At 38.1% G+C, this 144179-nt stretch overlaps 2 protein-coding genes and 1 non-coding gene across 4 annotated transcripts; 1 reads left to right on the plus strand and 2 right to left on the minus strand.

Moving 5' to 3' along the window:
* The first annotated feature begins 10740 nt into the window (after nucleotides 1-10740).
* LOC136332533 (U2 spliceosomal RNA) lies at nucleotides 10741-10933 on the plus strand. Its single transcript, XR_010730763.1, has one exon. It is a non-coding gene; the product is annotated as a U2 spliceosomal RNA (small nuclear RNA).
* A 20854-nt stretch (nucleotides 10934-31787) lies between these two features.
* CLCA1 (chloride channel accessory 1) lies at nucleotides 31788-71625 on the minus strand. The gene is made up of 14 exons (XM_066268741.1): nucleotides 71406-71625; nucleotides 64334-64474; nucleotides 64013-64160; nucleotides 60902-61007; nucleotides 52220-52397; nucleotides 49027-49245; nucleotides 48247-48474; nucleotides 44460-44634; nucleotides 42600-42706; nucleotides 40171-40386; nucleotides 39372-39633; nucleotides 38125-38295; nucleotides 35393-35629; nucleotides 31788-34440 (listed from the first exon to the last, which is right to left on the minus strand). Exons 1-14 carry the CDS (start codon nucleotides 71565-71567, stop codon nucleotides 34052-34054), a joined length of 2739 nt encoding a protein of 912 aa, XP_066124838.1. The 5' UTR covers nucleotides 71568-71625; the 3' UTR covers nucleotides 31788-34051.
* A 25453-nt stretch (nucleotides 71626-97078) lies between these two features.
* On the minus strand, nucleotides 97079-139431 carry LOC136330997 (calcium-activated chloride channel regulator 2-like). Of its 2 annotated transcripts, XM_066268743.1 has the most exons (14): nucleotides 139187-139431; nucleotides 138172-138309; nucleotides 129137-129287; nucleotides 126160-126268; nucleotides 125040-125199; nucleotides 122413-122640; nucleotides 118781-119011; nucleotides 117553-117730; nucleotides 116612-116718; nucleotides 114916-115140; nucleotides 112317-112587; nucleotides 109571-109741; nucleotides 106315-106548; nucleotides 97079-98436 (listed from the first exon to the last, which is right to left on the minus strand). In XM_066268743.1, the coding sequence occupies exons 1-14, from the start codon at nucleotides 139370-139372 to the stop codon at nucleotides 98000-98002; spliced, it is 2826 nt and encodes a 941-aa protein (XP_066124840.1). In that variant the 5' UTR covers nucleotides 139373-139431; the 3' UTR covers nucleotides 97079-97999. The 2 variants fall into 2 exon arrangements, with proteins under 2 accessions (XP_066124840.1, XP_066124841.1); XM_066268744.1 differs by lacking the exon at nucleotides 122413-122640.
* Between the last annotated feature and the right edge of the window lie 4748 nt (nucleotides 139432-144179).

Raw genomic sequence — 144179 nt, forward strand, 5'->3', positions numbered from 1 at the left:
GGAAATTGGTATTGACTGATGAACTGAATTAGGGAATGATTATCATTTTAACCCAAAATAACAACATATCACAATCCCTAAGCAGAAACTTGTCCAAGGTCTTTGAAATGTTGGAGAAATGAGGGACTCAGATCTCCTCTAGTCTTTGGGGAAGTATGTAGAGTATTTGGGAGTGCTATTAATCCCTCATTAAAATCAGGAAACTCTTGGTTTTAAGGTTGGAAGCAAGACTCTCCCACTTTGCCAGAGGAGTAAGGAAAAGCTCCCTTCAAGCACGGAGCACATGCAGCTCCCTGAAAAAAGACAAATATTTATAACTTTTCCCCTCTATTTGTTCCAGGTGGCACAGAAGGGAGTGATGCTTTATGGATTGTAAAAAGGACCTCCTTGGAATTGGAGACAAGTGTCTGCTCTTGACTTAATTTCATCTCTTTCTCTTGCTGTGTTTCTAATCCAGTTGATAAAGAGGGAAGTGAGTAGCTTTTCAGGTGCCATTGTTATCCATAACTATTCTGCTTCTTGCCAATTCCCGGTTGGTTGGCTCAGCTATGAGAGCCACTGTTTCCATCAACCCAACCTGAGGTAGACATTGTGGGCAGAGGCTGGCTAGTCACAAACCAGGAAGCACTGTGCTAAGAATGTCTACACTGAATTCCATTCAGCAAATAGGCTTAGTCAGGGTACTTAAAAAGGCTGGATTACCTTATCTATAACAGTGATAAGAAAAATCTTTGAAAAAATTTAGTCATTAGCCTACATATTAAATCTGTGATTTCAAAGATATTGCTGTTATAAAAATACCAAGGTTTTTTTTCCAAGTGAATTGATTTAAAGATAAACTAAGAAAATCGTAGAATAGGTACATGAACATGGCAACAACCATTAAGTTGGTATGTAGATACATGAGGTTAGAAAATGTAATATATGGTAATTCCTATAGAATTCACTCATTTATTTAAACACTGAATTTATAATATAGATTAATTATGACTTTAGTTTTCAGTGTCAGCTTGGGGATTATAGTATAAGAAAAAGTTTCTCCATATACCTTCACAAGCCCCAGAAATTATGCATTTAAAAATTATTTTTGCTGCTTTTGATTATTATTGTTAGTGGTCTTTATTATTTTATTAATATCTTTTATTGCTTTCACTACTTTTAGATTTATAATGTAATTTTTCCTTTAGCTACTTCAGTTGATTGCTAGCCATTTTATTTTTTTTTATTGTATTGTTTAGGGACAGATGCTAAAACAAATACATTGATCAGTATCTTGACCATGTCCCACAAATTTTAAGTATATTGTGTCCCAGTTTAGACAGTCTGTTTTGTTCCACTGATGTGTTTGACATTTATTGTTACATAGTTTGGTAATTTTAATTTTAGTTTAGATTCTTTCTTTCTTTCTTTCTTTCTTTCTTTCTTTCTTTCTTTCTTTCTTTCTTTTTTTTCTTTCTTTTTTTCTGAAGTGAGAAGTAGGGAGGCAGAGAGACAGATTCCCGCATGCACCCAACTGGGATCCACCCAGCATGCCCACTAGGGGACAATGCTCTGCCCATCTGGGACATTGCTCCATTGCAATGGAGCCATTCTAGTGTCTGAGGTGGAGGCCATGGAGCCATCCTCAGTGTCCAGGCCAGCTTTGCTCCAATGGAGCTTTGGCTTCAGGAGGGGAAGAGAGAGACAGAGAGAAAGGAGAGGGGGAGGGATGGAGAAGCAAATGGGTGCTTCTCCTGTGTGCCCTGGCCGGGAATTGAACCTAGGACTTTCACACACTGGGCCGACACTCTACTGCTGAGCTAGCCAACCAGGGATAGTTTAGATTACTTCTTTAATTTTACATCAGATTGTGAAAATTTGGAACATTTAATACTAGGGTTGTTTTGCTAAATCTTCTCAGTGTCCTTAAGTATCATACAGTAATTTCATGTTTGGTTGGATTAATTTTTATTTAACTTTTTAATAAAATTTCTAAGTTGATATATGCAATATTGATAAATTAATAAATATTATTTTTGCTAATATAATTACTATGAATTGTTTCTGTATAAAACTTTTATTATGTATAAAACTCTATTCAGCTTCAAACATAGTTTTTGCTAAGTTGTTATCTGGTCATAATCCAAAAAGGAAAATAGTTGATAAAGTTTGATTAATAATTGATTCTAGTGGGTAACAGCTTCCATTACATAGTATTAATGGTTTGGATGAACATTTAAGATTTTAGAAGAACTTACCTTTCCTGTGTTAATAATTATTATCCTACTCTCTTTCTGTCTCAAGCAGAGTTGTATTGTGATAAGGAACTGTGCCATTCACAAGTGAATAAATAGAACTGTTTTCCAAAAGCCATAGGAGGTACAGATTTGTCCTTTCCCATGTTAAATAGATTAATGAGAGAAGTTTCTTATACTCTTCACAGGGAGAATGAATATGCCAAGTCAAGAAAAGGGAATATTAATTTCATGTACTTTTTTTTTTATTAGTAAATGAGAGATGGGGAGACAGAGAGACAAACTCTTGCATGCACCCTGACTGAGATCCACCCAGCTAGCCCACTAGAGGGTGATGCTCTGCCCAACTGGGGCCACTGTTCCGTTGCTCAGCCATCAAGCTATTTCACACTTGAGGCGAGGCTATGGTGCTGTCCTTAGCACCTGGGGCCAACTTGCTCCAACGAGCCATGGCTACCTGGGGCCAACTTGCTTACCTGAGCCGTGGCTGTGGGAGGAAGGAAAGAGAAAGAGAGAGAGAATAGAGGGGGGGTAGTGGTGGAGAAGCAGATGGTTACTTCTCCTGTGTGTCTGGGAATCAAACCTAGGACTTCTGCATGACAGGCTGACACTACCACTGAGCCAACTGAACAAGGCCTCTTTTTTCTTTTTCAAATCCCATCCCAGATACTTCTCTTCATCAGGAATTTAGCTGAACAACACTGGAATCTTCAGAGAGGGTCAGATTTCTGATTACTATAGCAACACAAAGATCTCTTATCATGGGACTTTTTTTTTGCATATGACTTTTAAATCATGGATCAGTAACATGCTAAGAGAGCAATAATAGCCAATTTCTTATGAGAAGAGGATTTGGATTATTATTATTAAGGCAGAAATATGGTCTATGATTTAACATAAAGAATGATATCTAGAACTTCAAACACTTTCTCTTTATTCTACAAAGTAGTAGTTCAGCTCTCTCCTGCTTCTATTCCCAAATTTGAACATTCAAACTCATTAAGGAGAAAGATTCATGATTAGAAAGAGCCATATAGTCTTACATAAAGAAAAAGAAATCTACTTTCTATAGGTTCTCCATATGTGGATGGCAAGTTGGAGATGACTTGATTTTCTCTCACTGTTATAGGATCTGTGCCCTGTTCAATCTCTATACAGTATTAACCTAATGGTATTAAATCCTCAATTTTCAAGAACTTTTCATCTTGTAACCAGGCAACTTCTCAGTATTCTTAAAGATTTCTTACCCAACAGTTCTTCTGGCTCCAATTCATCTTGAATATCACAAATTATCTTACGTACAACATCACATTCCCTTTTCTAATTCTTCAAGAGATTTAGGTTGGCACAACCCATTACTTGCTATTCAGAATACATCACAATTGGTCAATTTGTATTTTCTAGTTTTATTTCCCAATACTACCTGTAATAAATATTCTCTTCTAATCAATGAGGTCTACTCATATTTTGTGAAAAACTATTTTTACTTTTAACTACTTTGCCCTTGAGCACACTAATTTTTCAAATTTTTGCTTATTCTTCAATATCTAGCATAAATTTTACTTCTTTATGAAGTGTTCCCTAATCTATTCAGCCTGTCATTTCACTTCTCTGAAATTCTGTACTTTTTGTACTATAATAGGACATTCTACATGGAAAACTGCTGATCTAGTTTCTGTATTTATTCACTGTATGAGTTTTTGTTTTGTTTACTTTTTTTGGGGGTTTTCTATATTTTTGATTCCATATATAAGTGAAATCATATAGTACTTTTTTTTCTGACTTTCATTATTCCTTTCATGTCCATCCATGTTGTCACATATGGCAAGATTTCATTTTTTTAATGCCAAGTAATATTCCATACAGAGAGTGGGGCAAAAGTAGGTTTCTAGTTGTGAGTATGTGAAACATAGAGTTTATTGTATTATTATTTATTAATTGTTGTATTATTTCTATATGAATAATTCTAAGCCTACTTTTGCCCCACCCTGTATACATTGCATCTTCTTTATTCATTCCCCCATCGATGTACACTTAGGTTGTTGCTTCCATATCTTGACTAATGTAAATAATTATACAGTGAACATAAGCATGCCTATATCTTTCCAAATTAGTACTTTTCTTTGGATAAATACCCAGAACTAGAAGAGCTGGATCATATGATAGTTCATTTTTAATTTTTGAGGAATCCCCATAGTGTTTTCCATAGTGGCTACAACAACTTACAGTCCCACTAACACTTTATGAGAGTTCCTTTTTTCTCACATTCTCTCTAACATTTGTTATTTCTTGTCTTTCTGATAATAGCGATTTTGATAGGTGGAGGTGATATCTCATTGTGGTTTTAATTTGCATTTCCCTAATAATGCGTGATATTGAACATCTTTTCATATGCCTCTTAGCCATCTGTATGTCTTCTTTGGAAAAATTTCTATTCAGATCCTCTGCCCATTTTTTTTTAACTGAGTTGTTTGTTTTGTTGCTGTTGTTCAGTTGTATGAGGTTTTAATATACTTTGGATATAAACCCTTATTGAATGTCTGATTTGCATTCAGTAGGTTGCCTTTTTGTTTTGATGATGGTTTTCTTCACTGTGAAGGAACTTTTTAGTTTAATATAGTCTCATTTATTTATTTTTGCTTTTGTTTCTCTTGTATTTGGAGTCAGATCCACAAGTACCACTAGATCAAAAAACTGTTAGACCCAATAAATGAATTCAGTAAAGTTGCAGGATACAAAATTAACAAACAGAAATCTATGGTGTTGCTATATACTAATAACAAACTATCAAAAATAGAAATAAAAGAAAAATGACTTACTATTGCATCAAAAGAATACAACATTTAAGAATAAATTTAACCAAGGAGGTGAAAGACCTATACACTGAAAACTGTTAAGGCACTTATGAAATAAATTGAAGAAGACACAGATAAATGGAAAAACATTTCATACTTATGGATTGGAAGACTTAACACTGTGTCAATACTCCCCAAAGCAATCTACAGAATGCAATCCCTATCAAAATTCCAATGGAATATTTCACAGACCTGGAACAAATAATTCTGAAATATGTATGGGACTGCAAAAGCAATCTTGAAGAAAAAAAGAACATGGCTGGTGATATCATGCTCCCTAATTTCAAACTATACTAAAGTTATGGTAATCAAAACAGTACAGTATTGGCAAAAAAACAAACAAACAAACAAAAAAACTAAACAAAAACTCAGACACATAGATGAATGGAACAAAATTGAGAACCCAGAAGTAAGCCTACACATATAAGAGCAACTAATTTACAACCAATGAGCCAAGAACATTCGATGCAGAAAGGACAACCTCTTCATTTAATTGTATTGTGAAAACGAGATAGACACATGCGAAGATTGAAACTGGGCTTGTGCTCCAGTTTCCTCCAGTGCCATAATGATGCATCTTTGTCCTCTCTCTTTTCTGCACCTCCCTCTCTCCTGTCTTCCTATTCCAACCTTTTTTCATTTTAACAAAGAAAATACAGTAACTTGGATATAGTAGTTTCATGCAGTGCACAATTTGGAGTACTTAATGTTACTTGACCTCTGTGAAATTTGATGTTGATCATTCCCTCTTTTCTGAAACTGCTTCTTTTCTTGGTTTCCACAGCATACTCCTGATTATCTTTGTAAATCTCAGGCTGTCTGTCCCTTCGCAGTCTAGTTCACAGGGCCTCTTTTTTTATCCTTCATTTAAGTGTTGACTTCTGTCAAGTGTTCATTTTTGGCTTCGTTCTTCCTCTCTGTTCTCGTTGGTGATCTCACCCCCACACATGGCTCCAGTTATCCTCTACACACTGATGACGGCCAACTACACACCCAGCCCAGACTCTGCAACAATACTAAGTGAAAGAAGAAATGGAACAATATTTTCAAAGTGTTGAAAGAAAAAAATTACACTTAATATTTCAAATTATCGCTTAAATATGATATTAGAGAGAAATAAAAGTGATGTCAGAAATTCTAGGCGTTAGACCACCTAATACACACTCTAAAAATACTCTTGGAGGAAAATTTTTAGCAAAAATCAAAATAAATTTAAAAAGAATCAATGCAATATGAGAAATAAACAATTTAGTAAAATTTCTTGTCTAAATAAGCAATAAATAAAAGCAATAAAAGTTTATTAATTCACATCTTGAACTCTAGAAAAACACTACTATGAAAGAGTTTGGTTTTAAATCCAGTGAGAGGCATTTCTGTTGAAAGTGAGGGGGTAAGGGGAATATAAATATTAATAAATGTTTGAATTTTATCACTATAGGAAATAAATAAATGAATAATAAATATATGAATAGATCTTAATAAGTTGAGATAACTACCAGAAGATGAAATAATAATGTATAATTCTCAAACCAGCAGAATAAAATTTAATCTATTCAATGGAAATTAAGAAAGGTGGGGAAAAGAAGAAACAAAAGGAAACAATATAAAATAGAAAATATGGACAAAGATGGTAAATAATTTCTAACAAGTCATTAAACCTATGTGAATTAATTAAACTCACTTTCTGCAAGGCAGAGACTCACAGCTTAGATTTTGAGAAGATAGAATAATATGCTATCCATAAAGACATATTCATAATGGTAATGTTATAACAATTTATAAATTATCTATGTGTAAATGTATATAAATTATCTATGTGTATTATGTATGAAAGGCAAGATACTTGTAACATTAATAAAAAAGAAAGAAATCAATTGCCTTAGAAAGATTTTATTTTACCTCATTATAACTTTGCACAATAGCTCACTAGCTCAAAGATTGCGATCTCTATTTTTACATAAGTTCTCCTCTCTATTTTGATTCTTTTTAATGTTTTCTACAGCATGATCAATCTTGTCCTGCTACAGCTTTTTACTATCATTCATTCACTGCCTACAGAATAAGTCCAAGTTTTTTTATTCAAGGCCTTCCTTGATTTGTAGCTTGGCTACTTCTCCATTGCCTCCCTACTCAGCCTCTGTCCTCTCCATTTCCTGCTTTAGGCACACAGAAGGTTTACATTTTTCCAAATGGAACATCCTGTCTCATTTTTAGGCTTTTGTCTCTTTGGTTTTTTATGAATGGAATTCCTTTCTACCTTTTCTACTTGTTCTTTAAGACTTAGATGAGGTGCCATCTCTTCCATGATGCTTTCCCCCTTATTTATTCTCTTGTAATTATATGATATCATATCACATCACATTTAATTTTGTACCTATCTCCCTGACTAAACTGTAAGTCATTGGAAGAGCAGAGACTACATGGTTTCAGCCTCCAGCATGATGCCTGTCATACAGTATGAACTGTTTTCAATGACTCAATAGATCCGTGTCTACAAATACTAAGTTCCAGGAGCTAGACAATACTAGACTCAGACCAATAGGTAAAAAACAAAAATTTAGGAAATAGATTTTGTGTATGAAGGTTATAATCAATGGCATTTTTTCAGTTCAAAAGAGACAATGAAATAAAACAAGTTATTTTTTAAGGTACCAATTTTATTGTGTGAGTGTTTTATACAGCACTCTGGTTTCATGTGACAGAAAACCAACTCAAATAAATTATTTACTTAATTTAATTATTTGTGTGTTAAATTATTTACTCATTTGCTTATTTGTGTCTTCTTCAATTACTTTCATAAGTGTTTTAACAACTTTCAGTGTATGGGTCCTTTATGTCCTTGGTTAAATTTATTTCTAGGTATTTTATTCTTTTGATAAAATGGTAAATGGTATTTTTTTTATTTTTATTTTTGATAGTTTATTATTAGTGTATAGCAACACCACAGGTTTCTGTGGTGTTATTTATTTATTTACCAGAAGGATATTTGGCAAATCTCACATAGCACTGAAAAGGCGAGGTTGGCCCTAGAACTCAGGTTCAGTGGGAACTGGGGAAACTAGGGAGGTAAATTTAGCCAAGTTTTTGTTCATTTCTTGGACTGTTGGCTTCATCATCTCATGCCAGCTTCCCTCTTTTGGCCAGAAAATATGTACAGAGACTCATCCTGAGCCTCACAACACAGAGTTTTGCTGCCATCGAGACATTAATCATCTTCCCTGCTCCTGGTTCAAAGGTCCTGAAGAAGAGCTCTGATAAGCTTGTTCTGAGTCAAGTGGCCATTCTGAGGAGTCAGCCTCAGCCAGGAGAACACTCTGCTCTGTCTGAGTCAGGTGCCTATCAGGGTGAATCAACTATGGCACGGAGGACAGGTCAGATAGCAAAGATGTGAGAGGTGGAGGCAGTCTCCATTCTCACCACCCAAAGTGAGGCCCTCCAGCAGCATCTGGAGGTTGTTAGAAATTAAGAATCTTGGAACTCTGGGACTACTGAACCAGAATCTGCATTTTTACTAGGTTCCTGGGTGACTTATATACACACTCAGTTTTGAGAAGCACAGGACACATGAACCAGGAAGAATTGTTCTCTACTTCTTCTGAGGTTGGGAGAATTAGCACTGGGTTTAAATTGTAACAGAAAGTATGATATTTCAAGGAAATGTTTGCCAGATCATCCTAAGTGTTCAGAACATAAAATACAATATTTTGAAATGTTTTGGATTTTTTTTTTCTAAGTAAATTTTACAAAGACATATAATTTTCTCTCAGATAGTTTGTTACATATGCAAAGATAGAGTCATTTCAGCTTCCTTTACTCTTATTTCATAGCCCTAAGACTAATTACTGCCTTATAGAAATCCATCTCTACTTTTTTTTTACTAAGAGAGAGAGAATAAGAGATGGGAAGGGAGAGAGATGAGAAACATCAACTCACAGCTGCGGCACCTTAGTTGTTCATTGATTTCTTCTCAGATTTGCCTTGACCATGGTGCTCCAGCCAAACCAGTGACCTTTGGGCTTAAGATAGCAACCATGGGATTATGTTGAATCTCATGCTTAAGCCAGAGACCCCATGCTCAAGTTGGCAACTTTGTTGTTTCGAACCTAAGACCTCAGCATTCCAGGTTGATGCTCTACCTACCGTGTCACTACAGTCAGTCCAGAAATTCCCACTTTCTAAACCAGTGTCCAGTTTCCTCCTTGAGTCCCACTCTTGTTGTGTGGCTCATCTGTCTATGTTGAATAATTTTTTTTTTCATTTTCTGAACACATAGTTGTACTGTTTTCAAAGCAGCAACCATCCTTTAGAATTGTAATTAAACTAGAGTAGCCAAAGGCTCTCTCCATTTGGTCCAGAGATTTACTGGAGGCAGCTGAATAGTTTCTCCTTCATGATGTAGGTCCCTGAGAAAGCTAGGAACCAGTCCTCTTGCCAATTATCCAGGAACCAATATAGATCAGTTTAGCTGGCACCTTTTTCCATCTAGACCAGAGTCTGAAACTATCTGGGGGATGATTTCCTAAAGCCTGATGTGGTCCCAGGTGAAAACACCCTGGTTGGCAGAGGCATTAGGCTGCTGCTATATAGGCTGTACTGGGATAACCAGTCTCAGCCAATCGGTATTTCTTGTTCTTGTTTGTATGGGTTTATGGTAGCCTTGATTGTGTGGCATCAATCAAGAATAAACAATGTCACTGAACTTTCCCGATAACTGAAACCTAACTCATTTAGTTTGAAAACTTAATTTTAACTCTTTTCATGCCTTTCTGCAAGAGAATATATGGAGTAGGATGTATTGAAGATAACTTGTGTCACATAATGGGACTTACAAGTGAGTGCAGGCAGCAAGAGTCTTTATGAATGCCATCAGGTAGACACCAGGATTGTATAGTCCAAATCTTTCCCCAAAATGATGAATTTTTTTTTATGTACACAAGTATTTCCATAGAAGGTAAAGTGCCAGATTTAAAAATTTTTAGCAATCAATTCCAGGTGAACATATATGGTAAACAGTTATGAGGAAAGGGAGTGGAAAAAGCTCATTTACTTTCCATCTTCCCTGAGAGTGTCTTAAGGTTGCCGCACCGTGGCACCTTCTATATAAGGTCAGAATTAATTGAACTACAGACCCAGGATTACCTTTCTGAAAACCAATGTTTGGGGTCTTCTCTGGAGACCAGTACAGTATTCTTGAAAAATTAGTTAACCTCAGAGGTGTGTGGTGTCCCATGTGTCTTTGGTATGAATCACGGGCTCGTGAAGACACTGCTGAGGGTTCTCGTTATGCTGCAGAGCTGTATATTCTCCATTCCACCTCCTTTTATTTGCTCTTTTCTGTTTTTCTAGTGCCTATTATTTATTGCCATTTTGAATTTCTGACATCACCCTTCTGGTATTTTTTTTTGTTTCTTAGCATGTTTTGGCTTGTGTACTATGTAGATTATTTCTTTTTTAAGTGTAAAAATCTTATACTGCTTATAAATGATGCATGTTTATTGTAAAAAATTGAAAGATTACAATGTTTAAGGAAGGACATTTTAATTACATATATATTCTTTCTTGAATCATTAAGACCATACTGTGTACTTATTTATTTTTAAATAATTTTAATTTTTCAATTACAGTTGACATATAATATATTAGTTTCAGGTATTGCCTGTCAGCCTTTTGGCTAAGATCAAGTATAGGATCTGTTCTTACCAGTGTAATATTTGTTTCAGGTGTTCAACCAAGTGATCAGACATTTGTATAACTTACAAAGTGTTCCTCTGATAAATCTAGTACCCATCTGGCACCACACATAGTTATCACAATAGTATTGACTGTATTCTCTATGCTTTCCTATGACTATTCAGTAACTAACAATTTGTACTTCTTAATATCCTTACTTTTTTCAAACCACCTTCCCATCTAACAACCATCAAAATGTTCTCTGTGTGTCTATGAGTCTATTTCTGGTCTGCTTGTTAATTTTTTTGTGTTTTAGATGCTGCATATAAGTAAAATTATGGTATTTGTGTTTCTGTATGACATATTTCACTCAGCAAAATACCCTCAAAATTCATTTATGTTGCAAATGGTAAGATTCCATTTATTTATTTAGTTAGTTTTTGGTTTTTGGCTTTCATATCTTGGCTATTATAAATAATACTGCAATAAACATAAGAATGTATATGTCTTGAGAAGACAAGATGACGCTGGAGTAGGCGGACGTACCAACATCTACCTCCCAGAACCCAAGTGGATTACAAACTAATTTTAAGAACTATCATCTGGAAAAACCAACTTTGGACTAAACTAAGAGTACTCTTCAACCAAGGAGCACTGAAGAAGCCACACCGAGATTGGTAGAAAAAGCGGAAACGTGGAAAGGGCTGCCCAGCTCTCCGGAGTGAAAGGCAGCCCGGAGAGACTCGCGTGGCGGGAAGTGAGTTTAGCAGAGAGGGGAGGGTTGTGAACCCCAGGAACAAAGCCCCAGCCTGCAGTCCCAGAGCCCAGAAGAGGCATAAGGACAGTATTTAGCTGGAAACAAGTCAGGATACTGTTTGAAAGAAAGAGTCTGATTTCTCAGACCGGGGATTCTGCTTAAAGGGACTGCGCAGAACACCTCTCTCACAACCACTCACCCGGGGCTCTGGGGGACGGGGAGAGGGAGAGTGCCAGAGTAGCAGGAGGGGAGTGTAATCTGGGAAGCACAGCGAGAAACATTTGGGAGACAGCCAGCCTAACCCCTGGGATGAGTCACTCCCCAAATCTGAAGTGAATATTTTCCCCAGAAACAGCAATACCAGCAAACGGAAGCAGGAGCGCAGCCAAACAAGCTCCCCCGCAGCATTCAGAGGAGAGTCGCATAGAAGGAGGGAGCTTTCAGGTCTACAGTAGTGAGTGTTAGGGTCTGAGCTGCAGTGCCCGCACCCACGCGGCTGAGGGCTCGCCGGAGGGCGGGTGGCAAAGGGAGATGGAAGTGCGGTTCTGTTGGCAGGGGCAGAAGCCGGGTGGCCACCACTGGGCTCACGTGTGAGCTCAGTCTTGCCCGGCTGGGGAGGAGGGGGTATGCAAAAGCAGTCAAGCCCAGCTGCTGGCAGCCTGTAATCCAGCCTGTGGGAGAAGGACGGGAACCCCAGAAAGGGTGGAGACCAGCCCCTGAACAAGGGCGCAGAAGCACAGCCTTGCCCCACCCGTGCAACCCAGGCTTGTGGTCTGACTTGGGAGCTGGCTCCTTCCGCAGGGGTGGAGCCAAAAGCCCAGAACAGGCAGAGTTCCACTACTGAGCTGAGAGTGGGCACGCAGTACTGCCCGGCCATAGAACCAAGGCTAGCAGCCATTCCACAAGTGGGCTCCTCCTGCAAGGGCAGGGCGAAAACCTAGAAACAGGTGTAGACTCGTAGCTGAGCAAAGGTGCTCGCCAGTGCCCTCAGGACTGAGCATAATGTCATCCACGGGTGCAGGGCAAAGGCCAAGGCCACCAAGGCTTGTGCACCTGAGCAAGTGATCACAGCCACTCTCGTGAAGAGAAAATGCGGAGGCAGAGAAATGCAACACAAATGAACCAAGAGAAATCCCCAGAAAAGGATCTAAATGAATCAAATATAACCAAATTACCAGATGCAGAATTTAAAATAAGGATTGTTAGGATGTTCAAAGATATTAGAACAACAATAGATGGTCATTATGAAAACCTAAATAAATAGATAACAAATATAAAAAAAGACATTGAAATAATAAAAAAGTATCAGTCAGAAATGACAAATACAATATCTGAAATAAAAAATACAATGGAAGGAATTAAAAGCAGGATGGATGAAGCGGAGAATCGAATCAGTGAGTTAGAGGACACAATAAATAAAGGCAAAGAAGCAGAACAGAAAAAAGAAAAGAGACTCAAAAAGTCTGAGGAAATTCTAAGAGAGCTCTGTGACAAAATGAAGAGAAATAACATCCGCATCATAGGAGTTCCAGAAGAAGAAGAGAAAGAACAAGGGATAGAGACTTTGTTCAAACATATCATAGCTGAAAACTTCCCTCAATTAAGGCAGAAAAACATCTCACATGTTCAGGAAGCACAGAGAACTCCATTAAGGAGAAACCCAAAGAAATCAACACCAAGACACATCATAATTAAAATACCAAAGCTAAGTGATAAAGAGAAAATATTAAAAGCTGCTAGAGAAAAAAAGACTATCACCTACAAAGGAGCCCCCATAAGGATGACTTCTGACTTCTCAACAGAAACACTTGAGGCCAGAAGGGAATGGCAAGAAATATTCAAAGTAATGCAGAACAAGAGCCTACAATCAAGACTATTTTATCCATCAAGGCTATCATTTAAAATTGAAAGAGAAATAAAAAGTTTTACAGATAAAAAAAAACTCAAGGAATTTACTGCAACCAAACCAAGGCTGCAAGAAATGCTAAGGGACCTGTTGTAAACAGATCAAAGGAAAAAAAGAATATAGCAAAAGAGGAATACAGTTTTAAAGAATAAAATGGCAATAAACAATTACATATCAATAATAACCTTAAATGTTAATGGATTAAATGATCCGATCAAAAGACATAGGGTAGCTGTGTGGATAAGAAAACAGGACCCATACATATGCTGTCTACAAGAGACACACCTTAAATCAAAAGATGCACACAGAGTGAAGATAAAAGGATGGAAAAAAATATTTCACGCAAACGGAAATGAAAAAAAAGCTGGGGTAGCAATACTTATATCAGACAAAATGGACTTTAAAACAAAGACCATAGTTAGAGATAAAGAAGTTCACTACATAATGATAAAGGGAGCAATCCAAAAGGAAGATATAACCATTATAAATACCTACGCACCTAATATAGGAGCACCTAAATATATAAAGCAGACTTTGATGGACTTAAAGGGTGAGATCAACAGCAATACTATAATAGTAGGGGATTTCAATACCCCATTAACATCATTAGATAGATCCTCAAGAAAGAAAATCAACAAAGAAACAGCAGACTTAAAGGACATATTAGATCAACTGGATTTAATAGATATCTTCAGAACCTTTCACCCTAAAGCAGCAGAATATACATTCTTTTCAAGCGATCATGGTACATTCTCTAGAATAGACTACATGTTAGGGCACAAAAGTGGTCTCAACAAATTTAAGAAGATTGAAATCATATCGAGCACTTTCTCTGATCACAATGGCATTAAACTAGAAATCAACCATAACAGAAAAACTGAAAAACATTCCAACACTTGGAAACTAATAGCATGTTATTAAATAATGAATGGGTTAACAATGAGATCAAAGAAGAAATTAAAAAATTTCTAGAAACAAATGATAATGAGCATACATCAACTCAAAATTTATGGGACACAGCAAAAGCAGTCCTGAGAGGGAAGTTTATAGCATTACAGGCATACCTCAAGAAGCTAGAAAAAGCTCAAATAAACTACTTGACCCTACATCTAAAAGAACTAGAAAAAGTATAGCAAGTAAAGCCCAGAGCTAGTATAAGGAAGGAAATAATAAAGATCAAAGCAGAAATAAATGACATAGAGGCTAAAGAAACAATACAGAGGATCAATGAAACCAGGAGCTGGTTGTTTAAAAAGGTAAACAAGATCAATGAACCTATAAACAGACTCACCAAGAAAAAAAGAGAGAGGACTCAAATAAATAAAATTAGAAATGAGAGTGGAGAAATAACAACTGATACAACAGAAATACAAAATATTGTAAGAAAATACACCAAAAAACTAGACAACCTAGATGAAATGAATGAATTCCTTGAAACATATAATCTTCCAAAAATCAATCTGGAAGAATCAGAAAACCTAAACAGACCAATTACAACAAATGAGATTGAAACTGCTATCAAAAAACTCCCAAAAGAGAAAAGTCCTGGGCCTGATGGCTTCTCAAGTGAATTCTACCAAATATTCAAAGAAGAACTAACTCCTATCCTTCTCAAGCTATCTCAAAAAATTCAAGAGGAAGGAAGACTTCCAAACTCCTTTTATGAGGCGAGCATAATTCTGATTCCAAAACCAGGCAAAGACAACACAAAAAAAGAAAATTATAGGCCAATATCCCTGATGAATTTAGATGCAAAAATCCTCAACAAAATATTGGCCAACTAGATCCAGCAATATATGAAAAAAATCATACACCATGATCACGTGGGATTTATTCTTGGGAGGCAAGGCTGGTACAATCTTAGCAAATCAATCAATGTGATTCATCACATAAACAAGGAAGGAGAAAAAACACATGATAATTTCAATAGATGCAGAAAAAGCATTTGATAAAATTCAGCACCCATTCATGATCAAAACTCTCAGCAAAGTGGGAATACAGGGAACATACCTCAACATGATAAAGGCCATCTATGACAAACCCACAGCCAACATCATACTCAATGGGCAAAAATTAAAAGCAATCCCCTTAAGATCAGGAACAAGGCAGGGGTGCCCCCTTTCACCACTCTTATTCAACATAGTTCTGGAAGTCCTAGTCACAGCAATCAGACAAGAAAAAGAAATAGAGGGCATCCAAGTTGGAAAAAAAGAAGTAAAACTATCATTTTGCAGATGATATGATACTGTATATAGAAAACCCTAAAGTCTCAGTCAAAAACTACTAGACCTGATAAATGAATTCAGCAAGGTGGCAGGATATAAAATTAATACTCAGAAATCAGAGGCATTTTTATACACTAACAATGAACTGTCAGAAAGAGAAATCAAGGAATCAATCCCCTTTACCATTGCAACCAAAAAAATAAAGTACCTAGGAATAAATTTAACCAGGGAGATTAAAGACTTGTACTCGGAAAATTATAAAACATTGATAAAAGGAATCAGGGAAGATACGAACGAGTGGAGGCATATACCGTGCTCATGGTTAGGAAGAATAAACATCATTAAAATGTCTATATTACCCAAAGCAATTTATAAATTCAATGCAATACCGATTAAAATACCAATGACTTACTTCAAAGATATAGAACACATATTGCAAAAATTTATATGAAACCAAAAGAGAACATGAATAGCCTCAGCAATCTTGAAAAGGAAGAATAAAGCAGGAGGTATCACACTTCCGGATATTTAGTTATATTATAAAGCCATTGTACTCAAAGCAGCATGGTACTGGCATAAGAACAGGCATATAGATCAATGGAACAGAACTGAGAACCCAGAAATAAACCCACACTTATATCAACAACTGATATTTGACAAAGGAGATAAGAGCACACATTGGAGTAAAGACAGCTTCTTCAACAAATGGTGTTGGGAAAATTGGAAAGCTACCTGCAAAAAAATGAAAATAGACCACCAACTTACACCACTCACAAAAATAAACTCAAAATGGATAAAAGACTTAAATGTAAGCCGTGAAACCATAAGCATCTTAGAAGAAAAACATGGGCAGTAAGCTCTCTGACATCTCTCGCAGCAATATATTTGCTGATTTGTCTCCACAGGCAAGTGAAGTAAAAGACAGGATAAACAAATGGGACTTTATCAAACTAAAAAGCTTCTGCACAGCTAAAGACAATAAGAACAGAATAAAAAGACAAACTACAAAACGGGAGAATATATTTGACAATGTGTCTGATAATGGGTTAATAACCAAAATTTATAAAGAACTTGTAAAACTTAATACCAAGAAGACAAACAATCCAATCCAAAAATGGGCAAAAGAAATGAATAGGCATTTCTCCAAAGAGGACACACAGATGGCCAATAGGTATATGAAAAAATGCTCAACATCACTAATGATTAGAGAAATGCAAATTAAAACCACAATGAGATATCAACTCACACCAGTCAGAATGGCACTCATTAATAAAACCACACAGAATAAGTGCTGGCGAGGATGTGGAGAAAAAGGAACCCTCCTGCACTGCTGGTGGGAATGCAGACTGGTGCAGCCACTGTGGAAAACAGTATGGAGATTCCTAAAGAAATTAAAAATCGAACTGCCTTTTGACCCAGCTATACCACTGTTAGGAATATACCCCAAGAATACCATAGCACTGTTTGAAAAGAAGAAATACACCCCCATGTTTATGGCAGAATTGTTCACAATATCAAAGATCTGGAAATAGCCCAAGTGTCCATCAGAGGACGAGTGGATTAAAAAGCTTTGGTATATATATACTATGGAATACTACTCAGCCATAAGAAATGATGACATCGGATCTTTTACAACAACATGGATGGGCCTTGATAACATTATACTGAGCGAAATAAGTAAATCAGAAAGAACTAAGAACTATATGATTCCATACATAGGTGGGACATAAAAATGAGACTTAGAGATATGGATAACAGTGTTGGGGTTACAGGGTTGAGGGGAGGAGAGAGAGGGGTTGGCGGAGGGGAGGTGTACAAAGAAAACCAGTTAGAAGGTGACAGAAGACAATTTTATCAATGTCACCCCATCAAAAATAATAAAAAAAAAAAAAAAAAAAAAGAATGTGTCTCACAGCTCATTTAGGCAGTTAGAAGAATAATATAAGGATGCTAATTTTGCTTCTCAGGCCACATCCTACAAAAGGAGCCCCATGAAAATTGGTGGTTTGGCTCCTCTGACTTTGCCAATTGGATTAAAAAAAAATAGGTCAGGAACACCCTGAAATGGAACTAACAATACTTGAGTATAAATTTAAAGGACTTTTAGATACTGGAGCTGATGTATCTGTTATTGCTAAGCTACATTGGCCTCCTTCCTGGCCCACTCATGCAGCAGCCACAGAATTACAAGGTATAGGGAAGAGTAAATCCCCTCAACACAGTTCTAGTTTTCTACACTGGGAAGATTAAGAAGGTCATTCTGGATTTTTTAAAGCCATATGTGCTCCCTGGATGGCCAATTAATTTGTGAGGTAGAGATGTTTTGAAAAATATGGGAGTGTTGCTTGTCAGCCCTAATGGTTTAGTCAGTACTCAGATGCTTGATCGGGGATTTTTGCCCACCAAGGGTCTAGGGAAAGAACAGCGAGGAATTCTCACCCCCATAGAAGTGGCACCCAATACCAGAAGGTGTGGATTAGGATATCAAAATTTAGCATAGGGGCCTTGGTAGCTCCTGCTACCTCAATAATGCATTGTGCAGACCCAATTACTTGGAAATCAGATAATCCTGTATGGGTAGACCAATGGCCCCTTTCTCAGGAGAAATTTAGGGCAGCTGCTCAATTGGTACAAGAGCAGCTACAGCTTGGGCACATTGAACCATCTAATAGCCCATGGAATACACTTCCATTTTTTTTTTTTTTTTTTGTATTTTCCTGAAGCTGGAAACGGGGAGAGACAGTCAGACAGATTCCCGCATGCACCCGACCGGATCCACCCAGCACGCCCACCAGGGGCGACGCTCTGCCCACCAGAGGGCGTCACTCTGTTGCGACCAGAGCCACTCTAGCGCCTGGTGCAGAGGTCAAGGAGCCATCCCCAGCGCCTGGGCCATCTTTGCTCCAATGGAGCCTTGGCTGCGGGAGGGGAAGAGAGGGACAGAGAGGAAGGAGGGGGAGGTAGAGAAGCAAATGGGCGCTTCTCCTATGTGCCCTGGCCAGGAATCGAACCCGGGTCCCCCGCATGCCAGGCCGACGCTCTACCGTTGAGCCAACTGGCCAAGGCCTACACTTCCATAGTTTGATCTTGTTGCCTCCTGGATTATCAAGGTGCATAGGCGACCCTTACAGCTTATAGGTTTTGAGTCTCAAAATTATTGTTCCCTTTTTTCAAAGGATCAACAACAATGGCTCTGGGAAACTTCCAGTAATTGGCAAATCGCTCCTGCAAATCAATGGACAACTTTATACTGAAACAGTCGACTTAAAATCAGCTGAAAGTCTAGAATTATATGCCATTATCATGGTGTTTCAGCATTTGCCATATTCCCCCTTTAATCTATATACAGACAGCAAATATTTACTTATGGTGTTTCCACTATAAAGACTGCTGTCGTAGGGACAAATGCTGATGAACTATTTCAGCAGTTCCTCCTTCTTCAAAGACTTGTATGTCAATATAGCTCACTCCATGCTCCCTGGAGCTTCAGCACAAGAGAATGCCCTTTTCTTTTTCTTTTCTTTTTTTTTTTTTTTTTGTATTTTTTTGTATTTTTCTGAAGTTGGAAATGGGGAGGCAGTCAGACAGACTCCCGCATGTGCCCGACCTGGATCCACCCGACACGCCTACCAGGGGGGAATGCTCTGCCCATCTGGGGTGTTGCTCTGTTGCAACCAGAGCCATTCTAGCGCCTGAGGCAGAGGCCATGGAGCCATCCTTAGCGCCCGGGATGGCTTTGCTCCGGTGGAGCCTTGGCTGTGGGAGGGGAAGAGAGGGACAGAGAGGAAGGAGAGGGGAAGGGGTGGAGAGGCAGACGGGCGCTTCTTCTGTGTGCTCTGGCCGGGAATATAACCCGGAAATCCTGCTCACCAGGCCGATGCTCTACCACTGAGCCAACTGGCCAGGGCCTAGGAATGCCCTTGTTGATCAAGCTACCCAAAAGAAAATTATTTGGAGCAACCATGATAGTTCGAGCAATTCAGACTCATTCTATTCATCACCAGAACGCTGCAGCCCTGTGTAAACAGTTTCAACTTTCTTGGGAAGCAGCACGGCGATTGGGAAATCCTGTCCAAGGGGTCCTATACTACAATCTGCCCCTTCATTTGGAGTTAACCCTCAAGGACCCATACGAGGACAACTTTGGCAAATGGATGTTACTCATATATCTTCATTTGGCAAACAGTCCTATGTCCACATTACAGTGGATACATATTCTGGATTTATAGTAACCTCTGTCAGAACAGGAGAGGCTGCTAAACATGCTATAGCTCATTGTCTGTATGCATTGTTCTATTATTGGATTTCCTAAACTGGTTAAACTGAAAATGCTCCTGCATATGGAGCAAAAGCATTTACTGTATTTTGTCATTCTTACAATCTTTAAAGTTAAGGTATTATTAAAGTGTACCCAGCAAATATTTTAAGGTCAATTTAAAAAAATTTAAAAGGAGGTAGTCATATCCTGGAACTCCTATGGGTCTACCATATCATGCTTTTTACCTAAAAAATAAAAAAAAAATTTTTTTGAATGTTGATGAACAGGAGACGTCAAATCTTTTTCACCTGCAAACTACTACCTTCTTTATTTGATCCAGCGAATAACACTGTTTTGTCTTTTTCCAAATAGCTCCAGATATATGGAAAAGATTTATATAGGCGGATGGGAATCCTCAAACCCATCAGCGAGATCTTCTGAGCATGGCTTTTAAGATTCCTAGAGGCCAGTAGAGATCAGGGGAACTACCAGCTTGTAGGATACACCCTTAAAGACTCCAACACCCCAAAGGGGTCTCATAGTATGCCATCTGGGTCCTGCTTCAATAGTGGAAAGGAAGGTCATTGAGCTAAATCCTGCCAGACTTACATGCCTCTGCTGTGAGGAAACAGGGACACTGGAAGGTGGGCTTCCCCCTCGCTCCTCTAAGGGAGGATTCAGTCTCTTCCAGCCCTGCTCCAGCCACCTATGACCTAACCTTGCCCAGAATGCTGGGGTTTGCCACTGAAGGCTGAAGGTGCCTAGGGCCGTCAGCCCCATCTATGGACGAGCCTAGGGTATTTCTTCCAAGAAGCAGGTAAACTGATCTCATTTGCACAAGGGCCACTTAACTATGTCTTGCCTGAATAGTCAGGTTTTTTATTCTTCCCTCGAAGATCTCTGTTGTGGGTGTTGATAGTCCTATTTTCTGCTGCTTTGTTTAATATATAGTGTTTCCTTTATTCCTCCTACCTTAATACCCCACTCATATTTCAGGCTGGGACCTACTCCTAATTTAGAGCTCTCTTTCCCCCTTTTGCCAACTTCTATTATGAATCTACCTTTGCCACCCAGCTTAGTGTATCCCAAGGTTCTCTTTACCAAGCCACAGTCACAGAGCTCCAGGGAAAAGCAACCTGGTCTCATCTCTCCAGGCAGAGGAGAACAGAAGCTCCATATCCACGCATGCTGCAGATGGCTTTTCCAGTCTACCTGAATCATTACCAGCTAGAAGCAGCGGTCATTGGGACTTGAATGTGAGCTGCAAATTATAGAATTGTGACAACAATTCCAGTGCCATGTGGACTTTTCCTGGATATGGACTTTTCCTGGACTCCTGCTCCTTGTGACAGCTCCTAACAGACTGAACTTGGGTTGGGTTGCATTTTTCAGGGATTTGGCATGGTGTTGGGGCCAACTTGGACTTGGTGAACATGTTAAGGACACTACTCTTTTATGGATTCTTGCTGTATTGGCCAAGAGTTTGCTTAAAGGCTTTAATCACTGTAGAAAAAAAATAGAAGCCTAGATAAAGAAGATGTGGTGCATATACACCATGGTATACTATTCAGCCATAAGAAATGGTGACATCGGATCACTTACAACAAATGATGGGATTTTGATAACATTATATGGAGTGAAATAAGTAAATCAGAAAAAACCAAGAACTGCAGGATTCCATACATTGGTGGGACATAAAAATGAGACTAAGAGACACGGACAAGAATGTGGTGGTTATGGAGGGCGGGGGGAGGGAAGGGGGGCGAGGGGGAGGGGGAGGGTTACAAAGTAAACTAGATAAAAGATGACGGAGGACAATCTCTGTTTTGGTGATAGGTATGCAACAGAATTGAATGACAAGATAACCTGGACATGTTTTCCTTGAATATATGTACCCTGATTTATTGATGTCACCCCATTAAAATAAAAATTTATTTATTAAAAAAAAAAGAATGTATATGTCTTTTTAATTTACTGTTTTAGGTTTCTTTGGATAAATACCCAGAAGTGGAATTGCTGTGTCCTTCTTTGTTTCTTGTTATAGCGTTTGTTTTAAAGTACATTTTGTCTGTTACAAGTATTGTTAACTCAGCAATTTTTTTGTCTCAATTTTCATAAAATATATTTTTTCATTCCTTTACTTTCAGTCTACGTGTGTCTTTCAATCTGAAATGGACTTCTTCTAGATAGCATATGTAAAGGTCTTGTTTTACTATCCATTCAAACTATCATATGTCTTTGATTAGAGCATTTAAAGACAAAGAGAGAATCTTAAAAGCAGCAAGAAAAAGACAGTTAGTTACCTACAAGGGAGCTCCCATAAGACTGTTGATTTTTTAACAAGAAACATTTCAGGCCAGAGGGATAGTCACAAAATATTCAAAGTGATGAAGAGAAGGAATCTCCAATTGAGATTACTCTACCCAGTAAAGCTATCATTTAGACTAAAAGAACAGATAAAAGGCTTCTTAGAGAAGAAAAAGCTCAAGGAATTTATCACCATCAAACCAGTGGTATGATAAGAAATGGTAATGGGTCTTCTTTAAGAAGATATTTAAGAGATTAAAAATAAATAAAATGGTAATAAATACATATCTATTGACAATTACTTTAATTATGATGTGTCTTGTTGTGGGACTCTTTGGGTTTATCTTGTTTGGGCCTCTCTGTTCTTTCTGGACTTATATGTCTTTTTTCTTCACCAGGTTAGGAAACTTTTCCATCATTATTTTTTTCAAACAGCTTTTCAATTCCTTGCTCTCTGTTCTCTTTTCAGCACCTTCATGATGCAAGTATTGGTACGCTTTAAGTTATCCTGAAGGTTTCTTAAAACTATCCTCATTTTTTTCTTTTATTTTGTTTTTCCATTTGCTGTTCTGATTGGGAGTTTTCTGCTTTATTATCTTTGAAATCACTAATTTTATCTTCTGCTTCATCTACCTATTCTTAATAGCCTGTAATGTATTCTTCACTTTAGTATGTTTTCATTTCTTACTGTTCCTTTTGTATTTTTTATCTCTGTGTTTATGTTTCCTATATCTTTGTTGAAGTTGACACTAGGTCCTCTAAGTTTATTGAGCTCCTGTATAACCAGAGTTTTGAACCCTGCTTCTGGTAGATTCATTGTCTCCATTTTATTTAACTCTTTTTCTGTTCTTTCATTTGGGACATTTTGCCTGTCTCCGTGTTTGTTTCTATCTATTAAGTAGAGAACCTTTTGTAGTCGATGTCACCCAAGCTGGGCACTCCAGGTATGCTCGCCCATGTGGACTGTGTACTACACCCTTCTGTTGTAGTTGAGCCTTGATTGCTGTTAGCAGGTGAATGTGAGGGAATTACCCCCCAGGTCAGTGAGTTGCCAGGATTGGCTGAGACTACTAGGGAAGAGCTTCTGGGTAGGGTCAAATCTAGACAGCAGGACTGTTTCAGTAGGATTCTGGTATTCAGTGAGTCTTCCCCTTGAGTATGTTGCTTGTGATGGTGGTTGGGTGGTACTCTGACGTGGTGGGTGGTGGGCTGCTGACCACTGGATCTGAGACCTCCTCGTATGTCTCTGGTGCCTTTTGAGCTGCTGTCTCAGAACTGGAGCTCAGAGTGAGTTTAATTTCTAGTGCAAGGCCTGTAAGAGGAATGCCCAGGACTCTAGCAGCCCTCTATCTCACTTAGCCACATTCCCTGCTGGTTTTTATAGCCAGAATTTATGGGGACTTTTCTTCCTGGCACTGGATCCTGGGCTGGGGAAGCTGGTGTGGGGCTCAGACTCCTTGCTCTTGGGGGGGAGGTCATCTCCACAGCTGTGATATTCCTTCTGATTTTTATCCACCACATGTGGGCGTGGGACCAGCTTGTTCCGTGTTTCCACCCATTCTAACAGTCCTGATGTTGCTGTTTCTTTATATCCTTAGTTATAGGACTTCTGTTCAGCTAGATTTCAGGTGATTCTGCATTATAATTGTTTTGTAGTTTAGTTGTAATTTTAATAGGGTTGTGAAAGGATACGAGTATACTTTTACCTATGCTGCCTTCTTGACCAGAAGCTACTGTGTTTTTATTTTTGTAAACATTTAAAAACTAGATACATATAAACATTCTACTGAAAGACTTTTTTTGAAATGAGAATGAAGACGATGGAGGTCATGAGATAACAAATATTGACAGTAATTCCTCTGTGCCGGGCCCTACTCTAACTACTCTGCTTATATTTACTCAATTAATTTTCTTATTAATAGTATGATGCCTTTATTCCCTCCTATAGATAAGGAAGTTGTAGTACAGCCAGATAAGTAACTTGTTCAATGTTTTATAACTAGTGAGTAGATATATATTCTTAAAGCACTTTTTTATGACAGAAAATATTTTATAAATCCTGTTTTAAATGCCTGAGTAGGATTTAATTGCATTGAATGCATCATAATTTATTGTTATTGAAATTGTTTTCAATTTGGGTATCTTTCAGATATTGTTGGATTTGCTCATGATAGATATCTGGACATAAAATGACACACCAAAGGGTGAAGATGTTTATGGCCCTTGGCATTGCCAGTTGCTTTCTGGAAAGACAGTTTCCACTTCTACAGTCCATGAACTAGCATATGAGAATATATATCTCATTGTACTTAACAAGTATTAACATTTAATATCTTTATTAGTTAGAAAAGTAAAAATGTGTCCTATATTTATTTTAAATTTAGTAACATGAAATTTATTGTTGTTATTGTTATCAGTCAGTGGGATTGCTTACAGGACCCAGAGAATTAGGGATGGGAGATTTTCATATGAGGAAATTTAATGAATCAATCCATTTTAGTGCTTACTAGATTCTGATTGTTATTCTTAGTAACCTTTGTCACAGCTTGTTATTCATGACCACTGATTCACTACCAGGAATGCATATTTGTTACATGAGTGTCTACACAGATCCAGTCTTATACAGTAGGAACATAGGGCAGCAAAGCAGCCTAACTGGACAACTACATTACATTATATTAACAAATTTGATCCTCACATTATCCACCATTAAAACAGAAAAACAATGAACTCTGTACATTGTTAGCAAAATTGATTGGCACTCGATTCTAAAGTTAATAGCTGCATTGATAACAGTCCCTTGTAACAGTTCTTTTGGTCACCTGGTTTCCCCCCTTATTTCCTGGTTACTGGCTGTATTATAAATGTAAATAAGGAAGTATAGCTAAGGAAATTGAATTAAATATAAAATGTTTCCTGTGTATAGAATGTTGATTACATAATAAAAAATTAGGTTCAGAGGTGGAGGAGGGTATGGGAGCATAAATGGTGATGGACAAAGACTTGACTTGGGGGTGAACACACACTGCAATGTACAGAGATGTGTTATAGAATTGGGCACCTGAAACCTGTATAATTATGTTCAATTTAAAAGTTAGGTCTATAATGAGAGTATTTGAAAATTCTTTTTTGAAAAGCAAAATGCAAAAAAATTGGTTAATGTGAGGTATTAGTTATGTCAGATAAACTAATATGCTATTAAATTTCCCTCTACTATTATTCTAGAAATATTTACTGATCATCTATCTTGTCTGGGTCATTTGGTTTCATTTCACCTGCTTTCAAGAAGATGTTGCTAATAATATAGGGATGAATTTATGTTTAGGGAGAAATAGTTCAAAGTAGCAGAACTGCCTGGGTTAAAAATGCTGAAATGCTGACTTTGTCACTAATTAGCTGTATGATCTTACTCAATTTGTTGGACCAGTCTTTGCCTCAGCATCCTCATTTGTAAAATGTGGATAACAATGTTACCAAAATCATAGTGTTTCTGCGAGAAAAATTAGATAATATAGCAGAAGCTCTTAGAGCAGAACCTGACTCATAGTAAGTGCTAAGTAAATATTACCTATTCTTTTTATTAGTACTAAATAATAAGTGTTCTTAATATTATTATTTTACATATTCTAATTACTTTTACTAAGGAAAGTTGCTTGCCTCCACTCTCTTCATCAAGCTAATATTTTGCAAATAGCATTAGTATAACTAGAACTATATTTCTGGAGTCAGCCTGCCAATAAGTCATCCTGGAACTGCTTCTTGGTTTGGGTAAAAAGGACATATGAAAATCTGAGGCTTGTACAATGTTGACTCAGCTCATGAACTGGGCTTCTGTTTCAAGAGGGAGTATGGTAACTTATTAAAGAGGTTGGTCTCAAGACTGCAAATAACTACGTTTTAAATACTACTTATATCAGATTGCAGGCCAATTATTTCACTCTGAGCATTAATTGCCCTTCTATATAGCCTTTGGACATGACATGACTTCCGGTTAGAGGATTCTGGTTTGGCTCCTTGCTGGCTGTGCCTCTCTCAGACATGAGCGTGAGTCCTGTGTTACACCTGGTCCTGCACTCAGAAAGGTCCTGCGCTTGGTTCATGCTCTGCTATAGTTGTCTTGAAATTCTTAATGATTTTGTCTTTGGTTTTGTGTTCGTAGGTGAAGTCTAATGGGATAATGCATTATGCATGTAAGTAGGGGAGATGCATGCAATATGTGTCTACCCTATTGGCATATAATAGCATTCACAATGTCCCATGACTACAGAATTCAGTTGGACTCACAGTGTGTTGGAGTTCAGTAAGACTCAAAGGGAGTGCAAAGTGAACATGTTACCTTTATGACTAAGTTGTTCTCTGTCAGCCCAGAGAGGCTGTGATTTCAGTGTGATCAAAAACTTTATTTCCTGACCAGGCAGTGGTGCAGTGGATAGAGCGTTGGACTGGGATGCGGAGGACCCAGGTTCGAGACTCCAAGGTCGCCAGCTTGAGCGCAGGCTCATCTGGTTTGAGCAAAAGCTCACCAGGTTGGGACCCAAGGTCGCTGGCTAGAGCAAGGGGTTACTCAGTCTGCTGTAGCCCCGTGGTCAAGGCACATATGAGAAAGCACTCAATAAACAACTAAGTTGTCTCAGCAAAAAACTAATGATTGATGCTTCTCAGCTTCTCATCTCTCCCGTTCCTGACTGTCTGTCCCTGTCTGTCCCTCTCTCTGACTCTCTCTCTGTCTCTGTAAAAAAAAAACTCAAAAAACAAAAAAATTTATTTGAAGGCAGAAAGAGGGCAGTGACATTCTAAGAAACACAAATGACCTAAAAACTACTTGTATCCTCTATTATTTATGTTATTTCCCTTTGTATCCAATGACTTATGTTAAAAATGATGACCTAGAAGGAAAGAGAAAACCCATAGTTTCTTTTTCTTTAGTCCTTCCTTTCTTCCTTATCGGTGAGCTTAAGGTTGATAGCACATAGCAAGATATAAAATAAAAATGCTTGAGTCAGTTTTGTGCAGTGTTTTCACTGTTTTGGGCAATAATGAAACATAAATGCATAAAGAAGCTACAAAAATACAAACTGTGTATACCATGTACAAATAAAATGTCTTATATTCACATAGAACTGGCATTGTACAATATAAAGATAAATGGCAAAAGTTAGATGGATACTTTAAAATAGTAATTTTTCTTTATGCAAAACAATTTTAATTAACAAATTAAAAAACCATGATAAGCTGAGAAACTTTGAGAGAAAGGAAAAAGCTTTATATTTTAATAACATTATTTTTATTCTTGCTTAAACAAGGTTATTCTGCATTTTCATTTTGCACTGGGTCTACTAAATTAATGATCTGGTCCTATCCTCTTTCTATACGGTGTATAGTCCACAAGGCCAGGGGTTGTATCCATCTAGTGAGTGACTTCCCACCCCTTCTGAAACATGCTGCAAATATCTGAACCTTGATATTGCTTGATAAGTAATTGATCCTTCTGTGGCTTGCATTAACCGTAACTGACTTGGATGCCAGGGTGAGTCCTACCTAGGACAGATTGCTATTGGTGTGTCAACTTCCAAGCTGGAGAGATGGACAAAGGGCAACTGTTGATCTGGTATGTGGGCTGAAGGGGCCACACCTATGTACATGAGGTTCATGAGGTTGAGGGTGAGTGAGGACTGAATTTGGAGAAGATAGGAAGAAGAGGGTGTTCCATGGTTCATCTGTTCCTCAGCCACCATGTTCTAGCATCATATGAGTGGGGATTCAAGAATTTTAAATTTGAACTTGGCCTTCCAAGTCATTATGAAGGTATAACACATTTTAATAGCTGTTAGCCTCATTTATGATATTTGCATATTTATGTTACCGAAACGACGAGACCTTGATTCTTATCTTCTTGAAAGAAAGAATTCAGTCAAGATACAAAGTGCAGTAAGTAAAACAAGAATTTATTGGCCATGAAGGAGGAAAGTCAGAGAAAAGGGGACCTTGGAGACAGATTCAGGGGTTAGCTTGGGACGAGCTGCTGCTGCCCACTGCTCCCCTGGTTGCAAGTCTTGTAGTGTCCCTTAGAGCTTAAGAGAAAGAGGGACAAGGAAAACATGCCTGAGGCAAGAAGGAGAGGAGAAGGAGGAGGAGGAAGGCGTGGGAGTGCTTCCAGGAAGGAGAGCACTCTGGGTCCTCAGTCTTAAGAAATTTTACGGGTGGCAATTTTAGGGGAGGCCCCAGAGGAGGATCTCAACAGAATATTCATTAGCTTTCCAGGTGGGTCCTTTAGGGTTGTGGTCTCTAGTGTTGGTTGGTGCCGAGGCAGGGGGTCATTAGTTAATGCAGCTGGTCCTGAGGTCAGTCGTGGCTTCCCTTCATCTGCTTTTCCTGCATATCTGGGCTTGGAGCTGAAACAAAACTGAGGCCTAGATGTTATTTCTAGGACTTAATGCTTAAGGGAGTGGTTGTGCAAGGGCTTGTATGGGGGTCATATGAGGCTATTCTCCTGCCTCTTGTTTCTCTTCTAAGGGAGTCTAAAACCACATGACTAGTGATATGCCAGGGGAGGAGTAAGAGAGTCCAAACCACACAACCAATGATATGAAAGGTCAAAGGGGTCTAAACTGCATGACCAGATAAGGGCGGAAAGGTCACCATGGAGGCGAGGTCCTTGTTTTCCCAGTTTTGCCCATTGCCAGGCACCCAGAGATCTCTGCCTTGATGACCTTCTGTACTTAGATCATCATCCTTGCTCTGCTCATGTCTGTCTGTCTTACTGTTCATCACATTTAGACACATGATATGTAGATCTTCGTTTGTACTTTTTCCCCAGGGCTCCTCAAATATTAGGAGAGGGCCTAGATGTGAGTACATAGAGCACTTAACAAAAACCCAGTAAATGTTGACTATTATCAATATCAGATAATATAACAAATAACGATGGTAATAATGGAGCACCAGTCCCTTCTTGGCCAAGGCCCTGAAACCCTACCTACCTCTCTCTCCCTCTACACCTCCTCCTCACTTTCAGTGGTGGGGTGATAATGGTAGTGGTAGTTTTCTGCTTTCCAATCCCCAGATACTAGGGCCTTGCTCTAGACTGCCTGGATCCTGAAGCACTGCCCTGGGTCCCACAGCCACACCCTGTGAGCAGGGCAGCAGCCACGCTGTGCCTCCTGAGTCATGCCGGAGCCTGGTGTGCCCTGTGCCTTCTCAACTGTGCTGTCCGTTCTGCAGCTGTTCACAGGCTTGTTTGTTTGCTTTTTTCCTTATGAATTTGGAACTACTTTTGAAAGTTAGAACAAAATTTTTCTCTATAACAGTTAAAAATAGGCTATGAAAAACCATTTATCATGTTTCACTTTTTACATTGGGTGCCAGGTAGAATTCATTGAGGCCATATGTCAGGTAGATTTTTAAAGTACAATTTTAAAACTGGTGCTGTTGGAAATGCAGATTGGTACAGCCACTGTTTAAAGCAGTATGTAGTTGCCTCAAAAAAAATTTAAAATGGGACTGCTTTATGAACTAGCAATTCCACTTCTAAGAATGTATCCAAAGACACATGAAACACTAATTCGGAAGAATATATTCACCCCTGTATTCATTGCAGCATCATTTACCATAGTCAAGATTTGCAAGCAGCCCAGTGTCCATCAATAGATGAGTGGATAAAAAAGCTGTGGTACATTTATGCAGTGGACTACTACTCAGCCATAAAAAAAGTGATCCTACCTTTCACAACAGCTTGGATGGATCTGGAAAGTATTATGCTAAGAGAAATAAGACAGTCAGAGAGAGACAAGTACCATATGATCTCACCTGTATGTGGAACTAATGAACACAGTGCTTATATTCTCTCTTTCTTGTTCTTTTGCTAGTGTTGATATCAGCAGATTATCATCAAGGGAATGAAAAGAATTATATCTAGTGCTTCTGGAAATAGATTTTGTTTAACATGTAAGATGTAGTAATATTTGGAGAGGTAGAGTTCAGATTAGGGCCATTTTCTTTCTTTACTTTCACTTGGTTTTCTCTGCTTATTTTATACTTACAGCCATACATCATGAAAGTGGAAGCCTCACTTCCTCTAGCAGATACTATGTGTAGAAGAGCCTACCAACCCATGAACTCTTGAAATAAATGCTTCTCCTAAAATAATGCCGACATACTGTGTATTGTTAATTGCCTGCTTGCTTGTTTATAGGTCAACTGGCTATAAACTCCTTGAGAGAAGAACCCACACCTGGCTTGTTTACCCACTGTATCCTTGGCATCTAACACAGATCTTACAATACAATGTGGGTACTTAAAATTTTTGCTGAGTAGATAATGAATGCCTCAAGCACACAGACAATATGTTTCATACAAAGCTAGGAATTTTTGAACAGGTATAATAAGAAGGCAAGTTTATGAGGGAGTTTAAGGGACTTGAAATGACATACGAACATATATAGGGGCTCTAAGAGGAAGAAATAATAGGCAGGGTAAAAAGAGGCAATCAGATGATGAGTAGCCATCATGAAATTGCAAAGCCAGTTCAGTGGGGTATAAGTGAACAACTCAGAGGAGGTTGTGGCCAGTACAAGATACTGGATTTTAAGATTTCATTGTTAGATCTATTTTAGGTTATTACTATGTCTAGATTGTAATGTTGGAAGTATTAAGTCAAGCCATGTGGAATTGAGAATATTCTCCCATTTCTATTTATAAAAGGCACTTACATGATCCATTATAATAGTTCACTAAAGTTTAGTATAGATAGGATGAACAGTATGAATTTTGAGGCTAAGATATTATAAACTCATTCATATAGGTCCTGACACCAGGCAGAGTGATTTTTGGAGGTTAAGTACAGAGGAGTGAGTGTGTGGCTCAGCTGCATACCCTGGTGAGTCTGGTAGATGACAGTGAAGGGAGAGAATGAAAGAAAGCATAAATCAATGGCATAGTATGGAAGCTTTAAAAGCACCACCAACAAAGCCCTGAGATATAGGGGTATGGTCTAGGTTGAGAGTTGCAAAGAGGAGCTTGGAAAACGCTTCTCCTCACCCCTGGTATTGGGTACTGGGAGCAGCAGCAGCCTCCTCTAGGAGAAAGAAAATCTTCCAATAAAATTTCAGGCTCAGTTAAGTAGAGAAGGCAAGGAAGACAAAGCTGTGTTTCCAGAAGAGAAAGTCTAGGAAGGAGAGAGGCTTTTATTTGAAAATTTTAAGTTACCATTGCCTAGAATCTATTCACCAGATTTATCCACTTAATTGGTTTATCAGAAACTTAAAAAATCTAAGGTCATTGTGAGCTGATGATGGCATAAAGCAAAATCTTATTTTTTAATTTTTTTATCACATATGGCAATCTGTATTCATTTTATAAAAAGCTGGCCTATAACCCAATGTACCCAAGAATATTTCCTTTGATGTTACCTACTTTTTGTCCTATCTGTATGCTGGTAATTATCTCATTTCTCTGGAGTAATATTATATATCCCTGTGCAGTTTCTGATTATTATATATCCCAAGTGTAATGCTGGTAGTTGAGGCCAGGCAGGTTCGTAATGGATTCGGGCAGAGAGGAACTGTGGAACCAGAAAGTATCAGGCCATTCCCTTTTATTGAAGGCTCACAGAGATAGGCAAGCAAATAAACTAAAGAAAACCTGCTTTTTGCAGTGGAGGGCAAGGGATTAGGAAAACTGCCCCTCAAGGTGGCAGCTGAGGGAATCATGGAACCGCACTTAGCAGTGGCAGGAGAGCAGTCTGGGAGAATTGCCACCGAGGAAAGCACCCAGAGCTTTCCACAGAGACACACACGTGGCTTTCTGCCAGGTGCTCGCGCACTAATCGTGCAAAGTGCTTGCTGCCGGGAAACCAGCAAGCAAATCTAACACAGCTGTTTTCCCCACACCAAGGCACAGTCCATTGAGTTTACCCAAGTGGGAAATTAAAAATCTCAATTAGCAACTTAGAAATTTTTTAAGGCAAAACCCATGGCAGCGATACTCTAGGGCTGCGTTTGGGGTCTCAGACTCATTTGTCCACATGGGTCGGGTGAATGGCTCTGTAGTCAGGTGTGTGCTCTAGTTTGGTTTCATAACTTTTGGAAAAAGATTTCAATCTGACCCTCAGAACTCTCTGCTCTTCGATTATTTATAACAAATCTGTACCTAAGAAAAACTAGTTACGGAAAACGGCCTGAAGGACATGGAATCTGTTTACTACAAATTTTATCTTTGGAGCGAACTCAAGAGCTACTTGCTCGATTTGTATTGTTTGGGCATCTTTCCTGAACAGTGCTGGGGTGTCAGTCACTCCACTGTAACAGTGCAGTGAACTGTGGCTACAATGATGGATGTTGTGATCAGCATGCCGTATTAAACTTGGATTATTATATGGAAGTAGCTCAAGGTACTGTCCTTAATTAACATCACAGTACCCTAATTTATTAAGGATCTATACATGAAAATTTATGTGGGTCTCAACTAGAAAAAGCCATTCTCCTCCTGAACCTCTGGGTTTTCATTGTATTCTCTGTTAACCTTGTCACTCTTTTTGTCTCCTTTGTTATGCCAGCCAAGAAGCTCAAAATGAAATGTGTGACAAGGCTGTAGCAATTGTACAGAACGTTATGTTAAGTTCTGGGTGTGCCTAACCTTCCTTCAGTTTTTATTGCATATTAACCTCTCTCCTTTTTTTTTTCTTGTTTTTATTGTGTTTGTTGTATGTATCTCTAAGGTGCCTCAAATCCTGTTCTGAAATAAGGAAGATATATAAAGAAATATATTTGGGATCTATGTAGAAACAATCTTCTATTTTGTTTTCAGGCAGAGAGCCACCCACAGCTTGAACTCATTATGCTAATGAAATGGAGAATCTGAGACATCTTTCATCTGAATACTTCCTGTTGGAGGCTCTGGTGTCTGTGATTAGTTCTTGATGGGATTGCTGTACTGCCGAGTCTGTTTGTATCCTTTTTTCCTTTTCTTCTCCCTCCTCTTTCTTCTGTCATGCCCTCGCCTCTCCCCTCTTTATGCAGTCCCTCATGTGGTCCTCAAAGTCCTCTTTCTCAAGGGTAGTTCTGATTATATCTGCCCTTAATTTTTAAAAAAATGCTCAAATTGTTTTTATTGCCTATGGGGAAAAGGCCAGATTTTATTCTTCTTTTTGTACTTAGGACCTTGCATAGGTCAGGACTATAGTAGGCAGCAGATGAATGTTTGTTGACTAAACTGAATTGCATTACATAACATAGTGCATAGAAAACACTGGTAGAGCACTTGGCACAAAAAAATGCTTACTTCTCAATCTCTTTCCCTTCACACCTGCCATAAACCTGCTTTTCCTACCTCATCTTCCACCACTGTGACTTTAATCTTCATTGACTCATAATTTCATGCATAAACATATACTTTTACGCCCATGAAGTCTTCATCATGCTGTTCTTTATACAATATCATTTCTTCTTTAAATACATCATCCTTGCCCAATACAGCTTCTTGGTGATAGTGGTTCAAATTTTCTCTATAACAAGCTGTGCTTTTTATATTTAAATAGTTTGATCTAGTTGGACATTTCTGGCATCTTTCATATGCAAGTACATGTTCTTTTTAATCAGCAAAGCTCCTTAAAATGAATGAAAACTTACTTTCATTTATCGATACAAGTACCCCTTCTTTCTAGTATTCAAAATCATTAATAAATGATAACTAAACTTTTGGATTTGAATCAATAGTTTTTATATATACATATCCAGTTGTTTAGCATTTTATTTCATTAACTTACCCTCTGCAGGAAGTCTAAAATACATTTTTGAATATTTTATGATCAAAAGAATGGATGATTTATTTATCTAATGAAAACTCAACCCAAGGCTACTGACAGCTGCAATTCTCCTAGCCATTTCCACATAATTTTTAAAATGTGAATGCCAGGAATGGTGCTGTTGATATTTATGTCAGGACAAGGAAGAGAAGGACTAGGTGTCTCTGGAGGAGCCTGTGGGGGAATAAACAAAGATACTTGTGCAATGTTGGAGATTTCTGACATCAGGTTGACCTTATCAACGGCCTGAACAGCAATGAAGAGATCTGTGCCATTTTCAAAAGTGATGCCTTCTGGTTTAAACACAAAGACTTCTTCAGAGTTGGCCTCCTTTGGAATAAGGTTAGTAGTGTTCACTTGAAATGATTCATTGAACTTGTCTCTGAGATCAAGAATATTTGTGCTTACTCCAATGATATACTTGTAAGCTGGAAAAGAAAAAAAAAAAGGATGTGACTTGCAATTCTTCAAGTTTTAGAAGGCTGTTAGACACTCTCAACATCCCATAAAGTTCCAATGAATATGTGATTGATGCTTCATTATTAAAACCATTTGTATTTTTTAACATTGTTATTTGTGTATCTTGACAGACTGATAAATATAAAACTGGATCAGGTGTGGTCAGTATTTCTGGGCATAGTGCCTGGCGAAGACAGGAGGTTATTTAATTATTATTTAATTATTTATAGAGGAGTTTTTGGTGCTATTGCTTCTTAGACTTTAATGTGTGCACAGATGACCCTGAGCTCTTAAAATGCAGGTTCTGGTTCTATAGGTCTGGGGCGGGCCTCACATTCTAATCTACAGTCTCTAATGAGCATTTGTGTGATGCTCAGGGCACAGTTCTTGAGAGGTTTCTTTCAAAGGACAGATCTGCTCCATAGATATCCATGCTATATTCTAGATCCTCTCCAGGGGTCATTACTAAAACTGGGGTTTATTAAAGGACACTTTGGCAAGATTTCAGGAAAAAAAACAAGGATTACCTTTTCCTGGTTGAAACATCTTACACCTAAAATAGGCCAATTTTTCAGATTCTAAACCTCTCATTTTAAAATCTTTTTTAAAATAATTTTTTAATTGAGGTAACATTGGTTAATAACATTACATAAATTTCAGGGGCACAGCTTTATAATTCTCCATCTGTACACTCTATTGCATGCTCACCACCAAAAGTCTACTTTCCATTCGTTATCATATATCTGATCCCCTTTGTCCACTTTTTTCTTGCCCTGCCCCCTTCATTTCAGAAGACATTCAAGATCCCTTCTGTCTTCTGCCTTCCACGTACATCACAAAATGCCTGCCTGCCTCACTCCCTTCTGGACCTTCACTTGGCTGCTGAACTCCTTTACAGGGTCCACACCACATGCAGTTTACCTCTTCCGTGATCAAAATCGTCCCCAGGAGCCGTCCATGTCAGGTTAATAAGCTCGTTCCCTTGGAGTCTTGCCTTCAGGTCAGTGATTTTACAAGGTGGGAAGAGGTCAGGTATGGAATTTGGGACATTGGAGGCCACAAACGAACCTCCAGAAGATGTTCTGCTGAAACACACTTGCTTGCCTTGAAGATCATCCTTATTAAATTCAGGTCTTGGTGGATTCCATTTTACTTCGCCTGCATGAAAATGTTCCTCAGTATTTGGTAAGCTGCACAGAATGGCTATACCTCCCTCTGTTCTGTTACTGGATTACCCTCTTCTGCCTTCTCCCTTCCCCTTCTTTCCTACCATACACAACACTCATTAACTACTTGGTGTAAAAATACCAAATCAGTTTGTAGCAGAGAGAAAAAAGCAGAGAGAGAATCAGTTCTGTATCTCACAGATATTAGTTGAATAACTGTCATATTTCATTTTCCTGACACATTTGTCCTGGAATTGTTTCCTTTTTCATCTTTTAGCTTATCCTGATCTACCCTTCCACAAGGTCGGCATAAATACTATTCTGTTTTAAACCTCTTCAGACTGCCTCAAGAAATCTCTTCCACCTAAACAAGACTGTGGGTTCTATTATCTTTTCTTTTTCTTTGGTAATTAATCAGCTGGACCTTTAAGAATTGTCTTGATTGTTCATTCTGTGCATTTTCCTCTTTCTCCATGTTTGTGTTTAATCTTTTTATTAGACTGTAATTTCTCATAAAATGTTCTATGTTAGAGGTTCTAAATTTTATGCTTTTGAAAGACTTCTGGTTTTCTAAATGAATGTGTGAAAACCTAGTTTTTGTTGCAAATTTACTTTCTCATAAACTCTACTTCTTTGGTCCTTAACATTTTTGCCTATAAAGACATACTGATCTTCATACCCACTAATCTGGTCTTGGGCAAACACAAAGTAGGTGCATTGGCAGGTTAAGGGTTAGTATTAGATTGACCCATAGAGACCATCTCTCTTGGTTTTAAGGCTCATCAAGGTATAGAGGGAAGAACAGGGCTTCCCAAGGCCAAGCCAGGTTTTTGTTTTATGAACACTATTTGTTTTATGAACCAATAACTTCTCTAGACTCTGTTTCTCTATCTGTGAAATGGGATAATTAGGAGAATAAAATGTAATAATGGAATTAAAACACGGAACACAGGCCAGATACAGCCACTAAATCAGTCTCCCCCCCCACCCTCTTCCTCTAACTCATAAAAGACAAATGGAAATAAAATAAGCTAAAATATTTGACAGAGATATTTACAAAAGTGTGTCTTTTAAAGCTTTTCTTCCTATAGTCACATTCGTATGAGGCAACATCACATGTCTCAGAATTCTCCCTTTACTAATCATGCACCCATGCAAAGAGATCAGTGAGAAGCTTCTTGGAGGAGCTGTTCTTACTACACACCAGTGCTAGGCAGAGACCTGTCCAGAATTGAGTGGCTTGATGAAAAACAAGTCCTGGAACCCATCAGGACTCAGTCTTGGTCCCAATTCCAGCTCTGATCTGGGGCAAGTGTTCATAATCAAGAGTGGTGTGAAACTCCCAGTTTCTTGAAGCATAATTTTCCACCTGCTTACAAGTGGGCTCAGTGTGCTGGCTGCTATTAGATTCATATACTGCACTTCCTGGTCTGAGCAGGAGAAGAGAGGAAGAAACTGAGAAGGTAGGGTTATGGTGATATTGGTGTTGATAACAAGACCACAGTTGTTATTTTTGATCCTGTGGAATTGCCTGTTAGTACAAAGAGCTTCATTAGAAAATATTTTTAAATTTATTAAAAATAATAATAAACAGCCTGACCAGGCAGTGGCACAGTGGATAGAGTGTCAGCCTGAAATGCTGAGGCCCCAGGTTTAAAATCCTTAGTTGCTGGCTGGAGTGTGGGCTCACCATCTTGAGTGCAGGGTTACAAGCTGGAGCGTGGGATCATGGACGTGACCTTATGGTTGTTGGCTTGAGCTTAAAGTTCACAGGTGTGAGCCCTAGGTTGCTGGCTTGAGCAAAGGGTCACTGGCTGGGCTAGAGCCCCTTAGTCAAGGTACATGTGAGAAAGCAATCAATGAGCAACTAAGGTGCTGCAACTATGAGTTGATGCTTCTCATCTCTCTCCCTTTCTGTCTGTCTGTTCCTGTCTCTCTTAGTCTCCCTTGCTAAAATAATAACAATAACAATAATAATAATAATTATAAAAAATTTTTTATTTGTAAATGTTTGTAAAAGTAAATTTACTATTTACCATCAATAACTTATTAGGTATAGTTTCTTATTTATTCCTCATAACCATTCTATGAGATAGTAACCATTATTATCCTTATTATACAACTTCAGAAAGTAAAGATAATAATAATTTACTTGATAGAGGGATGGAATTTGAACAGAGGCAATAGAGTCTTCAACTGGGGGCAGTTTGCCGCTAGGACAGTGGATGATGTCTGGAGACATTTTTTTATTGCTATGACTGTGAGGGCTGTTTTTGTTTTCTAGTGAGTAGAGGCTAGGGATGTTGCTAAACATCCTATAAAGCACAGGATGATCCCACAACAAATAATTATGTGGCCCAAAGATCAATAGTGCCAAAGCTAAAAAACCCTGATTTAATACTGCACCATTCTCCCCACAGGCTTTATGGTTTTCTCTTGATCCCAAGCCTTTTACTCAAGTCAGGTGTGTTATTACAGAGTACTTACCATTCTCAATCCAGCCAGGTATGTACATGGCTCCCTTCTGCTGGGGTACAAGTCTCCGTCTGGCTGCGTTCACTCCTCCCAGAGCCCGCACTTTTACACTGTATCTACCGTTTGTATCATAAGCTGTAAAATACCTTGAATAGACACCATCATCCTTAGTAGCATCAGCACCTGGACAGGAAAATGAAGAGATTAATAAATATCCAAAAGGTAACTGGGCATTTATATATTACCAAATTATATGTGGGTTAAAAATTTTAAAGCAAAGAGAATCTAGCATTATCTCCAAGAGACTTTAGAATTTGACTATGGAAAGGATGACGTCTACTTCTTTTACGTGTGTGTGTGTGTGTGTGTGTGTGTGTGTGTGTGTGAGTTATGTGTATGTGTACAGTTTTACTTGTACACCTTATCTTCCTGAATTATTGTCTTTATTTTTGAAATCGGAGATCATGCTATGTGTCTCCGTTATATCCAACATAGCACAGTTTACTCAATAAGTATTTGTTGAACTGAATTGAATTGCTGTATATTACTGAGGAGAAAAAAAATATTATATAATTATTTTTCAAAAATTTCATGACTTCTCCCCAGGGTAGATATAGGAAGGAAATTCATCTACAAAATTTGTTCTAATAAGATTACTTACATTACAGTAAGCAATCAAGTTCCTCCTAACAAAAAATGTAGAATTCTCTTTCTCTTTCTCCCTGTTAAAGTTCTTAAATACAAAACTAATGGGCTGGATTTACACTTCGGGAACAAGATAATATAGTGTCTATATAGATGTACAAGTCACATAAAACTGTACTTGATTTTGTTTCTGCTGTTTTCTAAATGTGAAAGCCTTAGTTTCTTCATTTGTAAGGTAGGGACAATAATATCTCAGAAGTATGTGGTGACGATACAAATGGATATATAAATTCATACAAAAACCTAACACAGGATAAATATTACTGTTTGGGAGATTATGGAATACCCTTGAACAGCTCCCTAGAATTTTCTGAGCCTACTGAGTTTCAGTCATCAACATGTTTGGGCTTTGCAGAAGCTAATGAGAGGCCCTTTTTCATGCTTTGCAACATTTTGGAATATAGGAATTGGGGGGAAGCAAAGAGCTCTCCCAACCAGACCCCCACCGCTGACCTCCCTGCTTCTAAGTGTCCTCATCAAGCCATACTCTCCTATTATTCCCTGTTTGCTTCTTGGACAAGAATGATGTGTTTTCCATTTTCTTGGGTTGTTACCTGCTCCATTGTCTAATAGTTCCAAAGTAACTGTTTTTCCGTTTGTTGATTCTATCAGAGCTGTGACGCTGGCCCTGAGAATCGGCAAGGCTCCTTGGTGAATCTTTGCATAAACTACCATAGGGCTAGGGAATTTGCCTGTGTCTTTGTTCATTTTAGAGGTCACTGTAACTGGCGGCAAGGTAGCACTTGATGCGCGGGAGGTGACAGTCAAAGTCAGGGTTTGCGAAGTTGCTTGCAGACTATAATTCCAAACACCAACCTGACCAAAACAAATGGAGACATTTCTAGTTAGTATGTATGTGACACAGACCTGACTTCACTGTCAGCTGTAGGAGGAGTCTTTCTGATACAAGCCTGTGACAAACATGTCTAAGATGGTCTTTGATACTCTCAGCTAAGGGAAACTTTGGTATGTTTGAACTAAGTGCATGGTTCTTATTGTCAAGAAAATCTAAGCGGGAAAATGAAGTCTGAAAACTTTGTTCTTATCATTGCCTTGGTTTCCCAAGGGCAGGATCAAATTGATGGGTTCCTGAGGTAGATGAAATAGTTTCCATGATTCTGAAACTTCAAGGATCATGTTGCATCTTGATTGCTCTGTAATTTGAAAGTTATCCTTTTAGTACCCAGAGAAAATAATACCAATTTCCTTTCTTTTATGTCATCCTGAGTAATTTCCTTTGGATGAAGATTTTTCCTTGTTCTCTCTTTCATCCAATACTGACTTTCCTTTTAGCAACTACCCATATTTAAAAAGCCACGAGAAAAGGAAAAAAAACAACAACTGACTCCATACCTTGGCAGTGCCCAGGATCTGGAGGTAGGCCATTTTGGTATGTGTGTCCACTAAAAAGCCATCTTGTCTCTTTCCGCTGGGATCCCAGAGTAGGATTTGGGGAGCCTGTGTTGTCCAGGTGATGAGAAACAAAGTGTCGTTTCCCACAGTGCTGTCCACAATTACTGTGCCATTCATCCACTGGGTGTTCTGGAGAGTTAACCCCCTACTCTCAAGCTGTTAAGAAAAAACAACTCTTTACTTTCTGGAGAACACAGCTCCCATTACAGTCTCTTCCATTCTGCCTTTCCCCTACCACTTCTCCGTTGCCCCATTAAAATGCCCTTAGTGATGCCTAAGTCTTTGGTTTGGTATTAGCACCTATTACGATCTAACTCTAAATTACCTTTCCAGTGTTTGTTTCCACAATGTTGGACGGGGAAGACCAGACCACTTCCCCTGTGGCTCTTACAGCTTTATCACACTTTCACTTTTCTTAGAAGTCTGTATGCTCTTCTCCACTTGTCTAAGCCTTGCCTGTCCTTTAAAATTCATCTCAAAAATCACTTTCTCTGTGAGGCTTTCTCTGATGTCTATCTCCCCTGTCAGCTGAGAGTAATCTCTCCCTCCTATGAGCTCCCATGGAATCTTGTTTCTATCAGCCCTTTGACATTTTCACATTGTATTTTACTTTATATCTATTGGTATACAGAGCTCATCTTATCTTATTTACTAGACTGCAAACCCTTAAGGGTACTGACTGAGACTTATTTTTACTCATATGTGGATTGTTTTAATTGCAAATAATTGTTAGGCTGGGTATTACGGTAGCCCCAGTGAAAATAAATGACACGAGTCAACGGCCAAGTTTAGTTTGTTGTTTGGAGTATAATAAAAGAGCAGAGGAGCAGGAGAGGTGGGAAAGGGCTAGTAAGGCTTTTGAAGAAAGTGGGATTTTGAGGATTATGGCCTAGATAATTATTTATTGTTCCTAAATTGAAAGCTACTAGAAGCTATGGTGCCCAGGTCATGGAGCTAGACTTTCTAGTTCCGTAGAAAGATTATGAGTTTGGGTATGAGGAAAGTGAAGGGCTCTTAGATCTGAGTTCTATGGCAGGTGGGTAAATTTCTCCAACTCCTTTCCTGTTAGGTTTCTTAAATACAAAACTAACTAGCAGAAACTGCCTGATTGTGAACTTGCTCTTTTATCAATTTAATTAATTTTCTAAGACCAGAAGTGGATTAAGGTAGGTTGAGGCCCCGGGCACAGAGACAAATATTGGGCCTCTTAAAAAAAGGGAGAGACAGGAAAAATAAAAATACATGTTAACCATATTTTTAAATACATAAAAAATATTATGTGCTATTAATGTTAAAATTGCACATATGAAACCAAACTTGGTGTCATTAGAAAAAAGTGCAAAGTTGGGGTTTGGCGGGGCCCTTCAGAAGTCGGGGCCCAGGGCACGCCCGGCATGCCCGCCGTTAAATCCGCCTCTGAGACATATTCCTCCCATATCCAAACCAGGCTTTTGAGTTTGATTTTCTAAAATTGAGCTAAGATAACCAAATGAGTATAATTCCTTTCTTCTTTGGTACTAAATGCTATATTGGTAGACCAGAAAGCCTGTTGTTTTGAAACCTACCATTATTTGGCTTTGACATCATGTAGTCCTTTATTTTTATCCAAATTTTCACAATTAAATCTACAATTCACACAGGTGTGAGTACTGATTGTTTACTCTCACTAGTTTAAGGAATCATGTGAGTAATTATTGCAACTATTAGAGAAGAACATTTAAAAATATGTATGTCTTATATTTTTAATAGTATCATGACTTTTGAAAGAAAAATTATTTTTAATTTTAGAATCAGAAGTTTCTTTTTCACATCTGACTGAGAAACTGAGGCCCATAGGAGTGAATACTTTGCGCAAGGTCACAGAGTTAATGATAGACCCAGGGCAAGGATCCAGGTGGCTGGACTGACAGAATGGGCTTTTCATAGTACAAAGCACTTTCCATTCATTATATGAAAATGTTGGCAAATATCGGAGATGTGAAGTAATGGAAAAATAGAGCAAGTAATCCCTGAACACTTGTCCCAGAAAATTTGTATTGAGATGATCTACTTTGAAGAAATTCTGAGACAATTATATTGCTATGGGTGTTTCTTAACAGATGTTAAGAGTTCTTGAGCCCATTATACTTTATGTTATTGGTTTTTATGAGGAAGTCACTTAGTACTATTTCCAAAGAAGTAAGCACTATTGCCTGTTCAAATGAGTAGTGCTGCATTTTAGGAATAATGTTTAATATCAGCCTAAAACTCTTATTTTAATTTTAAATCACTACCAGAAGAATATAGAATTTAAAACTTTTAACCATTAACCTCTTCATCTTGGCTAGGATTATTTGTAACATGAAGAATCAAAACGGAGGAAGTCTGACCTGGATGGAGCGCTGGGAGACAGCTCCATTTCCTGACGAGAGGGCCCCGAAAGCATCAATGAGGCCGTTGTTCTGGGCCTGATCTGAAGCATATGTCTGTAAGCCTCCTAAGAAGCAATTGCATTATCAAAAGTTATCTTATAGAAAGCAAGTATTTGCGCCATTTTGCTATTCTTGAAATAGCAGAATACACAAAATAAATACTGAACTGTGTTATTAAAGTATTTATAGATCAACATCAAATAGGGATCCAGATTAACTCAGAAGTTGATACTAATTTTTTAATCCTACTAAATTCTAGCTTTAACAACATCTCAGTCGTGTGGCTCTGTCAACTCTGCAAAGCAGCCATGAATCTCTGACAGACCCTAACTGATATCATAAAATTCATCTTTTAAAAGCAAGGTGCTATCATATGAGATAATCCACAAAGCCTTACTCTATGCCTATTGACTTATTCTTATTTTAGACATAATCTTAACAAGGTTGACTTTTGAGTTTTTACTAAATCAGAAAAGATATGCAAGTGACACAAGCAAGAAATAACAGCTGATAAGAAAAATTTAGAGAAAAGTACAATATGTAATAAAAATGATACTACATATCAAGCCTGGCAAGCCTTGGGCTATTTAGAACAGGTGTAATTAAGATAGTTGGCCTGAAAGTACTTTTAAACTATTAATGCTCTCCAAAGTCCAAGGTCAGTATTTTGATATTACTGTTGGTGCTCTACTCGAATCCCCTTATCTAAGGAGTTCATCTTTTCTCTGGGGGTCTGGGGGCTGTTAATGGCATTTAGCTGCCTCATTTCCAGAGGATTGCCTTACCAAGAGGGGACACCAAGCTAGAGAAATAACATGCCCCCTCATCTCTGCCCTGCCCTGACAGTCCACAGCCTCTGACTGATGGACATAATGATAGAAAAGGCCAGCCTTCTTGCTAAAGTTGGACCAAGTCTGTGATGCAGTTCCAGGCCCGGAGTCCCCTATGGGGCCAGGCTTCAGCTAGACTCTAAGTTCAGTCAGATCTCTGCTGAGCTCCTTTGCTTCCCCTGCCCTACTTTTCTCCCTCCCTTTCTTCTGAGAGTTCTCCCTCTCTAAATCACATGAACCCAAAGCCCTGTCTCAATCTCTGCTTCTAGGAAACCCAGCCGAAGACAGCCAGTATTAGGAGCAATCTGTCCTGTCATTTTAGCTTCCTCAGAAGGCAACTCATCATAATAATTGATATCCATAATGCTGGTCCTAAGTAAAAAAAAAGTAAATAAAAATAAATTGTACTCATCTATTATGCTTAAGAAGCCAGAGACATATTTTAACCACCTGTTGTATATGGGAGCTAGGAATATAATATATTCATGTTCTACAGAGAAAGTCTGTTGTAGTCTACATTTTCAGTGTGGCCTTCCATGTGGTTTAGCAGACACTTTTCTCTCTCTATGCCACACTTTGTTAAAAGTCACAACTCAGATGTCATCTTTCCTTCTCTGTGCCTTCCCTTCTCTGTGCCTCATTGTACATTCTGTTGCCAACACAGAGCTTGTGTCATAGCATTGTGTAGTTAGTAGCTTATCATCTCTCTTGCTTGGGTCTCTTGGTCAGCTGCCAAGTGGAAGTGAGTGGTTCTCGGCTAATGTATTAGATCCCTTCCAATCCTTACAAAATTCCTGGGAAGAGAGTCTCAGTCCTCAGTAGGGTGCCATGCTGGTCCCATCTTAAGGCCTTAAAATAAATGGGTGAGTAAGTTGTAAAGTCTGTTTGGGGGTAAGGCAGTCCCACCCGTGCCCTATTCTCCAGTTTCCTGGAGCTCACCATCCAGTGGGAGCGACAATACAGGGGGACCCAGCAGATTGTTCCTCACCTGTCATTTTCGATAGTTCCTCTAGTTCTTTTGCTGCACTGGGCCCCAGGGCAATTGTGTGGATGATGGCTCCACTCTGTTTCACCTCGTTAAAGCATGTGCTTATGGAACTGTCCTCCCCATCAGTCAGTAGCACGATTTCAGATCCATCTGTTGGATATTTCTTCCTAATCACCTAAGGACATGATTCAGAGCATGAGTTATCAGACTCAGGGTGGCCAAAGTATTTGTGAAAACTGCATTTATTGAAGAAAAAAGAAGAGAAATTCCAGAGAGAATGAACAGAAGTGTCTAAGAATGGTCAAATATCTCTCTGGAAATAATACAGTTTTAAATCAGACGCATTCATGGAACTTGGTGTGGTCTTCTCTTTTGGCTACCCTGCCACAGAGAGGGCTTTATAAAGTGGGACACAGGGCAGTCCTGGGGTGAGCAGCACTGGGGGGCAGGAAAGGAGGCTTTTTTTTTACATATTTTCTCCTTGAGAGGTTTTCAGGGGTTCCTAGAAGCCATCAGAAACCATCCTCACTGAATGGAAGTAATAATGGGGGAATATTAGACCTAGGGCAGATTTTAGCTTATATGATATTCACCAGTATGACCATACCAACTGTTTATGGCTGGCATTGGTTCTGATTGCTCAATACCTAGATCATATTAGTTGTTAAGAATTTTAATATCCCTTGTGATTTAAGCAAAACATTTTTTTCCTATTAATCCCAGTTCCTATTTGTCCTACAAAACCTACGTTTTTAACTATTACTGCTAGACAGAGACCACAGTTTTTATATCATGTAGAGAGGACAATGTTGAATAAGATTATGATGGAAGAAAAATTAGATAAAAGAATAGTGTTATTCATTTAAGAAAAGGAAGGCAAGAGTCTACTCTTCCCCTAAAAGATTGGCAGTAAGACCCAGAAGCAGGGGAAACAAGCAATGAAGCTAAGTAACCTCCCTTCTCTGAACCAAACTCTCAGAAAGGGAAGGCATCTTTTAAGCAGGTTGAAAGGAAAACTGAAAGCGGAAAAGACTTTCACCCCACTCTGCACTCTGAGAGGCGGTGGACATGCAGGGGAGGGGAGCAGATCTCTGACTCTTGCAGTGTGGAGGATCCTAGAATCCAGAAGACTATCAGCCATGGCTGTGGCCTTGGTCTGACAGAGCTGCAGGTCTTAGAGACCAGAGAAAGGACTTAATTTGGATTCCCTTGTCACCACTCCCCATCACTTGTATGTGTCATGAAAAACATGCAGACATTCCCACAAACACCACTGAGGAGAGAGAAGACAGCTGACTTGAGAGTTGGCAAGCAAGAGAACCAGTCATCTTGCCATAGAGGCTGAGGGGTGTCTAGCCTTCCTTGCAGCTGGATGCAGGACATGTGCTCAGGGCTCAGCTCCAACACAGAGAGCCAGACTGGGACTGGGTTAGCTGGGGAGGACCACTGGGCTCTTAACCAGTCAAGAGAACAAGCAAAGTACAGTGGCCACACCCCAGCAGACACCAGTACCAGAGCCCACGACAGTTCTGACCAGGGTCTTTTAGCAGGACCAGTCGGGATCTTGAGGACAGTGTGATATCCAAGGCCCTTTATCTCATCACCCTGAAGTTGCCAACAAGCTCCTCCTAACCCCCCCCCCCCCCAGATTCCATTGGGTAAAAGGAGCATTTGAATTCCAGCTGTATCCCTCATACTCTCTCTGCCATCTGAGTGGAAAATGCAGAACCAGACATTATCTCCTCATCACCAGGCCATCTGGCATTAGTCATTCCCCTTATGGTTTTGCACAGCGGGGGTTTAGAACATGTCAGTGATTTCTCTACCAGTTTCCGTCCCTCATTTGCTTCTTTAATGAGAGCTTGAATGAGTGGCTGAGGCAGGAGAACCCACATGCACACATGCACACAGGCATCTGGCAAAGGGTTTTCTAGCTCACAGTGGACACAATAGAAACCACTTTCAGGGAACTGGCCTTCAAGGTAGAATAAAAAGGCCAGAGGTTCAACTGCATTTGAGGGAATGTTTGAGTCCATTCTCTGCATGAACCTCAATGTTTCTGCTGCCACTTGGCAATCTGGAACAGTTCCATTGCTGTGTCATGCCCACAGCAGGCACACGGCAGTCCTGCCCAAGATATTGCTGATGTCTGACACCTTAGACCTTGCCAGCCTCTTCTAGCCTCCTATTCTTTGTTTCATGGGGCTAAAGAGCCTCTAAGTCAGGGATAGTCAACCTTTTTATACCTACCACCCACTTTTGTATCTCTGTTCGTAGTAAAATTTTCTAACCACCCACCAGTTCCACAGTAATAGTGATTTATAAAGTAGGGAAGTAACTTTACTTTATAAAATTTATAAAGCAGAGTTACAGCAAGTTAAAGCATATAATAATATTACTTACCAAGTACTTTATGTCAGATTTTCACTAAGTTTGGCAGAATAAATCTTTATAAAACAACTTACTATAGTTAAATCTATCTTTTTATTTATACTTTGGTTGCTCCGCTACCATCCACCATGAAAGCTGGAATGCCCACTAGTGGGCGGTAGGGACCAGGTTGACTACCACTGCTCTAAATAAATATAGAATATTGTATTCTGTATTTAGAACAATTAAGCATCAGGTGCAATGAAATACCTCAATTCAGTTTTGTTTATTGAGAACCTTCTGTATAAAAGATATTTTGCCCATAGCCTGGAAACTAAAAAGACAAGTCTTACTCTTAAAGAAGTTTTGCTTGAGTGAAGCACATGATTAGAAAATAAGAGAGAAGAGCCTAAAAGTCATAAGATATATTTAAAATAAAAGTCATAGGATTCAGAAAGAGGTTGTATACAGTTAGAGGGATCAGAAAAGATGTCAAAAAGTAGGTGGTGTCTGTGGTTGTTTTTTGACAAATAAGAGTAATTTGAGGTACACAAGAGGGAGGAGAAAGTACTCCAAGTGGGGAGCTAGCCTGGAAAAGGTGTAGACACTCTGAAGGACAGGTGATCTCACTCACTTAAAAATAGATACCTAGAAGAGAGTCGCTGGTACTTAAGCCTGGAAAGGTAGGCAGAGGTTATATTATAAAGGTCTCAAATATTCTATGGAGAAAGTTTTACTTAATTTTAATGACAATGATGAGACATTGATATCTAAGTAGAGGGATGATGTTATTAGATTAGTCAGATGGGATCACTAGATATACTCCCAATACAATTATACTTACAGTTCTTAAGGCCTCCTGCTTCAATATATTTATAAAAACCATTTGCTTGCCCAAAAGAAGGTCCTTTTATATCCAAAAGTTTGAAGTATTAAGCACCACTAAGTTTAACCATAACTCAGAGATAATTTTTTTTTCTCATAGAAGATATTCCTTTGTACCTTCCTTCATTGCACTCACTATAATTTCTGAATATACACTTAGGTGTGTGACTATGTGGTTAATGCATCCCCCCAATAAGATTATAAGCTCTGTGACAGGAGGTGTGGTGTCTCTTTGGCCCTCGTGGTATTCTTAATGCCCAAACACAGTGCCTCACTTGTAGAAGACACACATGACTATATTGAATGCAGGCACATGTGAAAAAGCATGAATGCAGGGGTATAGTAAACACAAAAGCATCAATGAGTAGGGTAACAATAGCTATGGGGGCCTGTGTCTTTGTATCATTTGAACCACTGCTCTGTCCTTGGTTTTCTAATTCAATGAGACACTCAGCATTTATGGAAACCTTGGAAAGGGGGAATTGCTTAAACATAAGAAACTGGCAAACTACAGTAGGGGAACTTGTCTCACAGTAAATGCCGATCGAAGTCCAGCGCAGATGGACGTTCCTCCTTCAGCCACTGTGGGTAACTTTCTGATGAGTGTGTCCCTTTCTGCACCACTGTTTATCTGCAGGAGTTCATTTTGCACATAGGCAGCACTGTCAAACATCACCATCCCAACCCAGGAGCCTTGCTCAACCGTCTGCAGCAGGAAAAGTTTGCCCGCTTGATTCAGTCGTTTAAGGCGGTCACCAGTCTGAACAGAGAAGCAGAAGGACAGCAGTCAGGTTGAGTTTGTTTGGGCAGACTAATGATAGAACAAGTTCAAGGGAGTTTGGAAGTTGTCTCAACTTAGGGGAAATGGCAACAAGCTTACTTGGGACATATCCTTCTAATGGGAGAATTTTTTTCCTTTATATTTAGTAGCATTTTGGAGTAGAATTTTAGAGCCTTTATAAACATGGCCCTAAAAGATAAAGCCAGATTAGACTTTAGTTTAGTCATTAGTTCAGTGTTTTAGTAATAGGTCTATAGACCTACATGCTGTCGGTGAAACACAAAGGTAAGGCTGTGTAATTCATTGGATCTTTACTCATACATTGAAAGCTACTTTGATTTGGCAAATGAGACACTTGATGCTTAATGTTTGTCAAATAAAGTGATGGTAGGCATTTTTGATTGCAGTGTTAGTATTGTAACATCTGACTTTCAGGGTTGTGTTTATTCCCAGGAATTCCAAGTTGTGGTCTATTATATTGTATACAAATATGAGGTGTGCATTCAGAAGATTCAAACTCACTGTACATACCATCATGCTTCCAGATTTATCAAGGACTAAGCACACAATTCTTTGTCCAATCTGCAGCAGGGAGAAGGTGGGTTTGGGTGGCTGTGTTGTCATAGGAGTGGTTTTCTTAAAGTCCTCAGAATCACGAATCACTTCCCATGTGCTTTGGAGATTGCACTTTTGGTTTTGCAGATTCGGGGCTTCTTTATTGTGGTTTTTGTCTGTACAGAATTCAACCACCTGAAATTGTCAATACAATGACATAGATAAACAACTAGCTAAAATCTTTAATAATTTGAATCATTTAAAATATGTTGCTCCCTTGCCCTCTTCCCCAGTGCCCCTTGCTAACCTATAATCTTGGCTCAGCCCCATCATCACTACATAGCACTGCTGGAGAAAATTCACAGTCATAATTCAGAACTCCGATCTCAAAACATAGAGACAGCCTTGCTGAAACCTGAGGGCTCCATAGCAGTCATTCACCTACATTTGAGTTTCTTCCTACTCCTCAAATTTGCCATTTTGAGCTATCACTACTATCTTCCAGACACCTGTGTCTCAACGTTTCTCTTTTAGTATCGTCTTATCTCTCTATTCTTTAACTTTCCACTTACTTCCTTACCGCCCAATCACATTACAACACTTTTCATTCCACCTTTCCACACCCAACATTTCAGCTCTTTCCAAAATCCACTTGGGTGTCCCACAGGCTCAACTGCACGTGTTCATAAATGAACTCATCACCTTTCCTCCAACTCTGCTCCTCCTTCTCATGTATTTCCTACCTAGTGTGATGTCACCACTATCTTCCTAGTACCCTGACTCAGGAACCTGGGAGTTTTACTACCTTCTTCATTCCTCTACAAAATAACCAAGATGAATACATGGCATTGTCTCTGGGTCATCATCTTTTCTCCTTCTCCAATGGACTATCCATCATTCAAGCCCTCACGTTCCCTCCTCAGACTGCTGCAGCCTCCTATTGGATTTCTCTACCTTGTTCCTCCTCCAATTGGTCCATTCCACAGCTAGCTTCCAAAGGCATCTTCCTTCTTACTGCTGTAGTCAAGACTCTTTGGTGGCTCTAAATTGATTTCATGAGACAATCTGGACTACTTCCCATAGCACATAACAATTACTGCAAGATGCATTTTTGCTTCACTCTTCATCCTCACTCTGGTGGGCATTCCAGGTCTTTGGTATCCCTACTGTAGTCTTGCCAGGCTGTTTTATACCCCCGGGACTTTACTCATCATTCCCATTTTGTAAAGGAGTTCCTCTTTTTCTATCTTCTGTATTGCAAACTTTACCTTCATGTTTCACCCAAAAGTTCATTTTCAAAGTATTTCCTAATTTTCTGCCTTTCCCCCAAAGAATTTTTACTCAACCCTGTGGCCTCACAGTGCCCTATAGAAACTGTAGTAAGGCCCCTTTAATCTTGTAGTACACTTATTGGGCTGTGAATCTATCTATAGCAGAAACCTGTCTAATTAAACTTTGCTTTTTCAAAACCTAGTCCAGTGTCTGACACACAATAAAAACTCAATATGTTTGTTTGTTTGTTTTAAGTAACCTCAACTAATCTGCATATTATTTTTTAAATCTACAAAATGGCAATAGTTACTGTGCAAGAATTACATAAGAACATTTACAACAAGGTTAATACTAATACAGCCAATAAATGATAGCTTTTTATCCCTTCCTTAAACATTCATATCCCTAGCATTTGGAAAATTAAAAAAAGAGGCATAGTATACAAAGTAGGTATAACCTAAGTACTCCTCTGAGTGATTTTACAATATTATCATTCAATTAAAAAATCTTAAATAGCTAGGATTCTATAATTTTGAAAATAATCACTAGCTATAAAACACAAACACTTTTCTCTTTGCATTTTTCAGATTGCTTTGGTCATGTTTCCATATTATCAGTATGTCACTTTTTAGCAAGGGATTCTGAAAAACTTTTATCTAAAACCCCAGGAATAGGTTCACAAACCTCACTGAGCATCAAACTGAACTCTGTGGCTAATTTAAAACATATAATCTAGGAGCCTCTTCTAAATCTGAGATAAGTCTGCAGGTGACCTGTGAAACCAGACTGAAGGACAGGCCTGGGAACCATGGGGCATCGCAGTTTTAGAATTTATGCCTCATTGTTATTGATAGACTCTTGCAAGTCACTTCACCCTCTGCTCCAAAAGTAAAATGCAATTTTGTATAAGATATTGGAAGATGGATCCCCTACTAAAGTCAATTAACTGATGCATTTAATCTTAGTTTGTGCAAATTCACTGGTGTATCTAGTTAGCATTAATAAGGATAATTTGTCAAATTTACCTTGTGGCCGGTTAGCCAGGAAAAAAATGTTAAGAAATATTTTAAAACTATCAAAACTATGTACAAACTCCCTAAGGGCACCGACACTCTTAAAAAGAGAATTTCAGCCCTGGCCGGTTGGCTCAGTGGTAGAGCGTCGGCCTGGCGTGCAGAAGTCCCGGGTTCGATTCCCGGCCAGGGCACATAGGAGAAGCGCCCATCTGCTTCTCCACCCCTCCCCCTCTCCTTCCACTCTGTCTCTCTCTTCCCCTCCCGCAGCTGAGGCTCCATTGGAGCAAAGATGGCTCGGGCGCTGGGGATGGCTCCTTGGCCTCTGCCCCAGGCACTAGAGTGGCTCTGGTCGCAACAGAGCCTCGCCCTGTTGGGTGGGCGTGCCAGGTGGATCCCGGTCGGGCGCATGCGGGAGTCTGTCTGACTGTCTCTCCCGGTTTCTAGCTTCAGAAAAATACAAAAAAAAAAAAAAAAGAGAGAGAGAGAATTTCATTTAACAACCAAAAGCAAATATGTTGGCTGAAAAGAGATCTCTGAAAATTAAATTAAAGGCTATTGATCATGTCCTTATTAACTAATTAAAAGAAGTGCCTAATCCCACTGGGTAAATTTCTTATTTAACTAAGCAATTTTGTGCTTGTTTGCCTTTAAGGATACTTGAAGTAATTCTAAGCACACAAACTAAAAGCCAATGGGAGGATATGATGGAGAAGAGAGAACAGACCTAAAGATGCAGAAGGGAAAGACGGCCTTTAGCCTTGATTCTGTCCCACAGGGAATCAGCTGCTCAGTGATGATGCCCTAAAATTTTCTCCTCTCTTGCAGCATCTGGGATAACAACCTCATTAAATTTACAAGTGTTGAGGAAAAATGATACTTACAGAATTAATACTTTGTGAAAACATTATGGAAGCCTTCTCAGTCAGCCCACCATCAGGTATGAACTCACATGCTTTTTCATACAGCCCTGTCACTCTGTCAATTTTACATTTTTTATCGACACAGCTGCCTCCTTGACACTGTCTTACCACATTTCGACCAGTAATAGTTGCCGAACATCTGAAAATATATTAAGGTTAGAAGTTTAAGTGATGTAATCATTTCAAAGGGATAGAGTCTGTGGTCAAGTTCTGCAGATAACCTTGTCTCTGATTTCCTCTCATTAATTCAAGAAACAAGTACCTACATTCTTAAACAAAACATTTAATTCTCATTAGAGTCATTTTCCTTTGCCAGAAAGTATCGGAAGGGTCCACAAACTGGTATCGGAATTTGTTTCTATGCAGCAGAAAAGCTAAGTCAGGTTCACGGCTGCTGTCTGAACGAATGCGGATCCGAGTCCTGAGGCTCCCCCTCCTCTAGTCCCCTCACTCCTGCACAGCAGGAGGCCTTTTCTGTTTCCCTCAGAAGCCTTGCCGCCAACATTTCCTGGTTTCATTTTTTCCTAATTAGTTTATGTCATACAGTTTTTACATAGTTCTTGTATGTTCATAAGTATATTTTATATTTTTCTTTATATTATCATATATGCTTATGAGTCTTGTTGCTATTATAGATGGAATGCTTTTCCCTGACATATTTTTTTTTCATATACAATACACAAACACTATAGAAAATTTGAAAAAATGCAAAAAAGTATAAAGAAGAAAAAAAATCATGTCCTACAATCAGAAATAAACCACTGTTAATATGTTGAAGTCATTCTTTCTCTATATATCAGCATAACATGGCACACACATATAGCTTTGTTTCATGTTTTTAAAAACTTAGTATGTTAGTATAATTAAAATTTTAAATATATTATTATAATTTAAAATAGTTTTCCAAAAGTTGATTTTAATAATTGCCTGTTTTTATACTATAAAATAAAGTTTAATTTAATTAATTTGACCCCTCCCAACTTGTCAGAACTAAAAACAAAACTTCAATGAATAAATAAAGTTTCACATAATATTTTGACTCTATTTCCAAGTTTGCTACATGATTGATTCCCAGACTAAATGATTAGATCCAAAAGTTTAATATTTTATAGATTACTGATACAACTTATTCTATTATTTCTCTTAAAATGAATTTTTAAACATGAAATACTGGATCAAAAAATAGAAAATATTTTTAGAGATTTGAGATGTGTGACCAAATTGTTTCCAGAGTTGTGACAATTCATGCTTCTCATAATCATCTGTGGCAGTTCTCACCCATAGACAAAGTTATCATCAATGGGTGAGAAAAGAAAAATAAATGATTCTTAACTTTGTCAAATTTGCATCACAGTGATCACTATTAAGTCTGGAAATTTTTATATGTTTATTGGCCATTTTTATTTCTTCTTTTGTATATTATTTATTCTTCTCCAGTGTCTACTTCTCTATTATGTTACTGTTTTCCTACAGGTTTTCAAAAGTTCTTCTTGCCTTACAAATACTAAGCTTTAAAAAATCTTGTTTTTTTTAAATTTTGCAAATAGCTTTTTATTTTTTACATTTTTATTTAGTTTATATTTGAATTGCATGCAAAAAAAATTTTAATTAATATATGGACAGGGAGGTGACGTCATAGAAATGGCGCCGTGAGGACATGGAAAATCTCCCCAAAATTTCAACAAGTTCAACAACCAGAGACAGAAAAATCTATCCTTGGAGCATCCAAGAGTTTCACACCCTGAAGATGAAGTGCTATCAACAAAACCACCCTCAGATGCCATTAAGAAAAAGAAAATCAAATATCATGGATACAAAAGAAAGAAGTAACACAGATAGATGTGGAAAAATCTATGGAGAAAAAATTTAATATATTAGAAACCTTGGAGCTAAATGACAGAGAATTTAAGATAGAAATCCTAAAAATACTCAGAGATATACAAGAAAACACAGAAAGGCAATTTAGGGAGCTCAGAACACAACTCAATGAACACAAAGAATATATTACCAAGGAAATTGAAACTATAAAAACAAATTAAACAGAGATGAAAAACTCAATTCATGAACTGAAAAATGAGGTAACAAGCTTAGCTAATAGAACAGGCCAGATAGAAGGTAGGATTAGTGACATAGAAGACAAGCAACTTGAGGCACAACAGAGAGAAGAAGAGAGAGACTCAAAAATATAAAAAAATTAAAAAGCCCTACAGGAATTGTCTGACACCATCAAAAAGAATAACATAAGAATAATAGGTATATCAGAGGAAGAAGAGAGAGAAAATGGAATGGAGAATATATTCAAACTATTAACAGACGAGAACATCCCAAGCCTGTGGAAAGAACTAAAGCCTCAAATTGAAGAAGCAAACAGAACACCAAGTTTCCTTAACCACAACAAACCTATTCCAAGGCACATCATAATGAAAATGGCACAAAGCAATGACAAAGAAAAAATTCTCAAGGCACCCAGGGAAAAGAAGAATACAACATATAAAGGAAGGCCTATTAGATTATCATCAGATTTTTCAGCAAAAACTCTACAAGCTAGAAGAGAGTGGACCTCAATATTTAAAGTCCTGAAAGAGAGGAACTTTCCGCCAAGAATACTATATCCATCAAAGTTATCCTTCAAGTACGAAGGAGAAATAAAAACATTCACAAATACAGAAAAGATGAGGGAATTTATCATCAGAAAACCCTCACTCCAGGAAATACTAAAGGGGGTTTTCCAACAAGATCCAAAGAACAAAACAAAACAAAACCACAAGTAAAAGCTCCACCAAGAACACAATAAAACCAAATTTAAAATGTGACAACAAAAGCAAAAAAAAGGGGGGGGGGAGAGGACAGAGATTAACAGTAGCAAAAGATGATGAAGAGCAGGAAACACAAGATAGGGTACTACAATGAATATGGTAGGTACCCTTTTCATTACTTAATGGTAACCACCCTTGAAAAAACCACCACAGAAGCACATGAGATAAAAAAGGTAGCAACAGAGGAAAGAAGTATGGAATACAAACAAACAAAAACAAATGATAGAAAAACAAAGAGAAGAATCAAACAAGATACAAAACTAACAGAAAGCAATTTATAAAATGGCAATAAGGAATCCACAAGTGTCAATAATTACACTAAACATAAATAGATTAAACTCACCAATAAAAAGACACAGAGTAGCAGAATGGATTAAAAAGAAAATTCAACTGTATGCTGCCTACAAGAAACACATCTAAGCAATAAGGATAAAAACAAATTCAAAGTGAAAGGCTGGAAAACAATACTCCAAGCAAATAACATCCAAAAAAAAGCAGGCGTAGCAATACTCATATCTGATAATGCTGACTACAAGACAGCAAAAGTACTCAGAGACAAAAATGGTCATTTCATAATGACTAAGGGGATGCTGAATCATTTTGAATGGTTAGTAAAGATCTGTATAGTAGCACTCGTGTCTCACTGTTACCACACATTTGAAAGAATTATTCTGATTCCCATTTTTGTCAAATAGACTAACCTATATATATAGGATATAAGAGAGTTTATTATAATTCCAGATACTAGCTCAAACTATTGAAAAAAAATGAAGTTGAAAATAATCAGGTTTTATTCTGAACACATTATCCCAATTTCAGTTAAGAACAACAGTTGAATATAAAAAATGTCCTCCCCAACTTGTGGGAACTCTGTTACTATCTTATAACATAACAATCCTTAATATATATGCACCAAACCAAGGAGCACCAAAATATATAAGACAGCTACTTATTGACCTAAAAACAAAAACTGACAAAAATACAATCATAGTTGGAGACCTCAATACACCACTGAAGTCTCTAGATCGGTATGATATGATTCTATACATCGAAAACCCCAAAGACTCCACAAAAAGATTACTAGAACAATAAACCAATACAATAAGGTCACAGGATACAAAATTAACATACAAAGGTCCATAGCCTTTCTATATGCCAAATATTAGAAAATGAACTCGAAAAAATAATCCCCTTCACGATTGCAACAACAACAACAACAAAAAATACCTAGGAATAAACATAACAAAGAATGTAAAGGACCTATATAATGAAAACTACAAAGCATTGTTAAGGGAAATCAAAAAAGATACAATGAGATGAAAAAATATTCCTTGTTCGTGGAATCAAAATGGCCATATTACCCAAAGTAATATATAAATTTAATGCAATTCCTATCAAAATTCCTATGACATTCTTTAAAAAAATGGAACAAAAAAATCATCAGATTTATATGGAACTATAAAAAACCCCAATTAGCCAAAGCAATCCTAAGGAAAAAGAATGAAGCTGGGGGCATTACAATACCTGACTTCAAACTATATTATAGGGCCACGACAATAAAACAGCATGGTACTGGCAGAAAAATAGACACTCAGACCAATGGAACAGAATAGAAAGTCCAGAAATAAAACCACATATATATGGTCAAATAATTTTTGATAAAGGGGCCAACAACACACAATGGAGAAAAGAAAGCCTCTTCAATAAATGGTGCTGGGAAAACTGGAAAGCCACATGCAAAAGAATGAAACTCGACTACAGCTTGTCCCCTTGTACGAAAATTAATACAAAATGGATCAAAGACCTAAATATAAGACCTGAAACAATAAAGTACATAGAAGAAGACATAGGTACTAAACTCATGGACCTGGGTTTTAAAGAGCATTTTATGAATTTGACTCCAAAGGCAAGAGAAGTGAAGGCAAAGATAAATGAATGGGACTACATCAGACTAAAAAGTTTTTGCTCAGCAAGAGAAACTGACAACAAAATAAACAGACAGCCAACTAAATGGGAAATGATATTTTCAAACAACAGCTCAGATAAGGGCCTAATATCCAAAATACACAAAGAACTTATAAAACTCAACAACAAACAAACAAACAATCCAATAAAAAAATGGGAAGAGGACATGAACAGACACTTCTCCTAGGAAGAAATACAAATGGCCAACAGATATATGAAGAGATGCTCATCTTCATTAGTTATTAGAGAAATGCAAATCAAAACTACAATGCGATAGCACCTCACACCTGTTAGATTAGCTATTATCAACAAGACAGGTAATAGCAAATGTTGGAGAGGCTGTGGAGAAAAAGGAACCCTCATCCACTGTTGGGAATGTAAAGTAGTGCAACCATTATGGAAGAAAGTATGGTGGTTCCTCAAAAAACTGCAAATAGAACTACCTTATGACCCAGCAATCCCTCTACTGGGTATATACCCCAAAAACTCAGAAACATTGATACATAAAGACATATGTAGCCTCGTGTTCATTGCAGCATTGTTCACAGTGGCCAAGACATGGAAACGACCAAAAAGCCCTTTAATAGAAGACTGTATAAAGAAGATGTGGCACATACACACTATGGAATACTACTCAGCCATAAGAAATGATGACATTGGATCATTTACAACAAAATGGTCGGATCCTGATAACATTATACGGAGTGAAATTAGTAAATCAGAAAAAACCAAGAACTACATGATTCCATTGGTGGAACATAAAAACAAGACTAAGAGACATGGACAAGAGTGTGGTGGTTACTGAGGGTGGGGTGGAGGGGGGGGGGGAGGGAAGGAGGAGAGGGGGAGGGGGAGGGGGAATGGCACAGAGAAAACTAGATAAAAGGTGACGGAGGACAATCTAACTTTGGGTGATGGGTATGCAACATAATTGAATGACAAGATAATCTGGACATGTTTTCTTTGAATATATGTACCCTGATTTATTGATGTAACCCCATTAACAGTAATAAAAATTTATTAAAAAATATATGGACATATTATTCTTTTATAAGTAATAAACATTCTATAATTCTTGAATTCATAGAAAGACCTTCACCATATAGAAGAGCAATTTTTATTAATTCTTCTAGTTGCCATTATGATTATAATTTTGGTTTTTATATTTTCTCATAGATCTATAATCCTAGCTGTATTAAATAGTAAATTATTCTATAAATAATAAATTATTATATATGTGTCTGTCAATTCATATTGTTTTAATTAATATAGGTTTATTGTGTATATTTAAAATTCAGTAATTAAAAGTTCCCTTTATTCCTATTGTTTTTCAAAAATGTTCTTAGCTACTATTCATTGAATGAACTCTAAGATTTTAAAAATGAATTAAAAATGCATACACTTTTTGCTAGAGTTTTGTAAAACCCATATATTAATTTGAGTTGAATTTAAATCTTTCAACAATTGAAAATCTCTTAACTTACCTTGCTTTTTAAAAAAATACTTTAGAACTGGTCCCAACCCCCGGTCATGGACCAGTACCGGTCCATGGGCCATTTGGTACTGGTTCGCAGAGAAAGAATAACTTACATTATTTCCGTTTTATTTATATTTAAGTCTGAACAATGTTTTATTTTTTAAAAAATGACCAGATTCCCTCTGTTACATCCGTCTAAGGCTCACTCTTGAAGCTTGTTTCTGTCACGTGATACATTTATCCATCCCACCTAAAGGCCAGTCCGTTAAAATATTTTCTGACATTAAACTGGTCTGTGGCCCAAAAAAGGTTGGGGACCACCGCTTTAGAGGAATTTTAGAGTTCTCTTCAAATATGACATCCACTTTTCTTAGGGTTTTATATTTTGTTATACCTATCTTTAATGTTATGTTCTTTCTATTATAATTTTGAACTGGTTATTTAATGTTGGAAAGGCAATTTGAATATTCATTTTTTATCTGGTCACCTTATTGACTTCCCCTGTAAATTTTAATTTCCGTTTGTTCCCTTGAGTTTCCCAAGTGGACCACATTTCATCTATGTAAAAGCAATTTTCTCTCTTCTTTTGTTTCATGTGTTATTACATTGCCTACAACTATCTAAACAAGGTTGGATAACTGTGGTAATAGTGGCCTCATTTAATTCCTGGTAATGTCTCTAGGATTTTGCTATTAAATATGATGTAGGCTGTCAGCTTTTAATTAACGTTCTGTATCTTGTTAAGGAAATAACCTTCTGTTGAGGGCAGTACTGTCATTTTGTGATTGTTTCTAGGCCTGAAAATAATGTTTAAAGCTGGAATATAATAAGCAATAAATTATTAATATGTGGTAATGAAATTTATTTTTAAGAGGACACAGTAATTAGCCAGATTTGTTAATGTTTTTGTAGAAGGAAAAACATGCTGTATATGTAGGTATTTCTGGAACACTTCTAGAAAGGAGTAAGTATTAGTCAGCTTTTCTCTTGAGGAAATAGTATCTAACTGTATGGAAGCTTAGAAAAAAGAAGTAGGAAAGCTAAATGTCACATGCAGAATGGCATCCATTGGCTGAGATTTGAGAGGTCAAGCCATCATATGTTCACATCGAGGAAGTGGCGGGGGTGGGGGGTTGTAGTTTATATAGAGCAGAGGGAACAGCTAAAGGAATCTGGCACACTAATTATGGCTCTAGGAAGAACTTAGTGTCTATGCCTGAATTAATATAACAATGAAAGAAAATACAATGGAAATGAACCAAGTTGACTGAGTGAATATAATGAAGAAGGAGAAAGGTAGAGACTAGGAATGTCCCTGTGGGAGAAATGGGAAGCCAAGGCTGAGCTCCCGCACAGTGCAGCTCCCCTTGGAAATGAGGACCAAATAGAGAATAACTAAACCAAAATTGAGCCCATCCCCTTAAGGAGTAATCAGGCAAAAAGAACTGGAAGTAAAAGTGAAGAGGCATGTACCAACTTCAAGTCTTTAAAAAGAGGTTGTTGTTTTCTAACTCAGGCATAAGTGTGTAAGATTTTCAAATTTCTTTTAAGAGGATAATGGAATAATTATTTTTATTCTGGATTCAATATTCTATATTAATTACTTACCTAATATCACAGCACTTTTGGATCTCTGAAAAGCATCTTATTTGGCCTTAATGTGTTTGTTATTCTCTTAATTCTGCCAGATGCAACTACTGTTCTTTTACTTAAAACCTTTCTAAAAGAAAGCTGTATCTACAGAATTCTTTTTCATGCCACCTGTCAGGTTTTAGTATCTGAATTGTGCTAGCTCTTTAAAATAAACTGGGAAATTCCCTGTCTTTTATGTCTGTACTAAAACTATTTATACTCACTGCAGCTGCTGATTACAAGAACTCATGCATAACATCTTGGCAGCCAAGAGTACTTTCCAAGTGTTCAGTGCCTTCTGCTGACATCACATAATTCATTCAAATTGGGAAATGTTTTTTGTCTTAATATTTGGATTGTCTTTCAGACACAATCCCTCCCAGGTCCGTTCATACAAAGTCCACACAGATAACATTCTGCAGTCAAATCATTAAAAAGCCCCATTAGCTTTATTCATATCTCTCATTGTGATATAGGAAGATAGAGTCACTGAACATAGCACCTGTGGGTTTCTTATAGTTGTACACACAAACACACATACACAGGCAAATGATTGTAGTTGCAGAGTAGAGAATTCAACTAACTGAAGTGCGTGGGCAAAGTGGCAGTTTTGTGGAAATTTGAAATAGGAAACACTAAGAGAAAATGAGAGGTAGAAAACAAGGCAAAAGACTGACATTTTTGAAGTAATCAAGAAAAATTGGTTGTGATTAAAAATAGTTTGGAAAAAAAGTTAAGTCAAAATATCTATACCTTACTGCTTGTCTTCTTCCCTTAGATAAGTAAAATTTCTGGTCGTTATTGTACTCATCAAATATTCCCCATCGTAGATGAGCCCATTCATGGACAAATACCCTTCCTGTGAGAAAATATTTTAAATACTTGATTACAATAAGAATGGTAAAATGACCTTTTCACACTGGAAGAAAATGATTCTTCTGAACTTTTATTATGATTTGCTATGTTAATTTTTTAAAGTTTTGATTTTCTTAGAAAGAAAAATCTAATATGACAACTGCATATTTCAGAAAAATATAACTACTTTTTTTTGGCTCACCAAATGCTTATTAAGCACATAGTAAGTGCCAGGAAGTTGTTTATACAAAGATGAAACAACTGGCAGGGGTAGTCAAACTTTTTATAAAACCACCCACTTTTGCAGTGCTGGTCAACCTGGTCCCTACCGCCCACTAGTGGGTGTTTCAGCTTTCATGGTGGGCCAATCACGGCGCCATTTGGTTGCTCTCCTACTGCCCACCATGAAAGCTGAACCGCCCACTAGTGGGCGGTAGGGACCAGGTTGACCAGCACTGCAAAAGTGGGTGGTTTTTATAAAAAGTTTGACTACCCCTGGATGACACACACAATCAGATAACTAAAATCCTTAGTGGTGCAAGTGTAGCGATGGAGGTTGACATGCTACTGTGGGAGCTGGAGGCATTGACAGGGCAGCCAGGGCAGCATCCCCAACGGCTCATAGCTGATCAAAACCTCAAGGCCTGACTTCTCCATCTTTGCTCTGTTCCCATCTTTCCAGTCTTCTTGTGACTTACTCCTGAATTCCTGCAGTAGCCACCCCACTGCCCTCCATTTTTCCAGCCTTATGGCTCCCCTATGGTATCAGGGTTAATTAAGTCCAGCTCCTTGATATGTGAACAAGGTCCATGATGACTCGGGCCCTACTCCTCTCTGCAGCCATGTTTCTCACTGTTCTCCACCTGCTTCCAAAATTCTATAATCACAATGAATTCCTGAGCTTCCTTTACTTTCTAGAGCCACACCAGGCTCTTTCGCATCTCCGGTCCTTTATATGTATTTTTCCTCTGCTTGGGATGCTCTTTCCCTAGCTCTGTCTGGATAATTGCTTCTCTTCTTTTAAAATTAAGTTCACATCCACCTAGAAGCCTTCCCTGACATCCCCAAACTAGGCTAGGTGACCCTCCTTTACAATTTCATTATATTCCATTATGGCACTTATGTTATATTATAGTGGCTTCTTACTTGTCAGTCTCTCACACTAAACACTTGTCTCCATGAGGACAGGCACCATGACTTCTTCATTGTCATGTCTGGGGACATAGTATCTAGAACTTCATAGGTACTCAGTGAGTATTAAATTTAGACAAATTAGTGAGTTATGTACAGATCAGTTTTTCTGGGATTTAAATTCTTGGATAGGCTGACTTTGAGTGAGGGGGTACAACAGAGGAAACTCAAGTATCTCACACTGAGGATTCAGATTTTTATTCTGTAGGTGCTGGGAAACAACAGGTGGTCTCTTAAAGGTGAGGGAAGATTGTGAGGGAGCAGAAGTGGAGTCTAAGAACAAGAAGAGAGAGATTATAAAGGGAAGACATTACATATGGTGACTGTAATGGCTGGGTGCACTCAAGAGTGAGATGAGACAGTGAGGCAAATCCATTTAACACACATTTATTGAACCATACATTTGGAATTTTCTGTTCTTGTTATGGAGGTGAAATAGTGTTGTAGAAGTATGAAGAGGTATGTTTGACACTTCTTTCTGCAAAAGTCTGTTAGTGCTGTAGTGAAGTGGGGTGGAGCATAGAAGTGCCAGGGCTCTTTTGTTTAAATAAAAAAAATCAAGCTGGTTCTAATATTCTCAAGATAATAAAAATACCTAATACTAGTTATTAATTAACCTAATTAGCTAATACTAATCATATTTGATTATACTTGGAAAGTACATATTATATATACTCCATTGCTTGTTTCTTTTAATATTTTCTCCGGAGATTGTTCTATATAGCTCATGGGAATGATAGTTTATTTTGTGAAGGAAAATTGGATTTTATTTTTTAGTTACAGTTTTTTGAGAGCTGAACAGCAAGGACATTTTCTGTGTTTTTTTCTGTGCTAATAAAAGTGTGGTCCACAGTCAAGCAGTATCAGCATCACCTGGGAGCCTGTTAAAAAAGCAGACTCTTGAGTCCCACCCCACACCTACTGAATCAGAATCTGGTTGTTAACAATCCCCGTTTACAATTTGCGCGTAAAAATCTAAAAGCACTGTAATCCTCCGCCATCTGGTGGCTACTCCGTGAATTGAAGACAGGAGGTTTGATTTGTTCAGCAGTCTCCTTAACACATTCATAGAAACCTAGCAGTACTTTAATAAACGATTTTGCAGGTACTTTCTTTCTTTTTTTTTTTTTTAAAGATGGTTCTAATTTCTTTTTTTATTTTATTTATTTTTATTTATTCATTTTAGAGAGGAGAGGGAGAGACAGAGAAAGAGAAGGGGGGGGAAGAGCTGGAAGCATCAACTCCCATAAGTGCCTTGACGAGGCAAGCCCAGGGTTTCGAACCGGCGACCTCAGCATTTCCAGGTCGACACTTTATTCACTGCGCCACCACAGGTCAGGCCAAAAGCTTATTTTTTTAAAAGATTTTTTTTTATTTATTCATTTTTTCAGAGAGGAGAGGGAGAGACAGATAGAGAGAAAGGAGAGACAGAGAGTGAAGGGGAGGAGGAGCTAGAAGCATCAACTCCCATATGTGCCTTGACCAGGCAAGTCCAGGGTTTCGAACCAGCGACCTTAGCATTTCCAGGTCGACACTTTATCCACTGCGCCACCACAGGTCAGGCGCAGGTACTTTCTAATACTAATGATTTTAAAAAATTATAAACACTATATTTACACATTTATGAGGACTATGAAGAAATTAAATTTTTAACTGAGAAATGCACTGTTCTGAACACTTGTTTTAAGTGAAAACACATGCTATAAGTTCATTTGGCTTATATTTGCTGACTCAGAAAGATAATGCTATTTTGACCTACTCTGAATACAAAATTACTAAATTATGAGAAGTGGCAGAATGTTTCATTTCTACCCATACCTTGCGGTCCATATTGTGGCAACTTTTTTCCTACTATGAAGTCAGGAGTGAAGTGAATCCTTTCCCCCTTTTCTCCGCAATTCCCCATCTGCTCAGTATAGGGTTCATCGTTACCCGGAGGGTTAGGTTCAGCTATTAGAACATCAGCCTGAAATTAAAAAAAAATTTTTTTTAATCATTACCAAGTTTTAGCTAATGAATTGACCTTATTGACGCTGGAGTATTTTGAAACAATTTTATTTGGTTGTAGACTATTATGATGAAAAAAATTTAAATCACGGGAAGAAATTGAATTTGTATAAAAGAACTTGATATTCTCACATTTTTGTAGGTCTCGAGTTTTGGTCTCACATACTCAGGTTTTATCTTCCATTTTTCAGGAATCAAAATAGTGACACTTTTGAAATAGAATCTTTTTTCTGTAGCTTCAAACAGATACGGAGATGCCTGAGTCACCATGTCCTGGGGAGAAGAAAACATACGTAGCAGGCACAGTTATAACCATAGACTAAGTTACCAGTCATTCCACTTATTTCTGTATTCACATTAGCAAAAACTAGTTATTTATCAAGATGGGAAGGGTAGATATAGAAATACTTTTTATTAATAATATTAGTTAACATTTTTTTGAGCACTTATCACATGCTTGTGTCACAGTGTTATGACTGACAATGCAGACTTCAGTGGCTGGCACTAATCCTGGCTTCAACACTTCTTGTGGGTCATTTAACAATTTCCTGGAGCTTTCCTGAGCCTCAGTTACCCCATTTATAAGTGAAAAAGATTATGATTACTAACTCATGAAATGCTTTGGGGATCAAATAAAGTCAAGAAAGCACTTAGAATCATGTTTACTTAGCACAAATGCTTATGAAACATTACGTATTAGTGTCATCTCATCTGATCCTTTGAGGATCAATAAACCTTTAAGGGAGAAACTGAGAATTAGAAAGTATAATTCTCAAGGTCTCACACCAGCCATATTTGGAGAGAAACTCAAATTAAAATAAATATGACTTCACCAGCAGGCTCTTGCAGTAATTATGGGACTAGCTAAATATTATAAGAGTATTTATTTTGAGTATAGTACTAAGTGACAGGCATAAGCAAATAGCACAATTATATAATTTATTCTCAAATTACACCTTCCTTTACTTCTTTAAAATGGAAGAGCTGTAGTGATAAATTATAAATGTCCCTGAAATGCATTATGAATATAGTAGAAAGGGTATTTCAAGAGATTTATTATTGAAAAGGATCTTGGGTCAATTTGGACTGAAAAACCATTGCACTCAAAAGTGAGTGTACTGTAGACCAAGGAAAGGGGAATGCCAAAGACTGGGCCCTGGGAGCCACCAGCACTTAGAGGTAGGAAGAGGGGCAATCAGCCAAGGAGACAGAGAAGGAGCTCAGGGAGAAAATCGGAAGGCATGGATGGGGTGAAGGCGTTTCAGTAAGAAGAGAGTGGTCATCAGTGTCAAATGCTGCTATCAGTGTCAAAAGCAATCATGAAATAAAAAACAAAGAAACAAAAACTCATACCCACGGACAATAGCATGGTGGTCACCAGAGGGAGGGGCATGCGGGATAGTAAAGAGTGAAGGGGATCAAATATATGGTGACAGAAGGTGATTTGACTTTGGGAAGTGGGCACACAATGCAATATTATGTATCATAGAAATGTACACTTGCAATCTTAATAACCAATGTGACCGCAATAAATTTAAATTTTAAAAAAAGAGAGAAAGAACTGACCAAAGTATTTGGCAACTTGGATGAGATGTTTTAGAGGAATGGAACCGACAGTTCCCTGTGAGTGAATGCAAGAGGTGAGGAAGTGGAGGCAGTGAGTATAGACAACGGCTCAAGAAGTTTTTCTGTAAATTAAAGCGGAATGGCAAAATGGTGACATAGCTGAAGGAGAACTTCAGGGCAAGAGAATTTTGTTCTTTGTGTTTTTCATTTTTTAAACGTGAACTGTTAGAACATACACCAATCAAAAGAAACCTGATAATGCACCAGGAAAAAGAAGTATCATTGCAGGAGGAAAGTCCTTCTAGGAACAGAGCAGCGGAGTTGCAAGTCAGGATCACCAAAAATTTAAAAAGTAGGTATAGAATTTTCTATAGAGTATCTATGGAATATAATATTCTATAGAATATTATCTTACAGTTTGACTAGGGAAATGTGAATTTTCAGTGTTTCCCAGGTAGAAGAATAAGCAGCATGAAATGCTCTTGTCTTTCATGTTATAACAAAAATATTAATAAAGAATATTTCCTTAGACATGTTTCTGATTTTGAGATGGCAACCTCAAATCCAAATAGATATTTATACTTTTGGGGCTTGGATCGCTCAAGAGTGACAACTCATAGAATCAGCGGGACATTTCCTTAATGATAGGATTGATATTTGTTCATCACTGGACTTAAGGTACCTGACATACTGTAGATGCTCTGTAAATATTTGTTGGATGAATTAACCAATGGGTGAATGAATGAATGAATGAATGAATGAAATGGTTGTGATGAATGGCAGACTGTACAGGAGTGCCCAAATAGTAGGTTCCTAGGCTCACATGCATTGAGGAGAGCTCCAGGATACACTACTTCCATTGTGTATTTTTTGTGTGCAATCATTATACTGTTGTCTGTGTCCATGAGTTATTTTTGTTTTTGGCTTAATCCTTTCACCTACTTCACCCAGCCCCCCAGCCCCTCTCCCCTCTGACAGCTGTCAGTCTGTTCTCTATATCTATGAGTCTGTTCTAGTTTGTTTATTTTGTTCATTAGATTCCATATATATATATGTAAAATTATCTGCTATTTGTCTTTATCTGACTGGCTTATTTCTCTTAATATAATACCCTGAACAGAAACAAATATTTAAGAGCTGACTTGGCCCTGGCCGGTTGGCTCAGTGGTAGAGCATCGGCCTGGCGTGCAGAAGTCCCGGGTTCAATTCCCAGCCAGGGCACACAGGAGAAGCGCCCATCTGCTTCTCCACCCCTCCCCCTCTCCTTCCTCTCTGTCTCTCTCTTCCCTTCCCGCAACCAAGGCTCCATTGGAGCAAAGATGGCCCGGGCGCTGGGGATGGCTCCATGGCCTCTGCCCCAGGCGCTAGAGTGGCTCTGGTCGCAACAGAGCGACGCCCGGGATGGGCAGAGCATCGCCCCCTGGTGGGCGTGCCGGGTGGATCCTGGTTGGGCACGTGCGGGAGTCTGACTGCCTCCCTGTTTCCAGCTATAGAAAAAAAAAAGAGCTGACTTAAAGGCTTCTATCCTCACAAGGCCTCCAGGGGGAGGATCTCCCCTCTGAAAACAGAGTGCAGAATGGCCAGGACAGGAGAAAAGCCCATAATTAAGGCCCTTAATTCTGCAGATCTGGAACTTCAATGGGGAAGAACTCACTTTTATTAAGTTCTCAGTTAGACACTCTGCACACACTGTTGCCCTTAACTCTTTTATCTCATTTTCTTTTTCTTTTTTTAATAATTTTATTTTTTTAATGGGGCGACATCAATAAATCAGGATACATATATTCAAAGATAACAAGTCCAGGTTATCCTGTCATTCAATTATGTTGCACACCCATCACCCAAAGTCAGATTGTCCTCTGTCACCTTCTATCTAGTTTTCTTTGTGCCCCTCCCCCTCCCCCTTTCCCTCTCCCTCTCCCCCTCCTCTCCCCCTCCCCCCGTAACCACCACACTCTTATCAATGTCTCTTAGTTTCACTTTTATGTCCCACCTATGTATGGAATAATACAGTTCCTGGTTTTTTCTGATTTACTTATTTCACTTCCTATAATATATCATTTTCTTTTTAAATTATAGTTTACATTCAATATTATTTTGTAATAGTTTCAGATGTACAGCTAGCAGTTAGGCCATCACATACTTTACAATGTGTAGAAGCCAACTTATCTCACACCTAACTAATTTTGGACTCTTACCAGAAAGCCAATTTAATAATTGTAGTAAGAAGTATATTTCTCAGGAGAAAACCTCCAAAGACTGAGGTGAAAGCACTCCAAAAGCTCACGAGTACCACATAATTAAGAAATTAGCATTTTCTTTTCTTTTTTTTTTTTTTTTTGTATTTTTCTGAAGTTGGAAACAGGGAGGCAGTCAGACAGACTTCCACACGCACCCAACCGGGATCCACCTGGCATGCCCACCAGAGGGCGATGCTCTGCCCATCCAAGGTGTCGCTCCGCTTCAACCAGAGCCACTCTAGTGCCTGAGGCAGAGGCCACAGAGCCATCCTCAGCGCCCTGGCCAACTTTGCTCCAATGGAGCCTTGGCTGCAGGAGGGTAAGAGAGAGACAGAGAGGAAGGAGAGGGGGAGGGGTGGAGAAGCAGATGGGCATTTCTCCTGTGTGCCCTGGCTGGGAATCGAACCCGGGACTCCCGCATGCCAGGCAGATGCTCTACCACTGAGCAAACCAGCCAGAGCTGAAATTAGCATTTTCATTAGAGACAAGGCACATATGTTCTTCTGGCCCATTCCTGACTATCTAGCCAGAAATACGTGTTGGCTACATTTTTCTCCCATACTTTCCTTCTCTTTACTCTAGTGACACTTTCATTTTTGCTAATGCCATTTCTAACTTTAGAAATGATCAAAAACCTTGATTCGGAGATCCTACTTCTGACAATATATCCTCAGAAACCCAAAACACTAATTTGAAAGAATATATGTACCCTTATGTTCATTGCAGCATTATTTACAATGGCCAAGATCTGGAAACAGCCCTAGTGCCCATCAAAAAAGATAAGTGAAAAAACCTGTGGTACACTTACTCAATGGAATACTACTCAGCCATGAAAAAAGAAGGACATTTTACCTTTTGTGACAGCATGGATGAACCTGGACAGAATTATGCTAAGTGAAATTAGTCAGACAAAAACAAATATCATATGATCTCACCTATATGTGGCATTAATGAACATAATAAACTGAAGAACAAAACAGAAACAGAGGTAGATGCACCGAACAGACAGACAGCTATTAAGAAAGGGGGGTTAGAGGACTGGATAAAAGAACATGAAGATATATATACACATTGTTGTCTGTGTTCTATGTGATATGCATATCACATAGCCAGAGGGAAAGAGGAGAATAAATGAAGACAGAAAGATACTTTGCTTGGGGTGATAGGTGCATGATGCAGTGTGCAGATGATGTTTTATTGAGTCGTACAGTTGAAATCTGTATGGATTTGTGTACCAATGTTATTACAATAAATTCAATTAAAAAAAAACTTATCCAAGGTGTCAGATTATTAAGAGATTTCAAAAGGTATGAATTTCCCTTTCACCAATGGCAGTAATATCTAATAGTCTTCGGGTTAGACAGGTAAGTTTCCACTCTCTCCTCCACTACACAGTTCTCCAGCCCCAAATCTCTCTTGGTGGTAGAGATGGTTCTCTCTCCAGACCTCATCTTTGTAGGTTTGTTTCTGCATAGAGGACGGAACATTTGAGGGCAATCATTGGGCCTCTTGCACTATTAACTTTTGAGCTCACACTTAGGAACTTTGCTTTAGAAACAAGCCTCAGAGTACTTTTGGCTTGGTTAAAAACAATGAACCCTTTCCAACCAGAAGGATTAAAAGGGGGGACTGATGACTGATGGTTATGTTTACCATTAATTGAGCTCTTGCTGTGTGCTAGATACTATTGCATGTATGCATTTTTTAAAGTTCTTTAGAGGTCGCCGGTTCGAAACCCTGGGCTTGCCTGGTCAGGGCACATATGGGAGTTGATGCTTCCAGCTCCTCCCCCCTTCTCTCTCTCTCTGTCTCTCTATCCTCTCTCTTCCTCTCTAAAAATGAATAAATAAAATAAAATTTTAACATTGATACGTGAAGACACATGTAGCCCCATGTTCATTGCAGCACTGTTCACAGTGGCCAAGACATGGAAACAACCAAAAAGCCCTTCAATAGAAGACTGGATAAAGAAGATGTGGCACATATACACTATGGAATACTACTCAGCCATAAGAAATGATGACATCAGATCATTTACAGCAAAATGGTGGGATCTTGATAACATTATAAGAAGTGAAATAAGTAAATCAGAAAAAAACAAGAACTACATGATTCCATACATTGGTGGAACATAAAAATGAGACTAAGAGACATGGACAAGAGTGTGGTGGTTACCAAGGGTGGGGGGGAGGGAGGACATGGGAGGGAGGGAGGGAGAGAGTTAGGGGGAGGGGGAGGGGCACAGAGAACTAGATAGAGGGTGACGGAGGATAATCTGACTTTGGGCGAGGGATTTGCAACATAATTTAATGACAAAATAACCTAGACATGTTTTCTTTGAATATATGTACCCTGATTTATTAATGTCATCCCATTACCATTAATAAAAATTTATTATAAAAAAAAATAAAATAAAAGTGTTTCCTTAGGATTGAAACAAAAAAAAAATAAAGTTCTTTAAAAATATTTCAAGATAATTTTAGATAATAAAACATGCAAAAATTATACAGATTTTTTATGTACCCTTTACCAAGCTTCTCGTATGTGCATGCATTGTTAAATTTAATCCTCACAAACTCCATGAGGAAGGTAGTTTTTACTGCACATCTGGATGTGCTACAGCCGGATTCCAGGTGACCATCTGGAATTGGTTTTTCTTTCTTTCCTTCTTTTTTTTTTTTCTTAAGCAATCATGTACTTATAAGGCATTTCTCTTATTCTTATTCTTAGCTGTTTGCTGTTCTACATGACCTTTCCATCTGACGACAGGTAGACACTTCTGCCTAGAACAAGAAGCATCTTCCTCCCTAGTTTTTCCTTCCCCCACGGAAGAAGAAACAAGTAAGGTGTGGTCGCTCGGCAACCAGAAAGGATCCCTTGTATTGGGACTGGTAAAATGCAGGGTTTTCTCCCATTGAAAGGGTCAGGGTTCTTAAGTTAGAGATGTGTATCCTGGGCTTCTCTATCAGGATCACAGAGAAGGAGGTTACAATTAGAAGAATAAAAGGAGAGTCTGATATGAGCCATTGGTAAACAGCCAAAGGAATTACAATATTCTCTGAGCACCTCACAGTATCTATCAAATATAGCTGGCTCTACCTTAGTGCAGAACTGAGTAATTTTTAATGAAATTATCCACATCAATAAATGTAGACATTATTTATTAGTGTATGAAATAATGCATGAAACTCTTACTTATGTGCATTGTTTTTACTATCTTATCCCCAGAAGAATTCTAATGGTTAACTGTTATTTCCATTTTACATCTGAAGAAACAGACTCAGACAAAAATAACTTGCCAATGCCACACAGCTGTAGTTAGAGAACGCATGTTTGCCCTATCACAACATTATGCTTAATTTTTTTTAAAGTATCACTAATTACCATTTTGAACTTACCTTTATTCCTTGAATGAGTGTTTCATCCTCTGGCACATTAGGGTCGATCGCAATGACAACACCCTCATAGCCATTATTATTCAGCTGAATGAGTGAATCGCTCAGGACCCCTTTCAGAAGGTGAAGGACCAAGATGAAAACAAAATCCTTAGATGACCCCATTACTGCACATCTCCTTTTGATTATTCCCTTCGGAAAATATTGCTTTTAGAAGTACCTTTCCTTACCCCTATTTATATGACCATAGAGACACACAGTTTTCCAAGTTATCAGAGTGGTTTATCATAGGACTTTAACCCCTTGACACAAAATTGTTTCACTTTGTATTTGTCTCCAATATGTGGAACAATAACTATACCTTAAATTATATAACTTAAAATTCTGTGTACTTTAAATGTTTTATTTGAAAGGATGATTAGCCTTGACTTCACCTTTGCCAGATGCTGGGAAAGAGGGTGGGAAGCCCACATCCGGTTTTCTGGAAGGACTTACAGGTGTCAAGCGTTTGGCTATTGAAAGATGTTTACTTCTTACAAATGATTGCCCAACCAGGGATACTGGCCCACACAAACCACACTGCAACCCCTGCCTGCCCAGTGGAGGCCTGGCTGTTCCCTGTATTTATTAAGTGTAAATCATATGTCCAATGATCCCTCAAGGCAGTCATTATTTCTATCCTTATCAATCTTAATGTAACCTCAGCACTTCTTGGTGCTCCCTTAGACAACCCACTTGCACCAAGAACAATAGCAAGCAACATAGATATTTTTGAATATGTTTTATTGGAGAGAATAGATAATAATTTATATCTTACTGTGCAAAGCAAACTTTTTTTCAAATTTCCTCATCAGACCTCTAATTGCTCAATAAAATTCAAATTAACAATATTATATTATTTTACTGCAATTAAATGTAGGCTGCCAGCTGCTGTATAGATTCTTTTAGGTTTGCCAAACCTCGAATGAAAATTGAAATTGGCTTACTACTTTTCTGTAGTATTCAAATTACTTGAAATATCCCTTCATCTCATGACTTTATTTGATCTTCTCATGATACTAAGCATCAATTTCAACTTCTCTGTCCTTTTTAACAGTGGCTCATAAAAATTAAAATAACACCTACTGATATAATTAATATTTATTTCTTAACTATTACATAGTTAAGCAATCAAAAGTGAAGCATTTTATAGAGTAGATATACTTAATTTTAAAGTGGTTGCCCAGATAATCCAAATGTGATGTGTAATATAAAAATAATTGAGTCAATGCTCACTGAATAAATGCATACATTTAATTTTATTCATTTATTTTAGACAGAAAAGAAAGAGAGAGAGAAACAGAGAAGGGGTTGGGGGAGAAGAAGCAGAAAGCATCAACTCATAGTAGCTGCTTCTCATATATGCCTTGACCAGGCAAGCCTGGGGTTTCTAATCAATGACCTCAGCATTCCAAGTCGATGCTTTATCCACTGTGTCACAACAGGTCAGGCTTAAATGTATGTATTTATTAAACATATTACATTAAATGTTTAGATTCTAAAGCATCTCAACTCCCAACCATATGTATCTTTCCTGGGTTCCCTGGAGAACATACAGCAGCTTACGTGCTAATGATGTGAGAGTTTCATTCCAGAGCAGTGAGAATGAGGGAAAGGGGAACTGAGTCAGGGCAGGCAGGGAGGCAATGAAAGATGCAGTGTTACTAAGCTGGCTACCGTGCTGGTGCACCTGCCCTGCCATCTGGGAGGTCTCCTGACAAGCTATACAAAGACACCATGCCTTGGGATAGTCCACTGGAGAAAGATAGGAAAAGGGTTGGCTCTTTCTCATCTCCTACAGGTAATCGGCATCCCTGAAGTTCCTGGCCGTGTCATCCAACCCCTTTAAACAGCTCTTATGAAGAGAAATCCCATTCCCTGTGGTATATGAAAAGCCAAGAATTCCATTTGGTGAGTGGTTGATCTCCTGCAGCAGAACTACTCAAGCCTGTAAGGAGTGTATAGTGACTGAGGTGCAGCAAGTGACTGTGGGTCCAGTAGTTCAGAGGAAGCCAAGCCTAGGAAGGTTCAGTGAGATGAGTGCAATACAACTCATTGCTTGAAATGCTCAGATCCCCTCATGCCCTTTCATCATATCGAGCTCCAGTGTTATAGTGTAGAGTTTGCATTTGTGTGTGTGAGACAGAGAGAACACAAGCTATCTCACTTTCTTCCTGAAAGTACAGATCCAACCCTTCATAGAATCTCCTTTTAAGTGATGGCCAACTACAGGCTCCTGCAATACCTAAAGCAAGAGTTATTGAAATGAATTGTGGTGCCTGCTGCTACAGCACATCTCAAGGCCATTGTAGATATTTGTTACCTTCTTCCTTCATCATCAGTTTCCCTCTTTTAGCCAGGATGTTAGTTTATCCGTGTTGTTTGTTTGCCTGTTACTGTAGCCCAACCTTAGTTTCTAAGGGCTCTGAAGCTTGTTGGGTTGTAGCTGCTGCCGTCGCCCAGGGCAGGGGTCAGCTGGTGTGGCAGACCCAGTTGCGTCCCTCCCCAGCTTTGCTTGCCCTTTGCTGCTGGCTGGGCCTTTGCTGCTTGCTCACTGGAGAGTCCTTGCTGCTGCCACAGTTGCCTCATCTCTTAATACCATGGGCTTGTCTCTGTTTCCCCAGGGAGAGAGTCTGGTCCAGCATGGGCTCCACTAGCAGGCTGCGGTGGCGGCAGCACAGTCTGGTGCCCAAGTCCATCCTAAACAGGTTCACAGAGGCTTTGGCCCACATAAAGCATTGCCATGGCTCCTGGGATCTGATTTTGTCAGAGACAACTCAGAGGGGCCAGGTGACACAAACTTGAAGAACAGGGAGCTGTATGCCTTGATAGACAAACTTTCGCTGAAGACATAGCATATTCCCAACATTCCAGGTCTCTCTATGTTCCTTTCTTGTGAAAATCTTCAAATGGCAACCACTATTCCAACCTCCATTGCCACATAGCTTAATTTTATAAACAGAAGCATACATTATGTCCTCTTGTGTCTGGCTACTTTCACATAAAATTTTCTACATGAAATTCAGCCATGTTGTTTCATGTAGCAGTAATAAGTTTTTTTTTCATTGTATTTCATTGTGAATATATACCACAATTTACTCCTGTTTATAACATGTGTATTATTTCTTGTTCAAGTTATAATAAATTAAACTGCTGTAGATGCAAGCATTGATTTCAGCTGAATTCTACCAAGAGTAGAATTGTGGGTCAGAAGCAATATATATGTTTAGCTTCAGTTGATCTGCCAAACACTTTTCTAAGTGGTTGTATTTATTGCTCCACATTTCTACCAGTACGTTGTATTGCCAGTCTTTATCATTTTATCTATTCTGGTGGGAGTGTGATTATATTGTACTGTGGTTTTAATTTGCATTTTCCCTTATGATTGATGTTAAACACCTTTTCATATACTTATTTTCATCTTGATATCTTCTGTTGGTAAGTGCCTGTTCAGGTCTTTTGCTCCAATTTTTAATCGGGTTTTCTTTATCTTATTTATAGTAGTTCTTTATACATTCTGAGCATTAAGTCTTTTATTGAATATATGTATTACAAATATCTTTTTGAAGTTTGTGGTTTGTCTTAATGGTGCCCTTGAATGAACAGAAGTTCTTAATTTTATCCAGTCTTCTATTTTTTTTTTTTTACAGTGATTAAAGCCTTTAAGCAAACTCTTGGCCAATACAGCAAGAATCCATAAAAGAGTAGTGTCCTTATCATGTTCACCAAGTCCAAGTTGGCCTCAACACCATGCCAAATCCCTGAAAAATGCAACCCAACCCCAGTTCAGTCTGTTAGGAGCTGTCACTAGGAGCAGGAGTTCAGGACAAGTCCATATCCAGGAAAAGTCCGCATGGCACTGGAATTGTCACAAATCTATACTTTGCAGCTCACGTCCAAGTCCCAATGACCGGTGCTTCTAGCTGGTAATGATTCAGGTAGACTGGAAAAGCCATCTGCAACATGTGTGGAGATGGAGCTCAGAAGTCCTTAATTTTAATATAGTTCAATTTAATCTTGTCTTTTATGTAATTTTTTGTAGTCATATTTAGGATAGTTTTCCCAAGTTCATGAAAACATGATATAATATTCTGTACTAGAAGGTTTATTGTTTTACCTTTCACTTTTAGGTCCATGATCTATGTCAAATTATTTTGTGGGTGTGTATTGTGTAAGATTCAAAAATTTTGTTTTGTTTTCATGATGGACAGCAATGGGCCCAGATATGTACTGATAGGACAATACCTTCTCCCACTAAATTGCAGTAGTGTTTTTGTTGTGAATGATGTGACTAAAAATGTTCAAGTCTGTTTCTTGACTCCCTACTTTGTTCTATTAGTCTGTGTGACTACCCTTACCTCAGCACCATCTTATCTTAGTTACTGCTACTTTGTAAAGTCTTAATATCTGGTAATATAAACACTCAAGATTTGTTTTTATATAATATTATTTTGGCTATTTTAGATCATTTTTGTTTTAATATAAAATTTAGAATCTTCTTATAAATTCTACCCCCCAAAATTTCATCTATACAATCTGCATAGGGTTGTACTGAATTGACCTCTCTATAATAGAGTCTTTTAATCTATGGGCATAGCATATCTCTTCATTTTAAGTTTTATTTACATGATCTCAACTGTGTTTTATAGATTTCAGGGTAAAGGTGTTGTTCATCTTTTATTAGACCTATTTCTAAGGATGTTTTTGGTGCTATTGTAAATGATATTTTTATAAAATTTCATTTTCTAATTGTTTATGGCTGGTATACAGAAATATAATAGATTTTTATGTATTTTTATATATTGACCTTATATTCAGCTAGATGTACTTATTATTTCTAGTATGTATTCTGTAGAGACTCTTAGATTTTGTTTACAATGATGTAATTTATGAATAATAACTTGTTTACTTCTTTCTTTCTAATCTCATATTTTTTATTTTTTTCCCTTCCTTTATTAAGTTAGCTATGACCTCCTTCCTGTAAATGCTACATACAGGTAGAGAACATATCTTTTTTCTGGGTTTTCAATCTCAGGTGAAAAAGCATTCTCTATTTTACCATTAAATATGCTATTATCTAGAGATATTTTGTGGCTACTTTTATCAGATTAAGAAAGTCTTCTTCCTGACCAGGCAGTGGTGCAGTGGATAGAGTATCTGACTGGTGTGCAGGGGACCCAGGTTCGAAACTGGAGGTTGCCGGCTTGAGTGCAGGCTCACCAGCTTGAGTGCAGAATCTCTGGCTTGAGCGTGGGATCATAGACATGACTCCATGGTCTCTCATATGAGCCCAAAGGTTGCTGGCTTGAAGACCAAGGTTACTGACTTGAGCCCAAGATTGCTGGCTTGAGCAAGGGGTCAGTCATTCTGAGGGAGCCCCCATGTCAAGGCACATATGAGAAAGCAATCAATGAACAACTAAGGTGGTACAATGAAGAATTGATGCTTCTCATCTCTCTCCCTTCCTGTCCATCAGTTCCTTTCTCTGTCTCTGTCAAAAAAAAAACCCAAAAACTTCTTTTCCTAGTTTTTTAAGAGGTTTCATTTTTTATAATCAGGAATAAGTATGGAATTTTATCAAATGCTCTTATGTATTTACAGAGATGATCGTGTGATTTTTCATTATCTTGGTAATGTAGGATGCTATACTACTAAATCAGCTTTTCATTTCTAGAATAAATCTTACTTTATCATGATGTAGTATCTTTTGCAATTTACTTATATTTTGTTTAGGATTTTCGCACCTGTGTTCTTGAGAGAGATTGCTCTTACTTTTCCTGTCTTACAATGTCCTTGCCAGTTATTAGCATTAATGTTATCTGGCCCCATAAAATGAATTGGGTGTAGTTTCTCTTTTTCTATTCCCTGGAACAGTTTGTCTAAAACTGGTATTACTTCTGCCTTAAGTTTCTTTCTGACTATTGCTTTACCTTTACCATGTAAGTTTTTTGTTGTTGTTTTTTAGAGACACAGAGAGAGTCACAGAGAGGAATAGACAGGGACAGACAGACAGAAACGGAGAGATGAGAAGCGTCAATCATTAGTTTTTCGTTGCACATTGCAACACTTTAACTGTTCATTGATTGCTTTCTCATATGTGTCTTGACCACGGACCTTCAGCAGACCGAGGTACCCCTTGCTGGAGCCAGCAACCTTGGGTCCAAGCTGGTGAGCTTTTTTTTGCTCAAACCAGATGAGCCCATGCTCAAGCTGGCAACCTCAGGGTCTTGAACCTGGGTCCTTGGCATCCCAGTCTGACACTCTATCCACTGTGCCACCACCTGGTCAGGTTACCATGTAAGTTTTGATATGCCATATTTTAATTATTTAGTTCCAAGTATTTTTCAACTTTAATTTTGAGTTGATTGTTTGTTTTTTAGTATTTGGGCTATATAGAAGTGTATTGCTTAATTTCAAGATATTTGGGGATTCTCTAGTTAATCCATTATTGATTTCTAGATTAATTTCACTATAGTCAGCAAACATACTCTAAGATCTAAGTCCTTTGAAATTTGTTGAGACTTGCTTTTTGCCTCAGCTTAGGTTTATTTTGGTATAGCGTTCCATGAAGAAAATGTGTATTCTGGGTGGGGCGTATAGTATTTTATACATATTAGGCCAAATTTGTTAATCAGGTGATTCAGACCTTCTCTATTCTTACCAATTTCTTATCTATCCTTTCAGTTCCAGAGAGAAGTGTGTCAAAATCTTCAATTATGATTGTAAATATGTTAATTTTTTTAGTTCTATCAATTTTTGCTTTATATAGTTTCAAGCTTTGTTTCTGGTGCATGCAAATTTAGAATTGTTATATAGTTATCATTATAAAATGTCTTCTCAATCTCTAATAATGCCACCTATATCAAATCCATTTTTTAAGAATATTGCCTGTGGTATGTTGGTATTTTGAAAATTGAAAATTAAGACAAAACAAATACAACTCAACTAAAACAAAGCCTGACACATGGAATCTGTTCAGTAGACAAAATATTTTTATACTTCCCCTTCCCTCCCACTTACCCAAAGCTTAACCGTGGAGGGAGAGATAGGAGAGAAGCCACCTAGCTGGCATCAGGTAAGACTGACCAAGGTATATTTTAAGGACATTGATGTCTGAGTCAATTTTAAGCTGTTTGCCATGTAGCACTTCAATATGACTATTGCTTCTACCCATGTTCATAACTTAAGGCCATGAGGAAACAGGTATTTATACATTATCAATGGGAGAAAAACTGATACTGATGTTTTAGAGGAAAATATTTATCAAAATTTAAGGATGAGTATCTTTTAACATAGCAATTTCACTCCTAGCATTTTACTTTATAGATATACACACACAAGTGCACAAGATTACATATACAAGGGACAGACACGCAAGTACAAACAATGTATCTATGAGGGTAATATAATTTTTCCCTCAAAGCCTGTTTTATAATAGTGAGAAACTGAATTACCAACTGTTCATTAATAAAATAAGTAAGCTTATTTATTTCATATTTATTTTATTTGTCATTTCTTATTTAAACATCTGTACTTTTCATAATAGCAGCATGTATAACTTTTGTAGTTGAAATAAATTTATATTTAAAAATAAAAACATTGGACTCAAGACCATAATTTTGAAATCCTAACATATTAACTTAAGTGACAGTCCCATCTTCTCTACCCTCAGTTAGTTCCTTCCTTCCTTCCTTCCCTCCCTCCCTTCTTTCCTTTCTCTCTCTTTCTCTCTCTTTCTTTCTTTCTTTCTTTCTTTCTTTCTTTCTTTCTTTCTTTCTTTCTTTCTTTCTTTCTTTCTTTCTTTCTTTCTTTCTTTCTTTCTTTCTTTCATTTTTTCGAAGTGAGATGTTGGGAGCGGCAGACAGACTCCCGCATGCACCCAACCAGGATCCACCCAGCATGCCCACCAAGGGGCGATGTTCGGCTCTTCTGAGGCATTGCTCTCCTGCAACAGGAGCCATTCTAGCCCTTGAAGCAGAGGCAGTGGAGCCACCCTCAGCACCTGGGCTAACTTTGCTCCAATGGAACCTTGGCTGCAGGAGGGGAAGAGAGAGACAGAGAGGAAGGAGAAGGGGAAGAGTGGAGAAGGAGATGGGCACTTTTCCTGTATGCCCTGACCAGGAATGGAACCTGGGACTTCCACACACAAGGCCAATGCTCTACCACTGAGCCAACCGGCCAAGGTCTCTACTCTCAATTTCTAATCTTCCCCCCTTTTCCATTTCACTCTTGTTGGGCAGATAAAATGTATTATGCTCACTTTGTTAAAGATGGAGCTGCCCACGTGGAGGCCGTTGCCCAGGTGATATTAATGTGTGTCTCTGTGGGCTGTGGACAGGCAGAATCCTTGTAGCCTGGGGCTTGGTTTTGGGATTAAGCCTTTCCCACCCTTTTTGATGTGGGGTGGTACAATCCAATCATGCCTCAGATAAGTGACTCTGTATTAGAGACTTCCTTATTTTGTATATTGGATTAAAGGTTTTGATTTCTACACTATAAAATGGGGGCAGAACAGGAGCTTGGGCTCTTGGTTCCTGAGATTATCATTAGAGGAGAGAGCAGAGAGGAGAGCAGAGAAAGGCCACATGGAGGAGGCCAGGAGAGGCAGCCAAGATGGCAGAGTGTTGAGTGAGAAGCCAGTTATTGCAGAGTTTGTGCAGGGAGAAGGAAGGTGTAAAGCCAGGAGCCACGGCCAGGGCCACCATCACAGCAGCCCGATCCATGCAGGTTCGCATTGTATTCAGACAGTTGGTAAAGAAACAATGGAGCCAAAAACTGATAGGCCATTTTTTTTCATTCTAGCTTGCACCCGGTGGGCAAGTAAAAACACACACTGGGCTCCAAAACCCACTCACATTCAGTGCTCACAAAGCCACTGACTTATCCGAGTTTCCTAGAATCAAAGGTTTCTAGCTCACCAGCCTTATGCTCCTCAGTTCCCCATCTCCTTCCTTATCCCAGATACAAACTGTACACAAACTGGCATCTCACTCAGCACTCTGCCATCTTGGCTGCTTCTCCTGGCCACATGGCCTCTTTCTGCTCTCTCCTCTAATGATAATCTCAGGAACCAAGAGGGCAAGCTCTCATTCTGCCCCCATTTTATAGTGTAGATTCCAAACCTTTAATCCAATATACAAAATAGGGAAGTCTCTAATACAAAGACACTTCTCTGAGGCATGATTGGATTGTACCGCCCCACATCAAAACAGGTGGGAAAGGCTTAATCCCAAAACCAAGCACCGGGCTACAAGGATTCTACCTGCCCACAGAGACACACATTAATATCACCTGGGCGACGGCCTCCTTGTGGGCAGCGCCATCTTTAACAAAGTGAGCATAATACATTTTATCTGCCCAACAAAAGGAGATGGGGAACAGAGGTGAATAAGTCTGGTGAGCTAGAAACCTTTGATTCTAGGAAACTCGGATAAGTCAGTAGCTTTGTGAGCACTGAATGTGAGTGGGTTTTGGAGCCCAGTGTGTATTTTTACTTGCCCGCCGGGTGCAAGCTAGGATTAAAGAAGATGGCTCATCAGTTTTTGGCTCCATGGTTTCTTTACCGACTGTCCGAATCCAATGCAAACCTGCATGGGCCAGGCGGCTGTGATGGTGACCATGCCTTCTGGCTTTACAACTCTTTTTCCTTTTATTTTCTTCACGCTCCTGCTTCTTCCCTCCTATATTGCTGTGAAGTAAGGTCATGTGAACTTTAAGAAATGTTTCTTAGAGATGTTGTTCATTTATATTGCTTCTGTTCCCCAGAGTCAGAGAGATGGAAAGCAACTGCCCATGAATTAGATAGTTTTCTCATTCTTGTGCAGTGGAGGCAATTGCTTTGAGGCAATTGTTCTCAGAAAGTGTTTTGATAAGACTCAGCAGCCTGTAGCTGAAAAGGAGTGGGAAATAAAATTGGCCACCATCTGTCACTCTCCACCCATAGCAGGAACCCTCTTACTGATAAGAGCTAAGCTTGTTAAATACAAGAGGGATTAACAGAGGGAGGCATTCTTTTGGCCCTTTGGAGACAAGCTCTAATTACCTTAATGGGTATGAGCATCTGTTTTTGTGTCCTTGACTGCTTCTCATGCTACATCTTGTACTTTATGATCTGTATCCCTAACTTTCCTATTTTTTTTCATTTTTGTGTGCCTTATTTGTGCCTTTTCTCCTTTGTATGATATATATACAGTCAGATTCTCATTCCTTCAGAGCCACTACTTATCTGACTTCCCCTCTGCTTCTATTCCATTTTCCTCTATATTCACATGTATTAACACAGAGCTTAACACATGATGCAGTGTCCACCCAACTTCATATCCATTTCCCATCTTTATCTTATCATCAGTTGAAATTTTTACCAGCCTTGTGAATCTAATCCTCTAATATGGGTCATCTTCATTTTATTTTTATTTTATTTTTTAAGTTTGAATTTATTTGAATGACACTGGTTCACAAAACCATATATGTCTCAAGTGTACAATTTCATATAACACCATCAACACACCACACTGTGCCCCAAGAAAAATCTCTTTGCATCACTATTTCCCCCTCTGCCATTTCCACCTACCCCAACCCCCTGCTCACCAACTGTTACTACCCTGTTGTCTGTGCTTCTTTCATACAGCCTTCCAGTCCCTATCCCTTCTGACAGCTGTCAGTCTACTCCATATGTCCATACATCCGTTTCTATTTTGTTAATCAGATTATTGTTGTTGAAATCCATGGGAGTCTGAAAGACCAGAGTAACAGGCTTAATTGAAAGGAAGAAAGGAACCCTGCCGGGTGCTTCTCCTGGGGAGAAGAGTGCAGGTTACAGACTAGGGGCGAGTTATATAGTGTTTGGGAGAGCATGAGGGGATACTGAGTCAAAAATCCTGGTATGTTCCCTTTTACGGTTTGAGGATTTCAGCATTCTGGAATGCTCCTTCTTGGGCAGGTTGACCAGCTTCTTGAAATTCCTCTGTCTCAGGGGCGATAGTCCAGTAAAGGTGAGGTCTGACAGATAAATGGAACATCGAAAGGGCAGTTTGGAATTCACGTATCTATTATTTCTCAACTCTGCGGTTACATATAAAAGAAAGGCAGTTATTAATTTTACAATATACGATGAGGGGTGACGAAGAGAAAGAAAAGAAAAAATTGGAAAATTATTGCTTCTGGAGAGAACTCAAGAAAGGAACCTTGCCAAGCCAAGTCCTTCATCCAGTTAAGGAGGTCATCAATTTCCATGCTGTGAGGTCTGAAACAGGAGATGTCCTCGAAAACCTAAATGAGGAAGTAAAAAATTTTGCGAGGTAATAATTGTGAATTGCTTGCTGTGAGTGCCAAGTGGACAGAGTGCCATGGTGATACATGATCTCCTGGATGAGCCTCATGAGACGTGCTGGTCTGGTTCCTCTTGGATGGAAGCACATGTGGAGATTTTTAGACAGGGAACTTGTTGGTGTAAGTTTTAGAAGGACTGAGTGTGTGTGGTTTAAAAGGAAGGGTGTTTGGAGAACATTCAGGAGGGAACTTCTCAGGCTGAAGGGTGGCTTCTTACTGCTGTCATCCCTACCTATTTGATATTTCTCTTGTGAAGTTCTCCTTGGGGTATTGGGGAATAGGAGTATAGGAGCATTTCATTGTAGGTAATACTAGAGATTTCTCTCATCCGAGCCTGTAGGAACTTGATAAAGAAGGGGGCAAGTATTTGGAGATCAGAAATGCAGAGATAAGGAGGGTTGTATAGTGGGGGTGAAAGTTCTTCCATGGTAAAGTTAGAGATATTCTTTCCTGGCAGCCCTGGAGAGAGCAGTTAGCTTAAGCTAAAAGAAATGTTTCATGTCCGTTTGTAGGCTCTTCTTCAGTGAAGAAGACCCAGCAATCTTGTCCCCTTACTATGTGAAGGGTAAAAAGACTGAGAAGTGTTAAGAGGTGAATGCTATTCATTCTCCTAGTTCTTCAGGGATACAGAGGAGCTTTAGGGTTAGGAGACCTGTAGAGGTTGAAAGATAGGATTTAGGAGGTTTGCTGATATAGGGTTTCAGATTTTTCTGTTTCGCGAGGGCAGGTTTCAGGTTTGGTGTGTAGGGTTAGGTAGATTTTTCCAATTTTCTGATTGGTGAAGGTCAGGACGTGGTTCTGTAAGAAACTAGTAAACAAACATAAGAGGCAGGGTTCAAAAGTTAGAAAAAAAATAGGATAGTGAGTGAACTAATGAAAGGCAATAGTCAAGACACCCAGTTTGTTTGAAACCATTGATTCCATGTATACAAAATCACTGGGCTTGAGAGAGAGAGAGAGAAAGCAGGAATAAGACAGGGAAGTGGCCAGTCTCCCTGCCTGTAGACCTACTTTTATAGAAAATTTTAAAGCAACAAGGAGAGGATTTACCTGTATAGCTCGTTTGGTCCTTAGATTGACTAGTGTACTAGAAACTGGAAGAGGCTCATGGGGTGGGATTAGGTTGATATTTGGGGTGAAATAGATTAGGGTACAGGTTTTTGTCTAATTAGTAGGGAGACACATATAGGTGTTGGTCCCACACAAGTTAGAAAGTCCCTGATTGGGTGAGGTAGGTTGAGAGGTGCAGTGGGAGTTGTCAGGATTATGGTGTGTGGACCTGTCCACAAGGAAGTCAGTCCTTGGGTTATGTACTGCTGGAAGCACCTCTTGGACAGTCTTTGAACAGTTTGCTGAGTAACCTGTAAATCCTACAAGTACTTAGGGAAAAGCTGGTTACATTTTTACACTTTGCAGTTAGAGTTTAAGTCCTAGTGATTACTGCTTCAAGCTGGAATTAGCAGCAGGTCCCAGCCTACAATAGGCATGAGGTATTGAGAGGAGGAATAAAGGAGATATTATACATTAAATAAAATAACAAAATCAAACTGTCAATACCCACAGTAGAAATCTTTGAGGGATAAATAAAACTCAAATATTCAAGCAAGGCATAGTAGATGGCCATTCTGTTTACAAGAAATGAGATCAGTTTATCTGCTACTTGGAAGAAATATCTTAGGCTCGTGAATGATGTCCTTGGGCCTTCAGTGGCAATTCCCAGCATGCTGGGCAAGGTCAGGTCACAGGTAGCTGAAGCAGGGCTAGAAGAGACTGAACCCTCCCTCCATGGAGCAAGGGGGCAGCTTACCTTCTCATGTCCCTCTTTCCACAGCACAGACGTGTCAACCTGTGGGGCCAGGAAGCATGGCAGGCTTCAGTTCAATGACCTTTCTTTCCACTCTGGAGCAGGGCCCTGATGGAATCCTATGAAGCCCTTTAGGGTGCTGGAGCCTTTAAGAGCATATGCGAAAAGCTGGCATTTCCTAACCTCTTTTGGACCTTATTTGCCTTTTCTGTTACTTCCTTAGCCATTATAGATCTTAATGCCTTAGTGTCCCCTCAGGCTCTCCCAAACACTATATAACTTACCCCTAGTCTGTAAACTGCACTCTTCTCCCCTGGAGAAGTGCCCAGCAGGGTACCTTTTTTCTTTTCTCTGGTCTTTCAGATTCCCATGGATTCCAACATTTGGTGCCAAAACCCAGGACAGGGTACTAACTGCCTGGATGATCCCTCTTTGCCGTCCAAACTTACAACCAGGGAAGCAGACAGCGGCAGTTCATCCAGGGCTTACTCCCTGATTCTGTTTGGACATGGAATTGTAGGTCGATTGGCCGGCAGTCTAACCCTGTCCTGAACTCCTGTTGGACCAGAAAGGTAAGGAGTTTCTCCCTTCCCTTCCCCAGTTGGCCTCCAAATTTCTCTCCAAAACACCCCTTCCTGGACAGACGGTTTTGACTTCGGACCTCCCAGTCCAAACCATCCAGCCAGGCTCCCCTTGGAACATGGGCTCCTCCCAATCTCAGGCCTCAGAGACTACTCCTCTACTCCTTCAGGACTCACCCTACTCTCTGAGGTTCACAGTTTGGAAGGTTTCTACTCCAAGCAACTAGTTTCTACAGACTTCCTTAAAAGTCTAGGCACCTAGCCAGGTTGCTTTCTACTATTACAATATCCTAAGAGATCTTGACAATTTCTGCCACCAGACGGGGAGGGCATCAGAGATTCCTTACATGCAGGCTTTTCTTCTCCCTTCTCTCCTATCCTTAATTTCTGTGCCTTCTGTTCTACACACAGGCCATTTTCGGCCAAAGAAACCTCACCTAAAACCTCTGCTCCTAATCTTTCCTTCTCTGCGGACTCCCAACTCTCTCTTTCTCCTCCCCTGATGACCAGGGTTCCCTCCCTGCTCCACTGTGTTCTTAAGTCCCTCCCCCTCCTTAGAAGCTGTGGCTCTGGCTGCGGTGCCTGTCTCTTCTCTTACCCCTCTTCCTTCCTTACAAACTGTGACTGTGCCTCTTTCCTCCTTGCCCTCTCCCCTCTCCTCAGAGCTCTAAATCTTTTTTTACTTCTCTGACCACTTGGCACTTTAATCTCCTCCTCCTCCTCTTGCAGATTCTGACCCTCCTTCTTTCCATCCATCCAGCTGCTACACTGTCCATCTGTCTGCTTTCTCTCTTCCTCCTCTCTATACTGGCAACTCCCTGCCATCTCGAAAAACTTAAAAAAACAGAATTGTATATTAAGTTATGTGAGTAAGTAATCCGTCTTGTCTCTTTGTTTGTCAGAAAATATCTCTAGTATAATTTTAATTGAAACAAGTGTGCTCATTTAAATTCCTTAATTCATAATGTGTATCTAAAGTCTTTGTTTACTGTGTAACTGTGTCTGTTTCTAAGGCCTTAAACAAGTAATTACCCACCTCATAAACCAAGGCTTACTCATCCCCATAGACTCTCCCTGCAATACCCCCATCCTTCCTGTTCGAAAACCTTCAAGGGATTATTGCCTCATACAAGACTTATGCCTAATCAATGAGGCAATAGTTCCCCTCCATCCAGTAGTCCCTAATCTCTACAAGTTACTGTCACACATTCCCTCAAACACCACTCACTTCAGGGTCCTAGACCTTAAGAATGCCTTCTTTAACATTCCTCTACACCCTGACTCTTACTTTCTGTTTGCATTCACCTGGACTGACCTGGACACTAATACAGCCCAGCAACTTACATAGACTGTCTTTCCCCAGGGATCAAAAACAGCCCACACCTTTTTCAGCAGGCACTAGCTCAGGATTTAACAGCATGCAATCTCAAAACTAATACTCTCTTAGAATATGTAGATAACCTACTCCTCTGCAGCCCCTCCCTGCCTGCTTCAAGGAGACACACCTCCACCCTTCTTAACTTCCTCACTGTGAAGGAATATCATGTCTTCTCTGCTAAGGCTCAACTTCACTCTCAGTCCCTAGTCTATCTAGGCATCGCCTTAACCCCCACCACCTGAGTTCTCACCCTAAATCGAACTCAGACCCTCCACAGTCTCCAACCACCTACCACCGCAAATCAAATCTTTTCTTTACTCAGTCTAATAGGCTTCTATAAATACTGGATTCCCAAATTTTGCTCTCTTAGTCAAGCCCCTTAGTGAGATCTTCTGAGCATGGCTTTTAAGGTCTACAATGGCCAAGGAAGTAACAGAAAAGACAAATAAGGCCCAAAAGAAGTTGGAAAATACCAGCTTTTGGCATACATTCTGAAAGGCTCCAGTGCTCTAAAGGGCTTCATAGGACTCCATCAGGGCCCTGCTCCAGAGTGGAAAGGGTCATTGAACTGAAGCCTGCCATGCTTCCTGGCCCCATCAAGGGACACATCCTTGCTGTGGAGAGACGTGAGAAGGTAAGCTGCCCCCTTGCTCCATGGAGGGAGAGTTCAGTCTCTTCTAGCCCTGCTTCAGCTACCTGTGACCTGACCTTGCCCAGCATGCTGGGAATTGCCACTGATGGCCCAAGGACATCGTTCAGGAGCCTAAGGTATTTCTTCCAAGTAGCAGATAAACTGATCTCATTTCTTGTAAACAGAAGGGCCATCTACTATGCCTTGCCTGAATATTTAAATTTTATTTATCCCTCAAAGATCTCTACTGTGGGTATTGACAGTCTGATTTTGTTACTTTATTTAATGTGTAGTGTCTCTGTTATTCCTCTTGTCTCAATGCCCCATGCCTGTTGTAGGCTGGGACCTACTGCTAATCCCAGCTAGAAGCAGTGGTCACTAGGACTTAAAAACTCTAACTGCAAAGTGTAGAAATGTAACCACCCTTTCCCTAAGTACTTTCAAGATTTACAGGTTACTCAGCAAACTGTTCAAAGACTATTCAAGAGGCCCTTCCAGCAGTACATCACCCAAGGACTGACTTTCTTGTGGACAGGTCCACACATCATAATCCTGACAACTCCCACTGCTGCTAAGTGTGGCTCTTTCTTTAACCCTGACCATCTGGAGCTCAGAAACAGAGAAACAAAACCAACCCCCTGTCCTTCTAGTCTCTATTCACCTCTCAGCCTGCCTCACCCAATCAGGGATTTTCTACTCATATGGGACCAACACCTATATGTGTCTCCCTACTAATTAGACAAAAACCTGTACCCTAATCTATTTCACCCCAAATATTAACCTAATCCCACCCCATGAGCCTCTTCCAGTTTCTAGTACACTAGTCAATCTAAGGACCAAACAAGCTATACAGGTAATTTCTCTTCTTGTTGCTTTAGGAACCTCTACAAAAGTAGGTCTAGGGGCAGGGGGACTGGCCACTTTCCTGTCTTATTCCTACTCTCTCTCTCTCTCTCTCTCTCTCTCTCTCTCTCAAGCCTAGCAAATTTGTATACATGGAATCAGTGGTTTCACACAAACTGGGTGTCTTGACTATTGCCTTTCATTAGTTCACTCACTATCCTATTTATTTTTTTAACTTTGAACCCTACCTTTTACATTTGTTCACTAGTTTCTTACAGAACCACATGCAGACCTTTGCCAATCAGAAAATTAGAAAAATCTACCTAACCCTACACACCAAACCTGAAACCTGCCCTCGCGAAACAGAAAAATCTGAAACCCTATATCAGCAAACCTCCTAAATCCTATCTTTCAACCTCTACAGGTCTCCTAACCCTAAAGCTCCTCTGTATCCCTGAAGAACTAGGAGAATGAATAGCATTCACCTCTTAACACTTCTCAGTCTTTTTACCCTTCACATAGTAAGGGGACAAGATTGCTGGGTCTTCTTCACTGAAGAAGAGCCTACAAACGGACATGAAACATTTCTTTTAGCTTAAGCTAACTGCTCTCTCCAGGGCTGCCAGGAAAGAATATCTCTAACTTTACCATGGAAGAACTTTCACCCCCACTATACAACCCTCCTTATCTCTGCATTTCTGATCTCCAAATACTTGCCCCCTTCTTTATCAAGTTCCTACAGGCTCGGATGAGAGAAATCTCTAGTATTACCTACAATGAAATGCTCCTATACTCCTATTCCCCAATACCCCAAGGAGAACTTCACAAGAGAAATATCAAATAGGTAGGGATGACAGCAGGAAGAAGCTGCTCCTCAGCCCGAGAAGTTCCCTCCTGAATGTTCTCCAAACACCCTTCCTTTTAAACCACACATATTCAGTCCTTCTAAAAACTTACACCAACAAGTTCCCTGTCTCTAAAAATCTCCACATGTGCTCCCATTCGAGAGGAACCAGACCAGCATGTCTCATGAGGCTCATCCAGGAGATCATGTATCACCATATCACTCTGTCCACTAGGCATTCACAGCAAGCAACTAACAATTATTACCTCGCAAGATTTTTTTACTTCCTCACTCAGGTTTTTGGAGACATCGCCTGGTTCAGACCTTACAGCATGGAAATTGATGACCTCCTTAACTGGATGAGGGACTTGGCTTGGCAAGGTTCCCTTCTTGAATTCTCTCCAGAAGAAGCAATAATTTTCCAATTTTTTCTCCCCTTTCTCCTCATCACCCCTTACCGTATATTATAAAATAACTGCCTTTCTTTTATATGTAACCACAGAGTTGAGAAATAATAGATATGTGTATTCCAAACTTCCCTCTTGATGTTCTGCTTATCTGTCAGACCTCAACCTTACTGGACTATCGCCCCTGAGACAGAGGAATTCCAAGAAGCTGACAAGCTGCCCCAAGGAGGGACTCGGGACATACCAGGACTTTTGATTCAACACCCACATGCTCGAAGCCCCCCAAGGAGGAGCATTCCGGACATACCAGGACTTTTGTCTCAGTATCCCCTCAGGCTCTCCCAAACACTATATAACTCACCCCTAGTCTGTAACCAGCACTCTTCTCCCCTGGAGAAGTGCCTGGTAAGGTTTCTTTCTTCCTTTCAATAAAGCCTGTTACTCTGGTCTTTCGGACTCCCATGGATTCCAACAATTGTGTTCAATAGATTTCACATATAAGTGAGAGATATATATTTTTTCTCTTATTTCTTGTCTCCTCCTCATTTAAATCAGGCTCAGTTTTGTGGCCCTTGTTCCTCTCACTAAGGCCACTTTTTCTTATTTTCATGTATCAAATATCCTTATGAATGACCCCTTTCTTTTCCTCTTTATAAAGTAAGGTTTCTCAATCTTGACATTATTGACATTTTTAACTCAATAATTTTGGGGGGGGGCACTCTGCTGTGTATTTTGGGAATGTTTATCAGCATCCTTGGTCTCTACCTTTAGATAACCACCCTAGGTGTGATAATCAGAAAGGTCTGCAGACATTGTCAATTGTCCCCTTGGAGGGTAAAAACACCCAGGTTGAGAATCATTACTATAAAGGTTGCTAACAGATAATAATAAAATAAATTTATTCATATTAAGTTTCTCTTGGGATGGAATTTATATGCAATAAAATGCACCTATCAAGAGTATATAGAGCCCTGGCCGGTTGGCTCAGTGGTAGAGCGTCGGCCTAGCGTGCGGAGGACCCTGGTTCGATTCCCAGCCAGGGCACACAGGAGAAGCGCCCATCTGCTTCTCCACCCCTCCGCCGTGCTTTCCTCTCTGTCTCTCTTCCCCTCCCGCAGCCAAGGCTCCATTGGAGCAAAGATGGCCCGGGCGCTGGGGATGGCTCTGTGGCCTCTGCCTCAGGCGCTAGAGTGGCTCTGGTCGCAACATGGCAATGCCCAGGATGGGCAGAGCATCGCCCCCTGGTGGGCAGAGCGTCGCCCCTGGTGGGCGTGCCGGGTGGATCCCAGTCGGGTGCATGCGGGAGTCTGTCTGACTGTCTCTCCCCGTTTCCAGCTTCAGAAAAATGAAAAAAAAAATTAAAAAAAAAAAGAGTATATAGATAAATTAATTTTGATAAATATATACATTCATGTAACTACCATCCCAATCAATACATAGAACATTTTCATTGATCCAGAAAGCTCCTTTGTTGCCCCTTCTAGTCACCTTTACACTTTTGCTCTGCGATAACCATTATTATGATTTTTATTTCTCTTGACCACTTTTTTTGGATTCTTTGTCTTTTTATTACTGATTCATAATATTTTTATATGTTCTAGATATAATTTCTTTGTCAGATTTATGTATTGTGAATAGAGTTTTTCACTCTGTAGCTTGTCTATTTAATTTATTAATATTGGCCTTTGATGAGCACAAATATTTAGTTTTAATGTGGGTCCACATATTTTTTTTCATTTATGTTATTGTTTCCTCTGTTCTAAGAAATCTTTCTACACTATAGCTACGAAAATATTGTTATATTTTTTAGAATTTTGTATTTACTCATATTTATTTCTATGATCTACCATGAGTTCATATTTTATTAAGGTTGGAATAAAATTTGTTTTTCCAAGTTTATGTCTAATTGTTCCAACATCATTTATTGAAAAGAACTCTTTTGCCTGACCTGTGGTGGTGTAGTGGATAAAAGATCCACCTGGAATGCTGAAAAAGAACTTTTACCTATTGAGTTGCCTTCCCCCACTGACTTGCACATACCTTTGTAGAAAATCTATTAATCATATGTGTGCAGGTCTGTTTCTCGGTAAACTCTATATTCTGAGATGTTTATTATGCACATGATCTAATTTGGTAAATATTACCTGAGTACTTCAAAGGGATATGTATTCTAAACTAGTTGGTTATAGTGGTTTAAAAATGTCAAGGTCAAATTGGTTGATATTATTGTTAAAATATTTTCCATTCTTACTGAGTTTTTCTCTCTAGATGTTCTACATTTATTGACAGTGAAGGAGTTAAGTCTCTAACTGCAAGTGTTCATATGTTTATTTATCTCTACTTCTAGAATTTTATTTTGTTACTGGTATTTTGAAATTCTATTAATAGATATATGCACATTTAGGATTGTTATATTATTTGATGAATTATTTATTTTTATCATTATAGAATGACCCTCCTTGTCTCTCCTTTCTTAAGGTCTGTTTTGTTTTATAGTAATACACTAACACAAGCTTCCTATGCTTAGTGTTGTCATGATATACCATTTTCCTTTTTTTCACTTTCAATTTATGTCTTTATATTTAAAATGCATCTGTTGTAAATTCCATTTGGTTGATTCTTGCTTTTTCACCAAGTCTCAAAATCTTGGCTTTTTACTGGAAATATTTAGTCCATTTTTTATTTAATATAATTATTAATTCAGCAGGCTTTCGTCTACTATCTTGCTATTTGATTTCTGCTATTTCCCTTTATTTTTTGTTCCTTTATTGCTCTTGACCTGTCTTCTTTTTGTTAATTAGAAAGTTTTTTGGATAGTCTTCCATTTTATCATATTTACTAGCTTTTAAAAATACTCTTCTTTATTATTGAATGACAAAGGGGTTGCAATATACACCATTAGTTTATTCTAATATTGAATTAATACAGTACCACTTTATGTGTAATGTAAGTATCTTTTACCTGATCAGGTGGTGGTGCAGTGGATAGAGCATCAACCTGGAATGTTGAGGACCTAGGTTTGAGACCCAAGGTTGCCAGCTTGAGCATGGGCTCATCCAGCTTGAGCTTGGGTCACAGGCTTTAGTGCGGGGTTGATAGCTTGAGCATGGGATCATGGATATGACCCCATAGTCACTAGCTTCAGCCCAAAGGTTGTTGGCTTGAAGTTAAAGGTCACTGACTTGAGCAAGGGGTCACTGGCTTAGCTGGAGCCCCCCAGTCAAGGCACATATGAGAAAGCAATCAATGAACAACTAAAAGTGCCTCAACTATGAGTTGATGCTTTTCATCTCTATCTTTTTTTATCTGTCTCTCTCGCTTAAAAAAAAAATCTGTTCGCCTGACCTGTGGTGGTGCAGTGGATAAAGCGTCAACCTGGAACACTTAGGTTGCCAGTTTGAAACCCTGGGATTGCCCTGTCAAGGCACATATGGGAGTTGATGCTTCCTGTTCCTCCCCTCTTCTCCCCCCCCTCTCTCCTCCTTCTCTCCTCTCTAAAATAAATAAAATCTTAAAAAAAAATGTTCAATGGGATAATTCAATTTGTCACATTTTTGTTTATTTTGTTCTTATATATGTCATATCTTACTTGTTTATTAATATCACGATACACTGTTATTTTTTATTTAAATAGTTACTTATCTTTTAAAGTAATTGAGTAGAGAAAACCAAGAATTTATATTTACCTACCATTTACCATTTCCAGTGGTTTTCCTCCCAAAGTTAGACCTATATTTTCACCAGACATCATTTTTCTTCAACCAACCTAAAGAAATTCCTTTAAGAATGTCTTGCCAGAGACAGTAAATCAGAGAGAGGGACAGATAAGAACATACTGACGGGAAGGGAGAGAGATAAGAAGCATCAATTCTTCATTGTGGAACTTTAGTTGTTCATTGACTGCTTTCTTATATGTCCCTTGATCTGGAGGCTACAGCAGACTGAGTGACCCCTTGCTCAGGCCAGCGACCTTGGACTCAAGCTGGTGAGCCTTGCTCAAACCAGATGAGCTTCCACTCAGGCTGGCGACCTTGGGGTCTTGAACCTGGGTCTTCTGCTTTCCAGTCTGACGTTCTATCCACTATACCACTGCCCAGTCAGGCTCATTAGTTTTTATAATGATTTTAATGGAAATATTGACTTCTTAAAATATTGGATACATATGCATAATTTTTAAATGATGTTTTATTTTACTCATTCATTTTAATCTCTCAATAGTTTAGTCATGGATCATGAATGCTTTTCACTTAACCTTACAGCCCATGATAATTGTGGTTTCTGTGGTTTTGCTCATCACTTCACTTCTACATATAATTACTTTCTGCTTTCTTTGCACTAGACTAACCTACATATTTGTCAAAGTAATGTGCTATCATAAATGTTTTACCCACAGTATGTATATGTGTGTAACCATTCAATTATTCATTTATATAATCATTTATTCATTAACTCAGATGTTTATTAACTGCCTATTGTAAAATACAGTGAAAAATGATTGCAATAATTATTAAAACTTTTTATTATTATTAAAAAACAGAATGTCTTGCTAGTGAAAATTATTTCAGCTTTTATTTATTTTCCTTTGTTTTTAACAAAATTTTTCTCAATACAGAATTCTGTGTTGACAGATTATTTTTAGCTCTTTAAATGTCTTTTTGTTGTCTTCTGGCCTCAATTATTTTTGATGAGTAGTCAGTCATTATTCCTATAATATACCTACATGTTATTTTCTGTGTGTGTATAGATTATAGATCATATTTTAGGTTAGTCTTTTAGACCTGTAGGTTGATATTTCAATCAATTATGAAAATTTTTATCCAATAATTTTTAAATATTTTTATACTCAATTTCCCTTCTTTACTTCTGGGACTCATTTACATATACATTAGACTGCTTGATAATGTCCCACTGGTCATTTTGGCTTTCCTATTTCCAAAAAATGAATTATTCACTTTGGATGCTTTGCATTTTCATGTCTTCAAGTCATTTGATCTTTTCTTCTGTTGTACCCATCTGCTGTTAATTCATTACAATTTTTTAAAATATATTTTACTTTTTGATTTAAATTTTTTATTTCTTTTTAAAGTTTTCACATTTTTTCTGAAATTCCTTTTCTATTTATTATCTTTTTTTAGAATTTCTTCTTTGTATATTTAATAGTTATTGTAAACATCTGCAAATTCCAAATCTGGATAATTTTTTAACCTCCTTTTATTGATATATTTTTATTCTTTAAAATTATGAAACTCATTTCCTGATTGTTAGCATGTCTGTTAAATTTTTACTTTATACTATATGACTTGTTATAGAGACTGTATTACTCTATATTCCTCTGAGCTATATTATAGCAGTAGTAAAATTATTGGTGAATCATCTTGATTCTGTGGAGATGTGGTTTTAGGCTTCATCAGAGCACATCTATTTTAGTTTTTCTCTTGGTTCTAGGGCATAGCTCTTAGACTGGGAACATGGTTCTTATCTCTAATGTAGTCCTTCTAGAGTTTCAGTGGAAAACTTTCTAATTAACAAAAAGAAGACAGGTATAGAGCAATAAAGGAACAAAAAATAAAGGGGAATAGCAGAAATCAAATAGCAAGATAGTAGACGAAAGCCTGCTGAATTAATAACTTATCAAACTCTTTAACTTTGGTAGGATTAAACTTTAAATGTTTCTCTCCAGAACTGGGCAGTTGTTGAACTCTCTGTTCAGCAATTTTGGCCTCAAATTTCTCGTTTTCCATTTGATTCCTTTGCAATGTAGGACTCACCCCAAACGAGCAGATACAGGTTTGGGAAGTTTCTGCATGGCAATAGTTTCCTTTCTGGGATTTCCTAGTGCTTTGGTACCACAGAACTCTCACTCTGGCTTGTCAACCTGGTGAGACTGCTGTGTTCTGCTTGAGCTTATCCAGATGCTCTTAGCAAACGAAACACCTTTAGGAAGAAAACCGGATAAAATGTGGATCTCATCTGGATTGCTTGCCTCTTTTCAAGGGCCATGTCTTCTTCGGTTTCTACCTGCTTTTGTTGATGTCCAGTGCTTTAAAGAGTTTATTTTACAGTTTTTCTAGAGTTATAACTGTTGTTAGCAAAGGGAGTATAGTTTGATGTAAAGGATTATAGTTTAATAAAGCAACCTGCCATTAGTGTTATTGGAGTTGTCACATTAAGTTGTAAACAAATAGTATTATTTAGGGATCAACTCTTTCAAGAATGATTATATTATAGCAGAAAGCAAAGCCAAAAGCAAATAAAATATTTTTGGTAGGTTTTTCTGTTACTAACATAAAGATGGGAAGGTCCTCTGAGAGTAGTCGGCAGTGCATGCATACACAGTAATCTGCTCAGTGACCACAGGCTGTATTAACGCATCCCCTAAAGATCCCCTCTCTCCTGCTTCTATCGTCTTCCCATTAAAATTTAAATTTTCTTCTTCTCAAAGTCATTATCTTTCCACATTTCTTACATGTTGATTTTGTTCTTTAATGCTTCACTCCCTCACAACCACTGAATAGAGTTTGCTCTATGCACTTGATGCAGTCACCCTTTCTACTCGCTATATTTCAAGTTGTCCCTTAGCATCCCTTATCTTAGTTTTGTCTCTTCCAATTTGCTAATATGTAAACCTAAGTCCATTTTTTTTTTCATTTCTGCATCTACAAGATGGAAACAACAACAACAACCTAGTTCCTTAAAGCCAGACCTGTTCTCCTGCTCATCGATCCTGAAAGGTTAAAAATATTTCTAGGCATGATCCCCAGCATCTCCTCACCTTAGACAGGTGTGAAGAAGCAGTATGGAGCCTGACTGTGCTCCTGTAGAACTCAGCCATTAAGCCACACAGTGCTTTCTGATTGCTCACTTAAGCTTCCGTTTTCCTGTCTGTAAAATGAGAAAAATATTTGAGGACTTAAAACCCACAACACCCCTTCTCAGTATTTTATCAGCTTGTTGAAACTATAGAGAATCACATCCCAGATTAGCATTAGAGAGAGGAAAGGCTGATTGCCAAGTAGGTACTTGAAACTCCCATCTGCAAAAATTTAGACACTATGGGACTTGGAATGTAGTCGGCCAGCCCTGCGATGTAGTATGAACTGCAAGGGGGCAGCCTAGGTAGGGACTTGTTGGTTGTTTTTCTCCCCAGTGCTGCTCTGATAGTCTTACTAAAGGCTTCGTTCTCTTTGTCATTTTTTATTGTCCCTATTCGCCACAATTCCTCCTCTCCAGAACTTAATCTAATTTTCATTTTTATTTGATCCTGATTATAAAACAGATCTATTCCATATTATTGTTTGTATTTATAAAGTTTTCAGTTATTTAATATACAAAGCAAATTATTCTATTGCTCAATAATCTTTTTTTAAAATAAGAGATGTAAAATTAAATGAAAGGTGATTTTTATTTCCTTGTCACCTATGTTTCTCTCTCTCAATTAGCTCCCCATTCTTTTATTTTTTCTGAAGCTGGAAACGGGGAGAGACAGCCAGACAGACTTCCGCATGCGCCCGACCGACCGGGATCCACCCAGCACGCCCACCAGGGGGCGACGCTCTGCTTCTCCGGGGCGTCGCTCTGCCGCGACCAGAGCCACTCTAGCGCCTGGGGCAGAGGCCAAGGAGCCATCCCCAGCACCCAGGCCATCCCTGCTCCAATGGAGCCTTGGCTGCGGGAGGGGAAGAGAGAGACAGAGAGGAAGGAGGGGGGGGCAGAGAAGCAAATGGGCGCCTCCCCTACGTACCCTGGCCGGGAATCAAACCCGGGTCCCCCGCACGCCAGGCCGACGCTCCACCGCTGAGCCAACCGGCCAGGGCCAGCTCCCCATTCTTGTAGCTAAAAAACCCTTGATCATGAAAGGCATCCTAGAATCTTAAACAAAAAAACAGAATCAGTTAATCATTTTCACAGTCCACTCTTTCCTTCATGACCTCTTCTTGGGTTGAAATGGAAGGAAACTATATAGCCTATGTGTGTGTTAAAACAAGTTGAGAACTATGTCTTTAATTTTTTACTTGAAGTTTTATGAGAGTTATAACCATTTACATTGAATAACACCCAAGATAATAATTTGGAAAGCTGCTTTGATGAGAGTAGAAGCTTATAAACTGTAAATTCAATAGACATCTGTTACAAAACTGACATCAGGGAAAAAGAATAAGACCCACATTTTCAGGTTAACTTTTACAGTGAACACAGATCTCTGAGCAGAGGGAGTGGGTTTGATCTGCAGTATAGTTAACCAAATGGCTGAAGGTAAAGAATTTCAATCATATATAAAATGCAGATTGACCTTTGGTCATAAATAGGTTATCTGTTCTGAACAGATAAAGAAAATGAAAAATTAATCAAAGTAACTAAACAACTGCTTTATATGGACAGTTATATTATTAAGACCTAACCTCCTCTTCTCTACTAGGGGTTATTTTTTTCTCTCAATAAAAGAAGCTTTTCTTGACTCTTTGATTCAACTTTGACCTTGCATCTTTTGCCTTTACAAACATTACCTTGGAGAATAACTTATTATTTTGTCTATAGCCAGAGTTTAAGGGTTTTCTAATTTCTACTCAAAATAAATGTTATAAAAGCATTTTTGTCTATTTATTACATAAAAATGTGACCTGTACTATTCAAACATTTAAAGCATTTTTAACAGTTTTGATTAATTGTTTTTTATTGGTATGTTTTTGTAAAATGTAAAGGACGTGGGTATTATATCAAAGAAGGAAGGTACTCTGCATTTGTTCATAGTAATTTTGTCCCATTCTCTTCTGCTCTCTTTTTCTTGTTTAGAATACAGTGTGTTACAACTATAGTGAGGCAAATGATTCCTATTAAACTCATTGCTGTTAAAACTCCTTTCAATACAAGAAAATCTCTGGCAAGTACAGGAGCAGAATTTGGGGAAATAAATAGTGAGGCCTGAGCAATGTTAGATACTGCAGATTTTAAGGAGTGCTTATCCATGGCTTGTATGGCCACATAAATTCTGTGGTTTCCTGGTGTTGTTCCATCAGGTTGATAATCAGGTCCATTTATGAAAAGCTGTGGTGAAAATGTAAATATCTCCTTGGCGCCAACTTGTTGAGGGTTTAGATTTGATGTGTTCACTAAAATGGCATTGTTAAAATCATCTTGAATATTCTGTAGGCTTTTACTCATTCTTATTTCATAGCTGTTAGCTGAAATTAAAAACAAAAATATAAATAGGAAGGTTAAGTCACTTCAAGTAGGTTTTCTAATATATCACACATGACTGATGAGAATAGCCATAAAATGTTGACATACCTAGGAACAAATATAATAATAAAAAAGCACATGAATAAAATTTTAATACATTACCTAGAAACTCATATTAAAACCTAAACAAGAGGAAAGATATTTTTTAATAGTAAGCATTATAAAAATATTGTTATTTTATAAATTTTATGTGATTCTATTAAAAATGCCTCTATTTTCAATTTTAACAAGCTTATTGTAAAGTTTAAATGAAAAAAAATTCAAGATTAGCCTTATAAAGTCTAAAAAATAGCAATGTCAGAAGACTGACATTATCTAATATAAAAACACTGTAATGCTTTAAGAACTAAAAAATCACAGTACTGGTGCATGAATAGACATAATGAAAAATAGGTCAAAATACATTCAGGAATTTAGTATATAATAGAGATAGAATTCATTAATGGTTGGGGGGAAGATACAAATTTCCTTTCTTTTTTGCTTGTAAAGATTTATTTATTTATTTAATTTATTGGGGTAACATTGGTTAATAAAATTATATAGGTATCAGGGGTACAATTCTATAGCACATCATTAGTGTTGTGTGTTCAATTCTCCTTCCATCACAATTTATCCCCTTTACCCTCTCTATCTTCCCCCAGCTCCCCACTCCTTTCACCATACTGTTGTCTATCTGTGAGCTTTTTATTTTTAGCTTAATCCCTTCACCTGTCTGCTCGCTGCATCTATGAGTTTGTTTCTGTTTTGTTTGTTAGTTTATTTAATTCATTAGATTCCACATATAAGTAAAATCCTATGGTGTTTGTCTTCTTTGGCTCATTTCACTTAGCATAATACTCTTCAGCTCCATCCATGATGTGTATATGTACCACACCTTTTTTCCTCTTACCTACTGATGGGCACTAGGGCTGCTTTCAAATGTTGACTATTGTAAATAATGCTGCAATAAACATAGGGATGCATATATTCTGTTGAATTAGTGTTTTGGGTTTCATTAAATATATACCCATAAGAGGAATTACTGGGTCATAAGGCAGTTCCATTTTTAATTTTTTGGAAAGAAATGTAAATTTTTTGATAATGATATTGTGATAACTGGGCAAATAAATAGCTGAAAAAACTATGATCCATACTAAAAATGTTTTCTTTTATTCAGGATAAACTCCAAAGTGATCTAAAAGTTTGATATAGAAAATAAAAATATTAAGTATTTGGTAGGAGACAATGGATCAATTCCAGTATAATCTTCAAGTGAGAAAAGCTCTTCTAATTTAGACTCAACATTCAGAAGCCACAAACAAAAACAACAAAATAATAAATTTGAGTACATATAATAAAAAACTAGCATAGCAAGGCCCTGACCAGCTGGCTCAGTGTAAGAGCATCAGCCTGGGGGCATGTGGAAGTCCTGGGTTTGAGTTCCAGCCAGGGCACACAGGAGAAGCGCCCATCCGCTTTTCCACCCTTGCCCCTCTCCTTCTTCTCTATTTCTCTCTTTCCCTCCCACAGACTAGGCTCCATTGGAGCAAAGTTGGCCTGGGTGCTGAGGACACCTCCATGGCCTCTGCCTCAGGTGCTAGAGTGGCTCCAGTTGCAAAGGAGCATCACCCCCTAGTGGGTTTGCTGGGTGGATCTTGGTCAGGCACATGCAGGAGTCTGTCTTTCTGCCTCCCTGCTTCTCACTTCAAAAAAATACAAAAACAAACACACAAACAAAAAATTAGCATAGGGAAAAAACCTCTTAAATTATAAACATAAATGTTAAGTGGCAAAATATATGTAAGTTAAATTCAATGTAAGGCTTAATTCTGGTAGTAGCTGAGTGGCTTCTATTGGACTAACTATCCAGTAGATAACAGGTATAACCTCTAAAGAAAGAAAGAAAAAAACATTGAAGCACTGGTTTCAAAAACACAAAAAAACCCAGAAACCCAAGAACAGATAGACTTTAAAATAAGGAACCAGTATATGAATGGTTTATATTTAGATAGTTTTCCTCCAAGGGCACTTACCATTTTGGCACATATAGCTGAATCTGCTACAAAAAGCCACTATCTTATTGGTCTGAGAAGTCAGAGGACTGAGTGTAGGGTTGCCAGATTTGTTGAAAATAGAAGGAGGCAGAAAAGGATTGGCCCAAAACATGTGTATAAACTTCCCTCAAATTGTTTGAATACCCCTAAGTTATGCATGTGTTTGTGAAATCCCAATGGCTCAAGGGAAAAGCAATAGCTAGAAAGCTGAAAGTTTAGCAGAGTTTTATGTTAATGTCTACCATAGGGGAGATAAAGAGTTTGGAGTATGAGTCTTGCAAAGTTAAAAGGAGCCTGATAAACATATGATATGTCCATTAAAAGCTTAGAAAGGGCCTGACTGGGTGGTGGCGCAGTGGAAAACCCAAGTTCGAGACCCCAAGGTTGCCAGCTTGAGTGAGGGCTCATCTGGTTTGAGCAAAAAGCTCACCAGCTTGAGACCAAGTTCGCTGGCTCAAGCAAGGGGTTAGTTGGTCTGTTGAAGGCCCGTGGTCAAGGCACATATGAGAAAGCAATCAATGAACAATTATTTTGTTGCAACGTGCAACGAAAAACTAATGATTGATGCTTCTCATCTCTCCATTCCTGTCTGTCTGTCCCTGTCTATCCCTCTCTCTGACTCTCTCTCTGTAAGAAAAAAAAAAAGTTTAGAAAGGGGAGAGGAAGGAGAGGAAGGGGTGGGGAGGGGAGGGGCACAAAGAAACCAGATAGAAGGTAAGGGAATATAATTTGACTTTGGGTGAGGGGTATGCAACATAATCAAATGTCAAAATAACCTGGAGATGTTTTCTCTGAACATATGTACCCTGATTTATCATTGTCACCCCATTAAAATGAATTTTTTAAAAAAGGAAAAAAAAAGTTTAGAAAATCAACAGTTTTGGAATAAAGATTATATTCCAGAATTAAGGGACATACCCTAGGCTTAAAAGCAAAACACTGCCCTGGCCGGTTGGCTCAGTGGTAGAGCGTCGACCTGGTGTGCAGAAGTCCCGGGTTCGATTCCCGGCCAGGGCACACAGGAGAAGCGCCCATCTGCTTCTCCACCCCTCCCCCTCTCCTTCCTCTCTGTCTCTCTCTTCCCCTCCAGCAGCCGAGGCTCCATTGGAGCAAAGATGGCCTGGGCGCTGAGGATGGCTCCTTGGCCTCTGCCCCAGGTGCTAGAGTGGCTCTGGTTGCAACAGAGCGATGCCCTGGAGGGGCAGAGCAAGGCCCCCTGGTGGGCAGAGTGTCGCCCCCTGGTGGGCGTGCCGGGTGGATCCCGGTCGGGCGCATGCGGGAGTCTGACTGTCTCTTCCCGTTTCCAGCTTCAGAAAAATACAAAAAAAAAAAAAAAAGAAAAAAGAAAAAAGAAAAAAAAAAGAGCAAAACACTGAGGACCCAGGTTCAAAATCCTGAGGTTGCTGGCTTGAACGTGAGGTTGCTGGCTTGAGTGTGGTGTCACTGGCTTGAATGTGGGATCATAGACATGACCCTATGGTCACTGGTTTGAAGCCCAAGGTTGCTGGCTTGAACAAGGGGCCACCAGCTTGTTCAAGGCATGTATGAGAAGCAATCAATGAACAATTAAAGTGCCACAACTATGAGCTGATGCTTCTCATCTCTCTCCCTTCCTATTTTTCTCTGTCTCTGTCTCTTTCTCATGTGCTCATGCTTGCTAAAAAAAAAAAAAAAGAGAGCAAAACTGGAATAGACAAACTCTAGGCAGAAGTAAAATTAAGCTTCCTCAATGTCAAGGTAATTCAAAGTCTCTACTAGAAAAATTGCAAAACTTTTTAGGAAAACATATTATTATTCCAGAGTCTATAATTTGATGCTACATGTCTAATATATAACAATTTATTACAAAAAAAATTACAAGCCATGCAAAAAAACAGAAAATATGATATATCATCAAGAAAAATACCAGCAAATATAACAGTCACAAATGACTGAGATTTAAAATTAATAGGCAAGGACTTTAAAACAATCATCATGAGAATATGATAGGTATACATGAAAGGTTGGCTATAGTGAATGAAGAGATGAAAAATTTGAGGAGAGAAGTGGAAACTTTTACAAAGAAGCAAATGGAAATCCTAGAATTGAAATAAAACTACAATGAAAAAATTTATTTGCAAGAATTAAGATTGGATTGGACACACAGAAGAATCAGGAAACTTGAAAACAGGTTCATGAAAATCAGCCAAAATGAGGCTTGGAAAAACTTGGAAAAAAATAGAAAAATTAAAAATAATCTCAATAACCTCAATGAGATCCACTGACCTATCCATTCAGTGGTATAATTAATATAATATAATATAATATATAATATAATATTGATATAATATCCAAGAAAAAAAGAAAAATAATTTTTATTTTATTTTATTTTATTTGTATTTTTCTGAAGTTGGAAATGGGGAGGCAGTCAGACAGACTCCCGCATGCACCCAACCGAGATCCACCAGGCATGCCCACCAGGGGGCGATGCTCTGCCCCTCTGGGGCATTGCCCTGTTGCAGCCAGAGCCATTCTAGTGCCTGAAGCAGAGGCCATAGAGCCATCCTCAGTGCCCAGGGCCAACTTTGCTCCAATGGAGCCTTGGCTGCGGGAGGGGAAGAGAGAGACAGAGAGGAAGGAGAGGGGGAGGGGTGGAGAAGCAGATGGGCGCTTCTCTTGTGTGCACTGGCCGGGATTCAAATCTGGGACTCCTGCATGCCAGGCCAACGCTTTACCACTGAGCCAACCAGCCAGGGCCGGAAAAATAATTTTTAAAGATTATATTTTGAACGATGGTTGTATGAGAACATGATGAAAATGTCAGAGGAAGCATTATGACAGTAAGAATGTTAGGCAGGGAAGATAGGGCAGGTAAGGATGTCCAAGAGTGGTGCTTTTGCAGTCTGGCCCCACCGCAATGTTCTACCCAGGCTCCTGGCATTAGAACCTGGCCTCCATTCTTCTCCCACACTGATTTCTACATCCTTTTAATACCTCTTCCTGAAGTCTGAACCATAAAAATGGTACTGTGTTATATATAAAATGTCTTTTTAATCATTCTGTGCCTTTTTTCTCTCAATACAGGAATTGTACATTTTGAGGTACAATGACCGTCTTAAATCACATCTATATAATGTTTAGCACTGTGCTGGTCACATAATAATTGGTTAGTAAATAATATATTTTTATTTTAATTTCTGGAGAAAACACAAAGGAAATTAACTTTATAACAAAGATACAGATCATGTTCGGTACTCAGTTTTAATGGTTATTTACACTAGACTTTTCATGAAAGTCCAAGAAAATAACCTATTTTTATAATGCCTAGAACATATACATGTAACCATTGAAAAAGGTGGGGGTTAGGGGATCCAACTCCCACATAGTCAAAATCCACGTATTTCTGTTGACTCCACCTAAACATAACTATAGTTGGTCTTTCACATTTGCAGTTTTAATCAACTTTAGACCAAAAACAGTATTTGTGATCAGCATTTGGGAATCTGAAGTTGGAAAATCTCAGGTGAGAATGCAAAAAATATTGTTTTCTATCTACAGCTGGTTGAATCCATGGATGCAAAATTTGAGATATTAAGGGCTGATTATATTTATTAAAAGAAAATAATCTGTGTATAAGTGGACCCAGGCAGTTCAAATCTGTATTGGTCAGGGGTCAATTGTACATTCCTAAACATAATGATGGCCTGGTAATGTTTTGTTTATTCTATGTGATTGGTCTTTTCTAGGATATTGCATATGGTGAAGAGCCAGTACTCAATGGTGTATACTGATGTCTATGTATCTGTGAGAATGTTTCTTTATTGTTAATGAGGTTTTCAAAAAAATGTAGTTACATTTTTTAATAATTGTAAAACCAGAGGCTACTCCCATTGTTTCTAATTCTGGAAGCAGAGGTAATGAAAACACCTTCCTAGATAAATTGTAAAAAAGAAAAGGTGAGAAAAGCACATGTTTATGAGTTAAACAGATACCTTCTTGCTAATTGGTCTTCTCATGGCTGGCTTGTCAAAGTTGCTGAGTCATTAAATCAGTTATAGCTGAATAATCTCAGGAACTTATACACATTCAATCATTTTCTCCCACATATCTTTTGTGCTCTGAGGTTTTGATATTGTTGCAAGCTTGAATCATTCTGTTCATCAGTGAGGTCTATTTGGTGAAGTTCTCTCTATTCCCTTGTAATATCCGTTATAATATCAATTTATACTTAAGTCCCAGTTGGTTCTATTTATTCTTTTCGAGTTATTAATAACCACTAATTCCACACCTTCACTTTCTTTCTCCTCTTTTAATACAGTGGTGTAGTTGAAAGTATTGGGGTTTTGAAAAGAATAGTTCCTGGTAGTAATGGCAGTTTGAGCTTCTGTTTGTCTCTTTTAACACACTACTATGCTTTTGAGCCTTCTGAGGTAGGGAAAATACTAGATAACAGGCATTAATCTTACCTTTAAATAGAGATGGGAGGGAGTGTTTAGGGTCCTTACTCCAAAGAAGGTAGAGAAGTCTCTAGCAATGTAAACCAAGAGCCCAGAAAACTTACTGGGCACATTTTCTCTTCCTTCTCTGGATTTCATATGTGTCATCTCATTTCTTCTATACAATGCCTTATGAGGCAGATAATTTTAGTCTTGTTTTCCATATTAGAAAACTGATGCCAATAAAATTTAAGCAACCTGCCAAAGATCAAACAGCCAAACTTAAAGCCAGAGTGGGAATGATTTCTTTCTTTACTACTAAGTTACAGCAATTTCCACTACACAGGGGGGCATGTCCATCCCACAGTTTTAATCATTTCACATCTCCAACCTTTAAATTTGGAGAGTCTTTAATTCAGAGTGTAAAATATTTTTCTTCCTTCCTTGCTGGCAAGAAGAGAGAGGTTTTGATAAAAGAATATGAGGACAAACCTACAATATTGACTGTCTCTCAGCAGCACAGAATTTGTAAATGACACCCTTTCAAGCAATGTAGTGAACAATTATAAGCCAAAGAAAGATGGCCGAAGATGGAAGCAAGACTGGCAAAGGCCCAAGGTAGTCACTATTATTGACAGATATTGAAAAACTCAACTCTCAATAGAGAAGATTGGTTCCTATAGAATCCTTAGTCAGAGGCATCAGGAAATAGACCATGTAATGTGTAATCAATAATAACCTGTGTGTGTGTGTGTGTGTGTGTGTGTGTGTGTGTGTGTGTAACAGCAAAGTTGTTGGAAAGGTTATTCTTTGAGAAAAGTTGAATTGCTCTGGAAATCAAAAGACAAGGCAGTTGGAAGCCTGAATGCTGGACAGTTAGGAAGCCCCAGCCAGGGAGCTGGTCCCAGCCTCCCTGACAAAGATGATGGCTGGAAGTGGGAGAGGGAACTGCACCAAGTTTTACATGCTTATGGAAATTATTACCTTAAACCTGTCTTCTAAATCTGAACAAATAATCACTATCCAATCTTCAGAAAACTGATCACCTCAGTGTTTGGAAGTCCATACTCTGTATCTATTTCTGCTGATAAGACCACAATTATATGAGGTATCAGGTTTCCAATCAGGGTTTCTGTTGATTTTAGTGCTGGTCAGTTTCCCAGGGCCTCTGCAGTCCTGGAGCAGCTGATTCACTCTCATTCCAAACTCCATGATCTAAAGCCTCACCAACTAACTCAAATCTTTTCATTGCAGCCCTCTGTCACTTTGTCAGCACTGAACTCCCAAAGTTACTTTTATTCAATTAACACTAAAAACTGTTATTAGAAATGTTTCCTTGTCAAAAAAGAGGTAATGAAACCAAGAAACTTACCCTGGCCCTGATCAAAGTCTTCTCCAGGTGCTGTCCAAGATAAAGTCACCTTTTCTTCCACTTTTACAGCTTCCAGGTCAATGATTTTGCATGGTGGAAACACATCAGGGCGGGGGCCCACGGGAACCCCCTGCACGGAAAAGGAGCCCCCTGAGCTTATTCGACTAAAGCCACTCTTCTGCTCCTCCTCACTCCTGCCCACTGACTTTCTTGGGGCATTCATCTGAATGTTACCTGGGGCAGCAAAGAAAAGAATAGCCAGACAATAATTACAGCCTCCTGAGTAGCTTGTTTTTGACAGATTATTGAGAGATATTTAAGACTTTTTAAAACTACATTTTTAGAATAACTGATTTGTTTATTCCACAATTCATTCATTCACTCATCCATTCATTTATTCAATAAAGTATTTTGAGGGCATATCCTGTGCCAGTGGTCATGGACAATACAGTACCTCATGGAATTAATTGTGATCAATGTAAGAAGAAAAAAAAGCAGGAATCTATGAAAGAAAATAACACAGGCATGTAATTTAGAGTGTTATCAAGAAAGTTATGTTTAAAGGTTTCCTACAGTATGAGCATGTGTCAGCCAGGTAAAGAATGGAGGCATGACTGTCCTAGGCAGAGGGAAGAGTTGTATGAAAGTCTGAGGTGCAGAAGAGCTTTTTGCAAGTTAAAGTAAGGAGTGTAGTAGTTTGAGATGAGACAGGAGAGAAGGTCAGGCAGGACCTGTGGGCCTCTGTAGTGGTTTGAGAGTTTAATTTTATTTGCTGTGGGGTAGCAGGGCAGTGACATGATCACATTTGCCCTCTAGCAACTCACTCTGGCTGCTCTCGGTGGAGCATGGATTCAAGTACAGCAAGCAAAGAGGCCGGTGAGACAGCCGTTGCCAACAGTCCAGACAAGGAAAGATGGCAGTTTGGGCTGGGTGACAGCAGTGCAGGAGAGGCAAGAAGAAGCCAGTTGGTGATGTATTTTGGAGGTGAAATCAGCAAAAGCTGATGGTAGATTATAATATGGCGAGAGAAAAAAACTGGTGAACAACAACAGAGAGTAGCTCCCAGGTTATTAAAAGGAGCACATTGGGAAAAGCAGCAGGCTAAAGTGAAGGGGACTAAAAATGTAAGTTTCATAAGGTTTGTGATTCCTGTAAAACATCTAATGGAAATGTCAAGGGGCCAGTTAGGTATAGATTTCAGTCTCCTAAAGAGTTTTTAGCTACATTTGATAATTTTGAAGTTATGGATCAAAGTTATAGTCATATAGATATTAAAGCTATATAAGTTAATGAGTTTATCTAATACAAATTTCAACTATATTGATAAATTATATTTCTTGGCTACTTGACTTACTATGTGTGAGGCATTTTTCTAAATACCTGATGTGTATCAAATATTTAATTTTCCAGCAATGCTATAAGGAGGGTACAATTATTACCCCCATTTTTAGAGATGATGAAACTAAAGTACACAAGCTAAGTAACTTGCTTGGTGCCAAAGTCACACAGCTAGTAAATGGAGGAGCTAGGTTTCCAACCCAGGTAGTGTGGTTCCAAATAATAGACTGAGAAAGTGGCTCTCAGCTCTGACAATTGGCAACAATAGGAAAGGAGAACCTGGAAGAAGAACCTGACAGGGCCTAAGAGGTGATCAGGTGAATGTGGTATCACAGGAACCAGGAAAGGACAAAAGAGAAATCAACCAGTTGTGTCGGATGCTGCTCAAATCAGGGAACAAGAGAACTAAAATGTGTCCGTTGAATTTAACAGTAGGGAGGTCATTGGTGACCAGAGCCAGAGCAATTCTAGCGCAGTGATTTGAATGGAAGAGTGATTTGGATGGAAGTCAAATTGCAGTGAACACAATAGTGAATTGGAGGTGAGAAAGTACAGTCAGCAGGTTTAGTTTAATTTCAAGGAACCAGATGATAGGGACTAGAAGAGTGGGCAGTAACCAAAGAAGGACCAACAAGAAGCATTTTAATATGGGAAGTAATAAAGGAGGCTTCAATACTGCTCAGAGTGGTCAGCAGAGCAGGAACACACAGGCAGGGCCCTCAAGGCCCCTGGCTGGGCAGGCTGGATAGGATCCAGAGCATTTCTAGTGGAGACATTAGCTACTGTGCCTGGAGATCTGATGATGTGAAAATAGAGCAGCTTCTGTGCTCAAGGTATCACCTGATAATTAGTTGACAAAGTGAATGTTATGTATGGTAGCCCTGCCTAGGGAAACTTACAGTAACTTTCTCTTTCTATGCTATTAAGGGCCCATATGAAGTACTCAGATAAAAGGACAGTTGAATATTATCTTTTTAACCTCACTGTACACAAGGTGCTGATATTTTCATAACTTTAAGCTCATGGGTTTTCAAAGATACTCAGACCAGTCAGTAGCCTGCAAGCTCCTTGAGTGGAATTGTCTTCATATTTTACCTACATCCCAACTTCCTAAGACTAAGCCTGTCACCTGGTAGACCTTCAAAACCTTTGATTTATAAATGATAAAAAGGAATATTTAGTTATAAATGACATATTACATTTAAATAAAAAATAATTAGTTGTAGCTGATAAAATACATAAAAAGTATTCATAAACATTCTGCAGTTTTGCAAATACGAATGCTTAGAAATGCTCTTGAGACTATTTTATAAAAGACTGCAGCATATTTCTCTTTGTTATTCTTTAACCATTGTTTCTTATCAGGAACTACAATAATGGTGTTAAAATATATTCATCTATTTATTTGGCATTTTTGTTGTGAAGGAAAACATAACACCAGGAAGGACTCAGTAGGCTGTAGTATCTGAACTCGTATTCTTTTCAGGATCTTACTTCCTGTGTGGATTGTTTGGTTTATTTGCTTCCCTCTTTCAACTGCTAACAACTATGTGCCTTTTTCTCTTGCTAAACTTTTGTAGAGGAAATGCAGGAGTTGGAACTAAAAAAACTCAATAAATCTCTTTATCTGATAATAATTCTGATGAAACAGTCACAAGAAAGAGGTCAAAATAATGACTGAAATGGAAGTAGGAGAAATCTGTGGGAATCACCTATTGCCTTCTTGTAATCTGCTACTATGAATTATTGAAGAATAAAGGGATAGTCAACAATTTATACAATGATTTAAGTAGAATGAGTTTTGAAATTCCATCTCTCTTTCTCTTTCACCTCCTTCTCTCTCTCAAATACACACACACACATCAGTTATATATACATTAAATGATATTATTCAAATAGCAGTACTAATGATCCTTACCGTTTGTTATGTAACCTGGTACGTACATAGCATGACTCCCTGGAATAGAATGGCCTAGGGTGCTTATGCTGGAAGAATGATTGACATGCACTTTCAAGCTATATCTACCATTTACAGCAAAGGAGAAAAAATACCTTGAGTAAATTCCATCATTTTTTATAACATCAGCACCTGTATGTATATTAAAAAACAAACAAACAAGCAAAAAACTCAATGTCAACATGTCATCACAGTGGATTACTAAAATTTAATTAAATCACTAAAAATAAGATTTACTTTTCTTATTCTTCCTAATTAACATATGATGTAATAGTCATAACTATTTTTGATATTACCAGGTGATTAAAAATCTAATGGCTCTATTTTTCTCCTTGTGGTTCCTTAAACTATGAAAAATTGTTTTCTAAAGATGAATCAGTTATACCTACTTCAGTGCTAAGAAAGCATTTAATAATCATCTTCAGGGCTCTCCTTCTTATCATTAAAAATAATATTAGGTTTCCATAGAAACCAAGCATGGTCTCCCACTTTTTATAGTCCTAGATCCTTTTGAGATACAAGCAACCTGTTCTTATACATGTGTACATACATTTATTTTTACATAATTTCAAGGGGGTTTTGAAAACCCTGAAGCCCTGATAAGAAAAAAACAAACTCCTGATGAAAAAAAAGTCTTTGTAGTTGACAAAAAGAAAGTGTAAAATCATTTAAGTTTTTTCATTAGTGATTACATGGAACTATTATTCTAGATTAGACTGGAATCTGACTTGGAATTTGATATGCTTTGGTCTCACCCACCATGCTTTGCTTCAAGAGACCTGCTAAAAGCTTGGCCTACTAGACTTCTTTCCTTTTGTGGTGAACCTCAGATAGCAGTTCAGTTCCAAACCAAGTCCATGACTGCAGGGCAGGATGGCCTAGGCTCCAGGCAGCAGGGAGGTAGGACTTAACCCAAGTGAAGATCACTTTCATTGTTCAAGTGCAGATGGCCACATGGGGCAAGCAGCTTGTCCTGTCCTTGTCCTCATACCACACCCCGCCCTGTACTCTAGCAATGTGCCATCACTGTAAGTGTTCTAGCAGGGCCAGGACTGCTCTTTAACATGAGAAAAGTAGGAGCATATTGCTAAGCAACTTATGATCATAGTAGGTTTAGAAATTGTTTTTATGGGCTAGAAAGACATCAGATCTTGGTGTTTAGCAATTTAATGATGAATAAGATCAATTTTTATTGAAAATTGATAATGGAAAATTTCTCTATGCCATAGTTTATTCATTAATTTTATTTAGCAGATAAATGCCACTTCTAATATAAAAATAAGTATTACATAATATATAAGTGCTAAGCATTGGGGGGCCCTAAATTTACACTTTAATGCCTAAACATTTTTTTCATTGTTTCTTTCATTAGAGTATAAATTTAGACATCAAATAAAAAGGTCCCATGAAATAAATATTAAAGCCTATTGAGTCTATTCAAGTGATCTTTTCTAAGACAACTGTATCTGTTCTCATGTAAGTGAGCCTACAGGCTGGGGCACGGTGGGTACTTTCTGCAAAGTGCATTTTTGGACTGCATACAAAAAATGATAGGTGTGGCCACAGATAAGCAATCAAGAGTATGGAAGTTCATTTGGAGCCATCCCAACAGATAAAACAAGGGGACTTCTCTACTACCCCTCTGAAATAGACTTGAACTAAACTCCTGTAAATGAACATTTGTTTCATAAATGTCACACAAGATGGCCATGGCAAGATATTAATGAGTTACCAAACCCAAGACTCTGAAAAATTTATTTTTGCAACAACCAAGGGAATGAATATGATTTTATTCCTAGAGAAGCCAATTTAGGCCTCTAACATAGACTTTGAGGTCTATTGTCATTCTGAGAATTTAGGGGGGAAAAAAACTAGAAAGATAAAACAACATAGGAGCTTGTTTTCAGAAGTTAAAAAAGTTAGTCGAAAAGAGCCCAGCTGCTGCTGTGGGCCAGCCAGGTGCTGTGCTGTCTGTGTTGTGTGATGAGCAGCTCTGAACCCTCCACATGCATGAGTGCTGTAAAGTAGGGCTTTGTTTTGTTTTACTTCATTTTCCCACGGGTGGGAAAATCTCTATCCCAATTCTACTAGGCTTGCTGTTTGGTCTTCTTGTGACCAATTCACATATGTAAAAGGCACTGGCTCTGCCTTCTTACCAACCCAGCTATTTAGTTAGCTAAAGGAAGTCTAGGGTCATCTTGTGGGTCACAATTTCTAATTTTCTCATCACAGTCAGGTTCAAGGAGGAAAAAATGAATTCTCTGTCACTTTGGGATTATCAGTTGATATTTTACTTGTTCAATCTGATTATTTTAGCCAAGAGTAAAGCTGTTGAGTCTTAGTGGAATAAGGGCATGTCACAAGAACATAAGACCTGTTCCTGTGTGACCTAATGAAATGAGTGTGGCCAGTGTGATGGAACAGGTAGAAGCCGAGACCTAGAGACTTTCTCCTGTCATTTTGCTCATGCACACACATGCTGAGGAGCCTCGTGGATACTGTCTTTTCCCAAGTTTACATTTGCTTTCCTTGTGCAGATGCGACCTGCAGCTACCGTATACCAGTGTTTCTCTGAGAATTTGAGAATCTCATAAGATTGGAAGAGTAAAATTGAATTGAAAGAATATTAAATATAAGCTTAGTATTGTTACTACAGCATCATAGCAGATCTTGAGAACATGAAGAATGACATGACGTTATATATTACCTGCTCCATCATCAAACAGTTTCAGTGTAACAGGGTTTTCAGCCTCTGGCTCAATAGTAGCAGTTACAGTGGCATTGAGAATGGGATCAAACCCCTTCCTCACATTTGCATAAATCATTATGGGATGGGGGAAAGCAGTGCTGTCTTTTCCTACAAAGGCTTCCACAGTCACAGGAGCCTTGGCTGAGTGGGAGGCACGAGAGGTCACTGTCATTTTCAAAGCTTGAAGAGAATGGTGAGTATTATTCAGTGTGTAAGTCCAGACCCCAGACTGCAAAACAAAGGTTTCTGTTTTAAGTGAAGAAGACAAATCATTAATTTTAAAGCATAAATCTAAGCTCCTAAGGTTTTTTTGTTTTTGTTTTGATAATGTTGCATTTTCTAAAATGTTACAAAAGAATGTCAGGAATAGTAGTAATATTGCTTAGGGGACAACTAAACTCAGTATTTACATGGCTCTCAGAGCACAACCGACTTATATTGGTAGGTATGTCTTTAGGAAATTATACCCTGACTTTATTTGTAGGTTAGGACACATCTTGAGTCACATTTTAGAAGATAGATAACAGTGTTTCCAAGTTTCTGAGTAATTTGCAAATATTAATCTGAACCCCTTTACCCAAAAGGCGATTCTGTGTTTTTATTCCTTATATGTAATGAAAAGGATTACAGCAATTTAATTGGATAATTATGATTTATGTGGATAACTTTTACAAGAGGCAACAGTATTCTACCATTCCTCCACTCTCCCCAAACCTTCCACATACCCAGAAATCTCAAGCAACAAAACCCACATATACTGTTAGAAACCAAGAAAAGGAACACACTTTGTTAACTGGTCAGGATTCTACAATGTTTTACAGATATATTGCTAAATATCATGTCTTTTACCTGTCTAGACTGCCTGGGGGGAAACCTGCAGAATAATATCTGAAAGAAAGAAGCTTAAACTACAATGTAGCTTAAACTGTGCATAAATACTCCTTCTTTTCCTCTTTCCTTCTGATGTTCCTTCTTAAACCCTAGAAGTAACAAGAGGAATGCAATTGAGCAGGAGGAAGAATAAAGAAAACAATGGGTTAGGGTGTGACTTGGTGTGGAAAGTAAGATGCCAACACACCTTACCCAGCGTTCCTTGTTGGGATTTTTGTGCTTTACCATTTTCAGATGAAGTCACAATTCAAGCATCATCTAACTCTATGTATCTTCTATCTATCTATCTATCTATCTATCTATCTATCTATCTATCTATCTATCATCTATCTATCTATCTGTGTATGTCTGTCTGTCTATCGATCAATCTATCTATAATCTATTATAATCATAACATTAGTAACAGGAACATGGCAGGAATATCCACATCAAAAACTTATCTTTGGGTATAATAAGTGTTTTCATACAGGGTACCTAATCTGGATTAAGAGATCTGGCAAAGGCACCAAGAAGTAAATAAAGTGTTCCTGGTCCTTGTGCACAGGTGTGTAAAGAACATGATCAGTTTGGACAACAGCTAAGTAGGAGCATAGGATGTTTGCAAGAAGAGTTAAGGGATAAATTTGGGCAAAAGCCAGAATCTCAAGGGCTTGGTATTTAAGAGTAAGTACATGGATTTTACCTTGAGACACCAAAAGCGTTTTGAATAAGGAGAGGTTTGATCTGATTTATGCTTTAGAAGAATCACCTGATAGGGATGATGAAAGAATGGCAAGGACGCTAGCCTAGAGGCAGGGAAGCTGAGCAGAGGCTGGCAACAGTGATGGGGAGGAAAGGCCACCAATGCTGAGGAGGGACTGCATTCAGTCAGTGCAAGAGTGGATCTGGCCGGTTCAGCACACTGCTTAGAACCCTCAGTGGTTTCCCTTTACCTTTAGGATCGAACTCCTGTTCCCTTTCCTGCTATACGGAGCCCTTGCTGACATGACTCCTGCTTTGTCTGTCTAGCCTCATCACTCCCTCCACTTTTCTTCTCTTCACTCTCCCCCTTACTGGCTACTCAGTAGTTCACCCACATTGAACTACTTATAGTTCTGTGAAGATCTGCGTTCTTTTTTTCTGATCTCTATGTGTTGTTCACTCTACTGTTATTCATACCTTTGTGCTCTATAGCCTTCATATTCCCATTTTATATTTTCGCTTCCAGGAAGCACTCTCCTTCCCCTCCCCCCCACACCCCATCCCACCTGCATATCCTTTCTGTATCTGGGTACCCTGTTCTTATTATCATAGTATTTTATTATAAAGCACCTAATACAAGACTCAGTGTATAGGAGGTGCTCAAAAAACATATATATTGCATGTATTCATATTACAAATTCTAAGTGTATAGATAAGTATGTCTATATGGATTTTTTTAAAGAAGGAAGTAAGCAAGTATTTTTACTGTATAAATACTAATTTCCACTCTTAAAGTTCTGAACATACATTAGTTGTTCTCCTTAAATTTTAAACATTCACAAAATGTCTTCTTAAGTTTAATGTAAAATTTTATTATATCATAATGGTATTATTTCCTTCCCATAATGCATTTAATTATGTGATTCAACTGAAAGTCACTTCCTTGACTAAATGTTATCATTATGAACAAGCACAAGACACCTACCTTAGCAGTTCCTGGAATCCAGAGGCGGGCAGTCCTCAGAGCTTGATTGATGGTAAAATTATGAGTGTAGTATTTTCTTCCATTAGGATCAAATAATACAATCTCAGGGGGACCACAGATCTGCCACGTTACTAGGAAGGCAGTGTCATTGCCCACACTATGATCCACAGTGACAGTGTTTTTCAGTTGATGGTGAGGTTTAACATTCTTACCCATACTTTCAAGCTATTCAAAATAAAATATATATATATATATATGTTTCTAGTGTATGTATATATAATCATTGTCAAAAATAAAAAAATATTTAATTTTGACATTTATTATATTTACATAAATAATTTTTCATATAAAAATACATTGCCAGAGCAAAATATAATGTTATACAAATACAGCAGATAGAAAATATTTTGTTGTAGTTAATACAAGTGTCCCTTCAACAGCATTTAATCATTGTCCATTCACAATGGATACAAGTCTGTAAATAGTTTTGAAAAATTATATTTATTAAATAAATAGATTAGTAACCCTTTGTAAAATTGCTCAGACTTGGAAAGCATCTACCATTTTATTGGTGGAGGACAGCAAAGGTATTGTGAACTATTTCTAAAATCAATTTAACAAGTGCTTGTGAATGGCTGACGTCCATGCCATGTTCTGTGCTGGGCCCTGAGCTCTCCTAGGGGTTTAGATATAGTTTCTGCCCCTAGTCTAGTGCGGCTAACACATAAAAACAAGGGGGAGAGGTGGCCAAGTTTGGGAACAGAAGGTTAATTTGAGCCATATGAATAATATTTGTTACTCTTTAACACATTTATTTTTATTTCATATTATGAAAGAGGAAATCACAGGGTAGAAAGACCTTTCAGAAAGCCAGTTGTGGTCTAATCTGTAAAATAGGCTGTCATGTATAATTCACCTTTTTTTCACTTCTAATCATGGAATTATGGTTATTGTCTTTACTGTGTACATATAATCTTTGTGTTAGAAATTTCCTAACAATAATTTGCTGACTTCATTGTTCACAGGAAGCCATTAACTTGGCAGGTTCACTTACCATCTGTGAGGAAACAGCAGATGAAATTTTGTTCAGTTATATTCAAAATACTGTATCTTTAAAGTACTTAGAAGAAAATTTTGGCCCTTTTAAAATGACTCTATTAGAGGAAGATTTTGAGAGCAAAATCGAGTAAATTGTGATTGTTAAAGGGAGATATAGGAATTTTTAGAATTTAATGGAATAGTTGATACTTTTTAATATGCAAGAGGAGCTTCAGAGAAGTTTTTTGAATAAGCTAAAGTGAAATGGATTCTTATTTATGTAAAGTTATGATGGAACTAAAACTAAATATACAGGTTCTTATTTCTCCTCTGGGCCTCGCCTCCACTGCCCCCCAACCCACCCCCATTTTGAGGCTTCAGCAAGGAGCAAGCTCTGCTTCTAGGCCCTGAAAAGCTGAAGTAGCAATTACAGAAAATGACTCCTAGGGCTGAGAAGTACAGACATCAGGTTAAAATGAAGCCTGGCCTGGTGATGCCAGGAAGCCCATTACATATTCAAATAAGGTGAATGAGGCAGTTAACACAATTCATCTATTTTTCTTGTTTCCTTACCACCACCACCACCACCACCAACACCCTCCCACCCCCCATCCCTCGTCAACTCCAACTGTAAGTATAACCTTAAGGAAATTCTGACCTGAATACATTGATGAAAAATGTCTCCAGTTCCAGAGGAAATTCTACCAAAAGCATCCATCATGCTGTTGGAGTTTGATTTATCTGGAACAAAGAACTTTAAACCTCCTAAAATACATAATTTAGCTGTTAACTATTAAAATGTATAAAAAGATACAAAAATAAAACTTAGGCCGTTCAATATATATCTTTTTTTTTTATGTACAAGAGAATTAATTTGGGAATCATATGAGCTGTGTCTGATTTCCTTTGCACGGCTCCCTTACTACCACATCATGAATAGCATAGAGTGGGTGGTTTTATCTCTTCCATTCACAGCTGTTTTGTTGGGAAATAGAACTCTACTCCATACATGGTAAAAACTCAATAAATATGTATCTACTTGTCTTGTACTAAATATAATTCTTATAGAATCTAAATTAATTGTGATCTACATTGCTATAAAATTATATTTACAGTCTGAAAACATTATTTTCAAATTTAGTAAAACTTAAATTTCAGTTTTCAAGTCAGCCTACTCATATTTATTAAGTATAAAGAATATAAATATTCTGTGCCTTGTTTAGAACAACAAAAAAAAAGATAAATAGCTTACAAAATTGTATGTGGTTTTATCATATAAGTTAGTGCATTTAATCTTAAATATATTTTTAGCTCCAGGATTATACCTGTTCAGGCTGTCTTAACAAAGAAATTATAAAAAATAATATTTTCATAGGATATATATAATTTTCACCATCTAAGTAAACCATAAAAATATTCAGCAAAATTTAGGCAAATTTTAACAATGATTCTTACAGGGTTTTTTTCTAAGAAAATGGTTTCTATTTTTTTAAATTCAGCCACATGTTCTGTTCACATAATCTGGTTTCACTCTTGTGCTTCGATTATTCATATTGAAAGAAAATGCTCTAAGATACAAGTTTTTAGAAATTCACTTACCTGTAAGGTGTGATAATTCCTCCAGGTTTTTGTCAGCAGATGAGCCCAGGGCAATGGTGTGAATGGCTGAACCACTGCTGAGCACAGTGAGGAAGCAATTGTCAATGTGCTTGTCTTCTCCGCTGGTCACTAAAATCATCACAGAGCCATAGGCTTTTCCATGCAGTTTTTCAGCCACCTGGATATGGAACATCAGTCATTCAGAAAGAAATGTAATTCAAATTGTCCTATTGATCAGAAAAACTCACTGTTAAGTTCCTCACCGGTGGGTCATGTGCCTCTTTGAGGTCCTTTGTAGCACCTTGCAACCCATTATCATCCCCCTTCAGTCCTCACCTCACCCCATCACAGCACTTGTCATCCTACAGACCATGTCCATTTGCTTGCAAACAGGGACTCTTTCTGTTCCAATCAACATGATATGCCACTAGTTTAGAACAGAGTCCCTCATGGAAGATATGAGGGAACATCACTGTGTGAAATCCGGCCTCTGAGATCCAGTAGTTCTCAACTGTGGCTAAACATTAGAATCAGATGGGGAGCTTTAAAGTGTTTAGTGGCCAGGGCACACCCCTGGTAAATTAAATCAGACTCTCTAGGGATAAGACCAAGGCATCAGGATTTTATAATCCCCAAGTGATTTTAATGGGCAACAGAGGTTGAGCAGAACTTGCCTATAAGCAGCAAAAATGGCAATTGATGTGTTTTGCTTGCTATCAGATGTTTGACTGATGGCTGCAACCCAGATGTTGAATCCAAACTTATACTAATTTAGATGAACTCTAACATTCTTGAAACATACATTTGGCCTTTAGTCTCATATATTTGAGGTCTGGTGTGACTATGAGCAGGGGCAAGAGATGCTAACTTTGACTGGAAAACTCAAGGGTAACAATGACCATAGTTGGGATAGTCCCAGAATTGACAGGGACGGTTTCAGAAAGTGTCCAGATGATGCCGAAGTCTTTCACCCTGTGTATTGTTTCCATTTACTTATTCCTTTAACAAACAGTTATTAAGCAACTATTACATGTCAAATATTTGTTAGGCACAGGGGATATAATAGTGAACAAGACATGGTTCCTGACCTTAAAGATAATCCATCATTACTCTCCTATAGTTGAGCCTGTTATGACCACATTATAACAGATTGCCCCAAATCAGAAGCAACACAGATAAAAAATGCGGGAAAGGAAAGTGATGGTGACTGAGGCTTGGGGTACTGTACCTCAAATCCCCTCTTCAGCCCTGAGCAGACGCTGGTTTCTGCTTCAGCGGACACGGTGGCAGGCAGATATGAAGCCAGCAGCTTTCGGTCATCATCATTGTTAATTTGGTGGAGCTGGGCTCTGATCTCTCCTTTGCTGTCAAAACTGACGATGCCCACAAAGGTATGGATTTCAACAATCTGCATCAAGTATAATTCTGCTGCTTGTTGCAGTCGAAGGAGTCTTTCAGCCTATGTCCCCAAAACAAGAAAAGGTAACAACATTTGGTTGGTAGACAAAAGTATCACTAAGTAACCTAATAGGCAAGCATCTCTACCTGTCCTTTAGGATTTTGAATTATAATTTTTTCTGAGTTGTAAAGAGTGACAGAATGTGAGAATATCGTTTGATTAAATGCAGGCTCAAAAATGAATGCTTTTTTGGGAGAAGGGAGTGGTTTGAGATTCTGTCTTTAACAAGCTGTTCATAATTACCACTCTTAAGAACATATATCCTCACTATTTCTCTCCAACTCAGAATTCAAGTATCTATAGCGCCAACTGAGACTGGACTTGTAGCTGCTGCTTTTAAACTTCAGTCTGGGTAAGAGGAAATGCTGCAGAGACCTTTGGTAGAAAACAGCAGTCAGAAATAGCTCTCCTGGCACTACCCTCTGTTATAATGGTCATCTTAGGTGGGGCATTTTGGCTGGAAAGTGGAGATAATATTATATTTCTTATTAATATAGAATTGCTGTAAGGGTCAACTGAGATGTATTTTTTTTTTAATTTATGACAGTACAGTTACTCCTTGATCTACTAACCAAGTATAAAGTAATATTAGTGACCAATTTGGGGCCAGTGATGCTGCTAATTAATTCACTAGGATCACTTGTTTTGATGGCTGTGGAGCAGCACACTGAGCTGCCGTGAGCACCTGTTCAGTGATGACTGTGGTCTCCATCTACATACAACCCAGACATCTCCTTTAACATCTGTGCCTGCATTTCACACTGCTTGGGGGATATCACTCCTTTAATGTCCCACAGGTCTCTCACACTCTACACACTTTCACTTCATTGCTTCCTTTCTCAACTATTCTTTCTTTCTTTTTTTTTTCTGAAGTGAGAAGGAGGGAGGCAGAGAGACAGACTCCCACATGCTTCAGTTTTCTATCTGCAAAATGGATACATAGACAGCACTTAGTAAATAGTAGCTACTGCTCACAGCAAGTCAAGTCGTTGTTCTCATTTATGGTCTCTCTCTCTCAAAAAATTAAGCTGGAAACCTGGAAGTCTCTTTCATTACTCCTTGTTACCAGCCCTCATATCCTTGAGCAGGTCCTATTAACTCAATGTCTTCAATTTCTCTTAAATTCAGACCATGTCTCCATCTGATCTGCCACTTTCTTAGAGCCACCGAATGTTAGTTATAACCATACCAGTTGCTGCACCTTCCCTGAACAAATCCTTCTAATTTTGCCTCTCAGTCACTGCACATACTCTTCCCTGCCCTGAAATGCCTTTTGCCTCCCTCACCTCATCCAACCTGGCAGGTACTTTATCCTCCTTCGTGGTTCAACTTCAAGTTCATCCTCTCAGTGAAGTCCTCCTCAGTCACTTTCTTCTACAGAACTAGGTGCTGTCCCACAACTCTGTGGAGCTTCATCACACTCAGGTGTATTCGTTTACACATATGTGTCATGATTCCCTCATTAGGTTGTATTTAAAAACAGAGACCCTGTTCTGTCTTTTTTGCATCCCCTAAGCCAGCACAGTGTAGGCATCCGCTAAGTAAGTGAATGGCCATGATGGTTCAGTGACAATACTGTCAGGAACTGGGAGGGAAGTTGGCTTTGCTATGACTTTGTTACTTTAAGCTTATTTCTCTTCTGCTTCTTTGGAGTCTTCTCTCAGGTACAACTATCATTTCCTTTCACTAAATCCATGCTTGCTCAGCTCAGGCAGAGAGCTGATATAAATTACCTTGAGACCATATTTGAGAACATTGTGCCCTTGCCAATTACAGGTAGGTATGACTAGAAAATTACCCAGAAGCTGAGTTTATTAGTGGTTTTCCTAATATTTCTTCAGAGACAAGCCAAAAAAGGCAAATGTTCCAGGACTACTGATTCAGACAACAGAATAGGATAAACTCTCCTTAGGATAAGTACTATAATAAAACAATAGCTTAAACTCATGAATCAAAAACTTCATATTCATTATCTCATTTATTTCCCCTTAACAACCCTATGAAGTAAATAGTAGTATGCTGGTAAATGTTTAAAAATGGGATTTCTGGTGTGTGTGTGTGTGTGTGTGTGTGTGTGTGTGTGTGTGTGTGTGTGTGTTGGAAACCCTGATTTGTTGCATTTGAAAATTTCTGTGGAGTTAATATTCCCACCAAGGCCGATTTCAAACTCTCAATGTGATGTCACTGATGCACAGTTGGGAAATGTATAGCAGACACATACAGATAAAATAAACCAGAAAGAACCTCAAGGGCATGCATAGATCAGGGATCAGAGGATGTAAAGGGGTAGATAGTAAATATTTTAGGCTTGTTGGTCCATGTGTTCTGTGTTGCAACTACTCTACTATGCAATTTTAGCTCTAAAATGGTCATAGATAATATGTAAGCCAATGAGCATTGCTGTGTTCCAAAAAAAGTTTTATTATGGACACTGACATTTGAATTTCATATAATTTTCAGATGTCATTAAATACTTTTATTTTTATTTTTTTTCTAAACCATTTCAAAAGTAAACTAATTCTTAACTTGTAGTCTACACAAAAACAGGTAAGGGCCAAACTTGGCCCATTGGGCTATAGTTTACTGACATAGATAATAGTAAGGAAAAAAAGGTAGAAAATTAATTAGAAAGTTATGAGTTTTGAGCATATTTAAATATTTTTTAACATTTAATTATAAGTTTACATAGTTCAATTATAGCTATGTTTAACAATTGGCTTGCAGATTTTCTAAAAATTTAACAATTGACTTATGAGTCTGTGTGAGCTGGCTCTGTCACAACACTGAAAATAGGTATTATTATGTATCTCTGTTTTACAAATGAGAGAACTGGGCTTCAGAAATGTTACTTTGCTCTTGATTCCACAGACAGTAAGTGAAGGAACCACAACTTACAGCCATATATCTGCTTGGTTTCAGAGACTAAGACTTTAGCCGCAATCTGAGAGTTTGGGACCTTTGGAGAGTGGTTTTCTGGAAGGCTGGTAGATTGCCCGATAACAGACATGGTTGTCTGTTCACAGTGACATGGAAAATATACACATAATGGATATGCACATTTTCTGCAAATTCACAGTCTCTTGCCTTCACTAACGATATTTACTAGTGAATGGAATGTGTCCAGACAGAGCCTTTTATTACAGGTGAGAGTTAGCAATAATAATGAAGGTTAGGAATTAATCTGTGTATTTCATTTATCTCCATTATGACAATTTCTGGGCCACATTCTGAATTTGTGCCTCTTGTCTGCAAGAAAAGATGATGGTCTTAACTATTCCAAACTTTGGCCTCTCCCTCCTTTGCCCTTAGCCTCTGAAAAGAAAAAGAATTTAAAAGCTGATAGGAAAAAAAAAAAAGAACAAACAATGAATGTTTTACAACCATGCAGTTCAAAATGTTACCTCTGCCATCTTGCTAGATACATCCAGCACTAAACAGACCACTTTGTCCCCAGCCTGTACCAGGGAGAATGTGGGAGGAGGCGGAAGCTCAGTCCCATTCATGGGAAAGCTGTGATTAAAGTCAGTGGAGTCTGAGATTACATCCCACGTACTTCTGAGGCTGCACATTTGGTTCTGAAGGTTTGGGGCTTCTTGGTTGTGGGTACTTGCATTACAGAATTCAACCACCTGGAAGAAGAACAAAGCCAATCAAAGAATAAAGGCTCTTCGTCATGCTGGACATACTATGCATGCTCAAGCAGCTAATGGTAAAAGGAAAGGTGGAGTGGAATATAGGATATCAGAAGTGCCACTTGGAGTGGAATATAGGATATTAGAAGTGCCACAGCAATATCCTTCTGTACTTCAAGAATGACATCAAATTTAAACCTAAATTTGGCATGCTTTGCTTGAAACACTGGCACCTTTGTGGTACTGAGATCAAGCTCTAGGAAGGTTTATTTGCACTTGGATAACAGAGAGCAGACCATATATACATATCTTAATCTTAAAAAAACAAAGCAATCTCCCACCTTCCTTACATGATATTGTGTTAAAGAAAACACCCTAGGAGATGTTATCTTGGCCAGCTTTTTTTTTTTTTTGAAACCATATTTAATGATCACTGCACCTTTATTGTTCAGTCAACATACTATATTGATCTAGTTCAAATATTGATCTCCATAAGAATGGAATAAGGCGAAAACCAGCTTAAATCTACTTTCCAAATCTTTCTCTTTATTTGGAAATATACTCTAGATATAATTCATTTAATAATACTAACCCTGTGTCAACACTCTTTTAAAGGTATGGTTTGAATTTTAAAGTAATATGTTACCATCTGTTCCCAGTGGTAATATTGCTGTAAAGAACGAATGCTTCCTGTTAATAGAACCATAGGTGCTTCGAGATAGAGAATCTCTTAGTCCCATCACTTATTTCATAAAAGAGGAACTGAAGCTTCAAAAGATTAATTATTGCTTATGGACACAAGTTTCTTAGTAGAATGGGAGACGGGAGTAAAACCTGGTGTCTTTGTTGTTATTTTGTTATTTGTCTTTAAGTCCTTTCTCTATGTTTCATGACTATGGTCAGGGCTTTGTAAATCTTACTGCCTGGGTATAAATGAGTAAGTATTTCAAAGGATCACTAAGACGGTACTTAGTCTCAATCAATGCGAATGAAATTAGGTTGGCTTCAGACATTAAAGCTATAAAATAAAACATGACCAGACAAGAAATACCACTCCAAGTCTATAGAATGACTCCTACTCTTGACTAAAACCAGACTGAAGAAAAAAATTATCTAAGAAAAGAATATGTCTATTCAAGGGACATTGGTCAGCTGTGGAAACAGAAAAGTCCAGAGGTATGAGCCTATAGTGCTCTCAGCTCTATAGAGCAGAGATGACTCACAGACTTGACCTTCAGGTTTTTATGAACATGGATAGATACATCTGATCATGAAGGCTAATGCCACACCAAACATCTGTATCACCTAACTCCCTCCTTTCTGACTCAAGGCTCTCAGAATAGGCTCCTGGTAAGAACTTGACTGTTTCCTGCTGCTTCCTTCAGAGAGAAAGTGAACTTCCCCAATGAGGCAAGTATTGGATTCCTGTGACAGAGTACACTTTTTAAATTATGTATGTATATGTGTGTGTATATATATATATATATATATATATTTTTTTTTTTTTTTACAGAGACAGAGAGAGTCAGAGATAGGGACAGACAGACAGGAACAGAGAGAGAGATGAGAAGCATCAATCATCAGTTTTTCATTGTGACACCTTAATTGTTCATTGATTGCTTTCTCATATATGCCTTGACCACGGGCCTTCAAGCAGACCAAGTAATCCCTTGCTCGAGCCAGAGACCTTGGGCTCAAGCTGGTGAGCTTTTGCTCAAACCAGATGAGCCCTCGCTTAAGCTGGCAACCTTGGGGTCTCGAACCTGGGTCTTCCGCATCCCAGTCCGATGCTCTATCCACTGCGCCACCACCCAGTCAGGCTTAAATAATATTTTTTAAATGGTGTTCTGGATATTTACACTAGTCTCTTGCCAGTTAATGTGGAATGGTGACAAGGTTGAGTTTCTGAACCTGCAAAGCTAAGGGTCAGTTGACTTCTCTTGGGAGCACCTGACTTTTCTTTTTAAGTTCTAGACTATGCAAAACAAGGAGAAAAGAATTAGAGAGCATGATTAAAATAAGAATAAATTGCTACCTCAAATTCGAGAAGCAATCAGGTGTTACATCACTCATTAACACAGTACACTTTTTATGCAAAGATACAAGAACACTGACATATGAGCAATTAATTTTAGGATTTACAGGGCTCTCATTGTTAAAGCACATTTCCTGGAAAGCAAATAATCACTTTTTTTAAGGCATCTAATTTTGCTGATCATCTCTGGGGCCTCAGTTATTTTTTTAATCTGCAAAATAAAAACTAGATGAACTCCAAGGTCCCGTAAACTCTAAAACATAGTAAACTTGTCTTTTTGTTTAAATAATTAGAACATATCAGTCTTTCTTGGGAAGAGACATAATTTTATAGGAATCTAACATTCCAAGGCCATACTTACAGAAGATAAACTTTGCATGAACATTATTGATGTTGTTGCATTTTGAGTGCTATTGTATACAAACATGCAACCTTCTTGGAAAAGCTTACTAATGATACAGTCTTCTTGGGGGCAAGGGCCTTTTGCACACACAAACATGCCTGTGATGTCAGATGGACACCTAAGCATAAAAGAAAAAATTAAGTTTATTTAAGAAATACTTGTATTCTTTTCTTCACTAGCTCATATAATAATTAGTTGCAAAGATTATAGCTTGCTGGAAATACATAGAACATATTAAAAACTACTTTATTGAAGTTCATCAATTCAGAAACAGACTCTATTGTATTTTTAAAGATTTGATCTTGATGAGAGGTTATATATTGCCAAGGGCTTCACCAAATAAACAAGATCAAAGCAAAAGTTACCAGGAAATCAACATTAATTTCTGTATGTCCAAGGAAGAGCATGAGGGGCACTATCCAGAGTCAGTGCTCCTCTGAGCTTATTGCCATTGGGCATCAGACGAAGAAGAGAATGAACACTAATGATATTTGAAAGGATTTCTTTCTAAATGTGTAATCTCAAATTGTCAAGGGGAGTGAAAATCAATATAACCTTTAGGAGAGGAATCAGACAATATCTACCAACAACTGAGAGTACCCTTTGACTTAGTAATTCTTGGAAGTTATTCAGTAGATATACAGATCTGCCTGCATACATGAGAAATGGCATATACATATAGTATTATCACCTGTAATACTATTGGTAATAAAAAATTGGGAATAGTTCACTTGTACAACAATACTGGAGTGATTGAAAAATTATGTTAATCCACATAATGAAGTACTATGCAATTTAAAGAAAACATCAGAAAAATAAATTAATTTTTTTTTTCCTAGAGAAATTCTGAAAAAAAAATAAACAAGAAACTAATGAAAATGATTATCTGGAAGAAATAATAGGATACAGAGACTGTGGTAAGAGCCAGATACCTGAAAATATAACTTTTTGATATTTGAATCACATAAGTATTTTAAAAGTGCAATAACATCACAAAACTTAATTGAGTTTTAGCTGCCATTATAAACTTAATTTTAAAGTAAAAAAATTAAATTTTTAGCATAAGAAAATTACTAACCTTGTTGCTTTAATTTGATTTTGCCCATTTATGTAAAAAGGTTTCTCATTGTTATATTCATCAAACACACCCCAACGGAGATGGGCCCATTCGTGAACAAACACTCTGCCTGTGGAAGAGAGAGCTTTTGTTATGAGTTCCCAAAATTTCAGCAATAGAGTTTGCTAATCAGTGAAGATATAACATTACTTGACTATAAATATTCATTCCAAAGGGTTGAAGTACAATTCTCTCTTCTACTTTCCTCTTCCTCACCTCATTTTCATCATCTTCTACTTTACCCCTTACCACCATAAAAGAGTCAGAGTTAAAATATGTTTAGTCCCATAATGCAAACCAGTACTTTACTTGTACATCTATTTAAAACTAGTGAGGGTTCTCACATCCTCTTATTTTCCCAATGAAGCTGCCTAACAGGCTTCTTTTTAGCTTCATTCACATAGGCCTATATTTAAGTACAATGAACTGAATGTTTATGTACCCACAAAATTCATATGTTGAAATCCTAACCTCCAATGTGATGATGGTAGGAGGTGGGGCCTTTGAAGGTGATTATGTCAAGAGGGTGGAGTCCTCATAATGTGATTAGTGACCTACAAAAGACACTCTAAAGAGCTTTCCTCTTTCTGTCAGGTGAGAACACATGGAAAAGATGGTTGTTTATGTAGCAAGAAGTGGGCCTCACTAGATACCGAATCTGTCAGTGTCTTGATTTTGAACTTTCAGCCTCTAGAACTGAGAAATTAATTTCACTGTTTATAAACCAACCAGTCTATGATATTCTGTTATAGCTGCCCAGACAAAGATACCAAATAAGCAAATTAACCTTTCCTGTTCTTCAGTCTGTGTTATTCAAGCATGCTTGATTTTTTTTTCTTGTAGGTAATTTAATTCTACTGTCCAGAACAATGATTGAAACCTTAGGCGCAGAGGGAGAGGAAAGGAGCAAAAGATCATAGAACTTCCTCTCTAGCTTGGATAGCCCTTTCTTTTTTATTTTATCCCAGATTCTTCATATTTATATTTATCGCCAACTCTTAGCTCATGAAAACCCTCATCCTTGGCATCAAATCCTTTATAACGTTTTTTGTACCTCTCTAAATATTGCATTTCCTTCAATATTCAGATCAAACCTGACTTCTCCCTCCTTTCTCCTTCCCAGATTAATTCTTCTTCCAAAGTGCACTTTTTTTTTTCTGACTTTTTTCAAGTTATGGAAACCCAGGAAGTGTTTTCTGAGTCAACTCAGGCTGTGGCATATTGTGCAATTTTTGGATCTTAGGACAAAAGAAGGGAGGGAACAGCTTAAGCTGACAGTGGTAAGGAAAAGTTTCTGCCTACTCATGGAATTTAGAAGCGCTGATGAAATTATATGTTTATGCGTGGATTATCAGCACCTTGTGGTTACTAAGAAAAGACTCTTATAAAATTTAAAATGTGTTTTATAGCGTGTGTTGCTCCAATTCCTGCTAGCTACACAGAGGATAACAGAATCTATTTAGATTTAAATGGGGTAATCATGAAAATTTCATTTGAAAGGTATGTTAAAATAATTTAAAAAATTAAGAATGGGATGGCTAATCGTTGACTTGCTGATATTTTCTCATTATGGTTCCTCCCTCAGATCTCATGCACTAAAGAACAGTCTCCAAACCTATGACCCTGACTGTTCCCCCAAACTCCAGCCACCCATACTCTACAACAGGCTGGGCTTTCCCACCAGGATATTTCACTGCTCCTCACAATCAATTTGCCTCAAGATATACTTGTCAATTTCCCCTTTAAATTGGTTCCTTCTATTTCTGATAAAAACTTGGTGTGTTCCTTAATGCTGCCCACACACATCCCCCTTGTCCTTCATACTATAACAGTTCAGACCTCTATTTCTCTTTTTCCCTCCTGGACTATCTCTCAAAACTTAGAGTTGTTAATATTAAACAAGATAACATTTGAAAAGCAAACAGCACAGCACCTGGAACATAGAATATTCTCATTGTTTTTATTATCTTCCCTGTCCTTCTTATCTCACTGCTCCACGTTCAGGTCTCATGGCCTTGTACCTGGACTTCTCTTGGGTGTTCTCCTGATATCCAGTTTCTCCCTCACTGATCTGAGGGAGCCAGTTACCCCCACAATCCAGTTCATTATCTTAAAACACTGCTGTGATGGTTGCATCCCTGTGCTTATAAGCTAATTTGGACCTTTGAAGCTCTCTATCACTTACTCCCTTGTGTATTTAGCATTTTCTTTCATAACTTCACTATGCACAGTCAATTTGCCCCATTAATAGGGTCTACTGCTCACACCTCTCAAATATGTCCTGGATTCTTCTGCTATCACAAATATTTTTAATACTATTTCCCCTGGTCTCTTTCTTTTTTCCTTTTATCAAAAATGATATTCAAGCCTGACTGGGCGGTTGCACAGTGGATAGAGCGTCAGACTGGGATGCAGAGGACCCAGGTTCGAGACCCTGAGGTTACCAGCTTGAGCCCAAGGTCGCTGGCTCCAGCAAGGGGTTACTCGGTCTGCTGAAGGCCCACAGTCAAGGCATGTATGGGAGAGCAATCAATGAACAATTAAGGTGTCGCAATGCGCAACAAAAAACTAATGATTGATGCCTCTCATCTCTCTGTTCCTGTCTGTCTGTCCCTGTCTATCCCTCTCTCTGACTCTCTCTCTGTCTCTGAAAAAAAAAAAAAAAAGATATTCAACCTTGGAAGTCTCTGCTTAATGAGGCCATTTCTGACCAAAATGTTTTTTCCTTTCACTAAATTCTGGTAGTACTCACTGGGCCACTAAACTAGCGCTTATCTCTTTTGGCTCACTTTGTTTCTCATCTCCGTATGGGCATGTGGCCTATCTCCCCATCCATATGGTAAGTCCTCAGCAAATTTCAGGTTCTCTGAGTCCTTTTCAGCACAGAATATTGTTAATAGTGCTGTCAAATGTCAATTTCTTGACTGATCACACTTACCTCGTGATCCGTAGCCAGCTGTTAAGTCATCATTTAGTAGAAAGTCAGATGTGAAATAAATGTATTTTCCCTCTTTTCCACAGCCTCTATATTGTAGGGTATATGGATCATCTCCATGTGGCCCATACCAATTAGTCACTATAACATTTGCCTAAATTAAAAGAAGTGCCTTGTAATACTTATATTTCAACTGTGATGGCAACATCAGCATATACATGTTAAAATATTTTGAACTGTAGAGTTGAGTTGAGATTTGTACATTTTACTGTATGAATTATATTCAAATTTAAAAACAGATTAAAAATGCCTTGTAGATCGAGTTTCAAATATATTCACAACTAAATACCAACAAAATTATTTAGCATTTAAAAAATACCCACATATTAAAAGCTTAGCTAATTTCCACAGAGCTTCATTACTTCCATTTGACCTCCTGATTTCCCAGATTAAAATGTTCTCAAATTGCACTGAGCTGTGCCACCTTCAGATGGAGGTCCAAGATGGTGGCACAGGAAGATGTTAAAGTCACCTCCTCCCATGGACGTGGACACATAATATCTATACTTACATATGGATCATTTTCCTTTGAAAATATCTGAAAGCTAAATAAACTGATCCTCCATGAAAAAAGTTAAAAGGACCACAATGAGATGGATAGAAGAGGCAGAGACAAACTCTTGCCCCCAAAACCCATGCACCTCCAATTCTAATGCAGTGACACATGCACAGTTTAGTGCATCTCCTGGAGGAGAAGAGCCTCACATCAAACACCCCAACACTTAAGATTTGCACTGGAGAGACAAGCTCACACTATGTCTGGCTTAGAAAACTAGCAGGGCTAATGTCCAAGGGGCCCAAAGGGCTATGAGAAACTGGGATTCTTCTTTGAAAGGTTCATATTAGGTCTCATTTGCCTGGGGACCCAGTGCAAAAGCAGAAGTTTGAAAAAAGCTAATACTATATGTGAATGAGATTCATTTGCTAATCTCAAAACACCGGCTAGAGGAGCAGAGGATAGTTGAAACTCTCTCTAGAGATGGTGGCACTAGTATATTCCATTTTTGCACTCTTCACCTGCCCTGACAACACGTGAGTGAGCTCGAATACTGCACCCTCCCAATGCACTGCTAGGACATGCAAGGTATTTGCTACATTGTCCTACTGCCTTGCTGAAACAGGAGGATGGAGTTGCTGCACTCAGCTACTCCATAGGTGAGGCAGGTGAGCAGAAAGTCAACAGTCTTCTACTCCCTGGCCACAGTCTACAGCACTAGGGATCACAGCATATTCCTGCTCACTCACTAAAGCCACCATGTGTGCATGTGCACACAGATATTTTCTCACTGAATTGCTGAAGTCCACTGGCATGGCAGTCAAATATTTCTTGCTGCCTTATTGAAGACAGCCAGCATCACTAGGAAACACCTCCCAAATTCCTAATCTGGAAAAGAGCAGGGCTTACAACTGTATATATATTTGCCTATTTTAAAAGCTGCTGCCTCAGGGTCTGGCTTCCAATCAACCTGAAGCTAAGTGCTAAATGAAATTCTTACCCTTGAGACTGACAGGTCTTGGTAGTCCCTCAACAATAGGGACCTATTGAGAATAAATCAGGGATTGTTGGGTTATATGGTAACTATATTCTTAATTTTTTTTGAGGAACTGCCATTCTGTTCAATAAATTTAATTTTAAAAAGTGAAAAAATAAATAAAATCATGCTGTTCAGACAATCACAAAGGTTTAAGAGACAGCCAAGAGTTAGGACAAAGTGGAATAATAAAGTTCATCACCTATAAAGGGCCACTTGTTCAAGACAGAGAAGTAGCTGTCTTGCCTAATACTTAGAAACAAAGAGAATGTCAAGCAAAATAAGGGAACAAAGAAATATATTCTAAATGAAAGAACAAGACAAAATTTTAGAAAAAGACCTTAATGATACAGAAAAGTAATCTACCTGATAAAGTATTCAAATTAATGGTCATAAAGGTGTTCACTAAACTGGAGAGAAGAATGGATGAACATAGTGAGAACTCCAATAAAGAAATAGAAAATGAAAGTATCAAATAGAAGATACAGCACTGAAGAATACAATTACTTAACTAAAAATAAAATAGAAGAGTTCAAAGACAGACTAGGTGAAGCCAAAGAGCAGATCAGTGAGCTGGAAGACTAAGCATTGGCATTCATATAAGCAGAGCAACAGAAACAGTAAAGACTTTTTTAAAAAGTGAATATGGCTTAAAGGATGTATAGGACAATATTAAGAGGACTAATATTCACATTATAGGGATTCCAGAAGGAGAGGATAGAGAAAAGGGGGCAGAAAATTATTTGAATAAATAATGACTGAAAACTTCCCTAACCTGGGGAAGCATACATACATCCAGGTCCAGGAAGCCCAGAGAGTTCTAAATAAGGTGAACTCAGAAACATTCACAACAAGACATATTATACTTAAAGTGACAAAAGATAAAGAAGGAACTTAAAAAGCTGTAAGAGAAAAGCAACTTGTTTCAGACAAGGGAAACTCCATAAAGCTATCAGGAGATATTTCAGCAGAAATATTACAAGCCAGAAGGGAGTGGCATGTCATATTAAAAGTGCTGAAAGAATAAACTTTCAACCAAGAATATTCTGTCAGCAAGGTTATCATTCAGAATTCAGGGAGAGATGGAATCTTCCAGAAAAGAAAAATCTAAGAAAGTTTGTCATGAATAATTTGGCCTTACAGGAAATGTTAAAGGGACTTTTTTAACCTTAAAAGAAACAGCACTGATTAATAACAAGGAAACATATGGAAGTAAAAAATCCCACTGGTAAAAGTAAATATATAGTTAAGGCAATGGATTAATCACTTATAAAACTATAACAAAATTAAAAGAAAAGTTACTAAACTTAACTAAAATTACAATAATTAGTTAAGGGATTAATAAGATAAAAAGATGTAAAATGTGACATCAAACATGGAAAGTGGAGTAAAAATGTAGTTTTAGGAGGCTTCAAACCTAATTTGCTGTCAACTTAAAGTAGCCTATCTTATATAGTCTGTTCTGTGTGGGCTTCATGATAACTACAAAACAAAAACCTATAGTAGATACACAAAAAATAATAAGAAAAGCAATCAAACCATAGAGAAGCGAGCAAGAGAAGAGACAAAAGACACAGAAAAACTACAAAACTGCTAGTAAAAAATGAACAAAATGGCAGTAAATATATCTCTATCAATAATCATTTAAATGAAAATAGACTAAATTCTCCAATCAAAAGACATAGAATAGATAAAAGGATAAATAAACAAGACCTATCTATATGTCACGTAAAAAGGCTTTAGATGTAATCAGATGCACAGACTGAAAATGAAGGGATTGAAAAACATATTTCATTCATATAAGTGGAAATCAAAAGAAACCAAATCATATAAGATAGACTTTAAAACAAAGACTATAATAAAAAACAAACAAGGGCATTACATAATGATAGAGAGGTCAATCCAGTAAGAAAATATAGCATTTATAAATATATATGCATCCAACATATTGGTATTTAGAAGTACCAAAATATATAATGTGAATATTAACCTAAAAGGAGAATTAACAGCATACAATAATAATAGAGACTTTCACACCCCATTTACATCAATAAATAGATATTCCATACAGAAAATAATTAAGGAAATATCAGTCTTAAAGGAAACATTCTATCAGATGAACCTAATAGATACATGCAGAACGTTTGATCCAAAAGAAGCAGAATATAGCATCTTTTCAAGTATACATAAAAAATTCTCCAGGATAGATCATGTTAAGCCATAAAACAATTTTCTTTCTTCCTTTTTTGTATATTTAGAAAATTAAATTTAACAGGGTGACATTGGGCAATAAGAGTACATAGGTTTCAGGTAAACATCTCCACATCATTTGAACAGTCAATTATGTTGTATACCCATCACCCAAAGTCATATTATCCTGCATCACCTTATATTTGTCCTTCTTTATACCTTTCCCCCTCCTCTCCCCCTCCCCCTCCTCCATATTCTTTCCCCTGTGGTAATCACTGTTCTCTAATTGAGATTCACGGACATACATAAAACAATATTCAATAAATTCAAGAATATTGATATCATGTCAAGCAACTTTATCAAATACAAGGGTGTAAATCTAGGAATCAATTATAAGAAGAACACTGATAAAACCATAAATATGTAAATATTAAGCAATATGCTACTTATGAAACACAGGGTCATTAAAGAACATAAAGAAGAAATACCTAGAAAAAAATGAAAACAGAAATACACCATACCATAATCTATGGAATGCAGCAAGAGTGTTTCTAAGAGAGAAATTCACAGCAGTACAAGCCTACTTCAAGAAACAAGAGCCTGACCAGTCAGTGGCACAGTGGATAGAGCATTGGCCTGGGATGCTGAGGACCCAGGTTTGAAACCCCAACATCACCAGCTTGAGCACAGAGTTGCCAGCTTGAGCATGGGTTGGTAGACATGATCTCATGGCCACTGGCCTGAGCCCAAAGATCACTGACTTGAAGTCCAAGTTTGCTGGCTTGAGCCCAAAGTTGCTGGCTTGATCAAGGGGTCACTGCCTCAACTGGAGCCTCCTGGTCAAGGCACATATGAGAAAGCAATCAATGAACAACTAAGGTGCCACAAATATAAGTTGATGCTTATCTCTCTTCCCATCTCTCTGTCCTTCTCTTTCCCTCTTGCTCTCACTAAAAAAAGAAAGATACATTAGAAACCTCAAATAATTGTTCTAACTTTACACCTAAAAGAAGCGGAACAAAAATAACGAAGTCCAAAGTTAATAGAAGATAGGAAATAATAACGGTCAGATGGAAATAAAAAAATTATATCAATGAAACTAAGTGCTGATTATTTGAGTAGATAAACAAAATTGACAAACCTTTAGCTAGATTCACTAAGTGAGTGAGAGAGAGAGAGAGAGAGTAAGAGAAGTTACATCTGATACCACAGACATACAAAGGATCATAATAGACTGCTATAAATATTTGTACCCCAACAAATTAGACAACCTAGAAAAAATGGATAAATTCCTAAAAACATATAATCTCCTAAGACTGAACCATAAAGAAATATGAAATCTGAGTAGACAAATTACTAGTAAGAAGATTGAATCAATAAGTAAAACCCTCCCAACAAAGAAAAACCCAGGACCAAATGACTTAATCAGTCAATTCAACCAAATATTCAAAGAAAGTTTAATACCTGTCCTCTCCAGATCCATCCATGCTGTCCCAAAAGGTAAGATTTTCTTCTTTTTTATGGATGCATAATATTCCATTGTGTAAATATACCACAGCTTTTTTTTTATTCAATCATCTACTGATGGGCACTTGGTTTGGCTATTGTAAATAACAATACAATAACCATAGAGGTGCATATATTCTTTTGAATTAGTGTTTTTGTTTCTTTGAATATATTCTCAGAAGTGGAATTGCTGGGCCATATGGCAGTTCCATTTTTAATTTTTGAAGGTAATTCCATACTGCTTTCCACAGTGTATGCACCAATCTGCATTCCTACTAACAGTGCACAAGGGTTCCCTTTCCTCCACATCCTCACCAGCACTTGTTGTTTGTTGATATATTGATGGTAGTCATTCTAACAAGTATGAGGTGATATCTCGTGGCTTTAATTTGCATGTCTCTGATGATTAATGATGTTGAGCATCTTTTCATATGTCTTTTGGTCATATGTATGTCCTCTTGATCATAATATGATCAATAAATGCAAAAAAAAAGGTGACATAATTCAACATCTGTTTATGATAAAAACTCTCAATAAAGTTGGTATAGAGGAAATGTATATGAACATAATAAAGGCCATATAGAATAAGCTCTCACAGCTCAGTGGTAAAATGTTTAAAAGATTTTCCTCATCAGGACAAGACAAAGATGATCATAATCACCATTTTTATTCAACATGTTTTAGAATTCCTAGCTAGAGTAGTTAGGTAAGAAAAAGAAATAAAGGCATCCAAATTGGAAAGTAAGAAGTAAAACTATTACTACTGGCTGATGACATGATACTTTATATAAAAAACCCTAAAGAGTCTGCCAAAAAAATTGTTAAAATTAATAAATGAATTCATTAAAAATTGAAATATACAAAATTAATATACAAAAATTGGTTGTATTTCTATATACTAACAACAAACTATCAGAGAAATGAAGGAAATAATCCCTTTATGATTGCATTAAAATTAATAAAATACCTAGGAATAAATTAACCAAAGAAATGGAGAGCTATTTTGTGCTCATAGTTTGGAACAACTAATGCTGTTAATATGTCTATACTCTTCAAAGCAGGCTACAGACTCAATACAAATATAAGATACCTATTAAAATTTCAGTGGCATTTTTCATAGGACTAGACCTAATAATTTTAAAATTTGTATGGAATTACTTAAGACCCTGAATAGCTAAAAGCAGTCTTGAGAAAGAAGAATAAAGCTGCAAGTATGCTTCCTGATTTCTGACTATGCTACAAAACTATAGTAATATTAAAAATTTTAAGAGCATTTACACATCATTCAGAAGTGTATTGTAAAATGTTATATCCTTTTGTGAACAATTTTCAGAGGGTTATTTCATTAGTGCAAGACAATAGGAGGTGTTTCTTTTAAGCCTTGTCCTTTTCACAAGCAAAACCAATCATGTTATTGATGTTATATTTTATCTTGTACCAAGACCATATCAATTAGCATTGCTAAAACAACGTTTTAAATAAAAAACTAATGTAAGTATTTATTCAAATAACCATTTGTAGAATACAATTTTATATACAACATTGGTTTCTTTATTTTTATTTTTAAAAGGAAAGATATGTTGTCTCAGGACTTACCCTCAGAAGTTAAGTATTTTTAAATATTATTTTGGAACAATAGACCTAATATGATTCTATAAATATATATTAATTTATATATATAATAATTATGATTTGTATTATATGTGTAATGATGTGTGGGTGTATGTATGTGCATGCCACTGAAGAGTAGAGAAAGGTAATTATTTAATTTTATTTTCCATTCATTATGCTGCATTGTTTGATTTTCTTGCAATGAGTATAAATTACTTTTATAATAATTAACATTGTTTTTAGAAAAATAGAAATTCAAGCCAAGGACTTTGCAAGGCAACATCTACAATAAGAGCTACTTACATAGTCTTCATTCGAACAAAGTCTCAGTTCTATTTCTAGAAATTTGTTCTGAAGCAAAAGGAAAGTGCTCTGCATGGGACAGAATACTTAGACTGTTCGGGGTAAGTATTCTACCTTATAGACCACAGTGATGTAGCTCCTACCTACTCTTCCTAATCTTTCCCCCCTACCCTCCTTCCTACCTACATTAGACTGTAGATTCACAGGGACAGGAATCACTTTGCTTGTCCTTGAGTCTTATGCAGTGCCCAGCATGGCTACTGTGCATAATTATTATTTGCTAAGTGTTGGCTTAATTGACATTATGAATTTAAAGAAATTGGTATCCAACAGATATATGAACAGTCTTCACTGACTGTTCTTTGCTTTAATCTTTCTGTTCGGTCATAGTCTCATTTTTGCTTTAGTTATTTATTTCTTCATTAGGATCAGGAGTACTACCTGATTTTGGTATTAGTAATCTCCAATACTTCTTTGTTCCACAGATGATTAAATTCATTAATACAAACTATACAGATAGCTAGAGACAACATAGCTGAGTGCAAAGAACATGGGTTTTGAAATCAAATAGACGTGGATTCAAATTGTGGCACTGAAATTTACTAGCTGTTTGACTTGGAACAAAATCCTTAATTTATTTGAGCTTCAACTTCCCAAATTGTGAGAGACAGCAACTGATCTTAGGGAGTAAGGGAATTAAACAATATATGTAGAATTCTTAGCACTTAGTTGAAGCTTAAAGAAGTAGCTCTCTTTGCAGTTTATCCCAGGTCCTCTAGCTGTCCCACCCCAATGCCTAAACATGGTAAAATGCTTTCATCTGTTCATAAATAAAATGCTTCTCAGAACCTCTGCAACCTCTTCAGGACCCTGAGATGCCTGTTTACATCACTATACCATTCAATTACCAAGAGAGTAACTTCAAAAGAGAGCCAAGAATGAACACAGGCTTAAGAAGGTTCATACCAATGACACACACTCAAAAAAGGGAAAATTGTACCAAATGTCCCAGTCCCTCCTGTTTGAGCTGTAGTGACAGATCCTGGACCCACCCCTTTGCTGAAGCCCTGAGCTACATTTTCAATGCCTCTGTTCCGCCGGACTGGTAATTTATTGGGGCTCCTTTTCACAGTAATTTCAAATGATAATTTGCCAAATTTATTTAACATTTATGTATAGCATACATACCAATATATACTACACATTAGCATGGATGTTCAAATATATATAATCTATAGCTTATGAGAGTCCTTTCAAGGTTGTTTTTTTAATAATAGAAAAAAAAAAAAGGTAGCCACTCTACCCTTCCCCCACTTTATACCTTTCTTCTTATCAATGCAGTCCTTGAAAACTGTCCTAGACTTAGGGTAATGTGAAATTCTGCTAATTTACAGTCTGGCAGGAGAAGACAGTCATATTTTTATATGTGTGGGAGGTTTAGTTTCTGTCTGGACATGCATATTTACGTCCCTGACAGGATGGGAAATAAAGATAGTCAGAATTGGAATTATTCCATTTATAGCTCATATTCAGTAGATAAAACTAGTTTTGGATCCTCAACCAAAAATTTCAGGAAAGACCCTGCAAGTTACAAAGTAAAAAGATCTGAGAGGCTACCTGGGCAATGGCATTTTGCTAATTTTTAGTGCATTATTTGTACTCCTTTATTATATTTCTATTTATTTTGGATAACAATCTTCCTGATAACATTATTTGCTTATTAATAGCACTGGTTTGTTTTTGCTTAAGTTCTCACTTTTAAAGTTTCAAAATAGTATATTTTTGTTATTTTTCTCCCTTAATTTAAATTCATTTAATGAAATTCTGAATTCTTACCTTTTCATATGATTCTTGTTTTACTTTGCTATAATTATTAGCTTTCCATGTGGCCGGTATTAAGATCTTTATATTTCTGAAAAACACTCTTCTCTTGGTAGCATTGAATAGGTAAAAAGAAGCTTCAGTTATCATTTCCTATAACCAAATGAAAGAAAAGCTTCTTTTATCACTGTACATTCTTTATGTTTGATGTTTCTGGTTACACATGAATAAAGTAGTAATACAAAATAATGAAAGTATTTTGAAGGAGTTCATTTCTTTTAGAGACAGCATTAGACTTTGAGAAAATTTAAGAACAAACTAAATAAACAAATTGTTATCTGGAGGAGATCTTAGGATACTAACTATGTGTCTGGGCTTTCCTATATAATTTCCCCAACTTTTTGAAAGGCTTTTAAGCTTTTACTGAATAAATCCTTTTCATGTTACACCTGTAGGCATGTTCAACGTGTTCAAGACCATACCTTCTAATGATACTAATTTCACTACAGCATTACTGAAAGAAGACTCTTAGGTGATGAAGCTATGATCCTTCCTTATTATAAGGTAAAAATAGTCAATTAGAGAGCATTTGGGTAAAAAGAATTTTGCTCTTTGGCACTCAATCCAGATTCTCACTCTTTGTCATCCTTACGATGGAATCCAACAACATGATTTTAATAAACCCAATCATGCTTATTCATCAGTCAAACATCTGATCTTTGTTACTGCAACACATTGTTTTTTAAGTTGCTACCCCCAGAACAGTTATGTAGAGAAACAAAAACACTAAAATTATTAGTAATAAATAACATAAAATACAAAAGGACTAGATCAACATTCTGTAAACTGAGACAACATAGAATTAGGTGAACACACTAGCTTGTCCATAATTATAATTTTGGTGCAATCTTTAGGAAACTGCTCTCTTGACTGTTCAAATTACAAATCAGACAGGGTTGTTAGCTCCTTAAGGAAAGCTACAGGTCTGTTCTAATGGAACAATGATTTTGGCTTCATATTTGCCACTTACCTTAATGTTTGGGATGAGTTTCTGATCCTCAGATACCTGAGGATTAATTGCAACAAGTAATCCATCATACCCGTTGTCTCGAAGCTGCACTCTGGCTCCCAGCAATAGGAGCTCTGGATTTAGGGCCACCAGGAGAGTCACAATCTTCAGGCTGCAAACAGGACCTGCATTGTCCCTGTGCGTCATGTTGTTGAGAAGCCTCTACTTTACACACACTGGTCCTGCTTGAAACATTGTGCCAGGTTGTTAAGAAGAAGCAAATAATTTCATCCTGAACTTGGAAGGTCCTAGAATGTGTGGTGAAGGAGGTGCCTTTTTGCAAAATCAAGGGTGGATCTATCCAAGACCTGCCTCTACAAGTCCTTTTTCTCTAGGCAGTGCTACACTTTCTTGTTCCATGTATGAGCTTTCTCCTGAATCATGGTTGGGAAATAAGTCTTCCACTTCATACTCATTATATATTTCTCAAAGGAAGAGGAAAATAAGACAAAAGGAGCTTGAAGAGGGATGCTTGGGTGGCTGAACTGGAAATCAGAGTATCTGGATTGTTCAATCCACTTTCAGTAGAAACAAAAAAATCTATAGTGATTTTTCTCTCCTTATTCTTGACAGCTGTCTCCATTAGTCAGTGCAACTACCTCCCTACTGCACTCAAGTCATATTTTGTTTTTTGAGAGATTCCCTTGTCTGGTTATTTTGAAGATTTAGAAATCCATCCCACAGTTCTGTCCCAAGGGCCCATGGGTCAGATGGTCTGGGCAAGTTCTCAGCTAATGACTGAGGATGAAGGTATCAGGTATCCCCCAGGGAGGGCCAAGTGCCTGGAACTCAGATGCTTGTGCGGCCACAGAGGCCTTTCCCTCTGCCTTTGCTGCTTTTTTCTCTGGAGCAGGGAAATTATAAAATTGCTGTATATTAGTAGAGAATTTCTCTTTCAGCAACTTTCTCCTGAGGGTGAGACTGCCTCAGTCAACCTTCTATTTCTCCAGTACCTATCACAGAATCTGGTACGTAGCAGGCCTCTCCAATATTTTATGAGTGATTAATAATACCTGACAATTACATAATGCTTTAGAGATTACAAAGGGACCCATTTCAATGTCAGTTCCCTGAAGCAGGTATAATTTTTTACTTCTGTTTTTCAATAAACACATTGAGTCTCAGAAAGATGGGGGGCAGGAATTAATATTTATTGTGTGGTGGGTTTTATCATGCTTATTTTATGGGTGACAAAATTATGGCTCAGAAAATCTAAATAACTTGTTCAAGTTTGTACAACTGTTGTCATAGTGAAATAATGAGACCAACTGACTTTAAATTCCACTGTTTTTCAGTATATCATGTTCTCTTATTTCTCAAGAAACTAGAAATGAAATGTTAAGAGCAGTAATGTTGACGGGTATTGAAGGGTATTTTTCTCTTGCTGTTCTTCTGCTTGGAACCGCTTCTCAACTGTTTCTCCCTCAAATTCCAGTTCTGGCTTAAAGCCTGAGCTGAGTTCTCCCACAGTCAGACCAGCTCTTCCATTCTTTCATAGCACCTGCTCCCTCAGCTTTGAAGTGTGGTTGTGGTTAGTGTCACATTTATATTGTGCAGTTGTTTGTCTGCTTCCTGCTGAAGGGCATATGAGAGAGGGGACCCTCCTTCCTGTTTTGATCACTACCACCTGAACACCTAGCTCAGTAAACTCTCCATAAATATTCGTTGAATAAATAAATGGAGTTAGGAGAAATAAATAAAAACTAGCCTGTGAAGGAGCTGAGAATTATAGTGTGACAGTATCTCTCTCCCCATCCCCAGCCTGCCTCCACTTTGACTCTATCCTTTCTAGAAGGCATCACTTTTGTTCTGGATCAATTTTCCCTCTTGATCCCTCTTGACCAACAGCACTTCAGCTCCCCTGGGTGTGGAGGAGAATGGAATATTGCTGCTCATCACTTGGCTGCCAAAACTGCCCACTCTACAGCTTAGCAGTCTGCTTAGCTGTCTTGTCTTCTAGGGCTTTTCCCCAGCTGTGGGGTTTTCCTGCTCACTCACACTGTAACTACAGAAGAGAAACCAGAGGTGTGGCCACTCCAAGGGCTTTGCCTATAACTGTGACTCAATGAGGACAGTTTACTTTATTTTCAACTTTCTTTGGTAGTTTATTTCCTTAGACCAATCTTTTGTGATATTAAATATATATATATATATTTCTATCAGCAAAAAAATATGCTTAAAAATTAAACTTGTAAGCCACACAGGGAGAGCAGCTTTTTGCCAGGAATCAGAGAATTATCTTCTTGCCACCATGCATACTTGTATAGGCAGTTCACTGGTTGAGGGGTCACTGAGGGCCGACATCCAGCTCTCTCTTCACTCATTCTTGTGGAGAGTTACAATGGCTCATTAGAATATGGGGATGGAGAACACTGGCTACAGAGTGCACTCAGCTTTACAAAGAACAGAAAGAAGCAAACAATCTTGTTCAACTTCACCTGGGCTGAAACCTGAACAAGCTACGCAGGCTTTGCTCACCCTGGGCTGAGAGTCCAGGCATGGCATTCATTCCTGTCTATCTGCTTTCTGCTTTCTTAGTTCTGGAACCCAATCCCCAGATCTGGCCAATTGAATGGACTCTACTTTCATCATCTGCCCCTTACAAGAGTCCCAGTCACTGGGACTTATTCTTATTCTTTGACCATATCTGGGGAGAGTTACATTCACTCCTGAAAGCCTGTTCCCACCACCTTTGTTCCGACCGTCTTTCAGAACCCTTTTTTGCTGTCAGCAACCAGGCCTGTTGAAAATCTCTTCTTACTGCCTTCTCCTTTGGCCAAGCTGACCCTACTGGAGAAACCGGACTTGACTAAATGACTTAAAAGTCATTCCTGAACAGAGTTTCCACTTCTGATAAAGTGTGATTTTGAGAACAGAAGGAACAACTTATCTTTTCATTCCAAAAATATTCACTGCTCACACCTATAGATTTTACGATATCTAAGAAATGAAATATGCCTGAAGTAAAAAAAAAAATGGGAATACAGTAGTCAGGCATTTATTTCAATATTGTATAAACTACAGGAATCTGCTCTCCTTTCATCTGCTTTCAAGAAAATAAGAGTTATTTCATTTCAGTAACTGAAGAATCTAAAGCACATCTTTGTTCATTGTCTGATTGTGCAATTCAGCCTGTCTCCAAAAGGCTTCTCTATTTCTTTTTATAGACTTTGCTGGTGGAGATCACAATCAAAGTGAATAAAATATGCAGTTGGTGTCAGAGAAGTCAGGAGATCTGACATGTTGAGGAGTCCAAAAAAGCTTTGGACTTTTACTTCCTTGACTTCTGTTTCAACTCTTGCAGCAATCCCATCCAGAAGAGGAAGGTAGAGTCCACTGTGTAGCTGAGCTATAAGACTAATGGGACACTTAGGTTTTGGAATAGGCAAAAATAGCAGTGAGACAAATTGTTAAGACTCAGAATTTAAATAAAATTGAAGTTTGGCCTGGACTCATTTCATATCTTTCTTATCTATTATTTTCAAAGTTATATAGTAGTTTCCCCTTATCTATGGTCTTACTATATGTGGTTTCAGTTACTTATGGTCAACCTCGTTCTGAAAATATTACGTAAATGGAAAATCACCAACATAACCAAATAATAAGTTTGAAATTGTGTGTTGTTCTGGATAGCGTGATGAAATCTCATGCTGTACTACCTACTTCACCAAGCCCAGGAAGTGAGTCATCCCTTTGCCCAGTGTCCTCACACTGTGTACACTACCTGCCCTGTAGTCACTTAGAAGCCATCTTGGTTTCAGATTGACTGTCATGGTATCACTGTGCTTACATTCAAGTAATCTGTGTTTTATTTAATAATGGCTTCGAAGTGGCAAGAGTAGTGATGCTGGCAATTTGGATACACTAAAGAGAAGCCATAAAGTGTGTCCTTTAAGTGAAAAGGTGAGTACAGTACAATAAGGTATTTTGAAAGAGACCACATTCACATAACTTTTATTACAGTATAGTGTGATAATTGTTCTATTTTATTATTTTTATTGTTAATCTCTTTACTGTATCTGATTTATAAGTTAAACTTTATTATAGGTATATATGTATAAGAAAAAACATAGTATTAATATTTCTGGGGTTCAGTGCTCTTTTGCAATTTCAGGCATCTTCTGTGTGTGTGTGTCTTGGAATGCATCCCTGTGGGTAAGCAGGGATTACTGTACCTATTTTCAAAGCTAAGGAATGGAGTGGATGGCCCAGAATAAGGTCTGGGAAGTTTTTTGTGTTTGCTGAGTCACCACAATGCCAAAGCATGGAGCTCTTACACTTCATTTCTAATTTCTTGAATTCTTTCCTTGCATCCTTTTGCCTCTAGGCTTCTGCTTTTAAGCCTTCTCCTCACCCTTACTGTGGCAATAACCCTGCAGATGACTTTGGACATGACAAATATCCTCCAGAATTTGCCAAAATAAATGGAAAACAAGAACTACTGTTAATAATAAGTTAATAAAGAAAACATGAAAAATCCGTCATTTGCCAATGGGCATAAAACTGCCTTCTTTCTACAAAATATTTTCTCTGTCATGCACCTGATAGTATATGGCACCATGTGGATGTAAGATGTTATCATTCTTATTATCTTTTTTTTTTTTACCAGAGAAGAAAAGAATGCAAAAGCAGAAATATAGGGGAAAAAATTTAAAGAGATGAAAAATAAGCAGGAAGACTTAGAGAACAATAAATGAAAGTAGAAGCACAAAGTGTTAACTGTTTTCTCTATCCCCCTTTCTGCTTTCTCCCTGCTCCGATTCTAACCCCAGTATGTCTGTGAATCTTGGGGCCCTGCCAGAATTATTTCCTTGCTGTCCAAACTCCACCCTCAAGGGGCAACAGGTCTTTTGGTTCCCCTTCCTCACCTCTGCTACTTCTATTACTCCGTTTAACCCCACCAGCCCTGGGAAAGACAAAGCAACTGCAACGGAAGGAAAGATGTAGCAATTGG

Source organism: Saccopteryx bilineata, chromosome 3, assembly GCF_036850765.1.
Source record: "Saccopteryx bilineata isolate mSacBil1 chromosome 3, mSacBil1_pri_phased_curated, whole genome shotgun sequence".
In the NCBI taxonomy this organism is placed as follows: domain Eukaryota; kingdom Metazoa; phylum Chordata; class Mammalia; order Chiroptera; family Emballonuridae; genus Saccopteryx; species Saccopteryx bilineata.

Excerpts from the sequence above, each read along its gene's own strand:
- LOC136330997 (XM_066268743.1), bottom strand. The coding sequence starts at position 139,372 with ATGACGCACAGGGACAATGCAGGTCCTGTTTGCAGCCTGAAGATTGTG. Across the intron at positions 122,641-125,039 it reads TCATGCAAAGTTTATCTTCT|GTGGTTGAATTCTGTAATGC; the intron begins GTAAGTATGGCC and ends TTCTTCTTCCAG. Across the intron at positions 98,437-106,314 it reads AGACTTTGATCAGGGCCAGG|CTAACAGCTATGAAATAAGA; the intron begins GTAAGTTTCTTG and ends TTTTAATTTCAG.
- CLCA1 (XM_066268741.1), bottom strand. The coding sequence starts at position 71,567 with ATGGGGTCATCTAAGGATTTTGTTTTCATCTTGGTCCTTCACCTTCTG. Across the intron at positions 40,387-42,599 it reads TCTCCCAGCGCTCCATCCAG|CTTGAGAGTAGGGGGTTAAC; the intron begins GTCAGACTTCCT and ends TTTTCTTAACAG. Across the intron at positions 35,630-38,124 it reads ACCTGGCTGGATTGAGAATG|GCGAAGTAAAATGGAATCCA; the intron begins GTAAGTACTCTG and ends ATTTTCATGCAG.